At 42.6% G+C, this 124,649-nt stretch overlaps 1 protein-coding gene across 1 annotated transcript; it reads left to right on the top strand.

Annotated features, from left to right (window-relative positions):
* The first annotated feature begins 23,579 nt into the window (after positions 1-23,579).
* Positions 23,580-118,680, top strand: TBX15 (T-box transcription factor 15). The gene is made up of 8 exons (XM_061988753.1): positions 23,580-23,781; positions 81,158-81,371; positions 90,607-90,708; positions 92,442-92,613; positions 92,979-93,146; positions 95,558-95,622; positions 103,072-103,169; positions 117,896-118,680. The coding sequence occupies exons 1-8, from the start codon at positions 23,580-23,582 to the stop codon at positions 118,678-118,680; spliced, it is 1,806 nt and encodes a 601-aa protein (XP_061844737.1).
* The last annotated feature ends 5,969 nt before the right edge of the window (positions 118,681-124,649 follow it).

Here is a 124,649-nt window from a genome sequence, read left to right as displayed (position 1 = left end):
AAGTCATATTATGCCTTGTCAAAAGACACTGATAGTGAGTCTCAGTTCTGTGCTCCCAATTTAGAGCGGTGGTGGTTTAGCACTGGCTGGGTGCCAGGTGCCCACCAAGTGGTAATATCACTCCCCCTCCTAAACTGGGCAGGAGAGAGAGAGAAATATAACGAGAGGTTTGTGTGTTGAAATAAGGACAGGGAGATTGCTCAGCAATTAGCATCATGCACAAAGCAGACTCAACTTGGGGAAAAAAAGGTTTGATTTATTAATAAACTACAAGAACAGGGAGATGAGAAATAAAACAAAATCTTAAAACACCTCCGCCCACCCCTTCCTCTTACCAGGACTTTCCTTCCTTCCCCCTCGGTGGCAGACGGGATGGGGAATGGCGGTTGTGGCCAGTTCATTACAGCTGGACTTTGCTGCTGCTTCTTCAGCGGGAGGCCTCATCACACTGCTACAGTTGGGGACCCTACCACGGGAGACAGTCCCTCGTGAGCTTCTTCAATGTGAGTCCTTCCCATGGACTACAGTTTGTTACGAACTGCTCCAGCATGGGTTCTCCCATGGGTGCAGCTCTTCACACCCTGCCCCAACCTGGATCATCCACCAAGAGAACAGTCCTTCAGGTACAGACTGCTCCAGCCTGAGTCCCTCACAGGATCACAAGTCCTGACAGCAAACCTGCTCTGGTGTGGGCTCCTCTCTCCCCACAAATTCCCAGGTCCTGCCAGGAACTTGTTCCAGAGTGAGCTTCCCACAGAGTCACAGCCCTCCTTCTCCACTGACCTTGGTGACTGCAGAGATGTTTTCACATTCTCACTCCTTGTAGCTGCTGCAGTTGAGCAACTATGCAGCAACTTCTTCCCCTTCTCAAATACGTTGTTCAACAGAGGCATTACTTCAGTCACTAACTGGCCAGGCCTGGATTCACTGTGGGGTCTGTCGTAGAATTGACTGGCATTAGCCCTGTCAGTTACAGGGGAAGTTTCTGGCAGATCTTTGTTTAAAGAAGCTACCCCTGTAGCCCCTCTGCTACCAAAAATCTGGCCCAGGCAAAACCCCTATAAAAGCACAGAGTTTACTGGAAATTTTAGATTCAGGAACAATGTTTTCTTCAGCAGAGACTCCAGATGATGATTGACCTCATAAATTAACTCTGGCAATGCTCCATCATATACATCCCACTCAAATAACTGGAGTGTGTGTACATTGTTCACTGTACTGGAATTTGTTTGTAACTCTTAAAGATGTGGTTGAAGTATAGTTAGTTTTCAAACACCATGATCTGGGTTCCCTGATTCTTCAGAAAGCCTTGACCATAGTTCTGATTTGGTGTTTATTTGTCTGCAAACAGTTCCAGCAAAACTCCTCTAGCAGCATGATGTTCGTCTCCATTCAAGGATAGGAAGTTCCAAGAATTGAGCTGAAAGTTTAAGGAACAACAGTGAAGTGAGATCTCTGGGGACTGGCCTTCATCTAAATGTTTTGTGACTGTAGGTTATCAGAGGAAACCTGTCAGCAGGTTTTCTTTTTTCTCATTCCTTCATTAGGGCCATCATGACCCTGACAAAAGCAACTACTGCTGGTGAAAGGTTTTATGTTAGGTTGTGTAGGAACTCTGTATCTGATTTGTTGAGGGCTGTACTATAATATGAAACTTTAATTTTTCCAGTCTCCACAGTTTGATACACAATTCTGTCAGCAGAAATCTGTTTAGAAACCATTAGCCAACACCAAATGTAATATGCAGATCCAAAGGCTTTGGATGTTTTCCCAAAATGAGGATTTCCCAAAACAGGTTGTTTTTGATAAGCTACAATACCAATTTCAGTGTTTGCTATAGAATCAGTAAGAGATAGAGTTCCATTTGGAATTATTCATTCATATTTTTCATTACTGCTCTGATGCACGTTCTAGTTATCCATATGGCTAGAGGACCACGACAAAACTCAGAGAGAGTCGGTGTGTGATTCTGATAATAGCAACGATATGGACTCAGGTGGATCTGAGTCTTGAAATCTAATGAGTATACTCTTTCAGTGGTCCAGCTTGGTTAGATTTATGTTCAAAACAGCAGATGGGTCTTTCATGTGTACTGATAATCTCTGCATTTGAGTTCCTACCAATTTGTTTGTTTATGAGTGATTATTTGCTTCATGGAAAAAAATATTCTAGCAAGCTAGCATAGGCAATCTTGTGGAAAAGGTCTTCTCTTCAGGAAAGATGTTATTTGTTCCTGCTTGGAAAAGAAAAACCCTGTTTCTGCTGCACTGAACTGTCTAATTTCCTTTAAGTTGTTTGATCTGTTGCTTCATTCTGGGTAAACTTGGCAATAATAGTTACAAGAAGAATGCCAATTTATTGTGTCGTGAAAATCCTCAGAAGGACCTAGGCGTCTCTTCTCAACATTTCAAAAGTCCTTTACATCGTGGGACTTCACTAGTTGCATTGACCAGTTTTAGGGAAAAATCTGCAGCAAAACTGGGATTGTATATAATGTTCATTGTTTTGGCTTGGATTTTTTAATTCACTAAATTGAAGTTGTGAGAGAAGACTTTTGTTAAACTTTGAATTTTCAACCAAGCTTTCTATTGCATAGTCCTTTGGTGATCAGATGACAGCTGAGGAATTGAAAAAAATCTCCTTATTGTCACATAAGATTCTGTGCTGATTCCTGCTGTCTTTCTGGATGGTGTTGTTGGTTCTGTATGTAGTCATATTGACAAAAATATATTTATTTTCTTTTGTGCCAAGGAAAAATAATTCTACCTGCAATGGTCTCACATTATGTCTGCAAATGGCAGACTATCATTTTGCTTTTAGGCAGCAGCTTTGGTTTCACAATTATTTTATATAAACTCAAATGCCAACCTCCTGCACTGAGGGATAAGTACATGTGCCAAGGTACGATGAACAGTTTAACATCTGGGAAGATATTTTGCTACTGTGGTAAATTACTGTCACAGAACACCATGACTGAAGATGAGATTATCCACTACACTAATGGTCTCATGCTGCCTATGGAGATGAAACTAAACACTGAGATCGATGTCTGTTGTGCTGTCGTGATCTCAGCACTCCAACGTGGCTATGAAGCAGGAACAGCAAATCTATGCCACACGAGAAGGCTTGATCAGTTCCAGATGTGCTATATTTGGTGTATCTGCAAAACGAAATGTCAGGACAAGAGTTTCAGCACTGAAATCTTTAAAAGTCATTAAATGTTTGACAGTAACTGCATGCTTGTAAAAGGCTGGATATGATAGCATGGTCATAGCCTCATGCATATGGCTGACATGAGAAGTTACGTGGCTGTAGGGGATGATGGAGTAAAGTAAGCCATCTGCTTCCTTGATAAAATCAATGTAAAAAGAGTATGAGTCTAATTTGAATGGTTAATGGATTAACGTTTGCAAATGGGGAGCAACAGCTTATGTCACAGCAAGGTAATACCACATTTCTCTTGGTGTCCTAAACTATTCTGAAACCAAATGCTTGCAGCTCAGGTGGGAACTTAAAGCACAGGCAAGATCCTCTATGGACAGTATTACTTATTCCACATGCTGTTGTGCCTACAGCTCTCCAATTGGTCTGATTTGGAGACATGTCTTCATTGTTGCTGTGACTTTATTGCCATCTATCAACATGAAATGATGGTCATGTGCTGATAAAATTAATGAAACTTCTGTTAGAAACAGTGAAGGTGTGTTCTCTGCTATCTTAGAAGAAAGCCACTTTCCTGATGCCCTGGGATTTATGGAAGCATTGTTAAGCTAAATACAGATGAATTATCAAAACAAGGCTACTTTCTGGCATTACCCAGAGTTTCTGACATAGGTGGTATCTGGCTTCATTCATACTGTTTACCTTCATGTTTCCTTCCCTAAACCACATACCTCTCAAAGTAAAAATCTTCGATGGTGAATGTTGTTAGACTGACTTTTTATTGTGACTGGAAACAGTCGTTCAAATGTATTTCAAGACTCTCTTCATGGTGTTTGCAGAATGAATAACAAAGATCTCAATAAGTGACTTTTGAGTACTCAAGCCAAGAAAGATCTGAGTGGGCTGGGGCTTGCCCTCCCCACATTTACTCTTTCATGGCCTGTCTGGCAGATGTTCCTACAGCAAGAATGGGAAAAATAGCAATTTTGTCTTAGGCTTGTGGGCCAAATGTAAACTGTGAGTGGCACTGTGTGTATTTACCTTACAGCAACAGTGGTTCTTCAAGACTTGTTATCCACGTGTGTGTCCTGCCTTCCATCTGTTCTGATCAGAAAGTTACTCCTGAGATTCTTGCTCTTAAAGGTTGCACTTTTTTTCATTCAACAGAAAGCAAGGTATGCAGAGTTAATGCTGGGATTCTGTGGCTGTGTGTCTTAAAAGGATCCAATCATACATTCCTGAGGCATATGTGAAATCCCCATGGACAAGGCATCTCAAAGGGTCAGAGTTTAACTATAGTTTTGATGCACAGAGAGCTCCTCCCCATCACATCAAAAACACTTCTCAAGAAGAGCTGAAGTTGCTGTCTAGTCACAGGCTGAATGCACTAGATGCAAACAACTAAACCCATTTCTCTCTTGGAGCTAGTGCTAGGTGTGTATGTTGATATGCAAGGTAGAAGCACCTTGTGGGACCTTGGGAAAACATTGGTTGGGAGAGCATGACCACCTCCATTATGACAACAGATCTGCAACAATTACTGCAACAATCCTGGTTTACATTCAGGAACATACACTCCCCTAGAAGGATGCTGACAAGTAGATTACTGTGTGGGCTGCATGAAGGCTGCAGGTTGCATGGTGTTGGTGTGACCTGTTGAGAAAGTATCATTTTGGTGTTAATAGCCATTGCAGAAACAGCTCAGAGATGTGCTGGGATTCTGAAGAATCTTGGATTCAGGTGTGTTGTGAACTTCTCTGTGGGAGCAGGTTGTTCTGGCACCAGTGAAGAGGAAATGTGCTTTTGTGGGGTGGTTTATTGTTAGAAATAATAGACTTAATTCTTACAGAGAAACAGTATTGTTAAAACAAACTTTTAAGTTACAATATATGCCTGTATAGAATAAAAGCCAAGTTGAGGTGATGGGCATCACTTCTGCAGGCATCACTTCTGCTTTTATCTGTTTTCCTTATCAGCGTCACTTGCTCGAAAGTCTATAAACACCACTTTTTTCCTTATTTAAGCCGGCAAAGTGCTGACTCCAAGCGCTTCCCTCTACTCTCTGCTTGCCTTTGAGGGAATGAATTAGCTGAAGTGTGGATGTTGTCTTTATGATTTATGGGAATGTTTCAGTAAACAGCGGATTGTCAAAGGAGATTTCTGAGTGGCCTGAAAAGATTGAATGGATGCTGGGAGGCTGGTTTAATTCTCTTTTTTTAAGTGTAATGTGTCTGCCACTGAGGATCATCAGCTGAGAATTAAAACAAAGAAGATTTCCTATCAATTCTGTAGAATATTTTGCTACACCTTCATAGAAAAGAACAAAAGGTGCATTAGCCAAGGCCATTTTGATCTGTTGTTTTTAATGTGATTTGGGTCTTTGTTGTCTGCCTTGCCGTTTTCAGTGCCTTTAGTATTATTTCTTCAGGAGGAGTTGTGCTCTTTGGTTAATGACACAGGTGTTAAGAGGCTAAACTAATGTTTGCTAAGCATTTTGAGCCTTCCAGTTGAAAATGCCCTCACTTGGTGCAGAGTTACAGTATTTCTTCCTGAGATGCTCTATTAGTGCTGCTTGTGGCATGGATAAACATAATGAAATGCACTGGAGGGCAGACAGTTCAATCCAGAGTAATAAATAATGGATCCAATGAAAGCGCCAAAGCTGGCTGCTTTGCAGAAACCTGAAGGCTGTTGCTTTATAACTTGATACTTTTTGTTCTGCTGCAAAAAGATGCCTGAAAATGTCCTGAAAGACTTATGCTACGGTCTCTGCTGCAGCTCCTTAATCTTTGCCTCCTTCATGCGGCCTGAAAGTTTGGGCCCCTGGCAAGGATCTAATATCAAAAGAAGGGTAATGTCACTACAGGGAGGGGGAAAATAATTACTAAATTTCCTGAATAGTAAGCACTTTGGATTGTTGGTTGTTGGTTGTAAGGAGCTGGTCCCTCTGCTTGGCCCTCACTGTGCTGGTGGGTGTCTCTAGGGTGGGACACCCCTGCCTACCGTTGCTGCAAGCCTCAACCCCGCCGAAAACAGCAGCCAGTGGAAAAAAAAAACCAAAAAAAACGAGTATGTGATGGGAAGCGTCAGTGGCGGGGAGCGTCGCTCAGCCTCCGTGGGTGTGAAGGAGCTTCCCCTCTGCGGAGGGGCTGCGCGACCCGTGCGGGTCTCCCCGCGGGCGGGGGCGCGCCGTACGCGGCAGCGGGCGCCAGGGGGCAGCCGCGGGCTCGGGGCGGGGGCCGCGGAGAAGGCCGCCCCACGCACCCCCCGCCTCCACTCCTAAAGCCCCCCCCCCAGCCCAGGCCCAGGGGCCGCCGGTGTCCCGCTGCTCTGACCGGGGCGAGAAGGCAGACCCCCAGCCCCGCGGGCGCGAGGAGGTGCAGCTTAGCCTTCCAAAGTCTAACTAATCCCCTCGGGGAGGGAGCCCTGGGCTCAGCACCCAGGGGTGAATAGAAAAGGTGCTCCGTGCTACCTCTCCTCACAGGGTCTGGGCTGTGTCCCCGGGCTCTCCCGTGGGCCCCGGGAATCCACCGAGCCCTTCCAAGAGTCAAAAAAAGAACAGGAGTCGTCTTGACGCTCAAGTTGCCCGTTGTCTTTCGGAGACCCTTGTCCTCTCTCCCTTCTTTCCTCCCTCTCGGGCGATGATGATTACTGGCTGAACGGAGCAGAGCCCCAGCACTGGGTGCCATCCTAAAAGGTCAGCATCTCTAAAGCTCGTTCTTCGCCCTCCCGTAGATTTCAGAGCAGGAAAGAGGGCAGGCCTGTCCCACCTTTGGGGTAGCAAAGCGCTGCGAGTGAAACGAGGGTGACTCTCGGTCTGACTCTCTCCTCAGGATTATTCCCCAGCATTTTCCTTCAAGTGAGCCGGAGGCTAAGAATAATTTCAGTGACCAAGCGGTTTGAAAGCATACGGGAGGGGGCTGATCTGCTCATCGAAAGTTATCCTCTAATCCCTCCCCTTTTCCTTAAACGAAAAATAGGAGACGAGACGAGGATTTGTTCGAGCTGTCACCTCTGTAACGTGGGAAGAGGGATAAGTCTGCTACCCTGCCCGGGCGACCTTTCATTATTTTCAAGCGAGGGCGATGGAATAGACAAAGCAGAATGCACCTGATCTTGCTAATTGCAGCAAGGACAGAATGAATGTAGGGACAGATAAAGACGCCTGTCTTCTTTTGTCGCAATACGAGCTCTGACACACGACCTTTTCCTCTCGATTTTATTCGTTCCCCGCTGCCTCTGCTGGGGCTCACTAAGTATGCCTTCGAAACAAAAGCAGAGACGTGATGTTTGGAAAGCGATGTCCCATACTGGCCATGTATCCCAACCTTGACCCTCTTTGAGACTCGCGATGCGATGCTAGAGCTCGGGTATCCCTGCGTCTCCTCCCCTCCACGGGGTTCAAGCCTTGCAAGTCTCCGAGACTCAGCGTGGCGGGAGAGGTAGTAGAGGAGAGGGGGTAGTCCGGAACCCTTTGTCTTCTGCCGCCCTCCTAGACCCACAAACTCGTGGGTGGGCAAAGCTGCAGGCGTCTGCGTCAAGGGCTTTCGGGGGGACTTAGAGTAAGGCAATGATTGCCTTCATCCTATTTCGGCCAAAGCGAGCGTGTTTGATGAGACAGAGAATAAATCTGCGAGCTAACGAGCACCCCGGCGTGTAACCTTCCCCGCAGCTGAAGCTCTCTGGGATGAACGGGAGGTTAAACTCCAGATTCTCGCGAAAACGGGCCGGAGGCAACGTGCATGGGGCAGGCGGGGAAGGCGACAGCGGCGGGCTGCAGAGCCCGCTCTTGTAAAACATCTCAGTGGGGAAAATTGCAGCAACTTCCCTAAGACGAAAACCAATTTAGGAGAGATTTTTTTTTTTTTAAAAAAAAAGAGGAAGGACAAAAGAAAAAGGAGAAAACGTGTAGAGAGTGGATTCCTCTCGAGAAATGGAGACTTGAGACGTTCCGTGCAGGGTATGGCGTTAGTTGCCTCAGTTAAATCCAGATGATCATTTTTCTTCTCTCGGCGAAGCCTGGAGCTCTCCCCGCCGTTTCAGCGGAGGCTCCGGGTGCTGGAGCCCCCGGCGCTGCGTGCCGAGGGCGGGTAGCGCATCAGTCCCGCGGCTCGGAGCAGCCGGTCTTTCTCCGTTGTATCTCCTGGTACTCACCTCGGGCGGCATGTCTCCACTCCCGGTTTCTCTCCAAGTCCCAGGGGTCAACCCCGACGAATGTGTTTTCTACCTCTTTTACTTGTGGCCACTGAGGCGTCTACATCAGCGACTTGCGTTATGCTTCGCAAGCTTTCTCCAAGTGTTATTGTGTCCGAAATAAATGTTCTAAACAAACATTTGCCTCTCAAATACGGATATAATCTTCCCGGGCCTTCTTTTTAGCGACTCCCATTTAATAAACGCTACAAAGCTCTTTATCTTATAGTGCGATACGGAAAGTGGCGTTGTACACATATGGTTTAGTTTTTTTCCCCCTAATTCTTGCGAGATGGGCAGCATTGAGACGGGGAAGGCATATGTATACATATTTGTCTCCTTCCACATTCTAAGGCGCTGCAGTGGCATTATGGTGGTTTGGGAGATATGTTTGGACAGAGAGATTAAACTAAGTCTTGGACAATCGCTGTTTAGAGCAGATTCGGGGGAAGCGAGTCTATCCATAAGACAGAGCTAAAAACGCTCTGGAAAATCGTTATTGCCGTTACTGAAAATAGCCTAAGCACGGAGTGATCGGTTGCCATGGCAAACAGGTCAGTGTAAGAGTTAAGATCCCATGTGAAATATATATATCTAGATAAAGAAAGAAAAAAATCAGGAAGATACGTGTAAAGGCTCTGATGGAAGAGAACGCCTGCAAAGCGTGTGGAGCTGTGGGGCGTGGGTGTGGACAGGGGCCGCTAACGCGCTGGCTGGAGTGTGGTGCGGGAATACCCCGCGGTGATGGAGGCAGAGGGCAGGCGGGGGAGGACCCACAGGTGCGGCTGCCCCAGAGCCGGCAAGCCAGCCCCCCCAACCTTTCCCTGCCGCCCTGATGGAGCCGGAGAGCTCCCCGGGGGGAACGGGAGTGGTGGAAGGGGGTCATTTTGAGAATCCCGCATCTGGCACACGATAAGGACGCCAAGGTCCCTGCAAATCTCTCCTCACTCCCCCATCCCGGCCCCGGATGAGCAGGGGGGCTGCGAGGGCTCCCCGTGCCTCTCTCGAAACTCATCGCAGCTCAGAGCCGGCACCCAGGGTCTTGCCTGCCTCTGATGCCGCTATGTGAGCGTGTGTGCGTGAGGGGGAGCGTCCTCCGTGTGTGTGCGCGCGTTAGGCTGCCCTGTCAGTGGCTGGTTTCTGTTTGAAGGCATCTAGAAGTGTTGTCTCTGGTCTCCACACGACCCGCTGGCAAGGCAGAGGGGGTGAGTATGAGTGATGTAGCCCCTGGTTGTGACCCTTCTTCGTGCTGTGTCTGAGCCTCAGGGTCATCTTGTGTGGAGTGTGATTTTTACCCTCAGCTGCTCAGGAAGAGTTTACTACGCGTTCTCCTTCTTCCTCTGAACTTGACAGCAAAGTGTCGGTGCGATTTTAGTGCGTTCAAAAAGCGCTATCTGCTTCCATTCAAATAAATAAACCTAGTGAACTAGGATAATCTCGAGTCTGAACTCACGCTCTTTTTCTGACTTGCAAAAACTGTCCGTGTCCCTGCCCGCTGGTCTGTCCATCTCTTCTGTCCGTCTGTCTGCCTTTGGATTTAAGCTGTGTGGGAGAGGCAACCTAGGTCAAATCGTAGAGTACTCAGGTATATATCATATTCTTTGCCAGTTTGTTTTGGATGGATTTCCCCCAAGCCCCCCCGAATTCATTCTTATTTGAGTAATGAGACAAAAGAAACATCTGTCTCATCCCGACCCGCTAAGGCCCCCAAACCAAAACCCAATCACAGCAGTCGAAATTTAGAGAGCTTCTTTGAAGGAAAGGTATTTGTATTTATATGCACGAACACAGGCCCGTAAAAAGCTCGCGAGCCGCGCCAGCGTGTAAACGAGGTGTCAACCTCTGTATTGTGTGAAAACAGATAACATTCATCTTCTTCTAGGCGCATTTGAAACAGGTTTCGTGTTTATCGTTGGAATGATGGAGGTCATTTTCTCTAGAAATAGACGTGAACTGATTTCTGATACCATTCAGCTCCCCCCCCCCCCCTCCGCCTCGATATTTCCCTGTTTTCTGTGATGTAGCAGTGATTGCAAACGGGAGATGAAAGATTGCAAAACGATCATGATTACATGACGAAAAAAGTTTATGCCGCCAATCCAGCTCTGTTTCTAGACAGACCTGTTTTGGGAAACGGCAATTCGCTGAAGAAAAGGTGCCCACCGAAAGGCCGAGCCTCTCGACATTTAGCCCCGAGTCCACAGAAGAGGGAAGCTCTGCAGCTGCGGAGATCCCGGCCCCGAAACGTTTGCTCTGTAGCTATTTGCGACGATTATTTGTACCGAATACGGGAAGGCGGGGAGAGTCGAGCTCTGATTTGCAATTCTGCTGGGGTTTACGGCCGCGATCCGTGTTGCAAAGCCCAGGTCTCGGGAGCCTCCTCTTTGGCAGGAAAACACCCCGAGAGCTGGTGGGACGCCACCATTCATGGGGTGCCGCCGAAGTGGCTTTTCTCCAGCGAGGCTCTGGGGCTTATGCGCTGGATCTGTCTCTTGAGGAGAGTGGGAGAGGTGTTTGCTAAATCGTTTTTCAATGACGTGAGTAAAACGAAAAGGAGGCCTTTGAAGCTTATGAAACGCGCCAAGCAAACCTGGCAACTGAGTCGCTGGGGACTGGGTCGTGAAACCTAAAGAGGGGATGGGGAGCCTGGAAGTCTTTGCAGCAGCAAAGCGGATTAATCGCATAATATTGGCTAGACTGCGGCGTCCGCCCTGTGTTTAAAAATCGAAACAGGGAAGAAAAAAAAACCCCAAAAGTGCAAAAACCGGAGAAGATACAACTACAATAAAAGCGGGTTACGGTAAAACCTGCACCACACAGGCCGACCCGCATGTCCGGTGTGAGGGTGGAGGGAGGAAGGTGCAATGCAGCCGTGTACCGGACCTTGGCCGGTGTCCTGCAGGCCTGCGGGGGAGGCAACGGGCGAGACCGCTGCCACGAAGCCTAGCCCTAACCCCTGCCCCGGGTGGGAACCCCTTCTTGCTCCCGGGGACCCATATCAGCCTTTTGCAAGACTGGGGGAGAGACTCGGAGCTTCTCTTGTTTGCCCAAGAAGAGGGCAAAACGCTGCTGTTTCTCCTCCACAGGTCTCTGCGTGATTCTTTCTCCCTTTCTGCTTTTATATGTTTGTCCATTAACTTTCGAAACTTCGCGAAGTTTTATGTTCCCAAGGCTCCAGTTACGTCTCCTGACAACGAAGAGTCGTGATCGACTCTGTCCCTTTCTCAGGAAACAGCCCAGCCCATGGGGATTTCTTCTCCTCTGCTCCAAGTTCAAAGGCAATGTCCTGAGGTCGTTAAGGGGGCAAAAAGGACAAGCTGTTGGGGAGACACGGGGTCAGGAGTGTAGAGTCGAAGCCATTAGAGCCGCTCTCACTTTGCAACAGGCATCACCGCGTCCTGAGGACGCAGGGGTTGAAGAGGCACGGAGGAGAAGGGAAATGTCACGGTATTTCTCTTCGGAAACACTAAAGAGATGGCACTGATTGCCACCGAGCTCTCTAAGACGTGACCGGGGTGGGGAGCAGGTCTTGTGGAGACCGGGCTTTTCTCCCCCTCTCTCCCTTCTCCCTCTTTGGGATCCACTAGGTCCTGAAGCAGGCATATCCCTCCCCATAAATGGAACGAATTTCTCCGCCGCTACCGGGACCGGTCCCTCTCCATTCCCTGCATCCCCTGTCAGCCCGAGGGCGTCTGCTGGTGCCATCTTCATCTCTCCGCCACCTTTTGCTCCTTCCCTACAAGTTAGTGGGTTACAGTCTGCTGATGCGTTTTACTGGGCACGTGCCGGGCTATTGGAAGTCGCTGTAAAAGAGCAAAGCCTTCGTGGCAGCCCGAGATAGAAACTCGTTTCCCTGCGCGGCTCGCAGTCGTCGTTTAGCAGCGGCGGGATTGAGTCTGGTAGAAAGACGACTCTCATTGTTATTTCTATCTGATGGAAAGAAGCAACCCGTGTAAGGTGTTTCCTGTCTATCTTATATTTTGTACGGCCCTTTAGGCAGGTTATTTCTTTGGAAAACAGCTGCGGCACCCATTGTCTTTATCTGATGCTTAGAAGACTGGGGAGGAGAGGAAGGAGAAAAATCATTGTTTAAAAACACTTTGAAGTTGTGCAACTGTTGCTGCTCCAGTTGTTTTGTTGGGTTTTTTTTCTCCCTCCAGTTTCCAGATGCACCAGAAATCTTTACTTTGATCTCACAAAGCAGCAATTTATATTTTTAATTTTTTTTTTTTAAAGCTTGGGTAACTGAGAGCGTAATAGCAACCATGCCGGGAATGAGGTCATCGGGCCGTGCGGGGAGGGCGCCGGGGGAGGCGGGGGCGCACGCCGAGAGCGCGGGAGCGAGGCGCAGGGGAAGACAGAGGGGGCTCGCCCTCCGAACGCGGCTACTGGCCGGGACGTCTGCTCCGGGATGGTTGTACATCCACGCTCCTTCTCTAGGGAAAAGCCTCTGCCAGCGCACGTGGGGCTGGTTGGAGCCTGCGAGGGGGACTTTCTTTCCCTTGCGCCTGTCCTGGGGCTGGTGGAGGGACATGATGAGATGGAGGGGCACGATGCCACGGAAAGAGGCGGGCACACACGACGGGTTGCGAGTTGCTCAGGAGCTGTTAAAAACGCGCAGGGAACATGGCGAGGGACAGCACGCGGCGTGGCGAAGGGTCCTGACCCCTCTTCATCAGAACAGGCGGGAGATGTGGGGGAGCCCTCCACTTTCGCGTGGCCAAGCCTCTTGGAGCGTTCCCCAAAAATGAGTCGCCCCAAACAAAATCACGAGCATCGCAATCTCTTGCAACACTGCCAGCTCACGGATGCATTGGAGTGACGTTACCGAAATCAACCCAATCAACCCAACGCGGTGCCTGCTTCCTCTAGATTGGAGGCAGCTCTCTCTTATCTGCTTCCTTCTGCCCAGAGGGGCATCCCAGTCCCTATAGTCATGGCCAAAGCTGCCGTCGGGACTAAGGTGACGACAGGAACAGTGCTAAGAGCGGCCTGACGGGAGCAGCAGGCTGCCAGCTGCCTCCCCGAGAGGGCCTAGCGGGGCTCCTCGAGCCCCCATCCCTCCCTAACCGAGCCAGTCACCTGCTTAAGGGCGTGACTATAGTGAGAGACCGTTCTGTGCGGAGGTCAGTTTATTTTGATAAGGAAATATCAAGGGGGGCTGGAACCGAGCGATATCGACTCCCAACATCCACTGTAAAACCAGTAACAACGTGTCCCCGGCGTGGGTGATGTTGAAACCCGGCGATGAACGCGTGTGATTTTCTTGCTGGGCAATCACTGCCACTGCCTGATTTTCCATCCCCAAAGTACCCACTTAGGTCAGTCAGCTGCCCCTTCAGTCCACATAGTGAGTGAAGTGGCTCCCTCCAGAGTTCGTTGTGCACCCGTGGGATGTTCGCAGAGCATGCCCTTACCCCCACCCTCCACGAGTGTCCGCGCTGGAGGAGGCTCGTCCCAGGGCTCTGCTTCTGGCGTATCATCGCCGCAGCTCCACCCGCGTCGCTGCTTTCCCCGCAGGGAGCCCCGCAGCCCCAACCTGGCGGCGTAGGGGTGAGGGGAGAGCAGCACACGCCAGCGGGAAGGTGAGGTGCCCCCGTGGGACAGGAAGAGACCTGCCGCTGGCGGCCAGGCACACGGCCGCCTTCCATCGCAGTCTCGGGTCGAGAGCTGCGGGGAGGAGGGACGGAATTGGTGATCTCCAGGTGAGGAGACATCCCGGTACCGCTAGAAGTGGCCCTCCTCTGGGAAACGGGGTCGCAGTGATCCACGGGTGAGGTGGCAGGATCTTTCGCGAACGTTCAAAATCCATGTTTTGAATAGGGGAGAAATAGCGGCGGGGCGGGGGGGGAGAAGCGACGGAAACGAGATACTGACATTGAGGAGTCACAGGGAGACATCAACGATTGGTGCCTGTAGACCACATCAAAGGATTGCAGACCAACAGTGGATACGCCTTTAAATACTTCTTAACGCAATGTTTGCATTGAGGAAGTCCACAAATGACGCCGAATTTGCCATCACCTGGGCAAAATCCAGTGGATGATGAGATTTAGCCAACAATCCTCTGAAACCTGGCCTTAGAGGAAAAAGAGGGGAAAAGAGAGGTTTTTATAATCCCGAAAGACAAGAGGAGAAACCACATCAATGCAGAGTGAGAAAATGCATCGGGGCAGGATTCTCGAGGCACGGGGACGTCCTTACAAGTGGAATGATGTGCAGGAACGCACAGTCGTACGGGGAGGGGGGAGCATTTTGGACTCTGAGGCTATTGCTCGGCCATGCTATTTTAAGAAGCTACACTTGTCCTTCTTATGCATGGCCTCCCACCAGACTGGGGGGGAGAGTGGGGTTTGTGAGTACCCACAGACGTTCTCCCGATCGCTGGAGGGCTTTCCTGCAGCAATGAGTCCTGGCAGGAGACTCTTCTCTCACGGATGGAAAAAGAGAGAAACGGAGGCAAATGTGTGTGTTGGCACAGGGAAAGCCTCTAAGTTCCGGTCAGTCGCTGCCAAACAATCAGTCACACTGAAATGAGCGCTTAATTGCTATTGTGTTTCTGTTCTCCCCCTGTTCTCTGAGCGCGGCTGCAGTGTGGCACAGGCTGGCTTTGTCTGGTTGCTGTGCGGCCGCTCTCGTCCTGCTGGTCCCGCCTCACTGCAGCTCGAGAGTCAGCGGTACCTATTTAGCCCCCTACCACCCACGCACGAAACAACCGCTGGATGCAGGTGGCTGAACGGGCAGCGGGCCCAGGCCCTTCAGTGGATCTCGCTCTTTCACTGGTTGCTCACGCCCGAGGACATGAAACCTCCCCACTCCCCGATTTGTATTGAGCTGCCAGATCCCGCTCTAAATTGGATTTGTTGTCCCTTTTCTCGTGAGCCAGCTGCTGTCTCCCCCGCAGCCGGCTTGCCCACCTCACTCGCCCGAGCTCCACTGCAGCCGGCTGGCCCTGCTAGGCGGCAGCCAGTGCCTGCTCCCAGCACTGCCTTTCCGAAAGTCGGAGCCCGTTGCAGCTGAGCCTCCCGCTGCGGTTGTACACGAAACCCCCCGCTTGCTGCGCCCACCCCGGGCAGCTTCGGGAAGCGCTGCCGGGCTTCCCGCCCTCACCCCAGCCGGCCGCGGGGCTCCTTTCTTCCCTGCTGCGAGGATGTCCGTGCCATTCGACCCCTGAGGTCCACTCTCCTCTGCTGCTGCCTCCCCCCACCCCCGCCTCACCCCCTCCGCCCGCAAAGCATTGTTCTGCTAGAGCCTGAAAGGTGGCATTGCGGGAGAGAGCGAAGGAGGCTCCCACAGCGAGCTGGGCTGGCCAGCCGGCGCCCTGCAGCTCTGGCGTCCCGCTCCCACCGGACCCCGACTCCCTCATCGGCCCCACTCTGGCTTCGTTGCATTGCCGAGCCTGATTCCCGGCCTCACGGCCCCAGACTCGAAAGCGCTGGCGAGTGGGCTTTGTCGTCCCCGTGGGTAGGCTGCAGGCTCGGCGCTCGGGCTCCTCCTCCGGAGATGCCACACGCCGCTTGCTTGACCCTGAGTGACTCCTTGCCCCCTCCGACAGGGAGGCCCCGTGAGGCGGCGAAAGGGGCACGGGGGCAGGGAGAGGCCTTGCGGCAGGGGGAGCATCGCACACGCTGCTGGGATCGAAGCTGCGTGGCTCGTGAGTCGGTCTCCTCCAGGGCATGGAAAGAGAAGATAACTTCACTCGTAGTATCAATATGACTGATAACAAGTGACCCCGACAAAGAAAGCAGCCAGCACGGCGGTGGGAATGGAGAGGGAGCTTTGTAGGTTTCCACACCTTTACTGGGAATCTCTGGGGTGGGCCGTGGGTAAGAGAGAAGGCTAAAGAGGAAAGGCTAAAGGTTCAGCTGGATCACAGGGTGCCCCACAGCAGCATCGCCCGTCTCCCTCCTTTCCCTTCCAAGGTTTCCGAGTCTTCCCGCTGTGAAAAAGCCCTGCGAGGCAAACGAGAAACCGCAGGCACTAGAAGCAAGTGCTCTCGTGGTAGTCCAAAATTCAACTCGGGGATAACTCAGTCCCAGTTACTGTTTTAGTTACTAGAAACTTGAAAAACAGCGTTAGAACCGAAGGAAAACTCGCTTAATAATAAATCTGTGGAAATCTTGGGCTCGGAGCAAGGGCAAGCAAGGTTTTGCAAAGCAGAAAGGGAATCCGGACCGAGGCCCGGCAGATCATGGACATTTTGTGGGAACTGAAGCCGGGTTTCTGGCGTGCCTGCTTTACACAGCAGTAACGTTTTATGCGAGGCAAAAGAAACGGTGTTTGAATTTCCCGGAGTTCTGCCACGTATATTGGTGCCACTACTGGAGACCGGGGGCCGCACCTCCGGTATTGTGGCCGTGCCCAGTGCTGGTAGCGCGGCGGGTTAAACGCCTGCTTTCGGTGGCAAACTAATCATATCCCGCAGCCACCGCTTTTGTCAATAGTACTTTTAAAGTCCACTGCTTTTTTAGGATCGGCTCTAATGGGATTGTTTACAGCACAACACACCGTGTATGAGGTAGGTGAGCGCACAGCTCTCTCTTCGTTCGAAGACCTATGTCTTGAAGAGACAAAAAAAAAAATCACTTTATGTTTCTCTTTTTGGCTGAATACACATTGAAATGCTGCGCTCAGCTCGGCTTTTTTTCCGATGGAAAAGCGAAATTTGGATCTCGACTCGGTAACAAGGGGCCGGTTGTCGAGAACCATACGAGAACCATTGCGAGCAAACCCGCAGCTTTTTCCGGGTGACGCTGCTTTTTCGATTTGTGCGAGGTGTGGGGACAGGGAATGCGCCGCTTCCAGGTGGGTCCGGCCTGTTCCGGGAGGAGGTAAAAACAGGCTTGGCCGCTCACTTTTTTCCTCCCAGCCCACCAGCCTCAGCTGCTGGAGCTGCTAGGTACTGTAGATCACATGTGCGGATGAAGCCCCAGATCTTTCCACTCGTCACACCTTCAGTCAACCCAAAGTTATAATAGCGGCAATAATCTACGAAGAAGTAGATCTTCAATGCATCAGTGTGCAAATGATGTTTGGTACTGGCTTGAAACTGATTTATTTTACTTTCTTGGAGGAAAAGTGGAGGCAGCTGCCCGGCTAGGAAGTCACCTTTTCGACTAAAATCTCCCCGCCGGGACTCGGGTGCGGGTTGCCCCACGCCCGGTCCCGGACCGACTTTCCCGGTGCTCCTCTCATCACCGAGGCCGCGCTGCTGCGAAGCGTAGGGCGAGTGAGGAGGCATCCGGGGCCGAGTAATAGCGGTGCTGAGCCCAAGCAGGGTAGGACTGAACATCTCGGGAGATGCCTGTCGCCTGGCGGGCAGCCTCCTGGGACTGGATCGCGTGCCCTGGCTCTGACAGAATTTGGTTAAGACTCTTGTCCTAGAGTTTGTCTAGATACAGTCCCGCTGTCACCTTCTCCCCGCTCTTTCCGAGGTCCCATAATCCCTCTAGTTCTCATTCGAAATCCCGTAAGAGCAGTTTATTTCTTGGAAAAAAAAAAAAACAAGTCCCAATCCCTTCCCGCCGGCCAACACCACCCTTTCAGTCCACCAGCCAACGGGGACGGGGGCAGAAAAAAAATGGAGACCCCGAGGAAAGCTCAGCAACTCACTGCAGATGGGGCCGGTGGAGCGTGCAGGGGGGAGGCAAAGCCTAGCACTCCCTTCCGCTCGGCACCAGCCTTCCCGTCTCGTTTTGCCACCTCTTCTCGTTGGAGCGGGGCAGGTATGGCTGTCAGGAAAATAACGTGACGGGTAACGAGCCGTGGACAGGCCGGCGTGGCTAATTAGACACCTATTTTCCTCCATGCTCCTCTCCTGCTCGGAGGAGCTGGTAGGAGTGCAGCTTACTGGGGAAACATCTCTGCTCTCCAGCGGGCTCACCAGCCTCTAATTGCCGTGGAGCTGCTTCTCTCCACTCAAGAGCTCCAACCCTCGCGCATTCACCTGTCAGTAGAGACTCCAGCACAAGGGGAGAAAATCTGCAGAAGAAGGTTTCTTCCAGAGGAGAAAGGGGGATAAGAACAAATATATTTTTTAAAAAAACACCACAACCTGCCCCCCCAAAAATCCCCAAACGGGCGCGTGAATGGCCAGGAGTGAGTCCCGGGGCTCCCGAGTGTGTGTGGAGTGTACTGGGAAGTCGCGTTCCCTGGCTGTGCCCGGCGACAGGGAACAAGGAGCACACCAGAAGCATATGGTTGTCTCTGCAGGTTTTTCTGCAAGTAGTGAAAACTGCAGAAACTCCACGTTCCTGCTGACAACCAGGCGAAAGGGATTCCTAGGCGGCAGGTACAGAAAGAGATCATCTGGACCCTCCCTTATCGTTCTGGGTTGTTCTGAAATTTGGCGTGGCAAATATAAAGTTCATGGCTTTTAACCCTAACAGTAGTGGCCGCAGTTTGTAGCCGAGAAGGCAGAGGGGTATCTAGCCAGGACTTTCCTCTTTGTTTGCGTGGGGAACTTGATTTGTTTGAATTATTCATCAAAACTGCCTATTTCCAAACAGCTCCACGGGGAGGCTCCGAAATGCAGTCAGGTCGGGTTAGTCCCTGCGAAAAAGTAACGCCCGGAGCTTGAGGAAGTTCAGGGACAATTTAAGTTCCCAATTCGCCTCCCCTCCGGGAACAGTGGCCAGGATAGGGCTGGGGACAGTCCCCACCACACACATACAGGCGCAAGGACAAGGGGCACTTTCTTGCCTTAAGCCCATGAAACCTGCCGATGCGTTTCTGTTCTGCCTAGTCTCCTTCTGCTGCCCCGAAAACAGGAGAGAAATAAAATAAAGTACGCGTCTTGGTCCGAAACAAGCTGGGGAGAAGTCCAGGTAAAATAGAAGGAAAGTAGTGGCTGTTTTTTATAGTCCAAGTGTATAATCGGATTTTTTTCCCCCCTCTCTCCTGATAGAAAGCAGATAAATTTATGAAGGGAGAGCTAAGAGAATAATTACAGGGTGAAGGTAGTTAAATTTTATTTCGAGTCCCAAAGGCAAAACCTGACATTTTATTGCAAACATCTGGAAGGCTTAAGAGACTGGCATGGTGTTTGTTTAAACACTAATAGAGATTTTTATTCTGTAAAACACAAACAAAGCCCATTTAAAAACACTTGAGACTGTAAATATTTTGCGGTGGTTCAATTCTCAGAGCCTGAGAAAGCCGGGGGAAGGGGAGGGAGGAACGAATCGACGGCCTAATAGGAGTATAATTATGAATTAGTTAATAATATGCAACAATACCGTTTGTGCAGACCATAAAAATACATTGCAGGCGGTTTGGTTTTTTTTTTTTGTTATTTTAGGGGTTTTTTTGTCCATAGTCACAATAAGTGACCTTCTTGCTTCCCGGGAACATCACCTCGCTAGAGTTTCCAAGCAGCAACCTATCTTCTCTCTACACTCGCCTCTTATGAGTGCCGTCGGCCTCAAAATCCTCCCATCCGTTTGAAAAGATCACAGACGTTACATCCAAGTCCTGTAAATCCCTCACTCGAGTTACCAGACAACCTTCAGCCCTCACCCGCTGACTAGATTTAACATCGTTTTCAATTACTAACTTTTCTTTTTTCGTTTTTTTTTAAGATAATAAATCCCCGGATGGGTCTGTCTGAAGGACCTTCGGTAAGGTTTTCCTTGCTGAGGAGCAAGGTTTGAAATTGGCTGGGCTCGGCCCCTGCGAGCAACACATCTGGACAGCACTCCAGCCCCGCAGCCGATTCCCCCGATTTCTCTTTTCTTTTTTTCCCCCAGATATTTCCATATATAAACAAATATTTTCATACTCTCTCCTCGACAACTGGAAAGCAGGAGTGAATGATTTCTTTATAAACCCCGGGGCCTGGGCCTGCGACCCTTGCTCCTGCCGCTTTATTCCAGGGAGCAGTTTCCTGGCTTTAATGGGAGCAACCCCTGCGAATAAGGGTCTGACATAAAGACTAGGCAAAAAGACACATTCATATTTGGCGAGTAGGAGCCAGAGTTGGATCTGAATCCAGATTAAGCCCGGGACGACTCCAGAGTAACGCCGTTTGCCGCGGGCGAGTCCCTAACACCGTTTCGCCTGACAAGGGCCCCTGGGACTGGGAGCTGGCGGCGCGGAGGGGCTCAGCGAGATTTTGCTACACAGTATGAATCGAAACCCCATCCCCTGGCTTGAGGAGCGCGGGTTTCCCTGGGCGAGCATTCTCAGAGCAGTGGGCAGAGATCTCTGCGGGGGAGCAGGGTTGACTCTTCCCCCCCCCTCCCCACCTCCCCTCCATTGCCCCATCCCTCCCCTTTCCCCCCAGCACATCCTTCGTGTGCGCCGGGCCGCGAGGTCGCTGCAGGGGATTGCCCTTTCTCCACTCGCCCCGAGAAGCAGCGATACCTTTGTGTTTATCGCTTTTGCACCGCCAGGCGCAGACGGGCAAAGGGAAGGCGAGCTGTGCTAAATCTCCCGAGCATCGGCGTAGCGGCAGGGAGGAGGGAGAGGAGCGGTCGATAGCGGCTGTGTGTCCCCGCGGCCTCGGACACAGCTCGAGAGACAGGGAGGGAGCTGCTCTCCTATCCCTGGCAAAAGGGTCTGCTCCCTGGAGTCTGTCAACTAGGGGCCGTATTGGCATGGAAACTGCTGTGTTTCTGGTCGCTGCTGAGGAGGCCGTGTCCCCCTGCCAGGGCCGGGCGTGCGGTGGTCTCACACAGCTCATAGACCCCGAGCGGCAGCGCGGAGAGACGCCGGTTAAGAGACCTGAAAGCGCTAGAGGCTGCTTTAGACTGCCGACCTGTAAAAACACACTCAGTGGAAAAACGTATTTTTGAGCTCTTACATGAGCCCTCAAATTTCTTTTAAATCGCCCTTCCAACAACATTTCCTCTCGCTACAAAGCTATAAATAATCCCCTGTTCGCTTGGGCCCTCTTTCTAAAATCTTCCTCCAGCTTCTTGTAAAGCTTTCCTCGGTGTCCATCTCCCAGACGAGTATTTCAGAGGGTTTCAGAAATACGGAAGCGGATTTATTTTTATTTTTGTTTTATTTTTTAATTTGGGCACATGCTCTCAAGGACACGGAGCCAGGGACCCTCTAGAAAGACATGTTTCCCCTCCGGGACCCCACTCATCGGTCTGTCCTGCTGCCGGCTCCCTCCAAGCCCCAGCCCCAGTCTCTGGCTTCTCCCTTCTTGCCCCTCCTGCCACCCCAGTACTTTTCCCGGGGCAGTGCCGAGGAGAGGACGGGGAACACACGACACTCCATGTGGCAGTGCCGCTGTGCCCGGCGCTGAGCCCTCGGCGAATGACCTGTCAAAGGCGATGTACAAGAGGGGAGGGGAAAGGAGCGGCGGAGGCGGGGGTGTGGGGGGTGTAGGACGGGTGATGGGGACGCGCAAAACCTGTTTCGCGGCCTAGATAACAGGGCTTAGAGTTCCCGGGATTTCTCGAAGAAAAAACACCTACTTTCTCGATTTCCATCCGAAATCGCTTTCGGTGCATGTGAACCTCGGCATCCTGTTAACGCGCCAGCCAGAGCCAGCGCTTTAGGCTGGGCAGGGGGGGGGTTGAAGGGCTTCGCTGTGCCACGCAGACATGGGCACCAGCAGTGGGATAACTCTGGTAGCTAAAGGAAATGTGTGTGCGTATCCCCCACGCCTGGCCCCTTTACTTGTGTCCAGCCCCATCGAAAAATCTGGCTTAAGAAAAATCCAGCTCTTCCCCAACACTGCACAAAGTAGCTCAGCAAGCACCTTCGGTGGAGCATCGGAGCAAAAAACAATCCCTTCCCGAATTTTGGTGCGTATCCTTGTCCGCTTTTCCACCGTAGTAATTGCTTCCCTTACTTTATAAATATTTACTGTTTGTTTGAACCTGTATTCGATCGTCGGGATCGAATTAACCCACAGTGGCTTTGCTCGCTGTATTTTCCCTAGAGGGTGTTTCGCTTAACTTCATCTATTTTAATTTTTTTCCCGTGATCCTATCGGCTAATGAAAACACACCGTGCTTCTTTCACCTTCTCAAATGCAGCCCTTGTCCCTTTTCACTGCGAGTCCCCGTCTCCCCGCGCCGCACTACGCACGACCGCGGAGTTTGAGAGTAACTGTGGACTCTCCTCAGCATGGAGGGTTTCAGGGCAGAGTGAAGAGGCAAAGCAGAAAGAAAGTGTTCAGTATCATCCAGGCAGCCGGACAGAGTCTGTACCTAGCAAGTTTGATCTCCTTGTAGCTAAAGTGGCAAAAAGAAGTGGGAAAGGGGGAAAAAAAAAAAAAAACGCAAAGAGAAGGCACTCCCCCTGCCCGGAGTGGGGGCAGAGTGGGTATCTCGATCTATCTGCCCTGTTGTCGATTCCAGCCCACACCACCTTCTCAGCCTCGCCGCTCCACGGACACGCATCGTTTTGCGCCCATCCACTCCCACTTCCCCCGAGACCAAACACCGATTCCAACAGCGCCAGTAGTAGATGGCATGGATGACGTTTTAAAAACACCCCCTCAACCGGCACCCCCGGGGGGGTGGGGGGCGGAAGCCCCTCTCGGGTACTTTTGTGTGGGGATTAACTAGCAGGAGCCCCTGGGAAACCTGAGTGCGGTGGAGAGAAATGCAGGAGTTGTTACCTCTCTGTATTTAGAGCTATGGATTTCCTACTGCCTCCCCGTTCTTCAAACAGTTAATTCTCCCGGCCGGTGCTCCAGGACTCAGATGGCCAAAATTCCTCTCCCTGAAGCCCAAGGCTCCCTCCCCTTCCCATTGGGTCGCAGCTTTTGGGTCTCTCCCGATCTCTCCCTCCTATTGGCCAGGGACAGGTTTAGTGGTTTTTTTTTCCCCCCCTTTTTTTTTTTCCCTTCCTTGACAGGCGCACGCAGCCTGCCTAACTCTTGGAGAGAGAGAGGAAAAAAAAAATCCCAGAAGTTTGGATCAATCAGAGAGAGACAGAAGTAAAGGGGAGAAGAAAAAAAAAAAAAAAAAAAAAAAGATGAAATCCAGCCTGCAGCCCCTCTGAGCAAGTGCTGGGGACCTGGGCTGAGCACACCCTCCCGGCTCTGCCGACGGAGTATCTGCAGCCTCATGTAGTGCCTTCGGGAGACTGAGGGGCTGGTTGGTTGTTTTGTTTTGTTTTGTTTTGTTTTTTTTTCTGGAGGTGCAATTGGGGAGGGGTGGGGGGGAGAAAGAGGCGAGAGGCTCTGCCTCTGGTCCCCGAGTTCTGCGTTCCCAGCCACTGGTTGCTCATCTGCCCAAAGGTCTGGGCTGGGGGATAAGATGAGTGAGAGGAGAAGATCGGCGGTGGCCCTCAGCTCCCGAGCGCACGCTTTCTCGGTAGAAGCCTTGATCGGGACAAATAAAAAGAGGAAACTGCGAGACTGGGAGGACAAGGGGCTGGATTTGTCCATGGAAAGCCTCAGCCCCAATGGCCAGCTAGGGGACAATGAAGACCCGACTCAGTGCTTGGATCTCAACCCCGGTTAGTGCAACTCCTTTCTCTTCGGAACACCCCTCGCCCCAGCCCCTCTCCCTCCCGGCCGCTCAGCCCAACCGGGAGCTGCCCGCCGGGAAAGTGGCGCCGGGCAGCACGTCCCGGAAAACATCGGGAATGGGGGAAGAGGAGAGGGGGGAGGATTTTGCGGAGATTTCTTGCATTTTAGGGGTTTTTTTTCGGTTTACGGGGACTTTTCTCCTATTCACTGCCGCTCTTTCCCCGCCACAATTCCGTGATGCCCCGAGAGGGAGCAGCGTGTTCCCTCCGCTTCCTCCTTCTCTCTCTCATCTCCCTCCTCCTGCCTGCTGGTCGCGATAGACCTTCCCGGGTGTTATGGGGACACGCGTTTCGCTTTGCCCCGGAATTTCGCCACCATTGCGGGAGTGTCTTGTGGGTCGGGGGCAAAGGAGTGGGGCACGAAGCTGGCGTCCCCGCGGAAGGGATCACCCCTCTCTTCTTCCGCTCGCCTTTCCGAGACACCATCGACCACCCCGAGTCTGCGCCGAGGAGAGGGGACCCCTCGGTGCACAGGCACCCACGCCCTGCAGCGAGCTCCCGCTCGAGTTCTCCACGGGCAGGGCTCAGCGCGGCAGCGAGGGGCTGGGAGCCTGATCCTTTCCTCCGGGATCGGTCCCGCCGGGGCTCAGCGCCTGGGACGGACCGTGCAAATCCCAGCGGCTGCGAGGGGAACGTCGGAGGGTGGTCTTCGCTCCTCGCAGGGGCACTACTCCCGGCAGGGTAAAGAGCCTCAGCTGGCAGCAGGGGCAGCGGGTGAGGGGGGGGTCCGAGGGGTCCGGCCCTCGCTAGCGAGCCTATGGCCTCCTGGGAACCGAGGCGTATGGACCAGCGCCGGGACCCCGGCCCTTGGTCGGCTGCATAGTGTTTGGGGAGAGAGAGCACGGGACTTCCCCTGTACTATTTGTGCTTTTAATTGAAAACTTTTATTTGTTTATTTATTTTTATTTAAAAGGGAGCCGGTAGCTTGGAGTGATCATTTGGCTCAAGAGAAGCCCTCGGTCTGCTCTTGTCCCCTCGGCGGTTTTGCTCCGGCTTAAAATGACGGTCCCTCAAAAGCAGCCGCGGATTCCCGGGGACTCTGAGGGGTGAACGTGTGCTGCTCCCCATGCTTACTCTGCCCCCCTCGCCCCACACTGCCTCCCGTGCCCTTGTCACCATCCTCCCGCCCCTGCTCCCCAGCACCCTGCAACGGGACAGAGGGAGCGGCCGCGCTCTCGCAATTATATTGGTCCGAGAAAAAGGAATTTTAGGTATTTTTTCTTTTACTATTATGGTCGGGAAAAAAGGTCAAGCGATTTCTGGGCGCGACTCCGTAAGAGCAAGGGCAGAAATTTCCTCCATTCGTGCCAAGTGTACTCTGTTGCACTTGGAGAAGAAAGCACCATTTTATTTTGTTGGGTTTTTATTTTTTTTTCGTGATGTCCTGCCCTCTATCAATAAACATTAGCCATCGCAAACCCAGCATAAAACCCCCCAATCAACAACAACAACAAGAAGAAAGTCTCAACCGAACGCAAAGGGGAAAGAATTCGGGATCAAGGTATAAAAAAAGATTTACTCTAAAAAAAATATTAAAATCTGCTAAGTATTTTTAAAGGGAGGGACTGTCCGGGAACTCCGAGACCTCGCCCTGCTCCGCTCTCCGCATTTCCATTTGTTTGTAACCGCAGCAGCTCTTCCCGCTGCAGGTCCTAAGGCGAAGTAGGTAAACTCCGCTATCGGGGACCTCCCGCTCAGCGGAGCGATGGGTGTCCAAGGGAAGGGACACAAGCAATCGAAATATTACCCACTGATAAATTAGCTCACGGTTTCCGAGTCTTTCCCGTTTAAAATAATAATTACGCGAACAAAACGACAAAAAACCGCTTTGCAGTAACAGAGCAAAAGTGTTCATCGGTTTTCTTCTTTAGAATTGTTTATCATTATTTTTTAGCCACAGTAATATGTATTTTTGGACGGTCTAGAATTTTAATTTGATAATTTCTCCCCAAATTCGAAACAAAAAATTCGCCCCCCCCTCGCCCTTCACCCGGGATCAGACTAGGGAGCGGGAGAGCATGACTCTTAATGCCTGAAAGCTTAGAAAGCAAACGTGATGTTTTTCATAAAGCAAAGGAAATCAAGAACAGTTTGAGAAATAATTTTTTAGGAGCTTGATAGACTTTAAATGAAGTCCGCGACTGTAATTTGCAGCCACTTCATTAAACCTAAATCCTCCGCGGTATACCTTTGCTGCTGGGTGAAAATTGATTAGTGGCTCTATAATGGCCACGAAATTCCATCTTTACAAGACTCAATTAAGACCAAACTTTACACCTAAAGTATTTTAAACTTGCCAAATCTCCAGTGAGATACAAAAAAAAAAAAAAAAAAAAAAAAAGAGAGAGAGAGAAAGAAAAGGGGAAAAAAAAGGAAAAAGAAAAGGGAGTTTGTTTAGCGTCCCAGAGGCTCAAAACTCGAAATCACTGCCCCTGCGTAGAGTAGGAAATAACAGAAGGCTGCTGCTTCTGCGGGAGATTTTGGTACGGATGTGCTTACGGAGAGGCCCCGAATATACGCGCTGGGAAATCGTGTGTCGATTCTGTGTGTGATAACGTAAATCGGCCTAGCCCGGTTTATCCATCTCTCCATGTAATTCCCCTCAATTTCAGCTCGAGAGGGTCTGAAAAGCCGAAAAACTTTCACCGCAGGGAAACAAATACCTCCAAGGGAAGAATAAGGCTTCGCTATTCTCTCTGCAGCTCTTTTCCGTCTAGATGGCTATCGCGATTTCTCTCCCACGCGTTGGCCGCGTCTCGCGGGGATTTTCCTCGTCGTCCCCAACGCGAGTGGTTCTCGGGACCCCGGGACCGTAGTGTCGGCGGGGTGGCCCCGCTCCGCTCCGCGCATAAGGTCTTCACTGGTTCGGCGCTGGACGTATACAGAGTCCAGCTATTTTTTTGAGGGGAGGGTTTTCCCTTTTGGCGATATCCCTCACTCCCCAGGTGGAATTTTCCATCCGTGCCTAAACTCCTTTTCGACAATATTGGGGATCCTTGAGTGCCCGAGAGACCCTTCCCACTAACGCGTCCTCCCAGGAGGGAGATGCCGGGGCGGGGGGTAGCGTGGGGAAAGGTGCGAAAAGCCAACGGATAAGTTTCCCAGGTATGTAAAAAATGGATACCTAACATCCACTTCACTTATATATGTCTCCGCCATGAATCTTGTCGCCAGAGTTACTGTGCTTGTTTTACGAGACTCATTTAAAACGGGGATAAAGCTGGACTTTAATCACGTGCGGGTTTTAATCGCGAAGTTGTGAAGACGAATGCGGGATTGTAGCGGCATTCCCGTTCTGTTCCCCTCCCACTCGGGGCGCGCTGTGCATGTGGCCAGGGCTGGGCCGTCGGGAGACCTTGGGGCTCGGCGGAGCCTACCCGCCGCCGCTGCCCCGCATCCTCCGTCGGCCCTCTGCTCTCGCCGCCGCTATGGAGAGGAGGAGGAAGGAGGAAGGAGGAGAGTGGCGGGGCGCAGGCGGCGGTGGGCGCGCCTCCGTCCCCTTGGCAGGTTTGGTTTCAGAGGGCAGCAAAACAATGGGCTCGAATGTCTTCTGGATATTTATAGATTAAACCTGATCAGCGGAAAGGTCACAGGGGTGGGGGCATGCGTTGCCTCCCTTGATGTATATGTTATTTACCATCGTTTACAGCGGTGGCTTTCGTCGGCCCTTCCCTCTGTCTCCCCAGGGCCGCTGGGACAGACCGAAGCAGAGCCGAGTGAGGTCCTTGTGCTCTTTGAAAGTTTAAGACTTTAATTTTTTTGGAGGGGGGAGGAGAAGGGTTGACACGTCTTTCCGAGGACGCTTTACTCCCGAAACATGGCCATTCCCTTAGGAAAGATGCTATCCAGGCGCTTCAGAGGCAGAGCAAAACGAGGCGTCTAAAAATGCATCATTTCTCGGCTTTGGGACCGTTCTGTTGCCTCCAAAGAAATACGCTAGCGAGTTTGCAAACGAATTTCGCCAATGCAGCCTTCGTATCACACATCCCATCGGTACTTTTGATTGCAAACGTTAAACACGTACACATCAGTTTTTTTAAAAAACAAGCAAACCAAAACGATTTTATAGAATTTTATTTTCTTCAATCAGCGAAGACTTTGCATTGCAAATCGTTTTTCGTTCTATATGCTGTTCTAAGGCTACATTAACAAAGCTTTGCAAGGAGAGAGAAAACACCACGGCACGCATTTCGAGAGTTACAACGTGTTTATTGCATCTGTTTATCCATAAGATTAAGATCTGATAGCTTGACAAAGCCTTCCGTGGCTGGCAAGAGTCAAACCTCCATCTCTTTTACCATTGAGCGTTGCTCTCTTGCCTGTCCTGGGAGGCGGCAGGAATACCCATACCAATATCGCTCCACCGCAGGGTACCTGCTTACCTTGCTTCTGAGCAAACCTCCTCCCCCGGCGAGGCTGCGGGAATCACGCAGCCTACCTAATCTCCGGAGAGGCACACGAATTTTAAGAACGGGGAAAAAGGTGATTGATAACGCAGTTTTGTTGTTGATTTTATTTTGTTTTGGTTTTGTGTGTTTTTTTTTTTTAAATATTACTGCTTCTGAATGCTTTGGTGAAGCTCCCTTTTTACAATTATTATTTTTCATTATTTTTAATTTTTTATATTTTTTAAAGCAGTGGGTAGGGAGTGACTTAATTTGGTGCCAGACATAGTTTCTCGCTTCATCTTTTGTTTGAGCGCTCGGCGGATAGAACTAGAACTTCAAGAACTGGCAGACAACTTTTTCTCGTCTGTTTCCCGAGGTAGGGTGAATCGGTGTACATCGTCCTTTGCATGGTCCTCGAGGCTCACCCGTGAGCCGTGCTAGGTAAGAAGGAGGCATAACACAGGGAGCATCAGCTCTGCCTTTGGCAGAAGTACTTGGGACTGGGAGTTATTGGTGCCATGCTTTTCTAACAAATGTGTGTATGACTGGGATCATATGAATTCAATCCACCTGTTGGATCATCAGTTTGCTTCCTAAAGAGGCGATGCCGAGCTCAGATCCATTGCTCCCTTGTGAATGCGATGGAAGGAAATGCGAAAATCTGATTCTCGTAATACCTCTGCTTTCCCCCGTACTCTGGACGCCGAGCTCATGCTCTCTCCCTTCCCAGAGGAGGCAGTTACAGGAGGCAGATGGAGCTGTCCAGATGAGAGCCAGGAGAGCTCTTGGGGGGCTCGGGAAAGGATTGCCTTGGTCAAGTTCGTATCACTCTGACCTTGGAACCAGTGGAGACAGAGAGTGAGAAGGATTTGTCTCTAGAGGTAATATGCATCTTACTGAATTGGTGAATTGCTGCTGGTGGGTTTGTGAAACTTTTCCTACAGAGGTGAATTGCTCACATCATATTAAGAGAGCGGGTAACAGAATAATAGAGACAAACTTTGCAGAACAGCAGAGTGTTAGAACAAAGGCAGCGCGTCAAGCAACGTCTTCCCTTCTTTTGTATGCATTTCAAATCTGTAGCATTTTTTACACAGGTTTATTCCATCTGCTGGGAAGGGGAAAGCTGCTATTTCAAAAGAAGTTTCTTGTCTTTGACAAGAACTTTGGGAGAATCCAAAAAGCTTCTGTTACAAGCAAAAGTCAAGTAATTCCTTACAAACCATCAATCACTTCTCCCTCCTCCCACTTGGGACTGAGGGCTTATATCAAATATCAGCCCAGCTAGCCTCTCCTCAGGCAGAAGTGTCCTGCTTTATCTGTATCTGTCTTTAAGGAAAACTGATGCTTTTTTCAGATGGAAAAGTTTAAAGATGTCTTCCAAGAGCACTACATTCAGGAAACAGAATTTACATTGTTTTATAACACAGTTAGTGTCGCTTAAGTCACCTCTATTCACACAGATCACTGTTCTTATTTTGATCAGTTGGATCCTATATGACTGCTTGCAATCTTATGTCTTCAAAGGTCAAAGCATGTTTTTTTGGTGGGGTTTTTTTGATTTTAGTTTGTCCTTTTTTTTTTTTTTTTTCCCCTTGCCTTCAGATCTAGATTAATAAGCTTACAGTAGTTTAAAAAATACACTAAAAATCAGTCTGAGAGAACTCAGAAAATTCCTGGATATATTGAGACCAGCTCATATGGCATTTACCTCAGTTCCTGTTGCAAGTACAATCTATTCAAGTGTGGTTTAAATCACCCCAAGCGTCTATGTTGAGATCTGTAGTTTACACTGGTGATACAGAATCAAGCTCAAGGAAAGAAGCTTTAATTTTTCTAAAACTGACAACATTTCAGAGATTAACAGAGTTTCCCAGAGAGTCTGAGCTTGCTGCTGCCTGTTGCTGGAATTACAGGATTTTTTTGCTAGCCTTCGGGTCTGTGACGCCCTCCTGAAAAATACGACTGCTTTGCAGTAATGGGACAGGATGTTATTGTAAATCCTGACAGCAAAAGCAGGGTGGGCATACAGGAAAATGGTCAGATGTGTTAACCTGAGAGCTGTTGTGGCTCCGTTTGGAAAAGTAGCAGCAAGCACTTGGTTGTGCAGGGAAACACAAGCAACTGGGGGCTTCCCAGTGCTCTGATGCCTAACCCTGTCCAGAGCAGTCGTGCATAGCAGGACATTAAAAGATTTGGCTTTTCTGGCTTGTTATTCTAACTAGAATCTCCGCAGGTAGAGAGCACCATGCAGAAATGCTGAGACACTTTTATTTTAACAGAAAAAAAAGGTTTAGTTTTTTGCTGCTTGTTTCCAGTACTGCTTAAAATAGGTCTACAATTCCAACCTTTCTGCCTGCAAAGCATTTCTCACAATACCATGTCATTGCACTTCTTGTGGTAAAAGTCGTAGCGTGCTTTGATGAGAAGGTCTAAAGCAAGAAAATATGGTGTTATGGCAAAATAAAATTAAAATATCTTTGAAAGCATACTAAGATATTTTTTCTGACTGAGCAGAAATGTAGTGACAATTCTAGCAACAATATTCATGCCAGGCACATCCTTTAATTGTGTATTCTGCAAGATCAGAAAACAATATGTCAGTAAATCAATCCAAAAAGTGACAAAAACACTTGTTATAATAATATTTACAATAATATTTCCATACCCCATTTGCTCAGTTGATCTATTGATCTGGCAGTATGGTGAAGATGGTGAAACGATTGTCTGAGTTAAATCCCCGTGACAGTGGCTTGTCTAATATTTGTGGTATATTTGCAAATGCCAACTTACAGCTACTAGAGGAAAGGCTGCACCTAGCAAATGTCTTAGGCCAGCATATACTGATGTGTAGCAACAGAGGAATTCAGGGGAGGATTTTTAGTTTGGGAACTGAGCAGAAAAACAGTGAAAATGATGAAGAGGCATTTAGGTTTGGTTTAATAAAAGATTTTTTTTCCTTTTCTTTATTGAGAAACAGAACAGCTTAGGTTTTGGCCACCCTACTTATTTTTGTATCACCAAGCCCCTTCATGTTTTTAAGCTATGTTACCACTTAAAGAATGGATACCCAAAGTTCCTTGCTCCAATGAATTTCATATGCATATAGCTATATAAATTTGAAATGATATAATGAAATTAATTTTGATTTAGATAATAATGAAATCAAGCATTTGGACACTTAAAACTTCTTCCCAATTTTTCTTCTTTTAACAATCAAAATTCTTTGCCAAATTCTGCAGAAGTTCATAAATAAGTTTTAATTTCTCCCAAAATACATTTTCTTGGTTAATTCCCTATACATATTAAAAAGAAAAAAAACTCAGCTAAACTGTTGCAAGGTAGAATTCAGTCTCTGTCAGAGCAGACAGTTACACTGAATTGCATCTGCACCTGCTTATTCTTCCCAAGGCTTTTACTTTTTTTTTTGACAGAAAAGCTTCCAGTACTGTTAGATGGACATTTTCAGCAATATCCACACATGTAGCTCTTGGAAAGGAGCTTGGGAAGAAATTATTGCCAACCACCTGAAAAAGAACTGATGTGAAGTTTCTGAAGAGTACTTAACCAACTGGTTAAGAACTGTCACAAATCATTCTAATAATCAGCACATTTATATGAATGCAGCCACAGCAAAGAATTGTTTTAAAATCGGTGGGCAAAGGCATGCAGAATAATGAATGGCTTACAGTTCTTTGACTTCACTCAGGGTCTGGATGCACTCTTGACTAGCATTAACATTTTTTTCCCATGACCAATGAATTAACAAAACCAAGCCTCTGCTTTTTAGAGCTTCAGGAAACAGAGAACTCCCTGATCAGAAATCTACCTTGAAACTAAAGGGAAAACTGAAGACACCAGGGTGTCTTTGCTTTTAGTTAGAATGAAGAACTATGCATTATAGACTTCTTAAGAAGCTGCACCAGTTAATAGTAGTATCCTTAAACAAGATACCAAAAGTGCTGTCTGACTTTGTGGATGCTTATGGACAGAAAATAACTCTAAGGAGAACACTTCATAACATTTAGAAATGCATGGTGCATACAATGAGTAGATTAGGCCGTCTTTAAAAACAGATTCTTGTTGATTTATCCCTGAAATGTCTGCAGATCAGTTCTGTAACTTTGAGTTTGCTGAGGAAGAAGGGAACTGGGGAACAGATGGAGAGATTCACAGATAATGTTGATTTTTTTTTTTCACCTTCTTGCTGCAGTGGATTGTCCCTGGTCCTGCTTAGAGCATCCTACTAAAAGGTCAGTTATTAAATGTTCATAGGAGTTATTGCCCTAACTTGCACAAACATCACTTGGTTAGATGAAGAAATTGTCCCACCACTATCCTGTCAGCCCTCTTTCGGCTTTGCATGTAGGTGTACTCTGCATAGAAAAAAAATGCAATGTGCTTTAAACAGTCTTCCTTATCAGGGCAAAAAACAGTAGAATATCCAAAATTAGTAAACTAATACACAGGACGTGTCTCATGACACTGCAAAATACAGTAATGAGAAGGCTGTATGTAATCAGGCAGCTGCTGAAGGAGGACCCGATTCTGCAACATGCTGAGCATCTGTATTTCAAAGGACTTTACGGTGCTGATTTTCAAGGGTGCAGCTTTTGTGACCTCATTTTCAGCAGCATTAAGAAGGCGTAATCAGCACATAGGTCTTGACCTCTTGCTTGATTTCTGTGCTGAGATGCCCTAAACAGCCAATGATAGGCAGAAGGTAGCCTCCCCCTCAGCACAGCTTTCAGAACTGGAATAATTTTGACTTATGTATGGGGATTTCTTTTTTGTCTGCTGGAAGTCTGTATGAGTAAAATAATCATGACAGTGAGGTTAATGCCTGGGTGATCACTTTTATGCCGTGGAAGGATCACGTTTTCCTCTGCTCTTCTGTTTTCCTGCAAATGCCTGATAGTGTGAAAACTATCATCTTGGATCAGGTACAGGTTTCTGGAATACACCCGTCTTTGCAATTTTTAAGTGCTCCTGCCTTTTTATTGTGTGATACAATAAATCAGTGCTCCATTCAAGCCAACGAGGCTGTTATTTTTAAACAGAGAAGTTGGGGTTTTTTGCTTCAGAAAGCAATCTTTTTATGCCAGAAGGTTGTAGGAAGCTGGGAAAATATAGAACACTGCACATGGCCATGGATGCCTAATGTTTTTTATTTCACTGAGGAATTTAGAAGATAAATAGAAGATTTATTATTGTAGTATTTGGGGATTTCCTGTGCCAGGCTCCTTGGAGCAAATAAAAAAGGTCTTCATTTACCATCAAACAACCCTAGCAAAGTCTCCATCTGCCTAGCAACGAGTCAGTCACATTATTCACTTCAATGCTAGGGAGTGTTACCCACATAAGACTGTAACATCACAGTGCTGTTATGCGGGTCCCTGCAATGCTGACGGAGGGGCAGAAAGCTGACACTGCCCATTAGAGACTGCTTGGACTGTTCTGTACAGAGTAATTCTGTTTATTCCATAACTCAGGAAATTGCTTCTGGGTTGGGGAAAGGGAGGGCAGCTGTGGAAGTGCCTAGCAGTGTGCCCTTACAGAAATTGACAATAATTATTAGCTTTTGTGAAAATGGTTGTATTGTGCAGCTTCAGGAGAAAACACACTCGTTCTGCATCCTGGAATGAAAGATTTGATAGCAAAACATTTGTTTATTAAGAGTGTTTCAAGACTGGTTGCTTGAGTTACATTGAGATACTGATCATCATTTATCCTGGATGTATTTGGGAAAAATTGATTCAGAAAAAATGGAGAGAAGTTTGCCTGTGTCCATATGGAGCACAGAAACGAGTAATGCTGTGTGGTTATGGCCTTTAACAAAAAAGGAGTTCAGCCCCAAAAGAGGATGAAAAATACCTGGGGCAGCTGTTGCTCCTGTCCTTTTGCCATGTTTGATACCTTGCCCTTTGTTGTGTTTTTAGGCACCCACTGGATTGGGATGTCCCTGGGCTTCTGTAGCTACTGACTTGTCCTTGTGCTGAGAAATGGTGGAGGAATAACAAATCAAGATTAGGAGCTCTATAGCTCACCCTGGATGAGGACTGTTGCTCTGAGGGACTCACTTGGTGGGAACAGTGAATGGGTCACCATTGTGTTAGCTTTGTTTTAATGTTGAGTTGCATGTGTATACTATCCTCCTGGAGATGGAATGATGGTGAAATAGGGAAGAGTTAAAAGAGGCAAAGGAGTAGAAAACCAGGCAGAAAGGGGGATCACGTTGTGAAGAGAAGAACGAAGCAGGAAAGGGAGCGGTTCAGGGCTTCATTTCCTACCTATCAGCTGCTCGCAGCATGAAGAGGAATTAGAAACTGTTTTCAGGCTTTCTCCCTGCATCTGCGTACCCTCCTGTCTGGTTCCTTCCCACTCTTCCCTCAGACTTAATGAATGACATGATTCCTATAAATGGAATATACTGTCCAAAATAGTTTATGAAGGCAATTTAATGTATTATACCAAACAAATGTAATAATCTGATTTAGCTTAGATATTTAAGAGGCTTGGGAGGAAAAAGGGAAAAACTCTTACATTTGAGAGGAAGATTTCAGGGACAAAGAACAATGTTTCTCCCCATGGTCTTTGTTCTCCATGGTTTGAAGTAAAAAAATCAGGAATTTCAGGAAAAATTATAGCGACTCTTCCAGACAAAATATTTTTTCTTACAGTGATGTCCTTAGGACTTTTTAGAGTAACACTGGAAATTCTGTTTGCTACTTTTTTAAAAAAAACTTTTATCCAGACCTTCAGCCATTTTATTATTAATAGATCATTAAGTTGATTTTAGTATACAATTGCATTGGCTATACATTATTGATTTCCCTTGTATATAAAAATCAGATATTTCAGCTATACAGAGATATTTCAGCTTTATATTATTAATAGAAATAGTATACTGAAGTTTTTTGTGTGACTGAGAGAGCATATTAGTTATTGTTGCAATGAGTGTAGTTATTTCTTACCTAGAGGAAATTTCTAATTGCCGGTTAAATCACGCATAGCACATTTCTTACTGCTGAGGAAATGATTAAACTGGACTAATTATCTGACTATAGTCAGATATAGTCTGACTGTAGTCAGATAATGCAGTCTGCCCCATCCACTCAAAATTTCTACTCATTGTTTTGTTTATTTGTGTGTTTTTCCAGTAGATGGGTGTGGAGGAAAGAGGTAGGCAGCTTTTCTTCCCAGCAGCAAAATGGTTTGGAAATATCACTCTGTAGCCACATAATTATAATAGAGAATTATAAATAGGAGTAAGGATCTTTTATTACAATTACTTATATTTGAATGAGAATGTTTGTGAACTGACCCTTAATAAATTTATTTATCAATATTCAGACAATTGCTGAGTATTTACAAAAATGCTGGACAGTACTGAATTAAAATATACATAATTACATCTCAGATCGTTGCTATTCACTGTAGCATTTACACAGTGATGACTGCTGTGCAGATAAATAGGGAGCTGTTATTGCTGTTACAATCAACTAATGAAGTGTATAGTAGTTATTTTGTATTTCTTTCCTGAAAAAGAAATGTGTTTATATTTTAATCACTTATCCCTCTTTCTGCTTCCTTTTTTCTTTACCCCAGATTCACAATTGTGATGTTTTTGATTCTTCTTAGTCCTAACTTTTCTCCTGTAAATCAGGATGACTATTTAGCTTGCTTTCTGAAGCAATTGATAATTCACTGTTGTATATACTTAGACTGTTGAGTCTTTGGGATAACCTGATGATCTCCTTTACTTATGTCTAAGAATACAGTGGAGTGTCCATTCACATCTAGGGCTTCAGGATATTGCAGTTGTGGAATAATATTTTGAAGGTGCTGCTGGTTAGTCACCTTCCTTTAATAAGACAACATTCACACCGACCATTTACCCTGAGGTTGGCTAAATTTTTTCCCATGTACATACTAAGATGTGATCTTCATTTTGTGTGCCAGACTTTGCTTCTTTGAGCACAGCAGGTCAAATGATCTTAACTCTTCCCTGGTATCTCTATCATTAGGGAAACAGGGACTTTAACCAGTAGTTGTCACTATTTTACTTGTGGTCTAAGTTTGACATAGTTTAATAACAAATTCAAAGAGTTGCTTGATAATATTTGAATAGGAACTCAAATTTCAATATAGTGAAAACCCTAAATAAAGAATGAAGAAATAATGAAAGTGGAGTTTTGTGACGTAGAACAGAGGTCTTGTGTTGTTTCAGTGCACAATGAATTACAGGTGAAATCTCCAGTTTATAAAGAATGTTTTGTGCAAAAAAACACTGGGAATTCCTGAGATACGGTTCCTCTTCCTCTGTCTAAGATGTTGGGAGAAAACCTCTTTCTTCATGTGCATCTTAAAAACAAACAAGGATATAGAATATAATTATTTTGTCACTTCTGTGTGCAGAGAGCAACCTGGAGGCTTATTTTGCAGAGTTTGCAGAGCAATTAAAAATAACAGGATTCTCATTTCAAATTGTTTTTAAATACGTACTGATTTAGTAAGGAGAACACAGGACTCGGTCGGTGTTTGAGACTATTGAATAGGTGATCTGGTAGTTTCATTTTCTCCAGCTAAATTTTGTCTACCCTCGCACACATATAGAGGTTATTTTTTATGACGACATAACTGTCAAAAGTTATTCTGAAATAATTGTTTCTTTGTTTCTTTTCAGAAGCATCTGTAGATACTTATTTAGGGCCGGATTCAGCAAGCAGTTGAGAACTCTAGCCTGTCCTGTCACTGTATTTAAACAAAAGCGTAATAGTGAGGATGACTTGTACAAAATATCTAATATTCCACCTTTTTAGTGAATGTAGTTTTCTTTTCTCTGTTTTTTTTTTTTTTTCTTCCCCCCTCTTTTTCTTCTTGTTCTAGGATTTATTTTGTTTAAAGATTAGGGATGTCTTTTTAGGGGATAAATCCTCAATGCTCTTATAATTTCATAAAAAGTAATTGTTTAATATTGAACCACAAATAATTTGAATTAAAATCCTATTTTACTTGCTTATACTTTCTCCATATTGTGTGCATGTATAAGCCTTTCTATAGATTCATAATATGTACATGTATATGTTATACTAATAACATTTTATAAATATATGTTTTAAAATAATACTGTAGACTAATATTTTTCCAGGACCACTGAAATAATTAATTTAAACATTTAACATATTTCAAGTATTTTAGAAATACCAACCTTTTCCTTTCTTATTTTGCACTTACAGTTTGTTATGGCAACAAGTATTAAATACTAGTGTTAATGTTTGAGAACTAAAAGTAAGAGAATAATACTCTACAAGAGGTTTCAGGCATTTGGCAATGAAAGCTACTTTCATTTTACCATGGAATTTAAATGCTTTGCTTTTTAGTGGGAGAAGCATTGTTTTCTGCATTGATTTATCCATTCCAGTTTGCAGAAATATTCAGAAGTTGGAGGTAGAACTGTCTGTTGTCTTTGGTGAGAAACACTCGGCAGCACGAGCATTCCCCTTTATCCAGAAGATATATTCATGACAACAAGGGTTTCCCTCTAGGCAAAAGTGGAGGTGAAATCCTTTTTCAGAAGCGCAATTAAAAAAATTCCCCGTGTTAAACAGAAGTGCAAAAAACTCTTTAATGAAAGACAGATTGCAAACGTTTGCCTAAGATTATCACTCTGCTAAACTGAAGCAGAGCAGCTGAAATTCCTGCATCATCTACATCCCGCGAGCAAAGCAAGGGCAAAAGCTGGAGGGAAAATATTCAATAACATGGGATCAAGCAGCTGTGAGGAAGAAAAAGCTGTGCTTTTAGTCACTGATCTCTCAGCAAAATAAAAGAATAGTCTAGTAAAAGCCAAACTAAGCAAACTGGGCTGTGCCATGCCATAAATCCTTAAAGTGATACTTTCAAATTGGATCAAAAAAAAGAGATAAGTTCTGAACTCCTTCAGTTTCTATTCCCTTTAAATACTCTGGCTGGCATCTATAAGTATATAAAACTGTAATTTCTGTTTCTGTGATCCTTCCCTCTTTGTGTTTGCAAAGGTGGTTTCTGTTAGCGAGTTTCCTCCTTGCTATCTGAGGCCCTGATCCTGCCAAAATGTATTCCCGTCCTTTATTGCGGTGAGTCTCCCATCAAAATCCCTCCCAGCAGGAAAGGTGAGCTCACATTTATGTGTTTGTAGGATCAGCGCCTAATTGCAAGGGAAATGGAAACTGCACAGAGTTCTGTCTGTGGCACAAAACAAACGATAGAGAATATGGGGTAAAATATGTTTCTTTAGTACTTCAATTATAGAAATGCTAGACATGGGGTGTAACTCTAGTAAGGGACAGACCCTTCAGAGAGGAATGTAATTTTTCAAGTTGTGAGTATATAAGTATTTTCAGGTTTTAAGTGGGAATATCTGTTAAAGTAGCATGCATTGAAGTTATTGCAGTTGTGAGGTGAGAAGTTGTGTTCTTTATTTTCATTCTATGTGTTCCTTTCAATATAAAAAGGTCAAACCCTTTTGTTGCTTGCTATTGAGCTCCAATTGGACTTTGGTTGTATTTCCCTGGTGAATGATCTTGTTCTGCATATTTAGCAGTTCTGATAACTTAAGTCCATTCAGAAACTGCAGTATTTATTAAGTCACCTTTTATTGTGGTCATACAAAACAGAATGTTAAACAACATGAAATTGCAACCCCTTTTACGTCCTTACTGAGAAAAATAGTCTCCCTGAAGTCACTGGGAGCTGGAAAATGCATCAAATGCAATTTAGACATTTTACTTGAACCAAAAGCTTAAATTGCATTTGCAATTAAAAAAAAAGAAGAGAAAAAAGAAAAAAAAAAGTTATCTTAAATAATTTTCACACTTTCAAAGATGCTATAAAGATTTAAAGGATGATACTGGCATGCATGACCATGATTGAAAAACCTGTTCAAGCCATAGCATGCTGCCTTCAACTTTTGCTAGAGCTGATTGAAATAAAGACTGCAAACCTGCTGTCATCTTTCAGAGCTATGTAAAATCACTGCAAAAATACCTATCAGATGCAACCTGACAAGTTACCTTTCTTTCAGGGTATCAATAAGAGATAAAAGTTGGGGAAAGCTGTTTTTGGACTTGAGTTGCAGGAAAGTTACAAAGAAGAGAGACAATATTTCTTGTTCTCTCTTATTGCACATTGAAGTAGATGTTTTGCTGAGAGAAATTTGCAGAGCACAGGCGAGATGTTAGTATTTAGATAAAACAAAATATGAATAACCACATAGCTGCACTTCAGGAAGATTTTATAAACATTTTTTTCCACTCTAAAGGCCTAGTTTTGCTCTTATTTGGTGCCCTGAACTCTTGATGACTTTTAAATGGTGTTTCAGTGAAAGATGCAAGCTTCTTGCAAGCAGCTGGACAAAATGACTTGCATTGTGTCCTGATGTCCCTATCACAGAAATGTTAGTTCGTCCTCTTCCCCAGTGGCTGTGTCCCATTGTTTGCCAACATTTTCAACTCCTTGTATTTTTCTCTGAATGTCTCATGGCATCCCAATTTCAGTCCCAGCTCCTTTAATATGGTCAGACACAGGGTAGTTTTTGACTCCTGTCTCTGAATGTTCTGCCTGGATGAGCAAGTAGCCAAGAGAGTCTCTTATTTGAGGGTGCTAATTTGTTTAGATATTGATTTTCACAGAGTTTGTAGAAATCTAATTCTTTTGAGACCTCTATTCCTCTGTCAAAGTTAGTTGAAGTGAATCAGTTTGGATCGGTTGTTCCAGAAGATTAAGGGGACAGGGAAATTGATGAGCTGATGGCTTCCCGAGAGCCTAATTTCCTAAGAAATATAGCTAAAACTCTATCCCTTTAGGTTTAATATTCTACTGTTCAAAGGATATGATTTAGGCTAGAATTATTTTATATGCTTATGAAAGGATAATTAAAAAGTAATTTTCCACATTTTCACACAGTATTTGTCAGTTGTATAGCTTAATTCTTCAATTTTCAGGTCTGAGTGCAACTTTAGGAAACAAAACCAACTACATAATGCTTATGCAGATGCTGCTAAAAGGCACTTATTCTCTGTGCCCTTTTGTTCCTGATATAGGTCTTTTAAACATTATGTTTCCTCTCCTTTACCACAATATTTGCTAAGGAGAGAGATAGCTACCAAAATGCAGTATATAAGATATAAACAAAACGTCAAAACTGTTGGTTTAGAAACTCTGTAGGCTCACACAGATATCCCTAAGGTGATTTCCATACTTGCTTGGTAGTTTGGTTTAGAGGATACTATGTTTTCTGATGTTGAGGACAGTGGGGAACTGAGTTTGGCCCCAAATACTACTACTTGCATGCTGCTTGACCTTAAATCAGACATACACTGTATCGAATCTGATCCTGTACGTTTTGTTTCAACTGGTATTTGAGTGGTCAATTAATGATAAATAAACCTCTGTGTGTGTGAGACCCATTATCTGAGATTCAGAGTACACTCAAATGTGTGAATGCAAAGCTTCAGTCTTAACTGTTCTTTTGATGAATTCAATGTATTAAACTGCATTATTAAATGACTTCAGGGTTTTAGGAATGTCATTTTACTTACTTAATTTTTTCCAGAAGGAGATTTGAGTTGTTACATATTCAATTGGTTAACTTCACTTTAATGCTGACTCTGACAAACCTTTCAGGAGCATTTTCCCAGAAATTGCTGTGTCTTTGCCACTGCCTCTTTTTTGGGGCTGTTTTAGAAGCCCTGACAACTCAGAAGGGAATGTTTCCCCTTATTTGTTAAATGTTAGCATTCTTTATAATTATGATTAATACAGAATTAACATATTGCATATTTTTTTTCAGTGGTTTGATATAAATAGTTACGTCCTCTGAGTGAAAATTTCCCTGGCAAAGAAACTCAGATTAAGAACCCATTTACCACATAAGACTAATTTAAACCCCATATTAAGGGTTTAGTATAGTTCGTTGGCTCTTGTGTGGAGCACTGGATATGAATTTCACCAGAATATTTATAGATACAACATTCCTCCTTTGTATCACCATCTGCTCGCCACCTCTGTTTCTCTAGCTGAGCTGAGCTAGTCTGTACCAATGTCAGCGGAAGCTTTAAAATCTGCCGTTAAAATAGCAACAACAGCAGAGATCTGCTGTTAAAATAATAGCAACAACATCCCTCTGTGGGATGCTAGGGAACACACGACTATGGACAGGCTTCATCCAGCATTCCTTTCCTGCCCTGGGAGCCTTTAGGGGAAAAAAATAAGAAGAAAGAAAGAAGAAAGGGGCATGGACTTACTTTGTGTATAGATAGATGGAAATGTGGAACTACTTTTTCTCATTGTCCTAGATGAACACTGGGGAGAGAGCGGAACAATGTGTGGAAGTGCCATAGAGGGAATGTAAAGAGTTGCTCAGCAGATGAATTCAATGTAAACAGGGCTAAACCATCTGATAATGTTAATTTATACATTTTTTCAAATGACTCTCCTTGCAATTGTGTGACTGAGCCAGCTTCTACATGTACTGCAGCTAATAGAAGTCTTTATATTGGACAGCAATGGGACTGAACTTATGACTCACATGTGAAACACTCTGAAAACACAAGTACAGTTATGAGTAAGGAAACAAGATGTGAAAATGAAAGTAATAAATAAGCATTAAATTTTGGCAGATTTCTGTTTGATTGTAAGTGAAAACCATTGTGCAACATCATCTGGTTTGGTCTCTGCATTCTATGTTTTTCAAAGGGTCTAGGTAGACAATAATAGTGAATAGAGAAATGTTCCTGGGTAACATGTCAGCATGTGCATGTGTCTAATGGATTCTTATCATATGCAGCACAACAACTTCTTACTACGTTTTCATGTGTTTGACTAGCCAAACTTGAGTCAATGTAACACCTGATGTGAGAACAAGATTATGTTGGCTAATATGAAAGAAAGAGACAATCACAGTAAACAGTAATGTATCTCAAGAAGCTTTACTTTTCATACTCTGATGCTGCTTTCATAAAATAATAGTGTAAGACTTTAAAGAGACAAACTGAAATGTAGCACAATGTGGTTTTTTGAACAGATAAAAACTAAGGGCTTGAAAAATTTTCAAAGAAGAATCACTTAGGACTGAAGAACTAAGCTAACCATAACAAAAGAGTAAAAAAGACAAATCCTCAAGGCAGAAAGTGCCTTTAGATGATTTCTCACCCTGAAAAGTGCTTGAGTGACATTTTGCAATGGATTTTAATGGTGTAAAATCAATGAGGTTTTTTAGTTGCCTGGCGTGGGATAGGGCAAAGAATACCTCTGGCAAAACAAAACCTGTGATTTCCTATCCTTCATGGATGAAATTGTCTATAATTCATTTACATATAAAAGTAGAAGGAAGTTTGCTGATCTTGATGCAACTATTTGGTGAATAACTAGGCAGAAAACCAATTCTGTATCTTGTGGTGCAGTCACTGTGAAGGAGGAAGCCTAAAGAATAAAATGTGGGGGACCAAGACTGTTATTAAGTATTTACTGTATGTTTAATGAAGAGATCATGTGGAAAATATGAGTTGGAAATCAACAACTGATCATTTTAGAACTTCAGTGTTGTTATTGGTAAGGTGTTCAATCCCTAAAATACTCAAGATCCTGCTCAGCAATTGCGTGATACAAATAGACACTTATAGTTTCATGGCACAGGAAGAATATATACAGAATTGGTAATTTGAAAGAGCAACACAAAATGGCAGTGTAGTTAACAATCGATATTTTAACAACGGTGAGGAGCAGTGGAAGTACCATCTTCATAAGTGGGAATACCATCTTTGTATGCATCTTTGTTTCCTCTTACATTGTGCAAGATTTTTTACCTTGCTTCCCTTATGTGTTCAGAGAGCTGTCGGTTAGGTGGAACATCAGATGAATGTGTGAACTGCTAGCGTATCTACTGTCAGAGGGAAAAAGACTGCTGCATTTTGTTCTCATCTAAACTCTGCTAGTCTGTCAGCAAGAATATGTGGAAATGAACAGGAGACCAAAACAAGAGGGGAAAAGAAGAGATCTCCATAAGATAAAGGAACACAATTTATTATTTTTAATGACAGACATATGGAAGAGACACGTACACCAGAGTAGTAACAAGAAACAGTCTACCATTTAATAACTGTAGAAGATAGCGTTTATTTTTATGGCAGGTCAAGAGCCCAATCCACAAAACAGATGAAACTTTGCTTTCATGAGCTCAGCAGGCCAGACCCATACCACGCAAGCCATGACTGCAGTTGGACTGGTCTTTGAAGTTGTATCTGCCTTTGCAGTATCAGGCACATGAAGCCCAAGAGTGTTAAGGGAGAAAAATCTTTTAAAAATTACCGTAGAGAAAAGGGGAAGGAAAACAAAGGAAAACAAAGATAAAATCCACACTCTTGTGGCTATAAATCAGTTCCAGTGACCTGAGTGAATTTTCCCTTGTTGATACTATGTGAGGCTGACCCAGAAAGACAAAAGTATGAATACAGCAGCCGATTAGGTAGAAGGGCAGTGAGACAGGCATTATCTGTGTAATCTGAGATAAATTCCTTTTAATTTTGTTCAACAGAAATAAGAATTGCACAGTGTAAGCCATACAGATGATGTCAGTCTGGGTAGCATCTCTTCTGTGTGCCTAACTGCCAGTCAAGAGCTTTAGACACATGTCTGAGGCTTTAATTTGATCTTGAACTAGTATGTTTTACTTCCTTGGTCTATTAAGACACTGCAGATTCTTTCCTGCCCACTGCAAACAACCTAATTGGGATGAAATGCCCATAAGAAGTTTCCTGGCCAGGCACATCTTTTCTATCAAGGATATACCTGCCTGATTAGGAAGAATCATATCCATCATTAAGCCAGACAGTTTATTTGAGTACATCAACTCTACTCCTTCTTGCTTATACTTGGCTACTTCAAGCTCCCTCCTGTCCAGCTGTTTCTTACTACTTCTTCCACAGCTGTCCAGCTTCCTCATTTTGTTTCAAAATCTTCTTTGCTTTTCCCTAGAAAACGCACCCTACTCATACTCTTAGACTCTCTCGTCTACAGCAACATTACTGCTAATTCTGTCCAGATGTTGTCTGGCACACGATCATCAGGCCAGACACTTCCTAAGCTATTTACCTTCCATTAAGAAAAAAAAAAAAAAAGACAATTTTCTGTTTAGAAAGCTAAAAATCCAGAAAAAAAACACAGCTAGAACATGCAGAAACTACAAATTAGGATATTCAAGATTCACAAAAACATTAATATGATATAATTCACATAGTGGAATAATTACACCTGTTAAAAAATGTAAAGTAATGTGTGAATAGTACATGCACAATATGCAAATAATCAATATTTTTCATAAAAAATATAGTAGCTAGGGCCTTGGTCTTACTACCTGGTGAATTTCTGCCTTTTATGTAAGTAAAGAACAGAGTCTGGACTTGCAAATACTTTTATGACTGACTTCCAGAAACATGATGTAATTCTCCATCTCTTACCAAGGCATCCCAGAATTAGCAGGCTGTATCTTTAAGGAGGAAAAGAGTGGACTGGTTCATGGAGGAGACTTGGTATCATCCACATTTGATTGATTCTTAGGGTCTCATAGCAAGAGGGATATACCCTCTTCCTTCTGCATCAAGTGAGCTCCATGGAGGAGCAGGCAGTGGACAGCCCAGCAGAGAATACTGCTGTTTGCTACAAGAGCTGGAGCTCTGGCCAGGTCCACTCCAAATGCTTGTGTCCTTGGTGCAACCCAGGATGACAGAAAGGGAGCTTGCACCTCAAGAGGTTGTCCAATGGGAAAAGTCACTGTCACAGAAGATACATTGAATTGCTGCTGAGATAGAACTACTTTTTAACAAAGTTGTTTTGACAAAATCACACCTGGAAGATGAGTAGCTTATGTGTCTTCCCTATGCTGACATAGCTATTTGTCCATTAAAATTACATGCATTTTAGAAGTTATTCCATTTTTTTTCCCTTGAGTTCATGTAGGTCATGGGCAAAAAGATCAGATAAGAACTCTTGCTCTGTTGTTGGTCATTCCTATTGCTGATAGAAGAAAGGAATTCTTACTTTATTATTACAAATCTTTTAATAAGATTTTATATCCTCTTCAGAAAGAGTGACAGCTGTCATAATGTAAACAAAACTAAACATTAGATTGGATGAAGAATTCTTCATTTTTAACTAGGGGGAAAGATGAAGGGAAAAGAGCTTTTTCCTAATTGACTTTGTATATCAGAAAGGCCAAGTAAAGTGGCTTTACTTTTTTGGTTTGTTTTTTTGGTCCTAAATCTCTTTCTTACGCAGCATTTGTCTCAGAAATTTCCTCACATCATTCTCATTCTGTATCAGTCTATAAATATGGTTTTGCCCACAAGTATAAAACATCCTTCAGATGAATTCCTTATTTCATCTGACCTCTGTAATAACATGCCACTCTTTCAGCCCTGTATGATTTCCCACTGTGGGAGGACTTAATAGTACAGAGCTGTTTGGTTTTGACTCTATTTCCAGATGAAATTCATGACAACAGCTTTTAAAGTCTTTAATGTGCTGTCTGGTACACATACAACTAAGTAGCGAAACAGAAAAAGAATGTGAGAAAATATATTCTTTTTCACTTTTTTTCCCCCCCTTTTGTCCAATCTCAGAAATATCTGTTTCTTAAAGCTTTTTTTTTTCCTTTGTCTCAGACAAATTTTATATTTTGGACCAGATTAATAGACTATGACATATTAAAAGATCTGAGATATCCTGGTGTCTCACCGAGTCTTTAATTTGCAATAGTTTTATATCTGAGCTTTTTTTTGGGAAACGCAGGAACCTAAGACTTTACTTTTATCTTTGCTAACAAATTTATGTGTAGAAGTCCAGCTGTATCTGCATGTTTAGAACACCACTGCTTATGATGCCTTGTGTGCTGAAAGTTTCACAGCGTCATTCCAGGTCCTGTTCTCTGATCTGTGCCCCAGTTGCCTTATTTTGAGAATTCTGATTAATTCCTAATGGCCAAAATGAACATACATCATCTGTTAGCAGGGCTTTGTCAACAGTCTTCCCATTGAAGACATTTCATCTACTGACAAGCAAGCTGTAGAATCTTCATAGAGCATAAGTGCAAGTCTTCAATATATCTTCAAAGCCCTATTTTTAGTGTCATGACTCTAAGTTCCTTTTTTAAAATCAAATACACTCATAGAATCATAGAATGGTAGGGATTCCTACATCTAGAGACAAGAAGTCCAACCTGTATAATTTTCAAACTTAGCAACTATCTGGATTTAAAAATTATAGTTTATCTGTTTCTTCAGGAAGAGAAACTACTTCTTATTTTCACAATCTTGATAAATACGTCTAAGGACACCGTATTTGTTCATAAACTCAGCTGTTTCTTCTGTCTTATTTGCATTCGGGCTTTCAATGATGATACTAGCTTCCTCCTTTTAAGTGGGTTATCCCATAATTTTGTATTTTTCTTGTGGTTCTGTGGGAAACAGACCTTTAAAGCAATTTAAAGTTGTTGGCTTTTGGTGAGTTGACCTGTGATCAATAAAACCTTTTTGGTCTCACATCACCCAGCATCTCTTCTCAATATGTTACCAGATGTCCCTGGCTGTCCCTTTTGAAGAAACTGCAATATTATCCACTTTTTTAAAAAGCCTGTCCTCCAGCTTTTCCTTATATAATGTTTTGGTTTATGCATTTTTAGGCTGGTTCTGTTTAACAGATTTACAGGAAATCCAGTCCCTCCAATCCCCGTGGATTTACGCATTTTTAAACAAAACCTTTTAGTACCTTTCTGCTTATCCTGGACTGAAAGGAATTCACCAGATCTTTTTCTTCCCTGTTTTTTGATTTTTCAAGGTGGAAAGCTTTACTGCTAACTTTACCATTTATCCTAGACTTGCAAGCAGCTCACAGAGTTTTGTTTTCTCAGTGAGCTTGCTGTTTTCTTTTAGATAGCCCTGAAAATGCTATAGATATTTCTTTTGCCCCGAGTTACAGGCAGAGTTCCATCCAGTTACCATCAACAGAATTTGTTTTACATTTAAATCTTTTAAAATTAGGCATGGGGACCAAGGATACTGACTGATTAACTCCAGAGAGATCAAAGTAACAGGATTTAACAAGCTACTAGTGACAGGATACACGTTAGTGCCTGAATGAGCGTGTTTGACAATGGTAAGAGCATCCTCTGAGTTAAGACCTTACCACCTTTCCAACATTGCCAGCATCTAACAAGGTGACTAGCTTTAAGTTACCTGCAAATCCTGATCACCTTGGCCTGCTAAGGGTTGGATTAATGAACTGACTACAATTGTCTCTCCTGTCCTAAATGTTATTAAAAATTATTAACAAAAAAGAGAAAGTAAAATGAAAGAGACTTGTCTCTGGATGGAACAGTATGGAGTATACTCTTTTAAGTTACTGTTTTGGAGGCCTTTGATCAGAAGATATCTGCCATCTTCAAACACTAGGCTTTTAGGATGAAAAGGAGGTATTTGACTAATAAAACTGCCACCTCTTTTCCTTTTGATGGCCTGAAGAACAGTATGGTGTCTGTTTTCATATTGCATCTCAAGCAGTTTTCATTGTTGATCTGCAAAGGAGCTTCTTATAACATACAGTCATGTTTTCTATCTATCTATCTATCTATAGATATATATATATATATCTATTTATCTTGTAAAACTTATTGACCTTAGTTGACCAACCATTTAACATTTAAAGGCATCATTTGAATTGTTTCATCTGTTCTACTGACTTTCCAGATGTTGTTTTTCTAATATTTAAAATTTAAATACTGTTATTCTATTCCTTTTAGCTAATACTTCTGTAAACTGCTTGTTGCAGTAGCTAGTATCCCCTTTTATTGATAGAAGAGACAGTAGATCTTCTGATAATTTTTCAGGCTTCTTAGTACACTTGGTTTGCTTCCTTGCTTGCTGTGTTTCATATTCTGTATTGCTGCCCTAACATTTACTGACTTAATTTTAGCCATTCTCAGGTTCTCCTGTATTAAATACCTTGATATCATCTGGGTCTCTGAGCATCACTCTGTCCTGTGCCCTTTGGAACAGTACCGCAAATTTGGGTGACAAGAAATGACTCATTAACAGAAGATACTTACCTCTGAAGCGGAATGTGCTTCACAATGGAGAGAGATTCTGAGAGAGTAAAGAAGGCAGGGCATCATTATTTTAAAAGTTCTGCTGGCCTTGTAGATTGCTAGCCTGCTTACACAAAAAACAGCTGTTTGAGTGCTGAACATTCAAATCAAATGAAGGGCAGGGTTTAGAACACTGTGGCAGCGTGCCCCATTCAAGATGGTGTCTCTGTGTGTTGCAGATCTGCTGCCAAGAGGAGGATGTCCACTAGGAGTTTTATTTCATACATATGGAAGGGGCCTCACCATCCGGGGTAACTTGGCAGCACAGAAGACTTTGGGTGTCCCCAAAGCTTTTGCTCTCTTTGAAAGTCAAGGCAAGGAAGGCACCCTGCCTCGACAGAGAATTTTCTGCTGCCCAGACGGGGGAAGTGCTGCTTGTTATTAAGTCTCTTGAAACTGAGCAGTTGTGAAAGCATGTTTGAAAGCAGGATATGCTCTACAGTGATATCCAGGGCTCATAAGAGATTTTAAAGGAGTTTAAAGAGGAAATCAGACCTGATCGAGAGAGCTTAAAGATGGTAATTTAAACAGGGGCACTCTGTATAGTCTGAGGGTGTTACTTTCCTGTGTATTGATTTTTCTGTGGTTCTGGACTGAAAAAATGGATTAGGATATTAAAACCAGAGCTTCTGGAGTATGGTTTGGATGAAATCATGAAGTAGGAGAATGTGGCAAATTTGCCCACACAAAGCCCAGTGTAAGCTTTTCCTTAAAAAGTCACATCAAAGCCGTAAGCATTGCAAGATGTAAAGCACAACAAATGTGCAAGCAGAAAAATACCTCTCCCTGTTCTTTCAGGCTGAGCCTACAGAAGAGAGCATAGGATAAGCTAGATCAGTAAATGTTTCATGATGTGAAAGGGAATAGCAAAGCAATCTAATTCAGGACCTAATGCAAGCATTAAACTACTTTTGCAGGCTTTGCTGAAAATTTACTGCCATACCCATCTATAGGAGAACTGGCTTTAGAGTGGTAACTGGTGCAGACCTGTGCTCCCGGTAATACCTCTCCCGTCAACAGAGATCCTCTGGATTCATGTCATTGGCAGAGGAAGATAAAGGACATTATGGACTTTGGTTAATTTGCATCAGAGGAAATTGCTTTACCTCTTAATTTTTTTCGGCTTTATTTCTGTTGGATTTGAAGATCAGAGGAGTTGAATATCATAGATCACTACTGTGATGTCCGCATCCACTTTGTAATGAAACTCAGAGAACTTATGTCTTTCTAGCTTTAGTAACATTCTTTCACAATAGTAGCTTTTTATTATCAATGCAAGTAAACACAAGTACTTTATATACTTTAACACTGCAGACCATACCTTTCCCTCCAGCAGCGGTGACACACTGCAGGCCACAAGAAGTGTAGATGGAGTAACTTATTGATGGTTCTTAGTGGCCTTTGTAAGATTTTCTTGGGATTATGCTGATTAGCTATAGTATTTTTACTGTTTTCTAACAATAAATGACATTATCTGGGTCTGTGTTTCTTTTACAATATTCACTCTTTCTGTATCATGTGGTGTTACAGAAAATGCACATGTTCAACTTCTATTTAATTTTATTTCTTTTAATATTGAGATCTTGAAGTCATCATCATTACCCAAAGCCAACAGTTTCTTCATTGTTCAATAATGCAAAGTCTTTAAGTTCAATGAGCACAAGGACTGAAAGAGTTATTTCTTCTTAATGAAATAGTCTGAGATGCTTGTAGCTTTATGACATCCTTGTGTGGAATAAGGAATGGCCTTTGGCCCTAACAACTTTCTTGTTACTTTGACAAAAATTCAGAGACCTGCCTACCTTTTAGTCATAAGTAGCAGCAGTTTAGTTATAGGGAGTTTAAGGGCAAAAGAGACCATTGGATTGTCTCATTACCTTTCTGTCCATCACAGACTGCAGCATCTTTCTCAGTCACCTTTTTATTTGTTTAAAGAATATCTTCTAGAAAGCACGTGGGCTTCATCTGAAAGGTCATTAAGCTGGAGAATTCAGCACTGCCTGCAGCAGGAGATATCATCCCACTGCTAAGAACATGTGTTATCTTTCCCTCAGAAAAGGGCTTCACCTTCCTGCATTGGTTCTTGTCTTTCCTTTTTCCAGAAAATTAAAGAATTCTCTTGTATTTTAAGTTTTATACTGTAAGCATATTCCTGCATTGCAAATAAATTCATCATCTTCCTTTGGTATATGAAAAAGGCGAAACACTTTACATTTTCCTCTGTAACACACTTTTTCTCTAGATCAGAAGTAGCTGTGTCTTTTCTTTTGTCTATCCCACTGATCCTTTAGAAAATGTGTGAACAGGACTATATGTAGTATTCCAGTAATAGTACCACTAATTAAAAAATCTAGACTAAAACTACCTCAAACCCCACTTAATACTCCCCAGTTTAAACATAGTTGTTTTTTTCCATGACATTACGCTAGGAGTTCATGTGTTTGTCACTATGACCCCTCTTTTCAGATACATCACTCTTCACACGACAATCCTCAGTTTGTAGGTTTGGCTCCCATTCTTTGTTTCTAAATATACAATTTTGCATTTGCCTGCTTTAGAAGGTTTATTTTAGAAGATTTATGTTCCATAGAATTAAGTGATATAGATTTATTTATATCTTTATTCTTTGATTGTTTTGTGAATGGTTTCCATTCCTGGCTTTTGCATTCTTCTTGCCCATAAGGAATATAAGGCTCATAAGCAGAGCTCCTCCATTCATCCCATTCACTTTGTACTGACACTACTCTGGTCTTTTGGCATTCCCCTGCATTTCCAAGATATGTTCAAGACCATCACAGCAGGCCAATGATCTCTTCAGCCAAGTCTCTTAGAATTGTTGTGCACAAGTGGTCTCACACTGCCAAGTTGAGTATGCTTACTCCTAGGGGGCTGAACTGAATTTATGTAGCATCCTCCTCTGTTGCTAATAAATATAGATGTTCTTCATCATTCTTACATGATGCTGTCTTTCTTCTGAGTCCCAGGCGTGAGTAATTGTTATTTTGTATTTATATTAATGTATCTGAGTGCATTGATCTTTCTAATTCAGCATTCTTAGTTTTATAGGCTACAAGCTAATATTTATTGCTGTTTTCTGATGAAGAATGTTATGCCTGTAAATTCTCTGATACACTGAGTACTTACTAATGCAGACTTCCTTGCTGTTTTTGGCTAATTTACCCTTGAATCAGTCAGATAATTTAAAGCTCTAGCCAAAATTGCCTCCTTTGCGTATTGCTTCCCTCACTCTATGGGTTTCTACAGCCCTCTACTTTTTCACCCCAGATTGTGCTGGGACATCGAAAAGAGTGACTTATAAATATCAATACCCATCCACTTTTGATCAACTTTCGGATCAGGCTTGAGAACACAGTTTGACCCTCAAACTGTTAACCACAAAAAGTGTTAATCTTTTGTTCCCTCCCTCAAACAAACTATTTTTATGGAAGTGATTATCTCCATGGAAGCACACCTGCTATCAGGAAGCCTTGGTGCATGCTAATAGTTTGTTGTAACACTAGAACTGCAGCTGCTTCAAGACTGGAGGCACTGGGTCCTGCTGTCATTCATGTGGACACAGGGCTGTCATTCTTTGGTCCTGTGACCTGGGGTTGGTGATTACCAGGTCACCCCTATTATGTCAGGGTGCTGCATCCATCTTCAAGCTCTGAAGGAGATCCTGATGTTTGCTCCATTTGCAGATAAAAATTATCAGTTCCACAGTCTTGGATTCTTCCTGAGATTGCTCTTCCTATCCACAAATGGGAATCAGAGCTCCTCTAAAATTACATTCATTTAAACATTTGTGGGAAGGACTAATTTTTCTTCAGGTCAGTGTTAGAAGAAAGTGACAGAGGAAAAGAAGAAATAGGGAGGACATTTGTTATCAACTGACAACCAGATGGAGGATACATGATAATGTGTCTCCACAAAAATATCTCATGTCAATAGAAATCTCTGGCATTCAAGCCCCCAGAGGCTGAGAGACTGAAAATTCGCAACTACTCAGTGTAGAGAGAAAAGGTAATTGCCAAAAAATTAATAGGAGACTGAACATAAATATTTGGTTCAACTAATACAAAAATGTTGAAACAGATTTAAAGAACAAAATATCTGGTGCATGAACTTAGGGCTCCAGGTATATTTGCAGTTAAAAACACAAAATATGCTGAAAGCAAAGAATATAATCTTTTTCCATATTAAATTATTCAAAATGTTAGCATGTGGCTGTGTGAAATATCATAGTGTATAAATACTTCAATAAGTAGTACTGCAGTCTCAGTTATGATTTTCTTTACGTTTCAAAACTGGACTGAAAATGGTTCAGTGGTTTGTAGAGACAAGGTGAGCATCTAGTGAGCAGTTTACACATCCTAAACCTAAATGTACCTCTCTTCCTGCAGACCTGTAGACTGGGACAAGAACTGGAAGTTTTCCAGAAAGATGTTTCCATTACAGTCAGATTTGTAACAGATTACTGATGACTCAAGTTCACTTTAAGTTTCTCTAGACTTGTCTCATAAGCAGCTTTGGTGATCAGGCTCCAACTATACAACTCTTTTACTCTACCATGGGAAGGAGCTTGGGAAGATGCAGCAGCAGCAGGGATAACTACTACTGTTTCTCCTTTTTCCTTGAAGAAGGCAAGAACTAGAGAAAGAGAAAACTGATGTTATCAGAGCTTCTCTTGCATTCTTTGATTTGAATTGGATATGAGTCAATGCATGTGAATACACATAAATTTGCATTTGCACAGAACACTGAGAAAACAAGAAGAAACAAGAGAGATTATCTGAGATTGTTTCCTTTTCTTCATTAAAAACCAAATACTTCCTAGTCTTGTTCCATATAACACACATTCCCAAACCTCACATTCTCTTTAGAAATGGGCATATGTTCTGCTCATGAAAGGCAGCACAACCAAGATGTTTTCTCATCTCCTTTAGCTATTAAAGGTACTTATAGTATAAGAGGCTGAAAACCTTTGTTACTGTGAAAAATGAAGGGTTCTTGAGCCTGCCAGAGGGACTAACAGTGAGTAACAAATGAGGCAGAGGACAAGAAGAAAAGGAGTCAAATTTTGCATAGACAAACATAGGTCTGCCACCTCCAAAGTGTTCAGAACTTGAGTATTATCCCAATTCTTTCTGTACACAGTCTTCTTGTTGGACCTGTCTTTTTACTATCTTCATGCTTTGCATTTAGTTCATGTGACAAAGGGTTTTCTAATCTGGTGAAAGAGGCTGAAAGAGTTTAAAGACTTGCGAAAATACTAATGGTTAAAGCAGCGTATTTAGCCTGTTTTAGTTGCTCTTTATTGACACATTTGCTAGGTTCTCCAATAAGTCACTCAGGAGCTCCTGAAAGATTCTGAACTTCAATGGTAATACTGGAAGTATATTAACTGAGGACTTTGCTACAGAAAGATATGTGGGAAAATGAATATTAATTAGTTCTTAATGTATTAGCTAATTTGCATGGAAATCCTGGTTATCTGTTCTTTAGAGATTAAGTAAATTAAACCAGATCAGTATTCTCTTAATTCTCAGTAGGGATTTCCACTTAAGTGTCTTAATGCATTTTAGAAAGTCCACTCTAAATTATCAGCTTTGTTCATTTGTATGGTTTTATTGAATACCTCTGTGTAGATAGTCCCTTGCAGAAGAATTCCTGTAAAAGTACTAAGTTTTAAAGCAACATAAATGTTTTTTTTTTTTTCCCCAGTTTTCTCAAGATTGGCTTGAAAAATAAGGAGATGACTTAAAGTGAAATAATTTACTTAATAATAATAATGATAATTTAGAACTTCTGTTTGGTTTAAAACCCCAAGAAGGTCTTCAAATATAGACTACACTGAGGCAAGCTTCTCGTGATAAAAGAGGGGCTAATACAACAAAGAAAGAAATCTACACAGACTGCATGGGACTGGAGGGAGGAGGATAAATTAGATGCTCTGAAGAAAACCTGGCTTACACACAAGAATCAGTTACAGAATCTTAAGGGTTGGAAGAGATCTCGAAAGATCATCTAGTTCAGCCCCCATGCCAGAGCAGGACCACCTGGAGTAGGTCACATAGGAACTCATCCAGGTGGGTTTTGAATGTCCCCAGAGAAGGAGACTCAACAACCCATCTGGGCAGCCTGTTCCAGTGCTCTGGAACCTTCACCCTCACAGTGAAGAAATTCTTCCTTGTATTTCTTTGGAACCTCTTGTGTTCCAGTTTATATCCATTGCCCCTTGTCCTATCATTGGACATCTTTGAGAAGAGCCTGGTTCCATCCTCCTGACACTCACCTTTTACATATCTGTGAACATTAATGAGATCACGCCTCAGTCTCTGTTTCTCCAAGCTGAAGAGCCTCAGCTCCCTCAGCCTTTCATCATAAGGGAGATGCTCCACTCCCCTAATCGTCTTGGTGGGCCTGTACTGAACTCTTTCCAGCAGCTCTCTGTCCTTCTTGGACTGTGGGGCCCAGAACTGGACACAATATTCCAGATGCGGTCTCATGAAGGCAGAGTAGAGGGGGAGGAAAATCTCTCTTGACCTACTGGCCACAGCCCTTCTAATACTCCCCAGGATGCCATTGGCCTTCTCGGCCATGAGGGCACATTGCTGGCTCATGGTCATCCTGCTGTCCACCAGGACCCCAAGTGCAGTTTGCTATCCTGATAAGAGAGGAGAGCCATGAAAAACACTGTAATTAACAGGTGCAGAAGTCTTTATAATGATAAGTCATCATGGAAAGGAAAGTGGTATGAAAAATTCTGTAATCATAAAAACAATGGAGAATAGGGAGTTAGGAAGATCGAAGAGCAAAACTACTCCTGCGTAAGTGAAGCATCAGGAAGGCTTACATGGTCAAGTTGACTATGTAAGAATGAATTATAGAACAAAACCAAACCTGAACTGGAAAGGTTTTCTGTTCTAACTATAACAGTGGTTGCTGATGGCTCTAAATTGGAAGCCAGTTTTAGCTAATATGTTGCTAATGTTTTTCCTCTTCTGTTAAAATGTTTTTCATTTTCTAGTGCGCTGAAAATATCTCTGAATAGAACCTTATAAATATATGAACTTTTACCACAACCCATGCAGGCAGTGGTATGAAGAATGTTGGAGAAAATTGCTTTTGGCTTGGGGGACGCAGAAGACAATAAGGAGCTTCTTTTTTAAAAAAAACAATCTAGTTTGCATTTTGTTGTGGAACAAACCACAGGACCTACTTATGGGAACCATCCCACACAGAAATCCGGCCAGTATCTCTCAGTATTGATTTGTGTTGTGCAGTGGAAGATGAACAGATATTTTCTGCAGCATTGGTGCAGGACAAGAAGTGTAAACTAACAAACTATCACATATTGAGCTACAAGAGAATGACAGCTTCACTGCTTCAGTTTTCCAAGAAAACATAAAAAGCTGCTGTCCTATAGAGGAGGAAAAATTCAAGGAAAAGCATACCTGCTGCACTAGAGACAGGGAAAACAGTGGAAAAAATGCTGGAAAAAATAGGAAACCAGCATTTTACAGTCTGGCTGCACAATGTATTGCCCATACAGATTCTCATAACAGAATATCTTGTTTGTCAGCGTTCATGGAACAACTATTTTTGTGCTTTAATAAGGAGTGAAAGCTATTCAAAATAACTACTGTACAGAAAGTAAATATTCAGAGGCTTAAATCCAGATTTCAGCACCTGTCTCGAGCCATTGGGCCAAGCAGTGGGCAGGGGAGAGATGCATGAGGAGCAGAGAGAAGAAGATCCTGGGAACTGCTTTGAACTTTCTTCATGGAGTCCCAGCCTCTTTTGTACCAAACAGCAGTTGAGCAGTCCCTGGTGGCAACACCTTCTCTGTTTATCCTCTGTGCCACCTTTGTCTGCTTTTCTGCAGGGCCCCATGCAGCCCCAGGTCATGTCCGTTCATGCCTTTGCTCTGAGCAAATGCAGTGATCATATTCGGTGTAGATTTTTGTCCATGAGCCATGAAGCACAATGTTTAAAATTTACCAAATCCTTTTGCAACTAGGTTTTTTTTCTTTCTGAAAATTTCTCATGGCACTGTTTCTTTCTGCTTCTTCTCTGCTTTGATTTACTCCTTTCACTTGCTAACGTAGCCCAAGCAGTGCTTTTTCAGCCTGGCTAACAGTTGTTTTCCGTCTTCTGTACAGGCAAGGGCTTCATCCAATAGTTTGTGTCTTTAGCTGGTTTTCATCCAGATGCTCTCCAGAATCTTATGGAAGGTGAACTTCCCACTTTGCATGTACTAGCCATCATACTTAGTGCTGAGACTTCTCTTTGGAGGTTGAACACTGAAAAATGAGGGCAAAAAACCTCCTTAAATGCAACTTCCTCAACCAATAAATCAAGGCACACATTTTTCAAAACTGCCTTTGGGTTTTTTGGGGGTTTTTTTTGAGGAAAACCCTGAATTGCCATGTGTGTGCATTTGTTTTGCATGGTGTTTTATAGATTTCTCAGTGTTTGCCTTAAAAAATCCATTTTAATTGAACACAATCACAAAAACCGTACAGGCGGGATATTGGTTAGACATTAAATCCCAGTTTATGTCTGAACTAAGCTCTGCATGCCATTAAATTAACAGTGTTTGAAAGTAATTGTACACACTGGGCAGTGCTGAGAATTCAGACAGCCTCTGAAATTCTCCCACTTCCCTTTTTTGGTAAGAGAAGAAAAAAGAAAAGGTGAAGCTGTTATGAATTGAACTGCTTATGTTGCACGTCTGAATTGTGCCATGCTTCTGCCTTGAGTTTGTAAGTGCAGCTTCTAATGACATTGCTCCAGCTGCAGGAATCTGCTCAGCAAAAGAGGAGGAGGAGAAGGAGGATGGCTGCTGGCCATTTTTGTTTTCTAACATGCATGGGTTGAAGAAAGAAGAATCCCTCGTGGGATTTGATTTAGATGGTTTTGGCAGCTGTAAATTACTCACAGCATGCTGTAGAGTTTGTGCTATGAGATATTTTCAGTTCCATCAAAATCTCATGCTAAAAAAAACCCAACTCCTCTCTAAACTGGAACAAAAATAAGGCAGCAGGACAGAAGATTGCTGCAGATGACTTTCAGCTGGCTCATGCCTGCCTGCTCTATAGGAGGAGTTTTAAGGAGCTGGATTCACCACTTAGGGAATCCTGAAGAAACAACAGTGAATGACACTGAACCCTTAGTTTTCACTCTTAATGGCAAGGAAAGCGCTTTTCTTTAGACTTTGCGTTGTGTTAGGGTACACTTTCATGCGGTACTGTCTGTTTAAGTTTATGCTGCAGGCAAAATTGGAATCGGGGACTACTGAGTTAGTACTTTCTAAAACACTGTTTACTTCTGTGGTTATGTCCTAAACGCTATTTAAGAGTGGTTCCTAGGCAGAGGGCAGAGCTGCTGCTTGTAAATTGTACCTCCACAAATAAGTAAAAAAGAGCACCAAACTCCAAAACCTGTGCTAAAATTAAAAATAGCTTGTAATCTTAGGAGCACTGTGTGTAAATATCTCTATTTTGTGGAGGGCTGTTCCTAGACTAATTTCTGGGGAAAAAAAGAAATAAATGTATTTTTATAACTTTTCATTTATTTTGCTGCAGTAGAGACAGAGTAGCAAGAGAAGTGAGATTGCTTTCTGTTAGCAAAGGTGTTGCTGCAGTTACAAGAATAAAATCTATTTCAGTGAAGGGGATCCTCTTGGAAGGAGGTCAGCTTGGGTCTCAAATCCCAGGCCACCTTGCAAAATTAGACCCCTTCCAAAACCAAGAGAAACAATGACAAACACACAAACAAACAAACAAAATCTCTTCCCAAACTTGCTTTGCTTGTAAATTGAGAAATCAAATGGATTTAACCTAGGAATGATTGAAGAGTGGGGAACATAGATGTCCTTGCTCGTACTTTAGTTTTTGAGAGCAGTTGTGCTCTTTCAGGACATTTCAGATGCTGACAGGCCTGTGACCATACAGCCTTCCTGCGTCAAATGGATCCTGCAACAGGCCAGGCCACCTGCAAAATCAAATGTTGTGACAGAAATGGAACAAGAGGTGCACATTTTTCCTTCCATTGACTGGATCATGCCAGCATCTGTTCTTACTCCACAGCTCTGCCCGGTGTCTATTTTCCTGTTTCATGTATCACTGTATAAAGAGTAACATATTTTAGTAAGTGGTAGTAAAATATTTTAGTAAGTGGTAGTGTGCAAGGCATTTCAGAAAAATATTTGAACATTTTAATATTGACATTGTTACAAGTTCCAGTACAAAACGAGTTGTAATCATCAAAAAGAGGCGGTGAATTAGACATAGTTTCAATTATGAAACAATAATAATATGTCTTTGACACACTTCTACCTTCACAAAGTGGCATTTTCTGAAGAAATATGATTTCATCAGCATTTTTTAACCAACTGCACTCATAGTTTCATTTTACCATCACTTTCTCAGGTGGACTAGAACAACAAAGAGTCAAGAAAAGTGCTGATATCTTGTACTACTAAAGTAGTATTGACAAATGTCCAGGCTCCTTGCTGTCTCTGTTTTCTCAGTGCAGGTACAAATGCACAAGTACTCACACATCTATCCCTGTGGCTGGTCAGCAGTCAGTCAACTAGCTTTTAGTCTTGCTTGATGACATGAACTTTGTGTCATGGTCCATTGACTCCTACCTCCACCTTCTCCATGTACTCATGGGCAGGAGGAGGAACACTGCAGGAGAAACACTGCTTGACTCCTGGAGAGTTCTTCCTCAGGTTGAATAAACAGCCAAAGAAGAAATTATTTGCAATATATTCTTCCCACATTTTCCCCTCAGGGCCAGGGCTGGACTTCCAAACTTAAATTGGCACTGTGAGTTATGGTGTATATGCAGGGTGACCAACATCATTTGGGTTCACAGTTACGTCCTTCAGCACTGTGAAGAAGGTACATACATTTTAGGCATCCTGGATGTTTAAGTTACAACCCTTGTTTTACAAATACTCCTAAATATTTCTGCTATTGAGGCTCCCTACGTGGTCCAAAAGGAGGATATGTATGCAGGGATCATGGTAGGCTGGAGGGCACAGTGCTTATCAGCTTCTCCTCAAGAGACTGATGTTGGAGGACCATGGGAACCAGCCAAGCCCTCTGCTGGCAATGCCTCAAACTCCTTTAATCTAGAGGTATTGGTGGATTGGGATACAGGGGAGAAACAATGTGAACTGCCATAAATTCTGGTTTTAATCTTCATTTTGTGTAAGACAACTTGACCTGTCCTCTCTCTGCTATCAGGGGAATTTTGAAGGCTATGTGAAATGTTTTCTCCTGCTCCTCTGTTGGATTAACAGCTTTTAACCCCTGGGCTCCTGTGAGTGCTTTTGGAGGCTTCTGTTGGTGGAGGTCACACCTCAGTTCGGGGTCAAATGGTTTCTTGCTGTCATCTGTTGTCTTTCACATTATCTTTTCATGTTGTCCAAACAAATCCATATTGCTTCTACCTGAGCTTCCACAGTACGATAGGGGAAGTTTTGGCTTTAACTGTCTAAGTAGGTCCATTCCAAGGTTGTCTGAAACAGCTTTCTAATTTGAGACGAAGATACAGAAATATTTTCTCCAGTCTATTACCCTGGAGGGCTCATTCTCTTTTGGTTTGCTATCTGACCTATACCTATGAAGGCTGTACCTATGGAGAATAATCAGAAATCTCTGGTATTGCTCTAAATGAGGAAAAATGCTATTGAAGTAAATAATGTAGCTGTTGCTATTGAGAGGAGAGCTGGAATTACTTTTTACTGAGTTAAATACACACAAAGAAATATAGTGGTGAGTTAAGATTCAATATTAAAAGAGTTTAATAGGTTTCTTCCATAATCCAGCATATATGATGCTGTACCCACCTGAATGTGTTTATCTGTCTCATGCAATATGGACATCTCACAGAAGTGTAGAAATTATACCTAGGGATCACTGGGAAGTTGTTCAAATCATTTAGCTTGTCAGAGTAATTTCTGAATTCCAGGTTGACTTGTGTTTTCCTTAGTCTGTTTTCTCTTTATGTTTTTCTTTCATGTTTTTATGTATTTTTAATATCCTTTTCCATATCTTTATGTTTATTTTGCTTTCTAATTTGCTGTACATCTTTTCTAAAGCTATGCTGTTATAGCTCTTTACTGTCTCTTCTCCCACTGATCTCTTCAGATTCTTCCCACTCTCTTTCTCCTCTGCTTTATCCCCTTTCTTACTGCTGTTAAACCCACAATGTTTCCTCTCAAAGCATCTAGACTTAAGAGCTTTGGGGATGAATACCAACAGATCTTTTAGGGAATCCTACAGTGGAAGTGTTAACTTTAGTAAAGGATTGTAGCCTTCCCTGTGGCAGGAGAGGTGGCTCTTGAGTGTTTGCATTGGCTTTCAAGCCACATAGGAAATTCTTGAGAATGTTTTCAGGGATTCAGCTTGTTGGTTAGTAAGTCAGCAGGCACTGAATTACTTTGTGCATGTGTGGGCAGATTTTCTCTTTTTACTTTGTTTTACCCCTATTCCTTTATTTCATTATGTCTTTGGCTTTTTGTTTTTATTTTCCTTTTCCCCTCCCTTAAATTATTTTTCTCCTCATAATACCATCACATCATCTCTTTCCATCCACTCTGTCCTTCCAGGTCCTTTTAATTTTTCTTCTTCTACGCTTTGTCTCCTTGTATTCTTTTTCCTATTGTCCCTGTCATACTTTGCTTGCTACATTTAAAACTACTGAGAGCAGAGAGCCCTGTGCCTCTAAGGAACAGCTTAGGAGGTCTGAGGACAGTAACAGAATTGGACCTAAGATTCACTTATGTTTCTTCTATACTGGTCCCTGCTGGATGCCCTGACTTTAGGAAACTGCCTGATATGTCTGATTTCTTTGTAAAGCATTCAGGTAGCATGCAGTCTTAGACAGCGTCAGCAGCTGCCACTTGCCATTACCTATGGCAAGGAAATGGGGAAGAGAGTGAAGTGATACAGGTTGGGAGAAGGGATTTGCTGCCCAGGCTCCTCCTGTCCACAGTGGCTTTCAGGTTTCTTTTACTTTGTTGCCTGGCTTCTTGCTTCCACACATAGGAGAGTCTTGTGCAGGGTCGGACAGTTAAATGGGTGGATGCAACAGCTATTGAACTGATGCTAACATTAACAAGGTGGAATTGTTTTAAAGCTATGCATGGTGGATCTCTTTACTCTAAAGCCAACAGTGCTACCATAAACAAGAACTTGAGATGGTTTGTGCAAGTCTTCAGGCACTGTCAGTGAACCTGACTCTACCTTCTGTGCAAGGGTTTGATGTTTGTACAGAAAGGCAGACTGGCTGGTGGTGAACGTTAGTGGATTTATTGCTGCTTTGAGGTAGCAATCATGAATTAATCATAGCCCCTATGAGGGAATGGCTAAGATTTGAGCAATTCTGGCGTGATTCCGTTTGGACTTCCCTGGGACGCTGAGCACAGGCACTGGGTAATGTTCCAGGTAGCAATCTGAGGGCATTGTGTGTAAGTAGACGTGTGTCTTCCTCTTGCACATGTATAACTCTCATGTAACACCCCCTCAAAACAACCTTGGTCTGAAATAAGTAAGAAATTGCTCGAGTATCTTGAAGAAGATGGAATATAACAGTTTTCTGTGGGGAAATCTACATAGAATTTCTTTAAATTGTATGCAGAAATTAAAGTACTTATTGGGACATTGGGACCTGTACTGAAAGAGTCTGTGCTACCACAGAGATTTGAGCTTTCTGGTGGTTTGTACTATCAAGGCAACCATGCTGCCTTATAAAGTTTGAAAGCTCTGTTCATTCTTAGGCAAACTGTGCTGGCCTGTGTGACTGATTTGTATGGACTGTAATAAGCTTTTTGCACAAGCTCTGTATGTTTCTGGAAGATTTTTTTTGAGTGCTTTGCAAGCCTTTGAAATAAAAAGCTGTGGAGAATTTGAGTGCATAAATAAATGAGAGGAAATCACATGCAGTAAATTGCCAGGAGCCCACAGACAGTCTAAGAATTGTGAAAGAAATAAAGTGTGAAATAGCAATGATACTGTAAAAGAGATATAATAAAATCAGTAAAAACAGTGGGTCAGGTGCTAAGCAGCCCAAAGGCCGCTTTGCTCCATTCCGGCAACCCAATATAGCAGTTAAACAAACATTTTTTAGCTGGAGGCACACATACTCTAGTTCCTCTGAAGCTGAGTGCCGTGCTACTCTTGCTGAAATAGTAGTGCACAGTCCTTGCATCGGCGGCCTGCAGGACTCATTCAGTGGGTCAGTGTGTGGGGATGGGACAGAAGCAGCATTCACTGCATTAAGGTTTTCATACTTGGAGTTCCTGTGTAACTCCTTGCCAGTTCCCAAGCTTCTCTGCCTGGTCCTGTATGCCGCAAAATCGAGGGAACCCCAAAGGGATGCTGAAGTCTGTGGAGTGTCTCCTGACTTAATTGCGAAAACTGGGAGAATACTCTTAACCATTAAATACAACGTCCCCCACAACACAATAGTGGTTTTCATGCATTTGTGGTCTGTCACAGGAAATTACGCATTAAAGGTAAAAAATACAGGGGAAAAGTTGATCAGGTTGGTCTCAGCTCTGTTCTCTTGTGCCTATGCATTACAATGTGACCTCAGCACCACTGTCATTCGTTTGTCTGCTAATGAGACAAAGTGATATACTTTCTGCAGCTCATGTCCTTCACTCATGGATGCTGGTGGAAATTATGCTTAAACTAGACTATAGGAGTTTAATTACAGGGGCATCATTACACCAGAGCATTTTCCCCATTAGATGACATTGATCAGTGAGTGATTGTGGTGAGCTCATCTGTGCTGTAACTGTTTCCAGTGCTTTCAAATGGGTCTGATGGGGTAAGTCTGAAGGAAGGGCTGGAGGGAGAAGAATGACCTGGCTGTGTAGATGTTTCCTCTCATGTGTGAAAGGTGTCACAAGAGAAGTCACAGAGATGTTTGCTGAGGTCTGTAGCACTCTGGGAATAACTTCTGGCATTGAGAGCCTTTCAATATCTTCTGTGGATATGAGGGGAGGACAGAAAAGGTTAATCAGGTCCTTGAAACGAGAAGGCTGTAAATTTTTGGATGAGGTACTAGAAAAAGAGGAGAGAATGGAGGAAAGTGGTACAGTGGAAGTGTCAGGTGACAAGATGGAAAGTTTAGCCTCACAATGGCATTTTACACAAATGTAACTATGGCAGGACTGTGTAGAGATCTTGCAGTACTAACAAAACTTATGAGTACTGCTGATGACAAATCTTACAGATTTATAGTAAGAAGACACAGTTTTTGCTCATGCTGCATCAATTTCACATTGCAGAGGCACACTGACTGTATATAGCTTTTGAGAAACTGAGTCAAAGAGATGACTTCTCAGAGTATCGTAGAGGAATGTGTTATGCAGGAAACTCAGAGGAAGCTCCATCTCTCCTCATGTGCCTAGGTCTCACACCTCTAGGTATGGGTAATTGCTCATAACAGCCCATCACATATCTCACAGACAGGATGAGTACCTAATAGAGTCGTAAATGAAGTGAGACATGTCCTAGCAAAGTTCAATCTTTTCTTTTTTTGCAGTGTACCACAGTGAGCACCTCAGAGATGACATTTCCTTTTGTTTAAATATTTTCTTGTCTAATAGCCACTCACGCATCACCCTCTGCAAGTGGACCCACACGCGGCTTTCCTTGATGCTTCTATCATTGTTACATGAAAAACAACTGATTCTGTATCTCAAATATAGACTTGAGGCTTTTTGTATACCTAGAAGCTATCCTTAAACTCTCAACTGTCAGTCTTTATAGGACTTTATAATGTTTGCTCATTTTGATGTTAAATGCTAGACCAGGGTAGACCAGGTGTTATACACAGAGAATGAAAGACTGTTGGGTAGGCTTTTAAAATCTCAGCTTTGTTTCAGTCAATTTCTTTCCAAAAAGCTAGTCTCAGTTTTAAAACGTAGCACTAGCACCAGCAGCTCTTTAGGGCACAGCTAGTGGGTTGCAGTCTTTCAGCACCATATCAGAATCTGGATTAAGCCAGTGAGTATGGCAGTTATATCCAACTTCATGGATGCACAGGGATCCTTTCAGGTGAGTTTGATGAGTCACAGTTTCCCCTTTTAATGTACAAACTGGCTGCACAGTCTTGTCTTTTGCAGCAGAGCTGCTCTCTTTCTTGGGGGTTTAGCATAATGATTGGCTGAGTCTAAGTAGACTCTCACATAAGAGCTCAGACCAGGAAATAAATTCCATTTTATCGGATTTGAATCTCTGGCCTGGTAAATTAGGAATGTTTTGTGGTGCAGGTTAGGTCTGCTATGTTAGGGAAAAGCTTCGGATGGTGAGTTCTAAGGGTGAGTTTTTAACATTTTTTTCTCCCAGTCAGGCAATGTTTTCCTGTTGCACCTCACGAGTAGGACTGGGACACTTACTGGTTGTCAGGGTGGAGGTGTGCTGTTGCTGAGAAGGCTTCTGGTGGATCTCCAAAGCAAGCTTTGTAGAGCTTACTGAAGTGTTTTGAGAAAGACTTTGAAGTCTGAGTTGTGCAAGTTTCATAAAGGAGGGAGAGTCTGACATTACTGAATGGCAGGAGCAGCTGTCTCTTAGCACCCTCTGGTATATATGCTCTTTTTCTTTATGTATAGATGACAACACTTATGTTGTATAATGGATCAGGTGCAGGGTAGCAAGAGAACAGCATGATGCTATGTTCAGAAGTGAAACCCAGCTGGCTGGTTGCAGGAGGTGTGTGCTGGTGCACGTGCCCCGTGCTACGTGCAGGAGAGAACCATGGTCTTTTCTGTGGTGGGGGAAAGTTTTTTTGTCACAGCCTTCGCTGGGATTGTTGTGGCTCAGATTTCGACAGAGGATGACAGCGTACGCCTGCTGGTTTTGCTGTGGAGCAAGGAGTGCTCTGCCATCTGTCCTTCCATGGAGTGCTGTATGGCCACTCGCTGCTTGAAGCACAAGGGACCCAAGAAGTACATGTTTTGAGAGTATGAGAGTGGATGAGTGTGATGGTGGTGGGTGAGATGGAGATGGGTGAAACATCACAGATTGTCCTGGCAATATCCTGCACAGGACACTTGCTTTGTGCTCCAAGGGCCTTTCTGTATGGAAGGTTCTTACTGCTTTTTTATTGATTGCCAATCAGTGTAAGGTATTCTTTAGTCATGGAAAAACAAAATCAGCATCGTACTTGCTATTGAAGTAAGTATCCATGGCCTGCAAGTCTACGTGGAGATGCCTCTCTGTATTTAGAAACACCAGAGCTATTACACTAAGCATGTTTTGTGGATGTGGCCTTCCCCTCCCACTCAGTAAACAGTGGAACTGGTTATTCTCTAGCTGGTTCTTCCTTCCAAGAATGGCATATTTCTTAGAGTAAAACACATAAAAGGGAGTTGACTGTCCTTCTGTAAAATACTTGATATAATGAGCTTGTGGGTGATTCTCCCCGACTGGAGAGAAAATATTAGAGAGGCAGGGGATGTAATAGATGGAATATTGGATCTACTTTGCTGCCTTCTGGGGGAAACTCATTGCTCCTATTTTCCAGTGAGGCCGCCAAGTGCATTAGTTTACCTTTCTGTAAATATCCTGACTTGTTTTAGCAGCAAAAAGATACCTGCGGCTGCAAAATGGTCATTTTGCAAAGACACCTTGAGATTCAGCTGTAGAAAGAGACATTAAGTTTCAGCCAGCCTTTTTTCTTTTTTCTTTTCCTCTGTGCTTCAGTGGAACTTACCTTCTTCAACTGTGCCATGTTATTAGTGAGGAGTGCTGTGAGACACGTTGTCTGCTCAGAGCTGGGAGAAGTCTGCAGATGGGTGAACGACTTCTTAGTACTAGTTTCTTTATACCTAAACACTGTAAGATCTCAATAAGGAGCAGTCTCTTCAGTCAGAATTCTGGATGCTTCATCCAGAAGGTACCAAAGGGTGTCCTATTGAAGCAAGCCTCCGTTTCTGTATCGTGTTGATGTATTCCTTCATCATGAAATGGAAGTGGGCAAGCAAGCTGCTGAGATGGTTTAAGAGGTCTCTACTTACCTGGTGCACACAGGAAGAAATGAGCTGATCTGCTCAAGCAGGTCAGACCCACAGCCAGAATGTAGAAAACAAGATTGTGTGACAAAAGCTGTGGAAAGAGAGGGGAAGAGTTGTATGGCAATGAGGACATTAACCTGTCTCACTGTCAATCTTTCTGCTGGGATGTTTTGTGAGAGGATGTAAGGCACAGGTGTTGCAATGTTTCCTGGACTGTCCTCTCTTTACAGCATTTGGTGTCAAGAAGCTAATTCCATTAAGCTGTCTGAATCCCCAAGCTCTTCTTATTCCTTACTCCTTACTCCTTACTCCTTACTCCTTACTCCTTACTCCTTACTCCTTACACTCTTACTACTTCTTACTCCTTACATTTTTTAAACTTCTGTTTTATCCCGGTTTTCTTTCCTTCCCTCCTTGTTTTTCCTTGCCTTCCCTTATGCATCACACTGAAGAGCAGCCCAGCTGCTTCTCAGATCCTGCTGTGCTCCAGGCTGGAAGGGATGGGTCACAGTTTTGCTTTGAAGCATCACTGTGGGGCTTTGCAACTGTACTAGGAGAGGAAATTGCTACCTCCTCCTGTAGCCACATGGTCAAGCTAAGCAGCATTAGAGACAAGCTTGGACTGCTTTTCACATCAAATTTTACCACACACAAAGAAGGTGACAGAAGTACGATTGAAGGGAGGGTGGAGAGAGGGGGAGAAAAGTATGGTGTTTTTCTTCTCTTTTCCCTGTGAGAACTGGTGGATCTCTTATTACTTTAATGCCTCTTTCCAACCACCTGTGCTGTAGGACAGGAAGGGCTGAAAGGAAGTCTTGAGGCACAGATGGCAGCATTTTGGCCACAAGGAAGAAATGGGAGGATTCACAAAAGCACCATGAAATAATGGGTTTAGAAGCGCAATAAGAGATGTCCTAGGTGGCTACTTGTGCACTTATATCCCACTCATAACAAAACCCCAGTGACAGTTAAAACTCTGCCTTTCAACACCAGCATCTGGGAAGGATGTGAGGTATCTGTAAATCGGTAAAGTCACCTTAAGACCTTTTATGTGGAATATGCTGAATGGTAACAAGTACTGGTAGCACTGGCAGATACTGTATTCTTGTTGTGCCTGTGTCCATGAGTGACTTTCCACCTCTGGGCTCTAGTGTAAATGATTTTGACTTTGCATTCTGTGCATTTTCTGCAGCAACACACTGTCAGTTTTCTTTGTGCCACAGTTGCTTGTGATGGAATGAGTAGTTCAGTCTGCAGGCTCTAATGCTGGATGACAGGGCTTTTTGGAAGGCACAAGGAAATTGCAAATTCAATGCATTATCTGTATATCTGTTTAGTAATGAAACAGTTAATGATATTATCAATACATTTGCCCTTCAATGTCTTAGTTAATGGCATGGTGAGATACATGAAACAAATCCCATCATTCAGACCTGATACTACAAGATGTCCAGAACCCTGAGAAAGTTCTGTTGTATTAAGGTATATCCATTTAACTGTCAGGGATTTTCACACACTTGAAATCTGGAAAATAGATTATTTAAAACTCATATCCTGAATGCTAAAGTAGAATTTAACGGTAATGTAAATTCTTGTTGTTTTCTGCTTCAAAAGTATGTGGAGTGTTTCCATTTCTTACCTGTAGATGAGAGAGAAAATTTTGAGAATTTGTGTTTTTCTTTCTAAGTGATTTTTTGGGTCATTTTCTAACCAGAAGTTCTAAAGTAATTAAGTAGAATGCATCACATTTCTGCCTCTTGTCTGCAGTAATATACAGCAAGTCATTCTTCCTGTTATTAAAAACCCTAACTTTTTTAGAGAGAAGATGGTTGGAATAATATGAATATAATTTTCCAAGTGTAGTATATGCTTGTAAGGGTTTTAAGAGAATGGGTTATGAAATAGTTTAGTTCTGCATGGCTGGAAATGTGTGGGTATTCATACATAAAGAAAATTACTATCCCTGGTTTTGACATCCATAAAGGATGCTATCTGAGGTCACAGAAGTCAACAGGTTTCTGAGGTCACCACTGATGCATTGACATTGCTGGTGAGGGAATCAGGCAAACCCAAGACCTTTGCAACTTCAGTGCTTCCAGACTCTGTACTTTCCAGCATATTTTGCTATAAGGTAGAATTTGCTGAGAGCATCGCAGTGGGGCATGTCATTGTTTCCAGTGCACTGAACTGAGAGCCAGGCAAGCACAAGCATTTTGAAAGGAAATACATTTCATAAAATACCAAACACAAACGATCATAAGTTTTTGCCTGTCTTCTCCTTGGACATATCTTTTAGTTTACATGTAGATGAAAGAAACAAAGGAAAACGAGATATTTCTAACATCCAGAAATATTGAATCATGCAAGTATCAATTTTAATGTTAAGCAGCAGGACGTTTTTAAGTTAACAGATATCTGGGTAATTGGATGTAATTCTTTATTTCCTTTTATTAGTTATACTCTGACTGTGAGCCTCAGCAGGTAAGGGCATGTAGGCCCACATACAGGTATGACTGAGAAACAGAGAGGTGTAGATCTGTGTGTGTGTATGTGCATTATGTGCAACACCTGTGAAGTGTTTCTGTAAAGAGGCATTCATACCCCGTTACTCAGAACAGACTAAATGTGCGCTTCAAGAATAAGTGCAGGCACTTGGTTATATTTCTGTATATTTCTGTGACTGTGAATGCCAGGTTAAGAGCACATAGTTTTTCAGTGAAGTGGAAAAGGTTATACACCTCTTCAGTGGATGTATAGATGAAGTGTTTGTGAGTTATGTGAAGATTAATTAAGTTCATGAAGTTATTACAGTTAGCTTGTGATTGCCAGATGTTGGAATAGGTGTGTGCATACATGCTGTTGCATCTGTTGTTTGGATAATAGGATATACAAATGTTGAACAACTGTGCAGTCTAGGTGTTATTCCACTCAGGACCATATCTTGAGTAGGCGTAAATCAGAGTGGCTCGGTGGAAGGCAACAAAGTCCAGTAGTGCATGCTTCTTTGAATCAGTATGTGTGACTGCATGTAGGGATTTTGATGTGTGGGATTGAGGTTGGCAGAATGTGTCAGGATATGACTTTTGGAGCTTGAGCTGAAGACAGTTAATAAAAGAGAAGAGAAAAAGCCAAACCAATCCAAGAATCACAGATATTAAGGGGAAAAAAACCCAATATGTGCACTGAGACTGATTCTGTAGGCTAAGTCAGTTTTGTGCTGTCATTTCTTGGTGGAAGTACATGGAAACTGTGGGATTTTAGAATACTAATCTTTTACATAATTTGGTTGCTGGCAGAGTCTGCTATGCAGCCCAACAGGAGCAGACCTGCAGAGTGAAATGGTTAGTGTTCAAGATCTGATGTTCAGACTGTCCAGACTGTCTGGCTTTTGAGTAAGGTTAATTGAATTTAGTTCCTGTGGTGGCAAGGGCCTGAGGTCTCTCACAGCCATGACCTCATTCCTTGTTATGCTGCTACTCCATCAGGGAATAGGTTATGTCTGCTGTTGTGCCACTTCTAAGCATGGATATGAAATTTCTACTACTCTGTCTTCCATCCTGCCTGTCTGCTGGATTGAGGAGGAATGTAACTCAGCATATCCTTCCTCTGCCTTACATGAAATATTGGAATCTTTATCTACAGGGCTTCTTCATGCCCTGGTTGTTAAATGCAGCCACAGCCTGGCTCTCATAGAAGCATTGTCTTTGTATGCATTGCGTGAAATGGCACATAGCTATTTTGCCTGGTCAATTGATATAGTATGGAAGTCCACTCATTTAGCCTTTTTAACCCCTAGATCTCTTTCAGCGTCCCCTTCCCTGTCTTCTGTCAACTACAGCTGCTGTTAATGTGCTACCTACATCAACCTTTCAGTGCATCTGGGCAGCGGTTTAATTATTCATTCTCAAACATCAGTGCCTGGTACCACTCCTTGAATGTGGAGTGGAGCATCAGCTTTTGCAACTCTGAAAACTTTTGCAGTTTTAATACTTTCTGTGAGTAACCTCATCTTAAGCATTTTTCACTTTTGAAGTTGCCTGATTATTTTAAAGTAGTTAAGATAATCGTTCCAATTGATATAAGCTACATTCTTGGTTGAAGTTGAAGGGGAGATTCCATTTATGGCTTGGCATGTGTGTCTGATATTTCAAATTTCAAATGATGTTGTTTTTATATGATAAGGTTGCCTTTCATAGCACATGCTGGATCAAAGTTCCTAATGCATCCTTTCCAAATCCATGCACAATACTCCTGTAATACAGTGCTGTAACCTATTCAGTCTCTTGTGCTTCTGTCCCCCATGAACTTATACCAACTCCATCCCCTCTTTTATCACTTTTAAAAGCAATTTTTTAATCTTCCTGGCTTGGTCTTCAAATACTAGAGGCTGAAAAAATCAGCAGTGTGCTCAGGTGCTCCTGGAGAATTTTTTCTCTCAACACTACCTGCACAGCTGCATAGTCAGAGGCAGAAAAAAAGAGCTGATTTGGATGCAAGACAGTTGAATGTGAATCAAATAAAGGAAGAATATATTTACCACTTGTGAAAAATATCCCAGACTCATTGCTTAGTAAAAACATCTGATCACTCTGCAGAGATCAAAACAGCAAACAGAAGGATGGGTTGCAAGAAGCTTCCCTTCAATGGAAAGTACCATTAAAAATACCATAATTTCTGCTGTGTTAGTTAGAGGCAGATCATTGATTTAAAAGTCAAATACACTTTTAAGAATTCAATCTCATACATTTTCTTATGTGTCTTTGTGTGTATTAAAAATAGAACAGAGAGGAAGCAATTAAATGTTTGGAGTAAAGGAGAAACTTTGTTATGAATAAAATCAGAAAGGATTTAGATTACAGACAAGAAGGTTAGATAGAGGACAATCAAAACTGTACTAGGGCTTATAATCTTCTAAAGTCTGGTTCAGAAAGAGATGTGGGGGATCTGAAGGACATTTTGGCTAATGTGGTATGTGGATGCAAAGAATGTAGTTTAATGATTTGCTGAACTATTACAGTTCAACAGGACTAGCCCAAAAGAAATTTGTAGATGATAAACAAAACAATTACACTTGAAAATTCAGCTTAATGGACCCGTATTTTTCTTGTAAAATCTTTCCCATGGAAATTTCCTAATGATGTTCTTTTAAAAGTGTTTCATTTAGAAAGGAAATACAAGCAATATATAGGGTTGTATTCCTCTCGTTCTAACACTGCAGAAAATGAACACTCATACTAAAAAGGCAATGCATTTTAAAGTGAAAAAGGACTCTTTCTCTTCATATGTGCACAATTACATGGTACAACGCACCACCACGTGACAGCAGTGCCAATAGCTCAGCAGAACTCAGTAAAGTGTTGGAGAATTCTTGTTATTAAGATGCCAGCTGGCTCCCTGATACTGCTGTCATGATAACCAGCATGGTATAGAGGAACATATGTAATGTCTCTTTCCCTGTGGTTTATAGGCCACCAAATATCAGCTTGCAAATATTTAAAATGTTAATCTTCATCTGTTTGAGCTCTGTTCATGCCTACAAAAAGAGAGCAATGTTTTCTGGACTTCACAGTAATTTTAAATTTCTAGTCGATTTCCCACTGGTCTTAGAGAGAATAGATACTTCTGCAGCATTAATCTTGTGTCATGTTTTCCTTTTTTACAAATGATTTTTTTTTTCTCTTGGCTGGCAGAGAGCAGTCCAAGCCGCAGAATCCAGAAACAGACTGTCCTAGACCTTGTGCCTGCTCCCATCAGGGAAGGGCTTGCCACAGAGCTGGGATCTAGTTTCACACTCCTGCACAACTTGTGGTTATTTGGAGCCAACGTTTTGGTTTAGGCTGGTCTCTAAATATTTGTTGTATGCTTTTATTTATAAGAATAATGGCTCTATGTTTATGGGCTACAGCATATAATGCATCTAATGCCGGGTCTCTTATTTTTTTTAGCTTTCCCTAACTTTAAAGAGTGTTTCCACTCTTTAATTTTACACAACCTCTTGGACATTGGCCAGACAAATTCTTTGTAGACTGTACAGTTCAGGATCTTGGCCAGATTAAAGTTGTCATCAATTTCACCTACCTCTTCTTTTAATAACATTCCACTTTCCCCTTAGTACTTCTTATGTTTTTAAAGGTTCTCAATGTTCCTCTGCATTTTCTTGAATATTATACTGTTTTACTTTGTTTCCTGATTTAACCGAGTCTTATATTTCTATATGCTCTTTTTAAGCTCTTTACCATTTTAGGTATGGGCTTTCTGAATATTTGCTACTGAGCAGTCTTTCTTTCAGGCTGTGCTGGTGATTCTTTGTTTTAAGGCAATGCTGACTGGCAGCTGCAGAGAATCTCGCGGAATTTTAAGAGTCTCTTGATTTCTTCAATACTTCAAATTACATTTTCCTCAAAGCTAGTCTGAGATACTGAATACCCAAGCTATTTTTTGTTTTCCAGGAGACAATAATGCAACACCAAACACTGAGTACAAGTTTTGCTGCTTCAGTGGGGTTTGTTCTCCTGAAAGATGATTGCCAGGAGTCTCTGCTGGGGAAAGGTTTTAAATACTTATACATTACTTTATAAACACTTTTAAATAATTGTAAGCCAAACAAGTTACCTCAGTCCAGAGCAAGCAAGTTTCTAGAACACGTTTGTTATTGATATCCATTTGATACAAAATTTTTAGTTGTGATGGGTAGTCTAAAGCACAGACCCAAGAGTTTCAGGCAGTTTTCCTGAGACAATAGGCTGGGGCTGGATGTGAAGTCTACAAAAGAAGTCCTATGCTGTGACACTACTCGGAACATTCTTGGTCACCTACCTTACACTTCTATAATGAGAATTTGTATTTCTAAAGGAAAAGTTTTGGAGCCCGGAAGCCAGCATCTCCAATTTTAGCAGAAGCAACTCAGAACTGGAGCTGGTTTCTTGGATGTCTGGCCCTAAACTGTGTGTTGGCAAGACATAGAAACTTTATTTTTCTCAGCATTCTTAAAAAACACAATAGATTGTGAGATAAGAAAATCACTGTAAAGTTTAACTGGGGCTGATATTCTTTCTTCTGGCTGGAGCATAAGTTCACTTTTGAGGGCAAACCCCCAGAGATAAGTATACTAGTAAACTCCAGCTGCTTTGCACTTCTCTGCCAATATTGAGAAGCCATAAACCCAATTTAACTTGCTGGTTAAACCAGGTTTACAGCTGTTTTGCATTGCTGGAGTAGAGCAGAGCAGCTGGAGCATACCAATGAATAAGGGTGAATTTTTCTTTGCTGGATCTTATGTCCCTTTCTCGAGTCTTACATGGAATAAGGCAAGGCAGAAGTATTCAGTTCTTGTCATTGCATAGTCACATTGATGCAAGACTTGCATTTAGAGTCAATGCCATCATGGTTTTTTGATCATTGCATTTGCTTTTATATTCTCCTACTAGTTGTGTTTGCCATGGGGATATAGATGTGTAATAGTTTCACGTCATAATGGCCTTATACTCAGTCTTTGTTTTGATGAGGACAATCATCAGCTTGGGTGTATTCACAAGCTTTTCTGGCTCAAGTTATCTTACAAAAACACCTTCTAAAACTGTAATTCAGGAGGACAAAGGAGTCTTTCAAGTTTAAGTGTCAGAGTAATTCTTCAATTCAGCATCAGATTTTCATAAAATCATTGAATGGTAGGGGTTGGAAGGGACCTCGAAAGATTATCCAGTCCAACTCCCCTGCTAAAGGTCCACCTAGATCAGGTAGCACAGGAGTATGCCCAGGCAGGTTTTGAAGACCTCCAGAGAAGGTGACTCCACATTGTCCCTGGGCAGCCTGTGCCCGGGCTCCCTCACCTGAACAGTGAAATAGTGTTTTCTTATGTTTAAATGGAACTTTTTGTGTTCCAGCTTCATCCCATTACCCCTTGTCCTGTTGCTAGATACAATAGAATAAAAGGGATGTCCCAACCTCCTAACACCCACCATTTAGGTGGTTTTAAATATTAACGAGATACCCCCACAGTCTCCTCCAAACTAAACAACCCCAGTTCCCACAGCTTTTCCTCAGAAGAAAGATGCTCCAGTTCCTTGATCATCTTGGTAGCCCTTGGTGACTCTCTCCAGAAGTTCCCTGTTCTTCTTGAGCTGAGGAGCCCAGAACTGGACACAGTAGTCCAGATGAGGCCTCGTGAGGGCAGAGTAGAAGGGGAGGATAATCTCCATCGACCTGCTGGCCACACTCTTCTTGATGCATGCCAGAATGTATCAGGTCTCTTTATTTGTCCAGGACACCTTTCCCCACTTATACAATATCTTCTCATTTTATCTTTTTAAGTTGTGTTGATGTCGATGTCATTTTATCCTTCTGTGGTTTCATAAAACGGTCTTAAGCTGGAAATTAATTACTTCAATGCTTCTTTTAGCTGTCTGAGATTGCAATGCAGCATGAATATAGAGGAAGTTCTTGGTTTGGACAAGCTTTAGTGATCTGGAGACAGTAAATTCTGATATTAGTGACAACTTATAGTCACTAATGTAATAATAATAACAACTATTTTTTTGGGGATAGACCAGACAATTTTTAAAAGGTCCTTTCCAATCCAAACTATTCTGTGATTTTGTTACCAGTAATAAACAGTTGACAAATTCTAGCTGTATACAGTTGATAATGGGCTTAACGCTAGAGGAAGGCACAATTAATGTAGCAGGGTATGTGAATGAATGGAAAACAGTTCAGACTGGATAAGAAAATACCTAAGAACACCTGCAGAACTACGTCTGTGTTATTTGTTGTGTCCAGCATGGGCATATGGTTACAATCACCTGGGAAGTGTTTAGAAACCTTTGCCTACAGCAAGAGCAATTGCCACATCAGCTGCATGAAGTGTAACCATGCTATATTCCAAATGGCTCTGCCTGCTTTGCCTCTGCTGCCTTTGCAACAGACAGACTTAAGTTACTGAGGTCTTTGTTTTACCTTCTGACTAAATATTAGTTATCAGAGGAAAACAGGTGTATATCTGATATAGCTGCACCACCAGGCACCACATCGTGGCCAGGTGAACTTCCACTCTTCCAAACTATTTGTATTTAGTCAGTTTTTGTTCTTTTGCTTCCATAGGGTGGTGACATTTTCTATCTGGATTCCAGTGGTGTTACACTACAACATGCATGGTTCCTATGCTGCTGATTTTGTAGAGTGGAAGTAGCCATTTTGAAAAACAGAAATCTAAAAAGAACCATGAGATCTGTCTGCAATTAGCAGCAAAAGTAAGGTGTCCACTCTGTCAACTACAGCTGAGTTCACAGAAAAAAAAAAAACAACCAGTCACGTCCCCTAGATTTTCTCTGCCCAAACATGTCCAAGACTTTGTACCTTCATTGTAGTCTGCAGATCCTGATTGCTAACAAATTGACTGCAGGGGGAGAGGGAAGGACCACCTGTTGCACTAACTGTTCACAAACCTTGCAAACAAAAATAAACAGTTAAAAAAAATTAATTCTCACAGCCTGTAACAGCTGCCACATTCCACCCAAGAGGAATCTTTATGCTAATGGAATCTGACAGGGTCTGCATTAGATATCTCCATATATGCAAATAAATTTAAAAAAAAGAAAAACAAGAAAAAGGAGAATAAGTCTTTAGGTCAGTGGTGGTTTATATATATAAGGTTTTTATCATTGTTCTCACTGCTGTAGTTTACATTCTTTGATACCTTGGAGAAAAATGTTTGTTGAGTGCATGAGCTGCATGATATGGCCAAGGACTAAACTGAACTCTTTGTGTTTTATTGGTTAAATGGGAGGAGCAAAATCCCTGCTGTGCTCCAGCTGCAGAGAAAATTCTGCTGAAGATCCATGTATGAAGCTGCTTAGAAAATTAATGTCTTTTAATGTCTCACATAGCAGTTTGCCTCTTGCACCAGACTGTTGAAAAAGCAGGGAATGTACACGAGAAATACCTAGTATTTGAGCTGTAGAGAGAAGTCAGTCAGTAGCATCTTGGTGTTCTGTGTAAGAGGACTCTGACCCTAGGTCACAGTGTTGTTACAGGAAACCAGTTGGGGTTGTTTTCCATCATCTTGGGGCACTCTCTAGGGATGCTGACCTTGCAGTTACTACGCTTGTGAGAATGGTGTTTTCCTTCCTATATGCCAACAAGAAGCCTGGGAATTTGAACCCATGAATCTTCTCCATAGACTTTTCAGTGGTGCTACGTGAGATAGTTTCAAGCTCCACGAAACACAGTGTTTGAAAGGTCCTATGTTTTTGACAGATCAGAACAAGTCTCATGGTCAAAAACAGTTGATTAGGCTGTTTGTCCAGCAAGCTGCCTGTAACAAGGGACAATATTTCAGGAATTTTTCTCTATATTATCTCTGGGGAGAATTTATTAGTCTGGAGGAGTTAAGCATTGACATTGTCTCTGCTCAGCAGATCCTTCTCCACACAGACCAGAAAGGCTGCATTTTCTTCTATCTAGACATCACTCCACAGAACAGGGGAAATAATTGATGGAAATATCAGGAAAAAAAAAAAAAAGAAAGTAAAGAAATAGGAAGAGTGGCGATGGATGGTTTTAGAAGAGATTTACAAGAAAAGAGGAAGGAAAGAGATAGAGCAATAGGAACTGTGCAGTCAGTAGGAGCTTTGGAGATGTTCAACTCAATAGCTATGGTGCAGCAGGAAGGGCCCTTCTTCAAGCATGTAGCCGAGTGGAAGGACCTTGTAGAGGAAAGTAGGGTAGTGCAAGTTCATGGATGCCCATAAAGGCAATGGGGAACATTTTGACCTGAGTATCTCAACTAAAAGTCCAGTGGAATACTGTAAGTTTAGAAAGCACAGTTGCATTCACTTCCGCTTTTGCCTCTTGGCAACAATGGATGGTTTTGAAATGTCTTTTCTCAAAGACTGTACTCTAACTTAGCAATAGAAACCATAAAATTGTTTTAATTGCCACTTGCCCAAAGTGACATCAGAGAACCAGCATTCCTATTCTAGTAGTCTGAGAAGGTTTCTTACCTCTGAAAGGAAGTATTTCCCTGTAACTGGACCTTGAATTCAGTATGTGGGGTTTTGCACAAGGCCTCTCTAAGGAAAGCCAAATAATATTTTCTTGACACTTTGGAGCTAGAAGAAATTAACAGGAAGCTTATCTTCTTCAGAAATACTTCTATTTGTCCTTTAGTCAGACACTATGTAGTACCACCCACAGTCTGCACTTCAGGGTATTCACTGACACAACTTCTGTTTTGTTGGAGCCTCAGGACCTATTCTCTAAATCCTCTCTGCTTACACCATCATAAAGTAGAAGTAACATCTTTGAGTTCACTGAAGTTCCACCCTATTGAAGCTGATGCAGGAAGAAAACCAAGCTCGCCGTTCAAATGCCAGAAGAAAGCTCAGGTCTTCTTCCTGACATGTCCTGTTGTGAGCAAATATGAGTGGCTTTGGCTGTGCTAGCTGCCAACTACCACAGACTGGTTCACCCTCCACCCCTCTGTATGTTGCTTACTTACAGATGTTGACACCTGTTTCTTGATTAATTCAGAATCCTAACACATGTAGAGAACTTTAGTTAAGAGTCACAATGTCTTACAGAGCTGGATGTCATTAAGAATGATTTTCATATGTCAGATGCACTTAACTTCCCCTGAATTCCCTGGGTCTGGGATGAACTCAGTCTCTCCAAGCGCCTACTGAGACTGAACTAAGAGCAGCAAGACTCTCCCATTTCCAAAATTGGAGGAAGGGGAGGTACTTGCTATTCTGTGCTCTAAATCAGGAGTAATTATAGGTCATATTTCAGGGCATAAAATAATAGTCCTTGAAAGAAAAGAAACTTTTCTCCTTAGCGTGGCACTGTATTATTGGGTACATACCAGCTTATTAGTAATTAGGGAATTTACTTTGCAATTTTCAGTTTGAGCCAGGGTGCCATGTTACATTCAAGGTTGTAGCTCTCCTTCCACTTTCATCACGGTCAGAAAAAGCCTTCCAAAAGTCTGTAAAATCACACATAAATTCAGACATGATATCAGCATAAAACCAGTGAGATGAGGCTTAAGCATCTGATATTTAATTTTCTGCAGCATGCAACTACAGTCGGTTCCCAGGGACCCCCAAGTCTCCAGCCACGTGTCCAGTTTGAAAAGCTGTCCAGGAAGTGCTGGAATGATGCGTAGACAGCATCTAGCCAAGTGCCATCTGTTGGCCATTTACCATACTACTTCAGATGATGCAAGGAGTTTCTGGGTGCCTGGAGCAAGCATAGCTGATGTGGCCTAAACCAGTCTCTTTAGATTCAAACCTGCAGTTTATTACATCATTTCGGGAGAAAGATTTCATAATGAACGCTTTCTCCTAGGTCCAATCTCTTCAGACTCATAGTGTGGTTTCTTTACTTTCTTAGGACCTCAGAGAAGATGTAAGACTTTTGGTTAATGGTTCAGAGCATGAATAGATATACAAAAAGATCTTACTGTGATTTGTGAAGCCTACCTTTTCTTTTTGTTGAAGGATAAAAGGGTTAATCAAAACCAAAATATCCAAAATATTGTGCAAAACAAATGTCCTAAGCATAGTGACCTTTACTCACTCTTACTCACTCCAGTTCTTTCAGGTGGAATAATTTGAACTGAAGGAAGCAGATAAATATCATTTTGCTCCCGCATCACTGCACTCCTGAAGAAGGGAGTAAATGTCTCAGCCTCTCTGTATTTTCAGATTGATTCTCTCTCTTGTGGCCTCAGAACCCTGGAAGGTTATCTTGTATTAGCTTTCATTAGCTTATGTCTAGGATATCAGTTTTGGGTGGTCTCCATGTAACAGTCCTCTGTTGGCAGGCTTGTGCTACTCCTTTAGAGGGATGGGTCAATTATTGCTTCAGCCCAACTTGAAAGTCAGTGGGAGACATAAAGGACTCCATATTTAAAGAGAATTGGGAACAATACATACTGAATCTTTCTCATATCCTGTAGAACTTCTACATTGTACTGGTGGATTGTCTAAGTCATTGTAAAAGTTTACCGAAAATGTCTTTCAACCAAAATGTCTACTATCCAATAACATAAAACATAGGGTTTTTGAAAAAGATAAATGCTTTATGATGACACTTGGGATGGGAAGTTTCTCATATACTATCAGCCAAACAGCTTTTTTCCATGCCACTACCTCAGTATGAATTTTCCAGAAATGTTTCAATATGTAAGGAAGTGGGGCTATTCGTTCTGCAGGTGATATCTTCAACCCCACCCTCTGCACTGATGTGCAAGCTACTCCAGCAGACAATGTCTCAGAAACACTGTAAATCTGAGACTTGGCCTGCATGACTTCAGGGTTATTAAGAGTTTCTGACATTTGCTTAGTATGGAAGGAATTTTAGCTGGAGTGATTTAGTCACATTTTTGACACTTTGTTTCATAGAGTTTCCCTTATAGACAGAGATATCTCTTTCTTTCTTAAAGTGCAGAAAATATATATAAATAGCTTTTTTATGCCTTTTCTGGGATGTACCTATGTGATCAGTGAGGACACTCTAAAGTGTTCTTTCTGTATCTTCTTTGACATTCATAGAGCTCTTTTTGAGCCATATGACTGTGTGCTTTACATAATTTTATTTCTCTGTCAATCACCTATGTAATACTAGTGCCAATTTGTTGGAAGTCAAGTTCAAGACATAAGCATATTTCTTTGCAGAAAGTGTTGTGAATTATTTTGATGTAGTATGGGTGTGCACTCTGTTGCGAAACAACACTGCTATTGCAAAATTCCATCTTAGCCCTATCATATGAGAACTACGACCATATATATATATATGTGTGTGTGTGTGTGTACATATAAATATATATATATATATACCATACATACCTAATACATGCATGAGATATCTTTACAAGTAATTGACCATCCAACTTAACATACCAAACTGGACTTTTGAACTAGTCAAACTTCATGTTTTTTATTTGTTTGCTTATATTATGAACAAATATTTTTTTTTCTTCTTGCCCATAAAGAGAAATGGTTGTCTTGTGTACTCTTTTCTGCAGTTTGCTTCAATTGCTTTATTTGTTAACATATTCCATATGTTCACTATCTCCTTTTTTTGTCCTTCAGTAGCCTAAAGCATTCTCCTCACCAAAAGCTGCATGGTTATTTCCCCAGGAAATATCATTGTTCCAGAAAAGATATTATAGGAGAAAATAAAACACATTTCTGAAACGTTGCTGCCAAGGAGCAAAATAAAAAAATGTTCATTGTTTTTGAGCACAAGGATATTAAAAGGAAAAAACCAAAAGTGTCGTATAAAAATTTCAATAGTAGTGAGGGAAAATATTAAATTAAATGGAATGTAATTTTCCAGTGAGCCCATCTAATCTTGGACTGAAAGCATGAGTTGAATGATTTTTTTATTTCTGCTTTTTTAATCTACATTTTGTACACCATTCTCAGTATTGTTTGTTGCTGTTTATAGTTTATGTTGAGAGACCTTTTTTCTTCTCCTTCTAAAACTTTACAAAAAGGGTAGATGTCATGTTGGAAACCCAAAGGCCCAAATCAGGCTATAAATCCTAACAAATCACAAATATGTGTTTATACATATATGTATAGAAGGCCATAGTGCTACTCTTCAGAAATTCCCTTTTTGTCTTTCCTCTTCCTTTGCTTTATTCACATCAGGTAGAACTGAAGTGTCTCACCTGGTGTGTTTACTTTGCAGACTCTGAGCAGAGCACTGGGTCTGACACAGAGGTTCTGGCAGAAAGGACATCCTGCTCGTTTGGCTCCCATTCTGACCTTACATCTGGTAGCTCAGGCCCTCAGCCTCCTCCATCTTCATCCATGGAAGAGATCCAGGTAGAGCTGCAGTGTGCTGACCTCTGGAAAAGATTTCATGACATTGGGACAGAGATGATCATCACAAAAGCAGGCAGGTAAGATATCTCTGGCTTTCTGTATAGTAAAAAAAAAAACCAAACCCTCAACAAAACCCTTTCTTTTTTTAAGAATGAAACTCTATTTTTGTCTTCATAAGTGAAAGGAATAAATATGCAGGAAAAATTAAATGAATGTCAGAGTCTCTCAGCTGTATCTCTTACTAGCTTTCTTAAGATAAATAAAGTTTCATATTACTATTTGAATCAGCGGCTCTGAAAGAGAATTAGCAGCTGCAGGAAACTGTTGAGGATAGTCTTTGCTTTGAGCAAATAAATCAGGAAATGGTCATTGTATTGTTGGCTGTACTGAATTTAAGATGAGTTATGAATTTAGGGGTGAGTCATTTGAGTTTCCTTTCAAGTTTCCACAGCACTTCAGGAGCCAGTTGATTTAATCTCAAATACAGTGAAACTCAAGCTCACCTTAGCACCAAATGAATGCCTTCCTGCAATTCTAAAGTGTTAATGACTTCCTGTGTGAAAAAATACGAAGGCTTAACGTTCGTTAATAGTCAGTTGCTATTGCAACTGACACCACATCAGTTGAGAGTGGGAAGAGCTGCTAATAAGCCAGATTTTTTTTAAAAAAGGAAACTCACCCTGCTATGCTGTTAGCCAAGGGTAAGACCTTCATTGCTGTCTGCTGATAGGAAATGGCTAGAAGGTTGTTTGCCAAGGCACGAATTGAATCTAGTTGTAAATCGCTGCAGATCCCCCCAGACAAGGACTCGTAGCCCCCTTTACGTTGACGTGATGTCCCTCGCTTCCACCTTAACGAGGTTTCGCTTGCGAGGGACGCGGTGAGGGATGTGATCAGCACCACGGACAGCGCGGGGGGCACGGCGGCCAGCCCACGTGACCGTCCCAGGAGCTGTCCTGCCCTTTCCTCAAGCGCGCCGAAGGGAATTTCCACCACGTCTAGGAGGAAATTGAACTCCGACAAACCCACGGTGCTCTATCATTCATAATTTTGTTTCATGTCTGTGCTCTCAGAATTTGTCAGAACTGCGAGATTTGTTGTTTGAGGCTTTTAGCCTGTGGCCCCATTAAGAACACGTAAACTGAGGAAAGTTGTATCGCACATCCCTGATAATCCCTGAAGATTAACAGAGGCAGATTGGCTCTCAGTTTCAGATATAGGATCTCACTGGCACAGAAAGCATCTTGCATCAATACAGACTGGGCTGCTGGTTTTGCCCTTCTGCCTGAAATAGGAGAGAGAAACTAACAGGAATAACAGAAATGATAACTCTTGCTCTTTGGAAATGTCAATGCAGACTCAGAGAAAACTGTTGTTTAGCCTCTTTTCATAGGAGGTGATAATGAGACCTAAACAGATTAAGAAATCTGTCCAGCATCATTAAATATGGCACCGGCAGAACCAAATTCCGTGCTTTTGACTTCTTTATCCTGGTGCCTGGGCCGTGCTGTCTCAGAAAATTACAATATATACTAATACTGATTAGAATTAATTTTCTTATGGCACATAGAGTAGATAGACTCAACAGCAGCATAAATATCTTGAAGCCCAACAACACTAGTAAGTGTTAAAACGGCCAGAGCTTAGCTGTGTGAAGATAATTTCAGCAGCTCACATCTTTCTAAATGAACTTGATGATCTTTCTGGGATCTTAAACAAATATACTGTGATTCCATTTATTTTTGAAATACAAAAGTCACCAAAAAAGTTTCAATAGCAATGCCACTGCAATTTTTCAAATAGTTCCATGCAATTTCTCATGAAAGAATTGACAGCATTGGCAGGAGTCCTGGAGAAGGAAGGCTTCATGGGAAAAAGCACTGTGAAATATTCTGGGGAGATATAATTAAATTAAATAGTTCAGATCAATTTAAAAAATAAAATTAAAAAATTTGGTCAGACTGATGGACATATACTAAGAAGATTCTGTAGTTCCCTAAAAGTTTTTAAGGAAATAACAACATGGGATACGTCACTGTTTGTTTTTTTTTTTTTTTTTTAAAAAAAACCAACTTGGTCCTGTGCTATCTTCAAGCTATGAACTCTTATTTGTTGATTGGAACTATGTATCTTGGCACTTTTGACGTAAAACTGTTGTTCTGACATTTATGAATTGAAATGTTCCATGGAACTTGCCATTCTTATTGCCTTTCTGGCTAATCTCATATCATCATAACAAATAATAGACACATATCCCTAACTACACAGCAGTAAAAGGAAGCTGATTAAGAGTTATTGAGAGAAGTACATAGTTCCTTCCATATGGATACATGATACAGCCAGGAAAAATGAGCACCATTTAGTAAAGAACCATCCCAAAACAAAACATTCACTTCCCTAGCCTAATTTTTTCTCTTTGCTTCAACCTGGCCCCAAACAGAAAAGAATGTGCTTTTTTCAATTTTCTTAGATTTTGGCTCAAAAGTTTTGATTTTCATGTTTTGGAGGAGAGATCTCTAAGATCTGGGGAAAACCTTGGTCTGCATTTTCTGATGAAATACACTTCCATAGTTATTCAGCTGTCAGAGGTGTTCAACATCACATGTTGAGAAAGACAGACAGATTTTATTTTAAAGAGTCAAAGCAATATTTTTTTTTAAAATAATTTTCAGTAGGGAATAGACATAAGGAAACCTGTAAGGACTGTAAAGAATATTTATCTTTCCAAGATTTTTTTCTGTAACATCGTTACTAACATTTTCTGCCCAGGAAGGGTGTGGAGTCTCCTTCCTTGGAGGTCTTCAAGACCCACCTGGATGCATTCCTGTGTGACCTGATCTAGGTGGACCTGCTTTAGCAGGGGGTTTGAACTAGATGATCTCTAAAGGTCCCTCCAACCCCTACCATTCTGTGATTCTATGTTTCCATGATTTTCAAGTACCTTTACAAGTTCCAGTCTAGATTATTTTTTCACTTATGAAAGACCATGTATCACAGTACAGAGTCATAACTATACAACTCACATATTCTTCACAACCCTAGATAATATTCTTTCTCCCTGAAAGGAGATGCTTATTAATACTTGAGTCCTGATGGCCAACTGACTCATCACTGGCTGCCCACACAAAATATCTGTAGCTACTAAATATATGTATTTTTTTTCAGCTTGATGATGTTCTTCTCCAGAAGTGATGTTAACAATATTGGAGGGATTATTTTTCAGCTGACTACATTTGTAGGGTTACCATTGCAAATCATAATGAAGAGTTGGGCAGTTTCTTTAGGTAATACATCTGTTTATTGGAAATGGTCCTAGTACACAGCCTCTCAGGGGTAGATAACCTCTCAGGTTATCCTTTTTTTTAGAGAGGATGTGCCTGTGATGGACGAGAGCTGAGTCTGGCAAGACTGTTTCTCTATATGGAATGCATGATATATGATGAATCCCATAAATCAGATTGTATGATTTCTGGCAAAAATCACAGAGCTGGTGTTATTTCCTGAAAGATGTCATACTACTTACTGAAATTTTGAGACACACACAGTGTAACTTGCAACTTCTTCCTTCCCCAGTATAAGTTTTGCTCTTCTTGTTGCTTTCTCTTTGGAAATCCTGTCTGAATCTGTAAGGCCTTCTTGTTTTGAAAGCCCTTATAATTATAGACTCAGTTGCCTATAACTGCAGCTGATCCTTAATTTTCTGTGACTTGTAAGGCACTGCTTGGTTTCTGCCTGACCCTACAATGTCTTTCTACTCTTACTGTGTAATGCTAGTTTCTAACCTACATTCTCATTTCAAACATATTTCTGAAGCTACATCCTGCCCTAGTCAGGTCTACTACAATGTTTAACTCACACTAAATTCAGCTTTGTTGTTTCTTTTCTTGATGCTGTATTTATAGATATCTTTTTTTTTTATTATTTCCATAAAACTGCTTCAGTCCTCTTAGAACTTTTCATTTCTTCCTTTCCATCAGAATGTTACTATTCAGAATTTAATAAGATGCTTATAACAAGACTCCTTTGTTCTTTGTGCAAAAGATGCAAATGGCTTTCTGTCAGCTGCAATGCATTCAAATCTGCAATCACCTTCATCTTTTTTTTTGAAAGGTGACCTTAGACTCTGTACAAAGTAAAAGAAATTCAACTTAAGCCCTGGGCCATACTGATTTAAGCAACTAGTCCTAAAAACCTCTTTAACTCTTTCTCTGCTCTCCTTCACAATGATGATTACACGTGTATCCTGTCAACACCAGCAGAGGAATTTGAATCCTGTCTCATACCCCTACAATCCCTAGATGAAGTCCATGGTCACCTGAGCTGTAGGAGTAACTGTCAGTTAACTGCTGCATAGAAGTACTACCCAAAGGGGAAACAAATATACGTTTATTACTGGAAGGGATACACCATAAAGAACACTTGCAGTCCCGCTCTGGCCGGGAAGTGATGTTTATAGAGGTGATTATATGAGTGTGACCACATATACAAGCACAGCCAGGAAGTATTCCTCTGGGGACCCAGGTTCTACCTGTCACAGAGCCAGGATCCCATCTGAACAATGAGGGAAATGATCTCATCTGTCATATCATAGTTACTATACCTGTACTGCAGGGTGGCTGAGGCTGGGCTTGGTAAGAAAAGTGGAAAAAGCCAACAGTGAGTGTAACAGGTGACCTTGTCCTCTCCTGACTCCCCTGGGCCTCCTGATAGGTTAATTGCTATTTTGTCTGGAAGTTCTGTGCTTCCCTAAAACCATGAGTCTGAGTTGTTTGAGATGTGTACTTGAGTCTGTGCACAGTAACGAATGTTTTTTTATTTCTGGTGGAAGGAAGGAAGGGCTCCACAGTACTGTTCAGTTAGAGATAGCAGCAGAGATTTTGTTGAGAAGCCCTACTGATGCTGAAGGGCCCATTGAGAGGACTTCTCAGAACGAGGGCTGGCAGGCTGCAGCTAGCAAACTGCTGTCCAGAGGTCCTGGCCCAGTGGACCAGATAATCTTTCTCCAGCTTCCAGAAAAACATCCCTTCTGGGAGCTACTGAGAAGATCTGCTGGATTCTCTCTCCCTCATAAACAATAAATCCGTTTGCTCCCAAACCCTGCCCTCAGCCTTTTCATGTCCTTCATGTCCTCTTCATAATCCCATGGTACACAGAGAAACAGAAAGGCATTCCTGCCTTGTCTTGCCTTGCTTTGCCTTGCCTTGCCTCACCTCACCTTGCCTCACTTTCACTCCTTACACGTTTATTCTCATAAAGGAATATACATGTGGCACTGGTTTTAAGTGCAAGGAAATATGAGGCATAAAATAGCAATGATAACTCCAGGCTGCCTTGTAAATTCATGCACATTGTAAACACTATGCACATTTGATATGCAAACTTGAGTCAGTTATTTTTCAGTTTCTCAATCAGATATTTTTATGACTAGGAAATGACTACTCTGTCTGTTACTGTCAACAGACAAATTGTCTTCTGCAACAATTGGGGTTGCATTTAGCATATATCACCTTTAAGTATATTTAATCTAATTGTAGTTGTTTATATAGTATATAAGTCATTTAAGTAAACAGTCATGAAAACTGTACAGTAAATTTTGTCAATCCTTTTAAACTCTCACCTGACTTCTGCTCACTAAACTGTCTGTACTGGCTTAATTCCAATGTCCGAAGAGCTTCAAGGAATTGCATTTGTGTTTTGAGACAAACTGTCAGGTACTTTTTAATTTCTTATCCCCTAGTGGGGAATCATTGTCTCTAAAACTAAGCTGTGAAACAGAGAATGAATCCATATTGGAAGGCACCTTTGTAAGTCATGCCTCCACTCAGAGCAGGCCAACTTTGAAAACAGATCCACCTTGACACAGGCTTCACATGCACTGGTTCAAGAAACAGGGATAAGAGTTGGTGACTTGAGGCTCCTGAGGGTTAGAAACAGAAGCTTTATTCTACTGGAAAAAATAACTCTACTTTGGGAATATACCTGACATCCTTCTTTGGACAGTAATCTCAAAGGAAAATTGAGCTGTATTTTTGTGTTAAATGAAAGTTTTAAACAACATCTATTGTTGGCTGCCACAATCCAACTAGTCCTTTCTGTTGCTGAAAGTTCCCAAACATGGTTATTGATATCAGTACACTATTGTGCTGGCAAATACTATTTTAATCAGGTTTTAGATATCTTTATGTATCATTAACTTCACATTCAGAGTTTCATGAACCTCATTCTTGTTATGGAAGGAGACAGGAACTGAGTAGATTGTGGCACATGGTTGTTATAAAAATGCTTTTAAAAACACTTCTAAGTGGCTCTAAAATAATTTTAATAACTTATTTCATATCATGTCATATTTCTCCTAAAAGGATACGCTGTGTAAGTTTAGGAAGATTGTTTTCCTGCTGAGTGGTAAAGCTGACATATAAATAACTTGATCATCCCAAACTGCTTCTGATATAAAACCTCCTCCTAAAATATATCAGATGTCATCACATGCTCCCTATGAAATCAGACGGCCTTTATGTCTGTAGCTGTTGACTATAAAGCTAGCTGCTGTCTTTCTAGATGAAAGGTTCTCGGCTGTTTATTAATACAGCCAAATTCAAATGGCCTGAATTCCTTCCAAACCTTTGAACCTTCTGTTTTCTAGAGGACTGGTGCCTCTAGGGGGCCAAGAGCCAGCCAAGAAGAAACACAGAGCACAAGGACTTAACTAGGATTTCACCTAAGAACATCCCTAAGTCACTACTGTTTGCATCTGCCTTTTCCATTTTCCCCTTTCCATGTAGCAATGAGAACTGCTGGAGACCTGCTATGACAGTTCCAGGCCACATCCTTATGGTGAAGAAACCTGAGTTACTTTTACACCCACAGAAAAAGAAAAACAGTAATAATTTACAAAACTTTATAACTACACTTAAACCTTAAAGAAAGCAGTGGGATCAACTGACCTCTCTCCGATCATTTTAGAGATTAGCCTCTAAGCCTGTTGAATGGTCTGCGGTAATCTTTTACAAGGTATTTCATAAGCAAACAACCCCACAGGCTATACTGCAACTTTACATGGGGCTGCAGATTTGGAGAGCTTCTTGGGACACACAGTGTTTCATTTTCCCAATGCAGCAAGCAGGTTTAGACTCTAAGAGATTCAGGTTAAATCCTGGGTTCCTCATCAACCTTCTGAAACACAACCTACCTCTTAAACTGCTCCCAAGCCACCTCACTTCAATTAAGGAGAGTTGAGCTGTAAAATGCCACACCCTGTGCCCATTTGGCTTGGCAGATTTAATGAGCCATTGTGCTAGAAACAAGGTAATGCCCTCAAGCCAGTGAAGACTAATCTCTTACTCCTTTCCCTCCCCCCCCCCAAGTCATTCAACTAGAAAACTCACACGATCGGTTGCACAAATCTGCTGTCTCCTTGAAGGGTTTCTGCAGAAATTTTTTCTGACAGTTTTACGTCTCATAATTTGGCTTAGTTGTGTTCCAGTAGCTGTGGGGTAATGCTCTCTCCACCCCCCATGATAAATGCCCTTTTCCAAGGCAGATGCATTCTCTTCTCAATGGCTTGAAATGGAGGAGCTGCAGGTAGGGTGAAGGCTGAGCACCAAACTCCTTCTTCCTACCCTTTTCTGCAAATAGGTATATGTGGCCTGAATGGGAAAGAATAAAATAGCTTCTCATGGTCATATGTCTTCAGTGCAAAGTTTTAGACACATATTGGAAACATATTCACTTTTATCTTTTCTTCTTCTTCTTCCAGCCTGCATCCACTGGTAATACTTTGAGAAACAGGAATGTTGGGATGAGATCTAAATCTTCTCTGCCAATTTCATTTTTTCTCACTGAACAGAATGGAAAGTGTCATGATAGTTTCTAGGGATAGTCCCTAGAAACAATGGAAAAATGTTTATTGTACACTTTTCCATTATTTTGGAATTGTGATTTTAAATTCCCCTTTAATATTCTCCTTCTATCTAAGCTGCCCTCATTCTATAAAGATATATCTACTTACTAGAGGAGCAGAACATAATTTCATATGAGCATCCAATATTTTCAGGGTTTCTCCTACCAAATCTTTGTGTCTTCTAGGCAGAAATTGTGCATCTGAGTAACAGCATCTTGTAGGACCTCAGCTCAAGGTTTTCTCAGATAAGAGCTGAGAAGCCACTCCAAGTCGAGTTCAGGTTTGAGTTACCAGTCACTGAAAAAACACAGGATTTCACTCAGTGCTCTGCTCTGCTTCTTGTTTCCTTTGCATTTAATCCAGTTCTGTTTCTCATAGTTTATGAAGATGAAAGATATGACATTAGTTATAAATGTATTATGGTGTAAACAATTAACTCAGCATGCTATTTGTGGGATGTGTAGAGTGGCAATTGGACTACTGACAATTAGAAAATCTTTAAGAAGGAGAAATTATGTCTTAGCCACACTAACACTGACATGCTTTAAGGTTAAAATTGCTCTGAGCATTTATCTTCTGGAATAATTGCATAGCTACGAACACCTCCAGAACAGTGATGAGTGCATAGCAGAGTTAAACTTGTGTTCAGACAAGCAAAGAAAGCCTGGGAACTGACTCTTGCTGATGAGGAGTTTCATAATTTGCTTATGAGAAGAAAATGCTTAAGACAGATCTGGATTATACAACAAAGAAGAGACAAAGCATTAAAAAGATAGCACAAGATACTACCAGGACTTCAAGGAAACCATGGCAACAATGCCAGTGCTTCTATTCAAAGTGAAATATATACTTAATAAGCAGATTAATGTGAAGGATATTTTTTCTTAACTATCTAGAAACAGAAAAGTGAGAGAATCTTTCAGGACAATGGATTTTCTTTAAATATTACTCCAGTACTATCAAACTCTATTCTGAAATGTGATTTGCTCAAGAAAGAGAACTAAAGTGATCCTGTGTTTAATGGAATATGAAAGAATAATTATAGAAGGATGGCCAGGAGGAAAACCAGCAGGAAAAGGGTACAATGCCCATCCTAGAAATGCTTGGAGAGGACAATTTGTGTGGAGCATAGGAGAACTGTCTGTTAGGAGCTTGGAACAGAGTGATTAACTGGGAGTGTTTTGTTACCTACAGGTTGTTATTCTGCTACTCCTTATTGTGTGGGGGAAAAGTCTGAAGATTCAATCCACAGCCAGAACAGCCTTTGCTACCCCTACCAAGCCCAGAGGAGTCATGCCAATAACTGGGCCATGTAAAGTAGTGTGCTCCTGGTGTCAGAGAGAGGTCTAAGGAGCCCCTTCAGCTTCCTTATTCAACATTTTCTTCCTTATTTCTACTCTTTTTTTCCCTAGGAGAATGTTTCCAGCCATGAGAGTGAAAATTACAGGCTTGGATCCCCACCAGCAGTATTATATTGCCATGGACATTGTGCCTGTGGATAACAAGAGATACAGGTAAGTTTTTTAGGTGCAGAAGTAGGAACCTTGTGATAACTTATTGTCAATGACAGCGTAGGAGAGACACATGCCATCATAGACCATTGCAAAGGTATGATGGAGGAGACCATGTTGATTTACACCAACACAGACGACTCGACCAGAGCCATGAGACACAAACTCTTGTACTTTTTGATTGAAATATTGCTCTTTTTAAATAGTTTTTAATTAGGGAGATCCTTAGCATACACTTCACAATTGATGTGATTATCAACAATTCATAACTGGAGTTCTCAGTGAGGAGTATGGAGCCTCTAAAACTACTTCAGCAAGAAAGGAATGGCAGCTGAACTAAGATGAACATTTCAGGTCTATCCTGAACTGAATGAGGTGATTTTTGGTTTAAAAGCATTCACGGGGCATATGGGCCCTGACCTACAGTGTGGAGTCATTCAGAAACTCTCTGGTGAATCTCTACCACTGAGCTGAAAGACAAGAAGAGATTTCTCTGATATTAATGGCCTTCCAATCCCCAAAATTACTCTGGAAAACTCATGATCCTCTGCACTCCAGAAAATTATCCAGACAGAGGCGATTTATTTATACTCACTAAAAGACCCCTCAGAGTGAGTCTTTTCCCCAAATAGTCTTGATTGCACCATATTTCAAGGATTCAAGAATTGATCCTCTGCTTTAAATGCTAAGTGTTACGGTTTTTTTTCCCTCTCAGATTGTGCAGTGTTTCTCAGGGAAATGCTTTTCCTGAGAAGCATCAAGGTAGCTATTGATACTCAGCTAAATGCTTTTCCTCCTTTCTTTGAGTATGGTTCTGACAGCAGTAACATAAAAAATAAATATATTGTCTTACATTTTGTTTCTATCCTCATTATCTTGTGCAGCCACATAAGCCAGACTAGCAGTGAAAGGGACAGATTGTCACTTTTTTTTTTTCCCCCTCAATTTCTTATGAAAATACAGGAAATGAATTACTGTTTGTAGGTAAGGGCTGAAACAGCTCAGCAGAGCTGAGTAGAGACCCAATGAGGGGCAGCACAGGACAGAACTCAGAGGTGTTGGTAGGATTGTTTGTGAAACGCCTTAGGCGGAAAGAGATACCAGACAGAAAGAAAAATAGTGTCTAGGGAAAGCTGTGGGAGAGAAAATTGTGGCATATATAGGATGGCTAGATCACAAAAGATCATAGAAACCCAGGAACACAGAAATTATTGTTTCCTCTAATCTTAACGTTTGCACTGCTATTTGGAATTTCCTATTTCACAACATTTCAAACAAAAAATTCTGGAATTGTTCTAGTGATATTTGTTGGATTTTACTCTTTCTGGGTGAAGACACATGTGCTTTGACAGTCTGACATGGCAGCCAGTGCAGATTTCCAGAAATTAGAGAGCATTTATTAATATTTTCAGAGGGCTTTGTTTAACCTTATTTTCTAGCCTCTTACTCTGGCTCAGATAGGGTTAAGGAGGTGAGAAGGCACATGTGGCAGAGTTTTACAGGGAAAATAACTGCAAAGGTGGTTTTAATAAGGAATCAAGTCTGAACAAGTGGCTCAGGGGTAATCTGGCTTTCATTTAGAAGGTAGGAGGTTGCAATAAAGCACATTCTCCCCTGACTGCAAATGAGAGCTTGGGGGGGCATGCAGTAGGGTGGCAGGGGAGGGGGAGCCCTGGAAATGTTCCTTTAGTGAATGAGTGACAACTTCCCTTAGCCATCTCCTCGTCCTCTTTCAGATATGTGTATCACAGCTCCAAGTGGATGGTGGCTGGTAATGCTGACTCCCCAGTGCCCCCAAGGGTTTACATCCACCCTGACTCACTGGCTTCTGGAGACACCTGGATGAGGCAGGTGGTCAGTTTTGACAAGCTGAAGCTGACCAACAATGAGCTGGATGATCAAGGCCATGTAAGTTAAAAGCACATCCTGGTACCCATTGCTCCAGCCTTGCTCCTCTCAGATTCAAAAGGATGCTGCTTCTATGCTCTTGTGTCCTACTGTGTTCATGTTTTGTAGTCACTCTCTAGAGTTATGGAGCTTTTTTTTCCCCTCACTCCAGTGTTTTTCCTCAAAATGTTGCCTGACTCTTTAAAACATTGAAGACCCTTTCTTGCTGCTCGTAGCACAAACTTTGTCTTACAAGTACTCCATGCTTGTAAGAAAAGGGTAACTTTCTTCATATTACTCTATCCCTGCTTTATCTATGTGGATGTAATGTAGAATATTTGGGTTGAAATAAGGAAATCCTTTTCCTTCTGTTGTTTTCTCTTCAGATAATCTTACATTCAATGCATAAGTACCAGCCCCGTGTTCATGTCATCCGCAAGGATTTCAGCAGTGATCTTTCTCCTACAAAGCCAGTTCCTTCAGGAGATGGGGTGAAAACCTTCAACTTCCCTGAGACTGTCTTCACCACAGTGACAGCCTACCAAAATCAACAGGTAAAGCTGTCTGCCTCCAGGATCCTTTTATGTTGAGTGTTCATATTGCTAATCTGCCAGCTACGCCTGCCTTGGGGATTCCCTCGCCTTCACATCACCTCTGCCATGCTTTGGGCTCAGTGTGCAACTCTTCTCTTGTTCTTGTACACACATTCCCTATTTCTGTGCACATCCCATTTCTGTTTCCTGCCATTTTCCTCCTTACTAGAGTGGGTGTTGTGATGCCATTAAAAGGTTTGTGTAAGACATTTTTTTTTCCTGCACATGTGAAACAGAATCTCAGTTGATGAAGTATTTTGATGTGCTAGTAATGTGTCCACTTAGAGTGCTAAGTACTATTATAGACTAGAATGAGGGTACAAACTGGCTTGGAAGAAAAAATAATCTATTATGAAGCCTGTCAGAGAAACAGGTTATACAGTTTTCTGGAATAAATTGCAGAGGAGCCTTGAATCAGAAATGATGAAGTAAATATATTTTCCGTGATGATATCTGTGATTCTGGAGAATGATTTCATGAACTCAGTGGATATCATTGTATTTAGTATTTTTGGACTGAGAGACCCATGTCATGTAAGCTCAGGTAGATTTTAATATTTAGCTATTTCGTAACAACTGTGAATGGTAACAATTTAGTGGCTGGGTATAGAGTTTTTATTTTTCAACTTATGAGAGAGCATGTGTGCTTACAGTATTCCCATGACTGCTCCTGGATACTGACTTCTAACTTTTTCTCTCTGGTCCCCTTGGTTTGGCTTAAAGTGAGATTCAAAATGGATCAACTATTCCAGCAGAAAAAAATATTGCAACACAATAGTGGGTTTGCTGTCATCACAGTATTTAACATTTCCTGCCCCTCTCACCAAATTTTAGTTGACTAGGCAAACTTTTAACTGTACATTGGACATGGAAAGAGGACAGAGAAAGGAGAAGAAATGACAGTAAAGAAGTCTGTTATTCTTCCCTAAAGACTAGATCTATAAGACATAGTTACACATGTAAGGGAAGTGCTAAGGGAGGAATCTGACTTGGGCGCTGACTTTCTAAGCCATCTCACTCCAAAGCAGCACTGAAATATCTTCTTCTCTCTCTCTCTCTGAATTCCAAACATTTGAGCATTTTACCTATCCCAAAACTGAGTGGTGGGTTTTTATAATACAATAAAGGAGATTCTGATGGGTTGTTAGAGAAACCTTTTCATTAAAAATAAATTTAAATCCCTTGAATCTGTGTCCAAGTCCTCCAGTGGCTGTAAAACTTTGCCTTACTGAGAGAAGTGTCTCTGGAAACAATTGTGAAATGTTAGCAAACCCACCACAGGGATTCCCTCTGCTGTAATTCCATCCTCCACATAACATATCTGTGTCTGTACACACAAGTCCCAGGACAGCTGCAAAGTCAGGCTAGCGGAAATTAAGTTCACAAATTAAGCTTCTGCAAAAATAGGAGCTGCATTCCAAATCTGAGGTTAATATCCAGAGTGAGGGCTTAGTTCTGACAGAAGCAAAACACCTGCAAATCCGTGTCAGATCAGTCTGTATTAAACTAGTCCCTTTTGTGCAGTTTCAGCAAAACCACCTCAAATTAGATAGGATCTGGAGATCTTCCTCTCTTTTCACTCCAGATACAGGGTCTATGGGACAAAGTAAGACTGGCAGAGAGAAGCTCTTGTGCTACACTTTCCTGGGGAATAGCCAACAGGGACTATGATGTCATGGGCTGCAAGGTCAAAATCCTAACACGATTTCCCATATTTACCAACATGGAATTCATGTCTAAAAATAAAGCAGGAAGAAAGATTCCCCAAAAGCACTCAGTCTATCTATTGTCTCCTTTGTTTAGAGGAGGGAAAAGAAGAAGGAAAAAAAAGTTCCAGACCAGAAACTCCTTGAAGAGCCACCCAGATGCTGACCACAAGGGCAGCACCTTGTGCACATGACTGGGTGGCCAGCTGCCATCTTTGAGGGCTGTAGCCTGTGCTTTGCTTCACCTTTTTCTCCTTAGCATTGTTTGAAGGTCCATGAGTGCATCCAGCTGCTGGATATCTAGAGTTCTGAGGCTGGGATAACCCAGATATCAGCCAAACCTAAGCAGTATGCCTGCTTCCCAAACCACATGGTTGCTGATTAGTTATTGCTCCTGGAGTTTTGCACCTGGATCCAAGGTGTACTTCTGCTTTGGGGAGATCTTTTCAGCCCCACCACTGTGCCAGATTTCCTGATGCTGCCATGTTTCTGCCTCTGGCTTATTTGCTAAGCAGATAATCTCTTAGTGGATAATGGAAGGGTGACTTTAATGTAAGTCTGGCGAAATAAGCATGAAAGGTCATCATGCAATTATCAGTAATTTTAATAAGTTGAAAGAAAAAAAAAACTTGGATAGATCAACTAATTTCCTCTTCTTCCTTCGTAGATCACCAGATTAAAAATTGACAGAAACCCCTTTGCTAAAGGTTTCAGAGATTCTGGGAGAAACAGGTAAGAAGAGCTTTTTTTGTGTTTTCTCACTGATCTTCTCTCTCCTTCCCCTGATGAGTGCTCAGGCATATGTCTAAGGCTGAGGAAGGCATTTTATGATTCTAAAGAATTTTTTACAGGAGAAGTTTACTCCAGATTGTTTCTTAGAAGAATTAGAAAGACTGTCTTACTTTGACAAAACAGATCCAATATATAATGATGGCTTCCTTGGAAAATACTTTCCAAGTTAGACAGCCTCCTCCAGTGCTGCTCCTGCCTCTGTTTGGATCCTGCAGTCCCAAACCCTGACAGAGGGTTCTAGATATTCTTAGACAACGTATCTGTAAAAACAGCTTATGAATTTTCTGCTTAACATTTTTGTGACAATATTTTTTTACTGTTGTATGTTTAATTTTCTGTTCTCTGCTACCTCAGTACCCCTTCTGTAAACACTACTCTCAAGGCTGTTTTATTCTGTATATATGTCTTGATGATTTTTTTTTTCTGTAGATTTTCTTAAGAATCTCCTTTCTTTTATTTGTAAAATGAAGAACAGAGATAGAAAAATGGAGGATTCTAGATTGACCAATTTGTCCTTTTTACAAAGGCTAACGCTGCAAAATAATAGAAGCTGTAGACTAAGGGACCTAGACACTTTTGTTTGTTCTTTATTATACGTAGAGCTGTCTGAAGGATACTTAAAAATACTAGTTTTCACAGAAAACTAGAAAATGTTCTAGTTTTCAAATAGTTTCTCTCTAGTGATGTCAAATTATTTTACTTTGACCGTGTTGCTTAATTTTGTCAGAATTTTTATGGAGATACTAAGTAAAATACCTTAAATATACTTCAGAATACATTATATTTTAAAAACCCAAGAGCAAAACATGAACTTTAATCAATAACCCCCACATTTTTATTGGTAAAAGATGTTGCTGAATTAAAAAAGTAATAAGAATGTCCAAACAAAAAGTTTCAAATTTTTCTGCCATTCATAAATCCAGCAGAGTGTACAGTAGATCTAAGTATTTCAGATCTAAATGGTGTGAGTATCCTTTAAATCAGTATGACAAAGGCTTTAAACATTAAATTAATTATAGAATTAAACATACATGACCAGGTTACAAGAGCCCTAGTGTGTAAAGCAAAGGTTTCTATGTGCAGACCAGAGTGAAAGTCATGTGCATTGCACTCATTTGTTGTCCCCATGGGCACAGTAATTCAGTATTCATTTGCATGGTCCTCTTGCATGTGTTCACCAGGACTGCTACCTCATTCATGGTTTGGTATGGGAAACATTCAGTGAATAGGCAACTGCACCTTATCTTACATGACTTGTATAAATGCTGCACTCTCAGTGATGACAAAGAAGACTGACCTAGTGGCTTCCTAGCTCAGGTCCCCTGTTCTCAATGTAGCTATGTGTAAAGATGTTGCTGCCATTATTTAATTCCTGCCTTGAGCATTAGTTCTGATACTTCAGGCATATGTGATTTTTTACTCTACTCTCCTGTGTGAGGGAAGTAGTTTTTGCCCTGAATACAAGGTCTTCCCTGTGTGCAAAGATACAGCTGCACTGGAGGCTGGGCTTAGAATTGGGATTGATGCAGTTCCAGGTACATGGTGGGCTAGATTAACATGGAAGGCATTAATAAGGTCCTAGTGCAGTGAATTTGGATGGTTTCCTGAAAGGCTGGGAATTACTGATCTTTGTAGCTCATTGATTTAAGAAAGGGCAGGAAATTGCTACACGGCTGCAGCTGTGGGGAGGGCTCAGTAAGGCTCTCTGCTGATGTAAAGAGGAATTAAAATCTTTAAGGTATTACACATCAAAGAGAGGAGCCTCAGGCTTTAGGAAGGAAAAAACAGGCAAAGGTATTTGCAAGCATATATAGCAGTCAGGCGCCTGCCTCACAAGCAGTGGTCTGGCTAAGGTTGCACCACTGTTGTCAGCTAGTGCAGGACACTAACACTCAGCTGCACACTTTAAAGAGGACTTGTACATAGGAGGGAGGAAAACATTAAGGTCCAGGTTGTGTGTGGAAAGGACTCTTCAAATGGGACTTAAACATATTGGTTGGCTCCTCTTTCTCCTTGTGACTTTCTATTCTCATAAAGGGTCACTGGTCAATTAGAGTGACGATTGTGATGCTCTGTAGCTTCCCACATTCCTATAACAACTTTAGTAAGCTACAGTGCATCAGGCTGTAGCTGGAGAATGTCCCACTGAAAATGTAGGCATCCTTTGAAAAGGAAAAAAGGGTAAATGGAAAAATTGTGAAGCCATTTATGAAGCAGGCTAGTATACATACAAGACATTTTCTATATAAGTTCTTAAAATAAAAATGAAATAGAGTGGCAGCAGCAGCAGGGGCAACAGAATGTGTGAGGCTGCTCCAGGACATTGTATCTCAGCAGCATCAGGATACTGAATCAGAGCTATTGTTAGAGTTTACCCGCATATGATGGAGAAAAATCAAACAGTGGAAAATACCAAAACACGGTGGGAGAAGAGGAACTCTTAGGCCACTTCTTCCCTAGGACATTTCCTTTCTGATTTGTGTTGAGGCTTTTCCATGAAATGGAGATAGATATTTTTCTTTCACTTATTTCTTATTCTCATATTGTTTCACTGTTGTTGTTTGCTGCAGAAATTACAGGGTTGACTGGTGTTTTTAGAACTAGTTTCCCTTTTAAATCTTTCCCTTCCATCAGCTCATAGCCTTCCCATATAGTTCCTTATAAGTGTGCTCTGACTTAATTAGTTCAAGAGAATTCTAAAATCCTTCTGCCTTGGTGACATCCCATCACAATGTAATGGCCTGTATCCTTCTGGGAGAGTGATCACTTCTTGGATCTCTATCAGTTGCTTTCATGATTGTCTCCCTTCACGGCTGTTTGCTTCAAACCTCGCACTGGAAGAAGGAGCAGTGGGGTATTTCAGAGAGAAGGGTGAAAATAACTCATCAGCTGAATGTTGTTTGCAGTCTTGGAGCACTCAAACCCTCTTAACTAATGTTGTTCAGAAATGTAGCCATCAGTCTTGATGAGTTAGAAAGTTACCTTGTATTAGAAGGGGGTCTTCGTTCCTTCTTATTGGAGATTTCCTCTGTGTGAATTTTGGTCCCTCTTTGCTTTATTTGCAAAAGCATGTGAAGCATGGGTAGAAGTGAATCAAGAGAACTGGTTGTTGTGGTGAAAGGACGACTATGTAAAGTATGTATGAGGCAGGTATTACTTGGTTACTTTACTCAATTTCAAGAGACTGAGAACCAGTTTTTGGCATATGGAGCCCAGCTAGCCAAAAGTTTGGGCAACGGGTATAAGGGGGAATGTAAGAGGTTCCAAAGAAATACAAGGAAGAATTTCTTCACTGTGAGGGTGAGGGAGCACTGGAACAGGCTACTCAGATGGGTTGTTGAGTCTCCTTCTCTGGGGACATTCAAAACCCACCTGGGCGAGTTCCTGTGTGACTTACTCTAGGTGGTCCTGCTCTGGCGGGGGGTTGGACTAGATGATCTTTCAAGGTCCCTTCCAACCCTTAAGATTCTGTGATTCTGGGTGGTGAAGGTGCAGGTTTGATGCCACAAAGCCTGCTTTTGGAGACTGAGTAAAATTCATTTGACAGTAGGATGTTTGGAGGAGCTCCTAGTCCATGAGGAAGCCAGAAGGGACAAGTCAGCAAACTCAGCAGGGTGAGAGAAGGAAAAAAACTTAAGCTGAAGGCAAGAAACAGCACTTTCCTTTCAGATGTGGGCAGCTGAGGTGGATAAAAGTTGTTTGTGTTGGAAATGTTCCTTGAGCTTTTATCTAGGGCAAAAGAGCCAGGAGGGTGCTTGGAGCCAATAGTTTGACTTCCCTAGTGAACAATGAAATGATGACCTGAATCCTGTGTTCAGTGGGAATGGCAAGGTCAGCCATATGGGATGGATTATGGAGATGCACCGATAGCTCATACATCTTTTTTCATTTTTCAGACAATGGAACTGTTTCATTTATTGCCTATTATTAAAATTTTATAGACTAAAAATAAGAAAATGAATGAAAAAGAGAGAGCAAATTTTGGATACCTTTTAAAGGACTAACCTTATTAAAATAAAGCTGGCAGTGAGTCCTCTTCTGAGACTTTTTTTACTTCATAAAGATGGTGCAAGAGAGAAGAGTTTATGGCCTCATAGACAGTTTGAAGACAATTTTACAGTGAGTCTCTTTGGAAGAGAAAGTGGATGCCCCATGAATAATGTTCAGCACACTTGGTACCAGCAGCCCTCATCAAAGCCTAAAAGAATTTGCTGAGATTTCAGAAATGCTGAAAACTTCCCCCCCTGCCCTCCCCCCCCCAGCGTTCACTGCTGTCCTAAAAAGTCTTTTCAATGGGCGGGTGGGCTATACTTTCCCTGTTAGGGACTGGAACACACAGATAACAGCACTACAGTGTCCTGTGGTAGAGGTCTGTTATGTGACTCTGGATATCTTGGTACTATCCTAATGTCATAAGCTGCTGTGAGAGAAAGGGTTGTTAGAGTTGACAGAGATGGAGTTTCTTGATTCCGACCCCCTCTCCTCACACCATTTTTTAAATAAAAATAACAGTACATCACAGGAAGAAGAAGAAGAAAAAATATTGAAAGGTTAGAGTTGTAAAATCAATTATGTACAGGTGGCATGCATTCTGACCCAAGCTGTTTCTACATGGTTGCATGTTGGTTTTTCTACAATACTTTTTACATGGAGTTGTAGGTGCCTATCAAGTTAGTACAAAAGGTTGCTGTCTCGTGGATCTTGGAGGAATCTGAAAGTTCAGTAGGGATGTGTTCTGTTTCAGAAACGCCCACAATATTTGTTTTGCGCAAAGACAAAATCCAAGACAAAACCCTCAAAAACCCAAGCCAGGGAAAAAAAAGAATGATCCACACAGGGACTCAAATTTGTGTATGGGAGAACTGGACATAACTTTGTGCTCTGTCACCCACATACTTAGGGATGGTGTTTCATAATGCGCATTCAATGTGCACAACTCTGGAGGAGTGAAGGACTTTTATTTGAGGCAGGAAGAGGAAAGAGGTGAAAGAGGGGGCTTTAAGTCAGCTGTGGAATTTGGCATCTGTTCCTTAGGTACCTGTGACTGCAGTGCTCTCCAGAGCATTATGTGGCAATCTGAATTCAGTGAAGCCACAATGTTATTGCCAGCAGTTGTACTGTGGAAAGAGGAGGGTGACAGGAACCAGTCCTCAGCAAAGTGGCTGTTCTAGACCTACTGCCCTGGAGCAGTAGTAGGTGGGACCCTGGTGGCATCCCTCCTTTCCTCAGCATACAAGGCAGGGATAGATGAGCTTCACAATCTGCTTTGGTACACTCAGTGCTGTCATTTACCCTCTGTGGGCTCATAGGCACAGTGGAATACAATCCTTGACAGCAGTATGTTATTCCTGATTTACTCTTTAATTACTTCTTTTTATTATCTCCTGACTAGTCTCTTTCTTTCCCCCCCCCCTTTTCTCTTAGAAGTACAAATAACACAGTACTTGCAAGAACTGTATTGATACAGGGGAAAAAGTGTTAGACTGAGAACTAGAAATTGAACTGTGAGTCAAACTGAGCTGAGAATCACGCAGGCTCCGGGTAGAGGTGAGGTTAATAGCTGTAGCCTGCCTTTATTGTTTCCCTAGCTGCCTTCTGTTCAGGGTTGTATTTTACTGGAAGGGAGTCATGAGAGATGAGGTAGATGTGGGTGCAGAGTGGAGTTGTGTCCATGAGGATCTAATGACTGAGCCAGACTATATGAACACTAGTTTTAGTGATCTGGCCTCCCTATTTCCCCATACAGTCCCCATGGCAGACACAGAGCAGCTGGCTTAGCACAGCTGGAACTTTCAGTCTGCATTGCTAGATGTGTTTCTTAGTTTTAATCGTCATGGCAGGTCTTTTCAACAGCAGATCTTGTTGCATTGCAACCTGCTCAGGGTATTTTATGCCCCTTGGATATAAGGTGTTCGGGCTGGGGATCATTTCATGAGGGTGCAAAAAGGTACAGTTCTCTTATGGGCTGTGTGTGTCAAGAAGCAGATGAAGTCTGAACACGTGTATCTTTCTCACACAGGGAGTGGAGGAAACCCTAGGAGTGATACTGGTGGTCAAAGAACTGCTTTTGCACACAGAGGCCAGCTTAGCAGATGGGTTCACATTCTGCACTGCCTTGTTGTCTCTGAGCTCCATGAGCTGGCAGAGGCCACTGTATTAACCAAATAGTTTTGTTGTAATGTGCTCAGCACTAGTGTGAGACTGCTATGCAGAGATGTCTTCTGTTTCTACTTCTAACAGCTTAGCAGCTAATAAACACCATGCAACAACCTCTCTTCTAAACCTCCTCCTAAAATACAGAGTTTGGTTTGCCAACTCCCATGTATTTAAAGCATCTGAGCTTCCGGGGAGACTTTGGAAAGTTAACTGAGTGAGTGGAGGCACGTGCAGAAAGACATTTTCAGAAGCAAAAGGCAGCTCCAGTATCAGCTCAACATCTGATGAGAGGCTCTGGGGATGTTAGAGCCTTCTGCATTGAAAGGGGATATGTTCTCACATTTGACGAAGCATCTCTAGTTGTGTTTGGTCGGTGCGAGGGATATAATCTACTTCTGGAAAAGAGGCAGGGGAAGGTGAGGAATGGGGCAATGTGCAGCTTCCACAGTGGACAGCCTTTCCTGGGAAACTCCAGGGAGTTGCCTTGTAAAGAACACGGGGGTTTTTCCCTGATAATGCACCTGTGTCCTCACTAGGCTGTGGTGTTAGAGACTTTCAGCAGAACTAGCATTCTATGGTGAAAATAAGAACAAATCTGAGACTCCATCCCTTCACTTGAGTGTTAGCTTTTCATCTCTGGTACAGTCTTTGTGGTGTGTTAGGGACCCAAAGCAGAGATGCCACCGATCTTTTCTTAAAAACCTTTTGTGTATTTCTAGTTAAAGTGCAAAACAAAGGAGCTTCCATTTTGGACAGCTTCACACAGCTCTTCAAAGCAATACCCCAAACTAGGAGGTGGCAGGGAAAGGCAGTTCACAAAATCTGCCTGATTCTGAAGGCTGAATCCCTGGCCTCCCTTGTTTGCCTCACAACTTGCATCCACAAAATGTGGAAGCCCACACTATGATAAAGCATACCCTGAGGAGCTGATGGTCACATGTCTCTTGTAAAGTAATAAGAAGGTTTGGGATCCTTGTTTAAAAAGGAAAAAGAAAAGGCACAGAAAGACTGTTAGGAGCTTTTGAAATCCTGGGCTGGGGAAATTTAATTTCAATCTAGTGGCTAGCACCTGTGCGGGAAGGCTCACTTGAGGAATTCACAGATGCCAAGGTGACCTTTTAGTGGCCGCCAGCAGCCTGTCAAGCGAGGTCATAGCCCTCTTTCTACAGAGTTAATATACTTGCCAGCTGACTGACATTCTTCTTCTCTCCTTGCTTTATTTTCATGGCACAGGACGGGGCTGGAGGCCATTATGGAGACCTACGCCTTCTGGAGGCCCCCCGTGCGCACTCTCACCTTCGAAGACTTCACTACCATGCAGAAGCAGCAAGGTGAGCCTACAAAGGGTGTGCAAAAAGCTGTAGAAGGAGCAGGAGAAGAGATTATAAGAGCAGAAAAGTGCTCTGCTGTGCTTCTAGTGGAGTCACGTACCGCAGTGAGCTCTTGACTGCTGTGAAAGTCATGGCAGAGAGAATGGATATAAATGGTGAACAGACTATGCTTTATGGGGTACAATGGAGCTGCTTCATCTCCCTGGTGTCCCCAGTCCAGTGCACCTAAGAGCTAGAAGGAGGAACAGGAAGGGGTACAGGATTGGGAATACCCTGGGTATGAGCTAAGTGCAAATGGAACACAGAGAGACTGAGGAAATGTTCCAGCATGTCAGACACATTGTTCTCGACTTACAGTTAGAGTTTGCCACTTGTGTGGAAATGCAGGGGGAAGGGGTACATGTGCTCAGGGAGCTTTAGAAGTCCAGAAATGTGCCTCCTCCCAGGATCACGCTGCTTTGCTTTCAAAACCTGATGGCCTCTCTGAAGAGACTTTCTGCTAGTGCAAGACTGGGAGAAATTAAAGGGTAGGCCAAGTGTTTTCTGCTTGTTCGTGTTGTGTCTTTTCATAGCTTCTGCCCTTTACGTCTCTCATGTGTTAAGTAGGTCTTTCATCTCTAGTTTCAGGCTGTATTGCTTTTTTTGTTCCTTCTCTTCATGGACAGGACTTCCTTATTCACTTCATTGCAGTTATTTCTAGTTAGAAACACAGTGATCACTGGGAACAGAGGTATCAGGGCAACCTCATGCATTTTTTTTATTTCAATGTAAATGTGAGAAAAAAAATTAATCCAAAACTGTGTTAAGGTGTGACATCTGCGATGTTAAACAATCAAAACCCAATGCATGTCCTGTATGGCAGATTCTCTAGCCTCTCACACTTGAGCTTGACATCACCCCATCCCACCAGGTATCGAATCCATCTAGGAGGTGGCATGGTCTCCTCCAGAGGGAGGCTTGCAGCAGTGATTACCAGGCCATCCATCACCAGTGCAGGACCATAAGGGGTTCTCTTCTGGATGTCCATTCCCTACTCTAGTCCCCTGTGCAACACTCTGGAGCCCAGCTTACCCAACAAAACTTTTTTCTGAAGGCACCAGAGGAGGACAGACCATACTCATCTTGGCTGTGCCAGACTCCCCATGCATGATCTTTACATGACCACCCAACCTTTCTTAAAGAGCACAATATGGGGAACGGGAGGTTTTGCTCAAGCTCGTGGCTTGTGTCAAGGACTACTTGTGGTAAGATGAGCAGTCAGAGATGGGTTAAAGCAGAGATTCAGAAATGTTTTCATCACCCACCTAAATAGAAACATAACAGCCTCTCTTTCTGGTCACGGTTGCTGAAGCAGTCTCCCTCCTATTTGGGCTTGTATGCCTCCCCTCCCCTCCCATTGGTTATCAGATAACATCCTAGTGACAACTCCAGCTACTGCTTACGTGGTAAAGTAATACTAGGAAAGGAAAATATTTAATGTATTTTTAGCTTGTTTTAATATAGTTTGGCAGCTGAAAAATCAGGAAGCAAGCCAGTACCCTGTGACTAGCCAGCTCTGTGCAGACCACCACTGTTGCACCACAGATCACTAGGCTTAAGGCAGCTCTCAACTAAAGTTCTGTCCATAGGTCAATCTCAAAACTTAACTCACTACAAAACAGAGCTCCTGAGCTCTGCATTTAGCCATGTGAAACGACCTCAAGATAATTGACCTCAGAAATATTCTCTGTGCTCACCTCTCCAGTGGTTGCTGTAAAATGCTGACCTCTGGCCTCAGCAATAGGTGTAAAGCCAAGGTACAAACACACTCTGGTTTAATTTCTGGCTGCCAGGGCAGCCACCAAGGGCCAGCACAAATACACTGGTCTGGAGGTCTTGAATTACTGTCAGAAAGAGAAAGAAATGATGAGGTGGTTTGAAATCACATATGATTTTTTCCTCCAAACCTAAGATGAACAGGATGTACAGTGTCCATACTTCTTCATCCCCTTGCTTTCAAGCACATGAACTGTGTGACAGGTAAATCATTGGTGTTTAACAGCTGACTTTAGCATAAGCTATTGCACTTCAGATCCTCTGAGCCTCAGCCAGTCTTTTCATCCAAGGAATTTACCTGGAACTCTATTCCTCTCTCCCACCTCAATTTTCAGTGCTTTGAGTTGCTTGTTATCTCATACCCTTGCATATTTATGAATTAGACGTTTTCAGGATGTTATTGTAATAAACAGGCATTTTAATTCTAGATCTCCAAATAGACTTCAGTTATCTCCAAAGCTGGGTGAATATGTGGCATTTCTGAATAAACACTTGAGAAATTGCAAGCCTCCATTTTATCTCTTTAGTTGTTGGCTTTGCACAGGCTGAATCTGGTTTAGGATGAAATTCTTTGGGATTGACACCAAAATGGGTATTTTTACTTAAGAGTTAAGAGTGAGAAGCAAATTGGTCCCTGGGTAGCTGAACAGCTGGCACCAGCAAGGAGTGATACATTGCTGACTGACAAACTGCTCTTGGGCTATAGGAGACTTTGGGGATATGTGAACTATGCTTCCTCACTTCTCATTTCTGCTGTGGCTCTACATGAAGCCTAGACGTATCCATTGGAACTTAGGAGGAAGACACACTTACTGCAGAGACAAGATGAAAATAGCAAAAATGGCCACATGCCTAGGAAGAAACATCATTGGTGGTTATTCAGCCTGCAGGGGACGGAGGACATAACAGTACTGAAATAAGATGGTGACTGTGATGGACAGGAAAAAATCAATATACTGCAGTTATAAGAAATCTAGCGGTGATGGAACAGATCCCCTGTAGGAACTGTGGAATTCAGCCCTGATTTTCAAGGGATGAGTCCTCCTTAACTGTGGTAGTAAAATGGTGCTTTCTGGGGCAGAAGCTTGGGATTTCAGTAGCATAAATATGTTGCCTCTGCTTCTTTCCAGTTATATTTTCTGTGCTATGGATTACTATGGATTCTTAGCTCTTATTTTGCCACTTTGTAATTTTTTTATGAAATAAAATGTGGTTTGCCTTTTCCAAAACATTTTTGTCAAACAAATCCAACTGAATTATTTGGTTAGGTTAGAAATTTGACTGATGGAAGTAACTGTATAGGTGTGATGGATTTTTGGATCGTGTTTAACTTATTGCCACAGGTGCCAGCTTGGAAAAGTTAGTGTGTATGAAGAAATGAATAGCTGACTAATCTCAAAGCTAACATGATAACTATGAACACAGCATCCAGTGTGGACTGTCCCAGTGTTCCTCTGGGACTAGTTCCAGTACTAACTTGTTCTAACTAAATGAAACAGAGCAGTTGCTAAAAGGTATGTATCTCATAAAGACTGCAAAGTGTCTGGTAATGATGGGGATAAAGGTATGAAGGGCCTGGTAACCTGCATGCATTCAAACAAAGCATGGCTTGTAGTTCAGCCAAATACAGTATCATGTGTCTAGAAACAAAACGTAGGACATACATACTCACCAAGGGTGCTGGAAAGTGTTGGCATTGACGAGAATTTGGATGTCTCAGTGGATAAGCCACTGCACAGGCAATGGACAGTATAGGTGTTACCATGATAAAAAGGGACACGTGATCTTTGGTGTAGAAAAAAAAAGAATAGTGGGCAGAGAATTTCCTAGCTGCAAACTGACATTACAATATGATCTGCTACTGTGTATGTATTTTTAAAGAGTGGAAAGAGATTGAAGAGAGTGCAGAGGAAAACAAAAAGTAGAAGGATGCCTAAGAATGAAAGCTCAGTATGCAGAGTTAATGAAAAAGATCAAGTATAGAACTTTCATGGCCTATACTGTCTTGCAAAGGGAATATGTAGCTTTGTGTCACTCATCCTTGATAGACTCTTGTGACTGCAATCTCCGTGTCTTTATGACACAACTGTGTGGAACACACTTTGTTCAAGTGGCTGTGATTTCTCTGCTTTAACTGAACGTTCGTCCCTTTTTGTGAGATATTAAGAGATTAGGGGAAGAAAAGTTCCCCCTCATCCCTCTTCTTTGTATATTTAATTGTTTTACATATTTTTACGTCCCTCTTCTGTGCTTCTCAGAGGGAACAGCACCAGTCATTTCATTTCTCTTCAAGTGGGAAATTTTCCAGGTCCTTAATTGTTTTTTTAAAAACAACCCTGCAGAGGATATTCCAGATGCATCCACATGATACAATTATCTAAAGGTATTATAATTTTTTTCCACATTTTTCCTTTCTGCTGTTCAACATCCATCCTAGCGCTTTGCTCATTTTTTTTGGCCTAAGCTCTATGTTCAGCAAGGGCCACAGTGACACACCGAATTGATACTCAGTGCACTGGATGCAGCTGTTTCATACAGGGATTAAATAACTTTCTGATCTACACAATGATAGATTTCAGCTGCCACAAAAACTGGAGAGCCTGATACCACAACCAGTCACACAGATGCCTGATGTGTCTGACTCTAGCAGTCCATGAACTTTAATTGTACATTTTGCCATTGAAGTAAACCACATCAGTAAGTCTCTGCAGGTCTGTCACCTGAATGGTCACCATATTTTTATCCCAAGGAGAAGAACATGCCATTTCTGTCAGTGAAACCCTCTGGCCTGAGAACAAACCCTCTCTTTTGGAGCGTACAGTCCAAAAGTCAGCACAGCTTTACAAGAGCAAGCACCATAGTTGATGAAACCTTCACAAGAAATGCTCAGAAAACAGCAGTCCAGGAGAGGTTGACCTTCTGGAGAATTAAGTCACTCACTCTGCAGTCTACTTATTGCTAGGGAAAAAGATGGCTTGGGATTATTGAATGCACATGGCAACGAGATGTGGGGAAAGCCAAGAATCTATTAAAGTCTTTAATTGGAATATATTTTCAAAATTTAGATTGAACTTCATCCAGATTCTCATTATTAAAAATATGTGGCTCAGTTTCTTGATTTTAAGAGGGAACATAAAAAATAGGAGAAGGGAAAAAAAGAATGTAAGAGTTCCAGTAACTCTGTATGGTGTCACTTTCCAAGAGTAAAGAGTCATTGCTGGCTCCTATCAGATATAGTTTCCCACAGGATATTGTGATGAGCAAATTGCTATCAGTGACTGTAAGTTTTGCCAGGATATAGAGACTAGAAAGGCACTGTGACAATACTAGAATAGTGATCAGTATCTGATCCTTCCTACTAAAGCTGCTGACTTATGCAAGAAATAAAAGCGAGGGTACTCTGGCAGCTGACAAAAAGAATTGGCTCCTAAGCAGAATTTCAGGACCAGTATGAGAGTCACACGATGTGGTATATCAGCAGGTTTGCAGCGTATAAAATTTTACTTCACCATTAAATTACTGTTTTGATATGTGCACACCAAATCCACAAGAGTCAAACATCTTGGCTTTGACTGGTGAGTTCTAAAGGCAGGTTTTGTATCAAATGGGGCTTCTTTGCTTGAATAAGTGGACTCTACCAATTGCTTTCAGTAGATTCAACTTCAGCTTGAGCATCTTCATTGATCTTGGACTGCAGACCTGAGGTAGAGAGGCCACCTGTTAGAAAGTTTGTGAAGTTGCCATTCATGGTTGGATAGATTAGTATCCAGAGTTTGAAACTTGTCTAAAAGAGTACTGAAGGCAAAGAGGGATGTGCTTCTTATCAGTAGGACAACTGTTGCTATCTCTGGTAGCAGCAGGTATGCTGCTATCTCTGGAGCAGCATGTGTGTAAAAACTGGTGGTTGATTAAAACTCCTACTGTCTTCCTCTCAGAGGAAACACAACCCTGCAGTCTTGTGTTGACAAGGGTGTATGCAAAAGGCTTCCTCTCCTCTGTGTAGAAAAGGTTCAATCTTCCCATTTACTGCTGAAAAGGAACAATGTTTTCTTGCAGTAGTGATGAATTCAGATAGACCCTAAGTCCGGGAGACAAATACCCTCAGCTGAAGTGTTGCTGCTTTTCCGGGTTCCATCTCTGTAAACCTTACCCTTTTTGGTCAGGCATCACCTTCATCTTGCCACAGTTTGTCTTGTCCTGCTTGTTACTCTTTTTGTTTTGTTTTTTTTTTTTTTTTTTAGTATAATACTCTTCTCTTTTAGTATAATACTTTTCTCCACATTTGGAATGATGCTCAGAGAGATGTCCTGATTGCATCCATCTGAAAACAATACTATGAATGCACAAATGTGCGTTGGTGTCAAGTGCATGGAAGACTAAGCCCTCCAGAACTTCATCTGAAGACATTAGAGGCGCCTTGAAGTAGAAAGGAGCACATAAATATTAAGATCTCTTTGGCTTTATCTGACATCTCAGAACCCCAAAATAGCATCTGACAGAAGAGTAGCGCTGCTGATGTCAAAGAAGGCTGAACAACCTACAAATACATCTGCTTGGCCACTTGCCTCCCAACAGCAGCAGTCAGTTCTCTCTGCAATGCCACTACAATAATCTGGATGCTGCTTCCATTTCAAAATCAATTGTGAACGGTCTAGGCGATTGGCAGAGGTCAGAAATCTGTGTTTGGTCTCAATTATCTTCTTGATTCTTTTGACCTTGAAGAGGAGATTGGAAACAGAGCAGTTGTTGCCAGAGTTATTGGGATCAAGTGCTGGTTTCTGCTGCATAGTTCGAATGGCTTGTAGATTGCCTCATTTAAATGAAGCAACTGGGAACAAACTGTTCCAGCTTCTTCTTGGTTGAGCTGCAGACAGTTCTTTAGGGAAGGGGCACTTCTGGTGCTTCAAGTTCTCATCTTTCACAGTGAAAAGCTAAAATGCCCTTCCAGATGCGAAGGGGGGTGGCTGGGGTGGATGGGGAGGGCCTGAGAGTCAAAGTCCATGCTGCTGCCTGATGACTTGAGAAGAGCTTGAGGCATTCTATTGCTCCAGGGAGGTGTTTATCCTGAAGTCTAATAACTGAAGGCTAAACCTCTGTTATCTCATTGCTGGTGATCAGATTTCACATGAATGAATGGAGTGGGGCAATGATACTTTGAAGATTTGCACAATTTCCTCAGAGTGGCACATTATTTTGTCATGAATAGAAAGTGGCATGTGCTTTGAGATTGCTACAATACTGTGACATTTTTCTTCAGTTCAGCAAGTTTGAACCACTGTGCCTCTGGGGTTTTATAGCTGTTTATCATTTAAAAAAAATACTTAATGTGATGGAGCTTCGAGGGCCTGTGTGGAAATGCACAGATTTGCAATTCAGTTTACTCTGCCACCACCAAAGAAATGGCCATGATTTCACTCAACTGTAAAGTTGCAGCAGCTTCTGTTGTGACTTTCTGAAGGATTTGTGCCACAAGGAGTCCTTTTCTGCATACTATTTTCATTCAGAGTCATCTCCTGGGGTAGCTTTTGTTACATGACCTTCTTGTCAATATCTGTGACCAGATGATGGTCTTAAATGTGAGGGAGAGATCCACTAAAGTGGGGTGCTCATTGTCCTCCAAGCCTGAGTTGATTTGCTTTGTCTGTACTTGAGTGAGAAAAACAGCTGATGTTACAGCTCGTGAAAGTGTTGTGTACACCATGTTACAACTGTCTGCACACCAGACAGAAAGTCAGGTCCAACAGACCTTCCCGGGAGACAGTGTGGAATTGGCCCAAGAATACTATGTGTTTATATAAGAAACAGAAACCTTTGTATTAAAGACAGTCTGGGAGGACTGGGCGGGGAATGTTGCCTCTCTTAGTGCTCTCAATACAGAAGATGGGAATGGAAATCGGATGTCCTGATTTGTACTTTTTTATCCATATCAGAAAAAAGGTTGTTTTTAACCATTATGTCTTGAAAATATTTGATCTTGGAGATTAACAGAGTCAAGTTTTATCTCTTAACTTTCTGACTTCTCGGTTTGTGTTGCAGAAATCCATGAGGTAAAGGGAAGTAAAGAGTTAGATTCTGAGTTCTTCTAGATTAAGTATTAATTCCAGTGATTCTCATAATTTGAGGCAAACATAAAAAAAGTTCTTCTATATAATTTTCTAACCTTAAATAAAATTTCCATTTGTTCTTTACTTATGTGCCATACAGTACATACTTTCTCCCTTAAATCTATTGCTGTAACCTTCTTTTTTTGTGTTCTGTGAACTGTATCTCAAAGAACTATAAACCGCTCTTTATATTTCCCCTACCAACCCAGCAACTTGGCATGCAGCAAATTTCAGGTCTCATTTGGGGCTTTTAAAGATTTTACCAGTGGATTCATAATTTGATAATTGCCCAAGAGCTCTAGAGTGAAAACAGGCAAGTACACTCCGTGAAGACAAAAATAGTTCTCATTCCCATGAAAGTGGTAAGAACTCATTCCTAGAAATGGGGAAAGAATGAAAGAATGAAGAAAAGTCCAGCATGTCACAGACCAGACAGTTCTGTCTTTGCTTGGTGAGAAGACAAGGAAGAGACATCAAAGCTAGTTACTTTCCCAAGGTGATGAAGATGAGAGAACTCAGAGGGGTAGCGATGGCTTGAATTTTGGAAAGCCAGTAACAGGAAGAGAGACCACAGCCTGACAATTATACTTGCAAGATAAAAGTTGTCATGATATGTGAGAGCAGGAGTGACACCTCATTTTACGTCATTTAGATGCCTGGAGATCCAAGTAGGCATTGAGCAGGACTGAGGCATGTGCTGCCTGAAGCAGAAATGAATCCAGGTTTGTACTAGGCCTGGCTCTTAAAGCACATGAGATCACATTGTTACAGTGGCACTCTCTGGCCTCAATCTACCAGTCAGATCACCTGGCAATCTGGACAAACTCTCCCTCATGACTGTCTCAGATTTCCATCTTTGTGCACGTACTTGATTTTTGTTCTTTGACCAAAAGTGCAGTAACTTAGAAGACAAGGAGTACATCTCCTAAGCCATACTTAGGGTGCACACATGTAGGAGTGCACAGGGATTGTGCATGGGAATGGGATTTCACTTTTATGTTCAAATTTGCACATTTATTTACTGTTGTGTCCAAGGGTAGAACATTGCAAACGAACAACAAAAAAGTGAAGAATTATCTCTCCAGTGCTTTGGAAAATCCCTTTTACACATATGTACATGTCTGTAGAATCCTCACAACAATCAGACCTTTCAGGAATGACTTAGAGTACCTCTACATGGACAGGCTCCTCTGTCTGTGCTCCATGCTGGCAAGACACATGCCAGCTCCTGTCCAGCTCCATTTGGAAAGCTGGAGAGCTGCATTAGCATGGCTCTGTGCCCAAGTGAATATAAACTGCCTCTCAAGAGGGCTTATTCTCTCAAGTTAAGCTCCAGGAGGTGAGCTGAGAGCCAGATGAATGACTAGCAGCCACAGCCCCTCTTTCCTGCACCCTCAGGTGCTCAGGCATATGCTTATCACATGGTGGAGATGCCAACATGTTGGGCATGTATCAAAAGAGGGGCTGTGGCTTCTTTGGGAAATCAATCGGTGAGGTTGTGCACCTATCACTCCTAAGCATGTGGCCTTTAGGCTAGGTCCTGCTCATATCTGAAGGTGGGAGAAGAAAGCTGGGCTGAAACCGTGGGCCAGACACTGTCCTCCTGGGCGGAGCACATCCGTACTGAACCTGCAGCTCATACCTGTGGCTGTGATAAACTAAACTAGCTTTTAGGTGAAAATGGATTGAGCTGTTTAAGAAACATTCACACCCAAAAGATAATAACTTTGTGCTGACTGAGACATTGAAATATAAAATACTTGGTGTTCCCATCCTTATTAGAAAGTCAAGGCACAAGCTCTGAGGACTCTTAGCCACATTTGTTCTTAACAAGACAGGGAATACCAGGTTATCCCTGTCTGAGCCCAATCATGCTCAGACCTGCAGGCTGCTGATGTGGTCAGGTAATGGCAGTGATCAAGGTGCCCAAACTACTCTAAACCTCTTGTCTATCTGATGAGAATGTGCCATTGCACAGGAAATAGCACTCATATTCAGAGAGCTTGTGTTGACTACAGCTTCAGCTTGTGCTTGCTCTCCTGCTATGCACTAAGAAGGAGGGCTTCAAGGACTGAGAGACTTGTACAGAGGCACTGCAGATGATGGTAGCAACTGATGCCTGGAAACATTAGCAAGGAAAATACACTGCAGTAGAGTCCACAGTTTGATTTACGTGAATCTTTCAGATAAAGGAGGTTGGGATAAATTGTGGGTCAACTAACTAGTGTGGTGTCATTTGTTAGAGAGAACCCAGAAAATTTTCCATGAACAATTGCTTCAGACTCCCTTGGCACTGATGTACTCCCCCTATCTCCCTGTTGCCAGAAAGCTCTCTTGGCTAACACTGGCTGCTGGCAGATGTGTTTTCCATCTACACTGAAGTGTTAGAAGTTCTCTACGTGAGCTGTCCTGCATGGAAGAGGTCCCCGTTGCCTTTCAGACACATTAGCATGCTGAATGCCTCTAGAATACTCCAGTTCATCATTTTAAGGCACATCATACCCATGGACTGGGTATGTTTGGACTTGCAGTTTATCTTGACATTGTTCTTAACACAAGCTCAGTCTAGGTAAAGGAAAAAGTAAGGGTCTGTTTGGAACGTAGAGAGAGCACTGTTACAAACACTTAGGACACAGGTGACAGGAAGGAAAGACTGGTCATAAGCTACTTGAGATGAAATTTTATTGATGGTTCTTATTTGTACACAGGGTGAGAAGGTGTAGTTTCTTCCCTAATCCTTGTGGACATGTATTTCACACTGGTGCACAGACAGCATGTCTATAAGGTGTCACAAGAGGGAACACTGGAGTGAGGAAGAAGGATTGCCTTTAGATTACACCCTCTTCACAGAATTTTCCTGTCTTCCACCATGATTTCGTTCTTCTTTTTCCCAGCTTCCCTCCTTACCAATGATTTCTTACTCCTCAATCCAGTTGGCAAGTTTTGACCTTTCTTGCACTAGATCATTCTTCACTATACCTCTCTGGAAATGCTTCTCTCTCTTTGATAAGATGAACTTAGTTATCCCTTGTGTCCTGAGAGAACAGGCTCCTTTCAGGATGGCACCAGTGCTTGGCGAAGCACTGGACATAATGTCAGGACACTGTAGGGACAGACGTTTTCATCTGCTATGCAGGGTAGGGTTTAGATACAAAGGAGTATGTTTCAAAGTTCTGAGCTTTTTATTTTATACAAATGTGACTTTCTAACAGCATATACATAGGACTGATGTATGCAGGGCCAGAAATGTTCTTCTGGAGACTGGATACTTTGGAATCATGGTAAGTGTGGAAGTAAGAGACACTATGACATTACTGGTAAATGCTGTTGATGTTGACAACTATATCCAGGGGAAACAGTGGATAGAGAAAAGAAACAGAGGAGAGTTATTGAGGCATTCATTTTGTTCTTGCTTAAATGTGGTTTCAATTGACTTAAACCAGACCTAAGCATAGCCTTGTGTATCAGTTTAACTAGATTGGTTTGCATCCATGCCTTCCATTAAAACGACATACACATCTGTGTATCCGAGGCTGTAGTATGGTGTGGATATACTTGCTGGGCTTGCTGCCATCTCTAAGGGTATTTGGCTGACTCTGTAACATCTACAGTCCAAGTTATAACTTCACAAAAGTCCAGGTTGCATTTGGCCCATACTTAGCACTGCCAGCAAAGATGGATAAGAAATAGTGCTCAGAGCAGAGGGGAGCTGTTTGCCTCCTGAAGAGCTGAGATGGGCTTTGCTTTGGATTGTTTCCCGTTCTACTTTAAGGTATAAAGATTATTCTGCAAATGATCAGGAACGTCAGGTTTCTGGGTTATGCTCTGTTGCAGCAGAAGCATGATATGTCCTGTGCAGTGGTTGGCATTGGCACCGTAGCCTTCTCAAAAGAGAGTCATGAGGTCTGGCATTTGCTCCCATTGACAGCTCTATCACATCCTCATCATTTGAAAGTTATGCAGAAAAAGAAACAAACCTTCTTTTTTTTACTTAGTTTCCTAACTGCTGTGTTATGCTTCAGGGTTTTTCTGTTAACTTGCAAAAAAAGATCATTCAGAGTAGAGTCACTTTAGTCCCTCTTTGGGGGTAATCTGAAATGTATGATTTTCAGTTTTGGAACAATTAAGAAACCCTTGCAACTACTAATCAGAGATCTTTACTTATTCTTGATGAGTACCACTCAATCATGACTCCTTAGCAGATGTTTAAAGCCTCATGCTTGAGATAATAGGTGTTTGTGCTCCTCTCCTGCATAGTTTTTAAAGGTTAACTATGTGGTAAAGGAAGACTGAAATTAAGACATTGCAGTTAATAGTTTATTCTACATATTTTAATTCAAGCAGGTCATTAAATAGTCATACATATATCCATATGTATTTTTACTCATTCTCTGGAAACTATCAGCACCAAATCACCATCTGAAGTTTCTTCAAGAAATATGTGGTATAAATAATCAAGTTCAGGATTACTATGGCTTAAATACATCTCATTTTGTGCTGCATTTGTTTTGTGATTATGTGACCTCTGTATTTTGGACTTTGACAGCTAAGTTATGTTATATGAACTCAGCTGTCTGCCTGCCCTCTCTTTTGGGGGTTACCCTCTTTAGTGCAGGGCTAACAGGAAAATATGTGTCTGTCTACCTTGGTTCAATCTCACCTTTATCAGCCATTTCAACTAAAATAGACTTTGCAATGAATCTTCTTGTGTAGAGGCAGGTGATCCCTTCTGCTGACCCTGCTGTAGCACTCAGAACACGTAACAAAGAGTCAGCGAGAAAGAGTAGAGGAGGGATCGTCTTAACTTACCCAAACAAAATGAGTCAGTGATTGTCTGTCAGAGACTTGAAAAAAACGGGGAAGTAAGCGGTACCTCAGAAGTTCACATGAAAAACTCTTGGACCTAAAATGCACTAGCAAGTCTGAGCATTTCAGTGTTGTCAAGAAAGGTATATAGAGAGTCCACAATGCCATTTGAAACTTCAGATTTTGTCTTTAAATTTAATGGAGATTTGATGCAATGCTTCTCTTTTATTCTCCTGAACGAATGACAGAAGGAGTCAGTGGCTTAGCAATAAGCCTTCCTTCCCATGGCTAGTAATGGGAATGGCTGCTTTGATTTAGCAATGCAGAAACATGCATTTTCTATCTGCTGCCTGGCTCAACAGCAGCCGTTACACTTAGTGTTTACCCAAGGCTTTTCCTTTTCTTCTTTTTTTTTTCCTGTCTCTTGTTTAAAAAGAAGATTTTAAAAAAAATCACAAATATTATTAATGTCTCAAAGCTACTTTTCCACTCTAATGCCCTGTTCTGTTTCCTTCTAGATGTGTTAGAGTCAGATATAACCTCACTTACGTTCTTACATTCATATAGTGACAGAGAACTTGTCTTTTTAGTCCACCTCTCAACCATTATCATCACTTATTCTCTTTTTATCAAGCAGTACTACGTTCAGATCCTCCTCCATTTTGCAGCAGACCTAGACTGGTCTCAAAATCCTACTGTTTTGTTTGGGTTTTTTTCAGAAGATGACACAGAAGAAAGCTGTCCCTGACTTTTGATCCTCAGTCTGCAATCTCTGCCTTAGTTAAATTTCAGCTGCCCACTCTAAAGTCCTCTTTTCCAGTCCCTTTACTTCTCACCAAAGCTGCCTCACCATTTGTCTTCCTAGTTCTTCTTATTCTACTTATCCCCTGGTCAAATCACTTCACCAACACTTCTTTGCTCTTTTTACAAGAGTCTTCAGTGTTAGTTAGGATCTTGAGCAAAACCAATAACCAAAACAAAGAAAAAGTTTCACACCAGTGAACTACATTCCTTTAAACACCAAACCGATTCTCCTCCTAGACCAAGGAAGCTTCCTCTAACTCAGAATCTTGCCTCTAAATAATCTCTTCTCAAGTTCGGAAATGTGCCATCAGCTTCTTCGTATCACTTCCACTATGTTACTGTTCTTGGTAGCATGGCACAGTATTGTTTTCCCAGATCAGAACATGTGAGCATCCGTACTGTGCAAAATAGTCAATTCCATTGTTCATGGCAAAAGTATTTTACACTACATTGATACTACTGACATGTATATATATATATATATATCAATATTTTATTAACACCAGTGATAGAACATGTGGAAACCTTGTCAAAGTTAAAGCACATGATTGAAAATCCTGATACATCACCTTTCTCCACTCTGTGGAACAGGCTATAGCTTTAAGCTGTGTTCATTTTAGTGTTACTTCTGGCTTAAATCAATACTGCTGTACTCTAAACCATATGAAAAAAATGTTGAATGGTGCAGAGGTCTGACATGCTTTCAGCCACTTCCCATTGCAAGCCCCCTGAGCAGATGGTAAAGCATGTTTGCAGCAGGGCCATACAGCTCACTGAATTGGTGGTCTTCCTGCAGACCAGAAGAGAGAAGAAAACACTTTTTTCTAAAAAAAAAAAAAAAAAAAAAAGAGGAGGACTAGACAAACACATCTAGAAATGGCAGATCTCTTGGGTGATAGAATGGTGCTTTCTTGCAGCTTTCCCCACTGCCTTGAATTACTCTTGCTTCTCTCTTCTATTTCAAAAGGGAAGAAAACCTCTGTTGAAAAGCAAAGTCACAACAAAAAAAGCAGCAGGAGAGACCAAGGGATGCTATTAATAAAGTGAGGGCCCTTGCCAAGAAACGCTGCATTTTTCCAGCGGCCATTTTACCACCCTTGTTTCTTTATTAATGTAAGCTGTTTTTTAACAAAACCATCCTGTTTTGCAGATGTGATCCCGGGCTCTGAATGTACTCCCATGTGTTTTGTTTTGCAGGAGGCAGCACAGGTACCTCCCCGACCACCTCTAGCACGGGGACTCCATCGCCCTCTGCTTCCTCTCACCTTCTCTCTCCATCCTGCTCCCCTCCAGCCTTTCATCTGGCCCCCAACACGTTCAATGTTGGCTGCCGGGAGAGTCAGCTTTGCAACCTCAACCTGTCTGATTATCCCCCCTGTGCCAGAAGCAACATGGCTGCCTTGCAGAGCTACCCAGGGCTGAGTGATGGTGGCTACAACCGGCTGCAGAGTGGCACCGCTTCTGCCTCTCAGCCCTCTGAAACCTTCATGCCTCAGAGGACTCCATCCTTGATCTCAGGAATGCCGACTCCTTCCTCCTTGCCCAGCAACAGCAAGATGGAGGCATACAGCAGCCAGCTGGGATCCTTCCCGAGCTCCCAGTTTCAGTATGTCATGCAAGCAGGCAACCCTGCCTCCACTTCCTCCTCTTCACACATGTTTGGTGGCAGCCACATGCAGCAGAGCTCCTACAATGCCTTCTCCCTGCACAATCCCTACAACCTCTATGGATACAATTTCCCTGCTTCCCCGAGGCTGGCAGCAAGCCCGGAGAAACTCACCACCTCCCAAAGCACTTTACTCTGCTCTTCCCCATCTGGCGGGGCCTTTGGAGAGAGGCAATACCTTTCCACAGGGATGGATCACGGGATGCACATGATCAGCCCTCCCTCTGGCAACCAGCAGTCAGCCAATGCCTGTGACAACAGACAGTATGGTGCGGTTCAGGGCTCCTCCTCACAGATGTCTGTGCACATGGTCTAACAAGTCGTGCCTCTCCTTGGCATTGAAGGCACTTGGACCTTCATCATTTTTGGGAGTAAACCCATCTCAGTACCTTTTTTGCCTTCAAACTTATAGTGGAACTAGTATTGTAATGATAAATAAGAACACAAGCCATCTAGGTATGTGCCACAGAACCTTGTGGAAAGTCTCAACTGACAGTCACCGCAGCTTGTTGTAGCCCAGGACCTCCAGACCTGGCATAGAAGGTCTACTCTTTCTGGACATTGCAGAGAGAAGGGCATGACTTTAATGAGAAGCTGGAGAGAAGCAGCTGAACGTAACATTTATGCATTAACTCTCAGCTAGTGTGAGCTCTCGGTGTGGAGGGAGCTGCGCCCCTGCGCTATCTCCTCTGGGTGTCAAAGAAAGGCAGTCTCCCAAGGCTTTGTCCTCTGAAGCAGAACTGCCTGTAGCTTTAAAGACCTTCCTCTTTCCAGACCAGAGAGGAGTGACTCAGCCTATTTCTGAAGCCAATGGTGGCCTGTGGGTCCTTCTCCCACAGTAGCACAGGAATGATGTTGCTGGGCTGGAGCTTCTCTCAAAGAGGTTTCTGGATTTTCAACACAGCTCTGCCTGATAGTTTCTTTGTGAGGGTCAAGCTTACCAGCACCCAGACTGCAGACAGGAGAGAGAGAAGAGAGGGAGAAGAGAGAAAAGCTTTAATCCACAAGTAAACCTTCAGACATAGGTAGGGACTGATCTTCGGGAAGATGCATGGGAGAGAGCAGGGCTCAGCTCCTGCTGATGTCACCCAAAGTGATGTACCCTAACCAAATGGATGACAGCCTTTGTGGGGAATACGTGTCCCACAGCACTCAACCCAATGGGAGAAAACTGTCCAGACTGAGCTCACAGGGAAGACCAATGGGAAAAGAGAGCTCTGTTCTACAGAAGTGCAGCTGGCCTCCCTCACCTTGCATGCAAGAGTTGCCATAGAAAACCATTAGCATTTCAGTAACAGTGAGGTTGAGTATTCACCAACCTCCCGCCTGCCACGTGATCTCTGTTTAACCAAATAGATCATTGCCTTTTGACATCTTTCTTTTCTGTTTTTAGTCTTCTTTTTTTTTTCCCCTTTTTCCTTTCAAATCCTTTAAAAATAAGAAAACAATTGTAGCTTGGTGCAAGCTATGCATTTAAGTTGTGTGAAAATGCAAATACCAAATATCAGAATACAGATATTATTGAGATTTGTTGTGAGGTGTTGTAGATAAATGTATTTATATGCCTAGTGGGGAATTCAATATTATGAATATAAAAGAGGGCAATAAAAATGGTATGTAAAATATGTATGAAGAAAAAGGTGTATAATTATTTGCCCTATGCACGGAACTCTGTTTCTAAGTGCCAAGCACAGAACTCAGTAAATAAATCTTTGCAATTGTTCCCTCTGTGTTTTTCTCCGTCTGTGAGGCTTCCTCAATGGTCTTCTGGAGGCAGACCATTTCAAAATAGTGTCACGTGTTTGCACAACAGAGGAAATAAAGACATGGTGCTAAATCCAGGCAACACTACAATAAAAACAAAAACTGTGTCTTCTCAAGAAATTTTTAAAAAATGAGTGCTTGGGATCTGTAAGGGGCCTGCCTTTACAGGAAGTGTGTCTTACAGCAAGCCAGAGTTGTTGTTTTGATTGTTGAAGTCTAATAAGAATCACTTTGGCATGGTCTTTCACAGATAGTACAGAAAACAATACTTAGAAATAGAAGTAAAATTTGTTTCTCAATTTAAAATGTAATTTTGTGCTATGTGTCAGTTCTTCATTTGCACTACATTTCTAATGTGAGATTGAGATAGTAGCACTGAAAGTAGCTGGGAAGCTGAAGCCCCTCCAAACTTGACTGTAAGCTATAGCTGCAGAGTTTGCAAATTGAAAAAGCACCAGGAAGGTAGAAAGACCTTGAAAGGTAACTTCTGCAAGCATTTCTGAATCTTTGTTTATACAGGGGAAGATAAATACACCAATACCATTCCCAGTTCTGAGCCTAGTCTGTCCAACTGTATTCTCGCTGTTACTGTGTCTAGTCATGTATGCTGCCAAAAAGGGTTGGAAAGGCAATGGATGGGAGAGAATCTGTCCCTCCCCTTGCTGTCTTCTATTTACCCCTAATAAATAATTATTAAGTTTAATCTTGAAACAGGGAGTTTTATAGCCTTTCAAAAGTCCTTTTAGAAACTTTCAGAAATACTCTTTGATCTGTGCTTTGTGGTTCTTCAGTGCTTTTGGGTTTGACTCCATCCCGTGGTAACAATCTCCACAGGTTAATAGTAAGTTATGTGAAACAATATTTTCTCCTGCTGGCTATTTGTGTGAGAGTGCTCTTTCTTATTTAATTTAATTCCTTGTGAATGAGTCTGTGTTTCAGCTAAGAAGAGAATGTGATTCAAGGAAATCCAAATCATTCTCAGTATCAAAAGACATGTTTCTAATCTTGAAGACAGCACAAGACAGATGTAGGGCATAACCTTCAATATTCATGTGAAGAACTGGAATCCCAGTTTCCATCTATGCATTTTAGCAGGAATGGGTGGGGAAGAGTCACCCAGACTCTTCAGGAATGTGATCCTTCAAGGTATGGAGCATGCTGTCCCTGATCCAAACAAGCTCTTCAGCACACTGAGATAATGTTACTCCATCCAATTGCCTTCAGTATGAAAATTATTGACCTTAGGGTGAGCATTTATTGACCATATTTATAGATATATTCATTTAGCTCTTACATGGCACATACGTAAAATTGGAGAGCTTAGTTAGCTCAACAGTTATTCCTTCATCTTAGCTTATGTTTAAGTGTTTTGTTGATTCAGGATCAGAATACTCCTCATCAAAACTGAAAAAGAACAGGAAAAAACACTGAGAGATGCTTCGCTGTTCCAAGATGTAAAGTTACAAGTACACAAATACAATTCAGTGCGAAAGTTACACTGACGGTCTCTGAGGATTAAAACAGAAGCTAACAGTGAAATGGAAAACAGATAGTATACTTTTTCCTTGGTTGTTGCTGTGGAAACCAAAAGCAGAGCAGTGTTTGGAGGGCAGTATAAAAAATAACAGACATGTTAAGCCTGTTAAAAGGATTTACCTGATGTTCAGTTAGCTGCACACGTTAAATCATCCCAGAACAACACTTCTGTGGGCTAACAACATGCTTAGAGCCCTGATGCTCCCACAGAAACTCTAGGTGAACACTGAACTTGAGGTAGACCAAGGTATGACAGAGGTATCTTGTGTACAGCGGAGGCTTTCTCCCCCTGCCACCCTCACAGGGATACAAGGCTCTGAGTTATTTGCCACTTTTTACTGAGGCTTTCCAGAGAAGAGATGACGGCAATGGTCAATGGTAGAGGTGCACTGGGGCCAGTCTGGGAGATCCACCTAGGAGCAGCTTGCCTGGTGGGCAGCTGGGGTTGCAGTACAGCCCTGGAAGACTCCCTTTACTTGGGTCACAGCTCTCTAACAATGGGACTTGAGACCTCTTTGGTTATGGCCATATTCTCATTCAGGAGATCTTTGACTGCTCATTTGGAAAACGTGTGTGTATGTAAGGCAGAGATGGCAGTTGTGTGTCTCCTTTCCCCTTCTACTTCACCAGGAACATCTGAACTCATTGGCCAACTTTAAGCAGCTCTGGTCACATTTGCAAAGCTGCAAGTTCTCACATTTCTTTAGAAGAGACAGGGGAGAAGGTCACGGCCCTTATTCATTTTCCCAGTGCAGAGAGGGCCACTGCATAACATCTCCTTGTTCAAAGAAGCTGTACAAGTAACAGGCACCCTGCATGCTTGTCCCCCCACTTCCTCCCATGACGTTTTCTCTGGCATATGAATGTTACTAGGCATAAGAGGATCCACTAAGAGCTGCAGAAACCAAGGGATCTTTACTGCACCACTCGTGGACTGGTGATCCATTTGCTCTTAGCCCATGCAGCTTCTCCAGTCCAGAATAAGACTGTTTCTCTCAGATGCTGCAAATTTAAAAGGTGAAACCTCATTTACTTCTTTGAAGAAGATTGATCCAAATTCCAGGAAGAGTTGTGGAAATCTTGATGGCAAGAGATTCCTCACCTTGCAGCACAAGCCATTCCAAAGGCAAACCCGGCAACTTGTTACATGAAAGAAGAGCATGGGGCAAAAATAATCAGAGCAGGTTTGGCAGCTTTGCAAAGTTTATTCAGTTTCATTCCTTAACACACTGACAGGCATCGGACATAAATATTAGCGTGACTAGAGTCAGTGCAGCTCAGCTGTAAATGCATATCGCACTCCAGTACGACATAGTGTTCTTGGAGGGAATGTAAATACTGTGTGAAAAGCAAAACGCTTACAGCACAGACATAAATACAAATAGAGGTACACAGCCCATGACATCATGTTAAATATACCACAGCAAAAATTGCAGCAGATGATCTGCTAGTGTGATTGATTTATTACACGTTGGATCGAGCTTTACTGCTGTAGGTGAGGCCTGACAGATAGTCGTTCAGCAATTAGAGAAAAAAGAGTGTTCAGACAGTCATTCACTATAAAGGGAAAAAAAAAAAGAGTGTTCAAATCTTTTTTTCTCCAACATAACTAGGTGCATTGACCCAGAGCACACATCCCATTTAGACTAGCACTAGTAGCTGAGATTTTCTGGATGTTGCTTGTTGGACATTGTTCTAAATGAAACAACAACATGAAAGTTCACCCCAGTGACTGGGCAGAGGAGCACCTGAGCATGCTAATTACATGGCTCAGGTGCACTAGAAATGCAACTACAAAAGCAGTGACAGAACTTTGTGAGGAGAGGGCTGGTGTGGCTGAGGGAGAGCTTGCTATTTCCCATCCAAGAACATATGACTCCTTCAACACTTTTTCTTCTTTGGAGAAGCAGCTTGCAGGACCAGGTGTTTTGACCATACCTGTAACCGAGCATTTTGAGAGGGACCATTTCTGAGAGTTTGTGTGTTGCTCAGCTGGGAGAGGTTTGTGTAGCCTGCTGTTGACCCACAAAGCTTCTGCTGGAAAAGCGGCTCACTGTTTATTGACTGCTCCTTCTAATTTGTCTGTAATTGCTATCCAGGAAACTGCTGTATGGAATACAGCTAAAATCCCTGGAACTCTTTTCAAGGGTTGCTTTTCCATGTCAATAACCCAGAAGACTAACACGACCACAAGTGGCAGGAGCAGTGTACAGGGCACAGCTCTTTATTAACTCTCTTCTACAATAAAGATCTCAGATAATTCTAGCCCGTCTGAGCAGAAGACTAGACTGGAAAAGAGCAATTCACATGGTTGCACACTGTTGTGTTGCAAGAGCCCAGTGATGAGCATGGCTTCTGTGCTGGATAGTGGTCAACATCAGCTGTTTCAGGGAGGAGCAGTAAACCTCCACAGTAGGGTTAGTTGTGCAATAGTCTATCTCTGGAGCACTGAGCTTGTCTATTTTTCTGACTCAATGTGGAACTCATTGCGTGCTGTAGAGGAGAAGGATTAGGAGCCTGTATAATTTTACACTGGCTGAAGTTCCTACAGATGCTGTTCTTATTCCAGTAATGTTCTAAATTTGTTGAGCATTTTGGAAGCTCTGACATTCAGCTGGATAATGTCCTTCTCTGCTGAGATAGGGTGACTTCTGCAGGCTCTCCTGGGATGATTTCACAAGCAGTCCTAGGCTCTTCTAGGAGCTCTTCCCTTGACCATCCAGCACTATACAGACCTCAGGGCACTATCTTCCAACTGAGTGAACACAGCAGTACTGCAGTCACAGAGTTGGCCCAAGAGGGTTTGTGACCAGAGAGCAACAGTCCTTCTCTTAGGATGATAGGGCATGTGGTTCTGGTTCAACCAAAAAGACAGACTGTCTGGAGCTATTCTCAGTGGAGGTCCCTGAGTCTGGGAAGGGCTTTTCCCTCCCGACTACTGAGATGACAGCCCCCAGTCATGCTGCAGAGCTCACCACCTTCCCT

This window comes from Colius striatus, chromosome 1 (genome assembly GCF_028858725.1).
Source record: "Colius striatus isolate bColStr4 chromosome 1, bColStr4.1.hap1, whole genome shotgun sequence".
Classification (NCBI taxonomy): domain Eukaryota; kingdom Metazoa; phylum Chordata; class Aves; order Coliiformes; family Coliidae; genus Colius; species Colius striatus.
The sequence above is the reverse complement of the archived record's forward strand: the minus strand, read 5'-3'. Positions and strand labels throughout refer to the sequence as shown.

Bases quoted from the DNA above. Each gene is read 5' to 3' on its own strand.
- TBX15 (XM_061988753.1), top strand. From the start codon at position 23,580: ATGAGTGAGAGGAGAAGATCGGCGGTGGCCCTCAGCTCCCGAGCGCAC. The intron at 23,782-81,157 runs GTTAGTGCAACT...TTTACTTTGCAG, and splicing joins GTGCTTGGATCTCAACCCCG to ACTCTGAGCAGAGCACTGGG. The intron at 103,170-117,895 runs GTGAGCCTACAA...TTTGTTTTGCAG, and splicing joins TACCATGCAGAAGCAGCAAG to GAGGCAGCACAGGTACCTCC.